Here is a 144179-nt window from a genome sequence, read left to right on the forward strand (position 1 = left end):
CCGTTCCCTTTCACCATTGAATGCAGTACTGAAATGAGAGCTGGACATTTAACACAGTATCACTGATATCTGCCAAATAAATTACAGCCCAATGTCAGCTTCTTGTGGTCCACTAAAATATGTATTAACTCAAATGCTACATGTTATATGACCTCTTGCTCTCTCAGAATTCAGCTAAAGAGCTGTGAATGTAACCTACTAACAGACTTTAAGACAAATGACCTTTTGCATATTTACAAATAAAACTATCTTTGATATTCAAGCAAAATAAATATGTACCACTACTTCTGAGCTAAGTATCTCTGCACAAGAGATCATCATTTTAAATACCTATTGCACTGTCTCTTGTTGGTAAAGTATATTTGACCTTGATCAAGACAAAAGTTTCAGTATTCTTTTGTTACTAGAACTGAGCAAGAATAGTTACAGGATGATGCATCTCAAAGGACATGTTTGCACAGTGTAAATATATAAATATGCTTTTGTGCATAAATATTTAAGAAAACTGGACTACAAAGATTACTTTTGTATGAACCCTCAAGTGTCTTCAGATGTGAAGAACTCCTATTTTGTCTAGCATTTTCTGTCTTTTATATAATGTGTTTGACTACTAAATTCATTTAATAAAGTTGGCTTTTGAAGAAAAATTAAGAGTTCTGCCGGTGTCAAAGACTGCTGTAGCACACAAGTCAGCACTGGGCAGCACAAACATCTGGCACACATCCATCTCACAGGCTGATTTTCTGAGCAAAGGAGAACATGGAATAATCACACAGAAGGAAGGGATAGCAAACCCACAGCAAACCAGCTACGGTGACAGACATCTGTCACTGCTCCCTGTGTGGGTCACATTCTCTAGGTTCAGCATATTTAGGAAGAACTTACTGCTGTCTAGAGACAAAAATTCAACTCAGCTTCTGCGGGAGTCAAGGTTTCAGGGTGGGGGAAGACAAACATCCACCCAACCACCCACCATTCCTGGTTTCTTCAGCAGCTAGAAGATGCACACCAGAGAAAAGGATAGCAAACAGAGCTAAGGTGTCCTCACCAAAGCCTGTTCTGAAGCTACTGTGACAGCAGGCAGTACCTTAGGCCCAGGTAGAGACTCTTTTCTTCAGAGGATACCCACATCCCCACCCCATCCATCTGAAGCTGGGGATGCTGCCTCCATAGAGATGTTCAATCAAGTGCTCTGCGCTAAACAGCATTCAATCTGAGGGGCTCTCCAAATGCTGGAAGTGGAGATGCAGCTTTCTCTGGGAAAGCAGAATGGGATCATCAATTGCTAAAGGAGTTGTGTAGCTGTTGCTGCACATTACTAAGGAGGAAACTGGAGACTGGATATGTGCATCAATCAAACAATGTAGCTTATATAATAACATTCCTAAACCACTGCAATTTCAGTGATAATGACTCCATGTTAAATATGTGCAAGGACTACTGACAAGTCACAATATATTACATACTTCCAATAAGCATGGTCAGCATTGGATGGATATAGGAGACTTTATCCCACCAGCAAATCACTGAACCTTTGCTGGTTAAAAATGTAGAAAAAGAATTCTGTGAAATGAAGTTATTGTGACTCCATGTGCAAATTCTCAGAGAAATTAATACACTTTGTTACTGAGCAAAAAAAGCTCAAAAAACATGGAAGTAAGGGTACTTGAGCAGAGTTTTCAAAAGTAGGGCTTATTGAGGAAAGCAGACCTGATCAAACTGAAGCAGAAGGGATTTGACTTGGGAGTTACAGAAATATGTATTAATACACTTCTAGTGAACAGCAACTCTCAGTTTTAGGACATCTGATACACTCTAAGTGGCAAGCACTAAACACAATTTGTGACTCCTGTTTGTTTAAACTCTGCATTGCAGACAGAATGAATACAAAAGAAGTATGAGACAAATGAAATAAAATTCCACCACCAAAGTTGAAATGCCCTGGATCCAATCTCAGAACTGCACAATGTCAAAATAAGGCCACGTTACTTCTGGTATTCTTTATTAAAAATACTGCTGTACACATGAACAATGAAAACAGGATTAAAGATGAGTAACACATATTGGGATCATGACATTAGAACTTAACATACTGGTGCTTTTTAGGGGAAGCAGTTGACACCTGAATTACTGAAACAAGGGCAAATCAAAAATACATAGGTACCCTCAACAAAATATTTACAATATAGTAAATACAGCAACAAAATTTAAAACAGGTACAAAAATTAAAATGACCAACATCAGATGATTTCAAAGGTTGTCCCTTCTGTGCTTTTAGCTGTAAAAAATAGGAAGGTCAGAAATAAATTTCCCATCTGGGAGGGCACATCCTGGTGACTCTTCTTTTAAATACAGATACACAGTTCTTCCTATGAATGGATTAAACTACAACTTTAGGACAACCTTCTAAATGGAATTAAAATGGGGTAGAAGGGCTCTCCCCAAAAAAACACCCAAGCTGAACTTCAGACTGTTCAAATCATTCCCAAATACAGACCAAATAAAATAAATAGAAAACAAAGCTCAACTCCTTTTTAATTTTATGTATTACCTGACACCAAATATTTTCTGGCTGACATTATGTATGAAAACTTATTAGCTGTCTACCTTTTTATTTTTAAACCAAGTCCTGAGGTTACTAGGGGCTGAAGCAAACTGACATTATGCAAATACACACAGGTTTGCAATTTAGACATGTCTTGCAGAGGGTGTGCTGGTCTAAAAAGGATGAGAATTCAAGCCCTATTTTACCCCTGCCTTACACTTCCACAAAATATTGGTCCACAAATTAAATTTTCAAAGGTTCCCAAACCCCACAACTGAACAGATGATCCCCTTTCATTTTCAAAGAAAACAATACTGGAAAAAACCTCAGCCCGCTTATAAATTAAGCATTCCATATTTCTTCTAGAATACAAGTACTTCTTTTTTTGTACAAAAGAATTACAATATGATTTGTCAAAAAACATAGAAAAGACAGCTGCTCTTCCTCAAATACATGAGCTAATGATAAAAGACTGTTCTGCATGTTCACTTTTCAAAGTTCCTGTTCCTTTTACATTAAAAAGAACATTCTGGCAACTGTTATCGTTTGAATATTAAACATTATGTTCCTTTGAAAATTGCAACAATAATTGATTTTTAAACTCAACAACTGATGCTACTTAATGTGGATTCGACCACATTTTCTAAAATGTGTAAAGCATGTCCCTAGTCTTCAAAGCTTTCGATGTGAAGAGAGTTGCTTTTTTCTTGATGCAAGTCTCAAGGCGGAGAATCATTTTAAAGCTTATAAAAGTGGACAGAGAAATATTAAAAACTTCTCTGAAAACTACAAATATTGAGAATCATTAAAATTGATGTCAGTAACATCAGTTGCAAGTGCTTAGAGTCTGTCCTGACCTTTTGAGTTTCCACATTTTCTTCATGGTGAGCACCCAGTGCTATTAAAACATTCAGTGCTGGGAAAGGATAGATACAGTCTTCACTACTGCTTTAAGAAAGGAAATTCCTACATATTTGGCAGTCTTCAGTATCAAAGTGTAGGTGTTTAACTAGAAATCCCATGAATACCCAAGTTTGGAGACAACTGCATGTCCAAAAATTAGAAAGGTAATTGAGGAGCAAAATTCCAGACTTTTGAGACTGAATTACTTCAGGAATATTCATGTGCTGAGTATTAGCAAAAGTAATATTACTTTGGGCTAAGCAGTGACTGCAAAGGCACAGCAGATCATTATCCCTCCAGATTCAGGCCGTAAAACTTGAAAAGCTCTTGATGCCAGACAACTGCTGTGTTTAGTTAATCTTCTTTTAACAGTGTCTTTGTATCTGTATCCAGTGTAGCGTACCATAATAAAGCTGTGGTTCAAAGAACAGAACTTTATACAAAAATTATACTGTAAATAACCTAAAGTAATACACTCCTGAAACTTCAGGCATTTAAACAATTTCTTTAAAAAAAAATCTATTAAAAAAATTGCATAAATGTAAATGCTTCTGACTACCAGGAAAATGTACAAACAGTTTTTAAAAGGCGCTGGTTGTGTTTAGAGCAAGTTTGATATGCTCCTTAAATTAAAGATGTTTCCCATTATGCTGTTTTCGTCACTTCGCTTAGACAAAGTTTAAATTGAATGACAGGGGACTTTCTTTCCTTTTTAGTCAATTCACCAATGCTTCACTTGACTGGTTTTAAAAAGTTGCTTCTTCTCACATTTCTTTGAGCTAACAGTGGGTGGCATACAGAGCTTGCATACAACACACTTTTACAGAGGTTACGAACTAAACGGTCATTAATAGAACACAATTTCTATTAAATTATTTACCTGGTCCTTTATGCTATTCTGGGTGCAAATAATATCAAAAAATGAATAAATTTTGCTATATCCTCAGTGACAAAAATGTATCCCAGAAATGTCCTTGCAAAGAGTTTCCCTTAAGTATACAATGTGGCAAAACTTCAGAGATCAGAAAAGTCTTAAAAAAATTAAAATTAGTGCATATACAAGTGGAAAAAATAAAAGTAGGAACATCATGCACCTGATGTGTTCCTTAATCTAAAATAAATTCTTCACAGATAAAGCCTCCAATGGCAGCCTTAGCTCTAGGATAAGTGAAACATTCTTCCCTTCAAGTAACAGTGTACCTGACTGAAGTGCAAGCAGCTTTGCTCATCTCCTGTTTGTTTCCCAAATGTGAAATGAGATGACAACAACAATTCAGCTGTAGTGCAATTTGCTATAGGTTAAGTTCCTCAGCAATGTCCTGCATGCTTTCAGCAAATACTACAACTGACCATTTGCGGCTGCAATCAGTTCTTGAAAAGTATTTTCAAAGCAGCGTTTTAAATCGCTGTAAGTTACCACAAGTACACTCTTCTCATCTCTGGAAATGAGGCTTATTTTTTCTGGCACACCAGCATCTAACTGTAACAAGAATGCAAAAGATAAAATAAAAGAAGTGTGAAAGAAATGGCAAAACATTTCCCCAACAACAAAAGCAATCAATTTCTTGGCAAGTACATTGTTATGGTGCAGTTCAAATCCGCTAACAGGACACAAAGGAAGAATCTGAATCGCACCACAACAACATCCTCGTCAAAAAATCGAGACATTTTGGTCTTAACCTGACGGACATTCCAGACCTTAGGACTAGATTACCATTGTTTCCTTCCCCTTCCACAAAGCTAGTAATCCTGTAATGCTATACTTCCCTGTGTAGAAAGCTGGCAAAATTTTCATGTACTTCCTGAAGAACAAAACTAAATTTGATATTACATTTGCACATATGATCCACAAACCTAAACATAGGGTAAGTAATTTACTTCTTGTCCACTCCAAAATGAGATAATGGATGGATCCACCCCAGGTAGCCTGAAAACTGGTAGAAACCCAAACCTCACATTTTTGGCAGTACTGGAAACAAACTATGCTGTGTGGTACATTTAACGCCTTAGAAAGAAAAAATTACTTTGGTATAATCCATAACCAAATTAATAATTTGGGGTTGAAGATCAACATTTGTTCCACATTTCTTCTCATGGTTTGTTCTGACTTCTCAAATTCAATATGTACTTTTTTTTATATTCCATTAGATCCTAATTTCTAATAGAGGAATATCCTGCTTTACATGCTGAAGCCCATTACATCATTGTTTCTTATGTTCTTCCCACTTTGCAAGAAATGTTCATCAATAGAGAACTGCCAAGACTCTCTTATTATGAAGAACTTTTGTAGTTTTGTTTTAGTCAATATGTTGATAGTTCCACCACAGTCTTTGTTATTCCAATACAAAAGGTGGGGCAGAGACAAGTGAGATATGACACTACCAATCCATTCTTTGGAAATACAACCCCAGCAGGTTTAAATGTAATATAAATGTAATATAGTTATAATACCATTATAATATTGTACTGAGTAGAAAAACAATGAAATTTGTCACAGAGATGTTCTACTAGCTGCTGTCTGGAGCAACACAGCAAGTTAGCAATTTCTTGCATTTCCCTTCTAAAGTAATGTTTTGAGTGTAACCTTAAAAACTCGAACCACCACATTTTAAAGCTGCTGCTTTGTGAACGGTTTCAGAAGGCTGAAAGCAAGCCAATTAGCTTCTAATTTTTGTAGAGTAGGATAAAACCACCAATGTCTTCCAACATCCATTAGAAAATATTAATACAATTAAGGCGTTTGTGAAATATTGTCCACTGTTCTTTCCATTAGCATCATACAACAAATCAATTAATTACCTTAATGGAAGGTCTTCCTAATGGAAGGTCTGTATTAAGAAAGCCACACTTCTAATTACAAACATCAATTTTTATGGCTTTCTTTCATCCTGTGGGTGCACAAATCAATATCCTCAGCTGAAAAGATGCTCAAAACACCACAATGAAAAGGGAAGTTTGTTGGTTTGGTTTTTTTTAAACAACAGAATAGCTTTTCAAAATGAATGTGTTTGGCAAGTACCAGTAAAGTCCACATAACTTCTACTAGTACTTCTACAGTTTCTGAAGTGCTTCTTAGAGTGTATTTCCAAAGCAGAGTTCTGTGAGCCTTACATTTTTTTGTGTGCTGAGCCCACAACCACAGAAGAGAAGAGTCTCTGTTTGAAAAGGTAAGCCATGAACATTTATAGAACAAGGCATTCTTTGACATTGTCTCTTACCTGACCTATGAATTCAGGACTGTCCCCTCTTGCTACAGTACTGTATGAGTCACTGCTTTCAAATCATGATGGCATTTCAATGCCTACTTGAATGTCAACATGCTTTCTTTTTGATTTAGCCTCAATCCCTTTAATGTCCTTTTTAAAGTGATTACAGACACCAACCAGAAAGATAAAAAGGAGGTTAAAAAATGCACAGCAGTGGTCTAATAGGAGGTTAGAAACCCTGACAATTTTAGAAAAATATTTAACTGTACAGTTATTACACATCAAAGGATCTGAACACATTCCACTTTTCTTGGAGGAGAAAGTTGGCTATCCTAGTCCTAGAAAAGAATATATTGGGCACTAAAACTGTGTATTGTCAGTGTCTGCATCACCATTCTCTACAGAGCAAGTCAAACTACCAAGCAGCTAAAAAGCAACAACAAAAAAAGTTGCAGCCTCTTAATCTCCCATGGATTATTGAGGTTTGGCAAAACAATGTAAAATAAGTTGAAAGCTGATCTACTAATAAAAAATTTAATCAGCTCACATACTTTTTAATTTATGGAGCCAGACAAGTTCTTCATCTACTGAAGATCTCATGGTTTCTCACACATCTCTTGCTATTAAATCATGAGAGTGCTCGGATAAAATTCTGCTAGTGGTGCAACTCTTAGAAAACTGCAAATAGCTTTATTAAGTCAGCCTTGGAAAACAAAGGGCTGGAGAGACTAGGGAAGTTATTACAGAAGTGGACTTAAAATGTTAAGTCACAGAAATTTTATAGCACTGTCCTGATGGCAAGGATTTTACACAAATTTCAGTTTCCTTCCTGCCACCTACTCAAGTCAGCACAATTAAGGAATGGATCTTGCCTTATGACCATCCTTTGTGATAACTACCAACAGAAACCACCCCCAGTTAAAGGAGTATTATGGATCCTTTATGCTGTGTTGAAAGACCAGAGTAGCATAAAGGGACCAGCATTGCTTATCCACAGTAATCAATGCATTCTAGGATGAAAAGTTAATATTGTATCTCACGTTATATTAACAAATTGTTAATATCATGTACTAGCTTTATTTGAAATATCCATAGATGTTGGAATATTAGCTTAGAGAATACATGGTTTTAATCCAAAATGGGGAAAATAGTCACCAGCTAAGCCAATAGCATTAACCTTCCAGTGCCAACTTGCTTTGCAGTGGAATACTCTTTTAAAGAAAGCTAACCCAATTAAATGTGTAAAAGCTAACTGAAGTACAGTGTACCTTGTTAAGACATGAGATAATGTGACTGAGGTCAATCCAAGGAGTACCCGCTTCTGTCACCTGATGGAAAAGGTGATCTCGAAAGAGCTTTAGTAAATACCTGTCTCCAGTTTCTGACCATGTTGGGTCCTTCTGAAACCTAGTGAAAAACAAATTCTCATATCAAAGCTCAGTAAGTTAAGTAAAATCAAACCCCACAGATATAAATGACACTTCAATCTCAGCTGAGCAGTCTTAGTGCACAGCTAATCTCCTGCTATAAATTGCAATTAAATTAGTCCCCCTCCACCACAAACAGAAGATAACCTATACAAAACTTTCTCAGCTGCTTGAGTGCCTAAAGCTAATGCCTTCCAAGAGCCACCAAAAATAGCGGAAGAAAGCAAAAATTATCTGTAACAAGTTTATCACATAAAACATATGTAGAAACCTGCATTATAAACATAACTCTAAGTTTATGCAAAGGGATGGAAAACAGACAATGAACACTTCATTTTCATGTAGTTAGTCAATAAAAAACAAGGTGAAAACTCACTAGCTTAAAACCAGTATCTATATCCTTTGCGTCAGTTAAAGCAAGCAATGGATTTCCTCCAAAACTACTGCCACTCACAAGATAAACCATACTAAATACAAGGAAACAACTTGTAGCCTTCTCCTGTCTACTTAAAGTCTTGGTCAAAATTGCTCATCTAATTTTTCTCAAGGCTTCTTAAATATTCATTTCTCCATGGGCAAATATGGGGAGAAAAATTTAGCTTAAATTTATGAAGGAAGAAAGCGCATTGCAAACTGTGTTTTACATACTCTAAACCACAAAAACAAGTTTTCTTACTCTGGCCTCTCATTGATTGTTCCCAATTTTGCTAGGAGCCTAAACAACCTTCCATTTTGCACCTCCTAGAAAACAAGAAAAAAGTTATTAAGAGTCTCTGAAACAAAATTTAGACATTTACTTGCAAAAAATACATGGTAATAATGCCAATGAAGCACTGTTAATTACAAAGGCTTATTTATTCAAAGGAGAGGGCATAATTTTTTCAGACAGAGATCAAATGCATTTTATTATGTATCAGTAGTCCAGTGCTCATTTTAGTACTTCAAATTATAATCCAAAGATTCAGCAACTAATGATACCTCCCAGTCCCAGCAGGAACTGGACCAGGCAATCTATTTCGTTGTGGAAATGTAAATCTAATCTCCTGCCAGCCTATACTCACAGGTATGCTAAAATACAGTAAGTTAAATGAGAATAATATGGGGGTTTATGTGTATATATATATATATATATATATACACACACACACACACAGATACCAAGATACGCATAAGTATGCGGTACACCACCTAATTTCACATAAAGATGAGAAGAAACCATCTACCAGATCTGTTTTTCAGAAATGCTTTGTAAACATTTTTAGTAAATATTTAGCAACAATATCATGAAACTAATACTCAAATGATAATTGATTGCAAAAATAATTTTGAAACACGTTTTTTCAAAGCAGTTAGCTTCTAAGTCTTAAAAGAGTATAAATGCTGAGTCCATAAATGACATAAATAAAGCAGTGACAATGAGGTCACAAAGAGGGAGAATATTAAAATTACAGTTGCTTAGCACACATGCAACTGAAAGTTCATTCAGTGTTTTTCCACACTACTTAGGATGCAGTAAAACAGTAACATCGTAGCTTACATTAAACAAAAAAATTAATTCACAGTGTAAATCGAAGTTGTCAGGAAAAGATCCTCTCTGATATTATTCACATTCTCCAATGGCTCAGGTCTACAACATTATTCATGCTAAGATGCATCTAATTCCATGCATGATCATATTGATTTCAACCGAATTCAGTCTGCAGTAGATTACTGTGCACAGCTGGGTAAATAAAGTGGGTCAAAGTGATAGCAGCCTGACCTTGGACAACCTATGGGTTGCAGATTTCTATTAATAGTCTAAAAACACACTGGAAAACAGCTTGTACCTCAACAGTAGCAACACTTAGAGACTGACATGGAAAACCAACCCTGTCCAGCTACCCAAGGTCTACTATTTGGTCTAACCACCAAGTTTATTTTTGGCATGTGATCAAATACTGAAAAGCCAAAACTACACCTGTGTAAAGTTCACTGCCTTGCAGATTCCCAGTGAATGGTGACACAGCTGAGCAAAACCACAGAGACCAAGTCTCCAAGAGGCCTCTCTGCAGGCCTAGTAGCCTGTGGGGAGGGAGATACTTTCCACAGAGCTTATAAACTGAGGCTTTGACTGCTATGACATGAATATGAAAAACGTAAAAGTGAGGAAGGAAAGGAATAGCATAATAGGGTTACTGCTCTGTGAGAAGTGAGTGTTACAAAGATATTAACTACATACAAACCACTCCCAGCATCAGGAGTCCCTAAGCTACAGATGACTGCATGCTTGGACAATATAAGAAAAAAAAAATCACACATGCTAGTCTTTTTCTAATACTCCCTCCAAAGCATTTGTTTTGGGACAAAAATGCACAGAGCGTACCAGAGTAGACTTAAGGGATACTGTGGCTCTGATGTTAATGGAGGGGATGTCACAGTACAAACAAGTCACAGTGTGACAGCTAATTAAGAAGTGGTATTTATCACTGTCAAGTAAACAGCTATTGCCAAACTGGGGGCTAAGCAACAACTTGAATTTGTAGTACCTCTGCCCACATGCCAGTTATAAACAACTGCTCAAACAGCCTCACTAAAAATACAGAGATTGTAACGCTGATCACAGGGCAATCTCCATCTTTGCTATGGGAAGGAGTTCATCTGCCCAGCTTTGTGCAGGCACATAGGCCACCTTAACAACAAACTTAAAAACCTCTGGAGAAGGATTAGTAGTTGATTCTGAGAAAGTGTGCACCCAGCATCTAGAGGTACACAGATACTGCCTGGCTCTTCTACAGCTCCTTGCTTCTGATAGATTTCAGCAACTTTCATCAAGGAGGGGAAGATTACTCTCCAACAGGACAATGCTGGAGAAATCAAGAGAACCGAGGCTATTAGAATCCCAAACACTGGTCTACTGTCTCTTAAAAAGTTCCCAGTGAGGGGTTATAATGGAGTGGAATCACAGAACTTGATTAAATCCTTCTGTAGTACCCTATCCCACATATTTTCAGGGCCATGAGAGCATTCCCCAATATATCTCCTGCTCTCAGTTACTTCTGACTAATAGACACCTCCCTGTTGAACAAATACACCCTGACTTGATACATAGTACACATTTCCTTTATAGCTAGTACTTGATACCTTGACTGAACACCACAGACCTCCACAGCAAGAGTGCACGCTTCAGGAAAGCTGAACATGGTATCTCAGTGGATTAGAATTCATTCGGAAAGGAAAGCATATGAGAACAAGGACACCAAAATCTAAATCTAAAAATTTATGGGGCTTTAGCACACATTAAATGATCTCCATGACATACATGGCCTTCTTTACTCAGAATGCTATTTTTAACCATGCTATAAAGAACATAATTTTCCCAAGACTACGGGCTGGAAATGAAGATGCTACTTCAGTCAAAACACAGCTGAAGACATCTTAAAACTAGGCATTCTTGAAGCTCTGGGGCTTTCAAAAGCCTGAGTTTAGACTTGTCAAGCCTTCAGGCAGATTACTTAGGTTAATAAACAAACAGAAAGGAAAAAAAAACCCAACAGAAACTAGTAGAAAACATTCGCTTTCAAGGTACAGATCTAGGAACACTGACTACAGGTCTTTCTGCAGGAGTTACTACATAATTTACCTTTGCTAGATCTTCTTCTATAACATCATTTCGCATCTGAGCAGCATCCAACTGAGTATAGAATCGTGCACCAATCATAGGCATGATATCGTTTACACTGCGAAGTCTGTTTTGGTCAGTCAGCAAATACCTGCCAAAATAACCCAACCACCAAAGATTACTTTCTGCAAATGCCAAACATTATATTCCATTATGATTTTATAACTATTTAGCTTCTTGTATTTAATACATAAAGTTGACAATTGTTATGTTTCTTTTAAGAAGATACCATCAAGAAAACACAATCAAATTGCATGTATACATCGAGCCAGTTATTTATACAAGACAGGAGTATACTTTCACAAAACTGTGCAGTTCACTCCATTCAAACAGCAAGAATATACACAAAAAGAGAGAAGGATGCAGATTCTGACTGCAATGCAATCGTTTTTCAAATGAGGAAAGGAGAAAAGACTTCTACTTTTCTCACTCAGGCTGCAAGGGAGAAAAAGGCTGACTTTATTGAAATGACACAAAAAGAATATGCAACCAGAAAAGGCTAGCACTCAACCTTTTGGCCAAAAAGTCAGTGTGCCTATTTCATGAAGACAATTCAACAACAGCAGATTTATCTGTAATCTTACTTGCTTTTAAAAATACCATTTCGCTTTTGCATTTGTATACATAAGAAAAGTGCTGCAATTTCCCTTAAAAGGTTTATTAAACAAACTTACAAAATCAGATTCTTCAGGTCAGAGGAATAGTTGATTGTCACCAGTTCCATTGCTTTCTGCAAATTCTCTCTCTGAATTCCTGATAAAGAATTGCAAGCCAAAGCCAACACAACTTTCCCCAGGGAGATCAGATCTGCTTGCTAATAGGGAAAACACACAGAGGTAAGATTCTTAGTACAGATAAATACTACCCATGGTACTAGATGGTGTTAAAGAGACAGTTCTTCAAAACCTTAGAAGAATTTGAGCAACTAAAGTAAGTGCTATTCAAATCATATTTCAATATGATTGTTCAAGTCAGAGTAGTTAAAAAGTACAGAAGAAAATCTGTCCTGACACCTAGCAATTTTTAAGTACTATATTTATCTTTGAATTATTAAAATTTACCTATTTTTAGCTTAAGGACAGTACCAGAGAGAACTGTGTACTGAACAGAAGCTCTGTAATGAAGTTCTCTGAGCCACCCACCCGCTCAATCCTGACAAGTCAAGGAGTTGGTGGCAAACAGAACAAGTCTTCTCAATACGAGATGTAGAAATAAAAGGATTATTTGTTAAACTGAAACCAGCATTTTCTGCATTCATATCTTTTCAATCTAGCCATCCAGTGTGAATTCCATACTGGGATCCATACCACATTCTAACACATGATATCACCATTATAACAAATTGCTCAAATATTTTAATCTCTGATGGACAGTGTGAAAAGATCTGAACTGTGCAAAATAACTAGATGGGCCTGTACAGTTGCCAAACAGAACAACATTGTGTGTTATGAAGAAACCTTTGCATTACTAAACACTTTTGTTAAAAGCAGAACTGCTCTTAAAAGATGAATGCTGGATACAGCCCTGCTTTGCCATAACAGAAAATTCTGCCAGTATTAATAGCCAGCCATGAGAAATGATTTTGAAAAGCTGTAGATTTTAGATTTTAAAGCTCACTGCTAAAAGCAAGAGCCTAATTTAGTAGCAAACAGTGACACTCATAGGAAAAGTTGAACTGATTCTTTCCATGGAAAGGCTTTCAGCTGCACACAACTTGGCCAAATGTAAAAACACCTGCAGCCTTCCATGCTGGACATGCCTCAGAGTGAATTTAACAGTCAACTATAGATATAAAATTAGACTTTTCCTGAGGTTATGGGTTTTTTTGGAGAAAATAAGATATTTTTGCAAACCTAAAAACATAAAAGCTACTAGTAATTGAGAATGTCAGTTCCATAGCCTAGAGCAAGGCCATGCCATTTAGCAGAGAATGCAGTCATACAAAGAAACCACCTTCTGTCATTTCTGTAAGAAAGGCTAAAAAAATCTGGCAGCATTAGAAGATCTGGTTAGAATTTGTCAGCTTTAGAAAAGTGCTGTGATGGTGAACATGCCACAGCCCCTCATAGCTCTTCCACCCAGAGGCATAACCACACCTGCTGCCTCTGGCTGCAGTAGCTGAGCACAGCCTTCCCCGAAGCCACATCTCCCAGGTGCTGGGGGAAAGGGAAAAATACCAAACCTTTCCAGGTCCCTCAATGTCCCTGCTGTTCCTATATCAAGTACGATTAAGCAGCACAATTTGAACATGGATACACAATACATCAGAAGTTAAAATGAATGTTATTCTTGTAGCTAATGAAGACAGAAACAGGATGTGGAAAATGAGACAAATATGGACAAAGTGGTTGAAAAGGACGTGGGACTGGCATTTGCTAAACTATTTCCTAAGAAACACAGAATTTCTGAGTATTAGCATTCCTTTTTCCTTTGGTAAAGAGATGTTAATCAGAGCAATAAACCCCCTTTTCAGCATGAACTTGCTTCCACTAACAAGCAGTCAATTTCAGCAGCAGGGAACACTGGTATGGCTGTAAACAGAGGAATTCTGCTGGTGCAGTACCTAGAAATGTGTGTCACCTGAGACAAAGACATTTTCATTATGATTTTTTTCTCCAAAAAGTCTTGGAAGAAATATGCATTTGTATTAACCACAGTTGTACTTCTTTCTGCAGTCCTCTACTTTACACTTAATACCTTTCAACTTTTAGTCATTCAAAAGGATATAACCTATATAAATTCTGTATCATCATACAACCCTGGGACACTGAAAATATACAGGCAAGACCCTATGAAAATTGTCTTCCTTTGCACAGGTGCTCTCATAATACAGATTGCATACAGATTTTGGAAATTATTGAGGAAGTCTTACACTTAACATCAGACAGGAAATTTTAAATTCAAGCTTTGTGGGTTTTGAGCATTTGACTTGCAACCTTAAATTTTTGTTTGTTTCGCATCTATCAGAAGAATTGGCAGAGAGAATATGACACCCAAATGCACCCCAAACACACAGTTTTCAAATTACAGCCAATGATTAGCTTGTTTTAGACACAAAAGTGGCTTGGATTCATCCCACTTATTTTAGGAACTTGAAGCATTCAGTTAAGAGACTGATCAATATAAGACAACTGTAATTCTGTGAGACAATTCAGATTTTGAGCCAGTTGAACTGCTCTCTGGAGGCACTTTACTATTCATTGTTAGCTGAAATCCTGAAAGAAAATGTTATCACAATACCCAATTTACAAGAGCACAAAGGCAATATTCTTCCTGTGTGACTGGAGAATGAGAGTATCACAAGCTGGAAAGATCCCATTAAGTTTAGGATTTCTGAGAGCCAGATTACTGCTTTAGAAGCAACTAAACTACCACCTGCTGACCCACTCTATAAATTCAGACAGGGTACATGCATGACTGCCCAGAAGCTGGGTTACACCATTTTTTCTGTAAGGAAGCAATCCATATATGCCTATTAATTCCTAACCTATCCTATGAAAATATTCAGCTCTTACTGTTCCTAGGCAAAGAAAGGTTAAAGAAGGCACACAAGAACTACCAGACTTCCTTGCAGCAGGAACACCAGAAACATTTTTCTGCATTCCTGTAGTGCAAGGTACAGATCTATATTAGGTACATCATTTCCTTGTTTATACTCCCTATTGTGTTTCCATGCTCCTATGGATCACGTAAGTTACTTTTGATCTGACAGAAAATTTCTGCTATGGTAACTATCAACACTGACTATGCAGTAATACTAAGTTGATTCCTAACTTCAAGGAAAAGCTTTACACCTTCTAAGCACAGGCAGCCTTTTGATCAAAAATGTGCCTTGCATGCAATTAATAACCATTTAATTAGTAATTAAAGTCATAACTGTAACCTCTACCAACTTAATTTTCTATCTCTTGAAAGCTTTTCGAGTAAGGATTTTATCAGCATTTAGTTCATTGACAGAGCTATTAAATAGCATTCACTAAAAACCAGGGCATAAACTCAAAACCAGCCACCTTCATTAATGTCTCCCTTTTACTAAGTCAATTTCAAGCATGTCAAGTGAGTAATTTAAATGTTAATTGCATAGGGACCCTTTCTTATTTTTTTTAATTGAATAGGTATGTGCCACTATGCCAAATGCCATAGAGATACCTCAACAGACCAATACATTTGATTTTACCAGCCAGACATGTAAGTTATTAAAATAAAACTTTTTTTTTGACAGGATCCATTTTCCAGAAACACTTTGAAACCAACACTACTTTTTATTTTGTTTATCCTGATCCACTGCTATGCTTGGATAAGTATCAGCTCATTCATACCCTAGTTCTATGGGTTCACTTAAAAGGATAAGTTGTAGAATTGTCCTTAGAAGTACTTCCAAGTTCCTACATTTTGGTGCATTTTTTTAGAGTCAATAATAGTACTTGAGATGTCTCTTCAAACTAGTTTATTTAAATTTGGGGAGGTGCATATGAAAGTTATTTTGGTTTGCTAAATTGAAAATATTTACTTTAAGCCAAAGTAACCTTATAGCCCTTGTTAAAACAGTAAAACTTACATTCTCTTTTTTTTTTTTGTAAAGGGGAGGACTTACAAATTTTGTTCCAAATACAGAAATATTTATTAAACCTTTTTACTGTTTCCTGTATCATCACTAAGCTTTCCCATCTGTACCTTGCAATTGACTGACACAAGACTTATGGACTGGGGCGGGGCAGGAAGTCACATGCTGGAGTTTATACAGGTTTAACCCCTGGTTTTCAACGCAAGTGGCCATTCGTATTTCATTTACTTCTTTTTAGCTTCCTTTTTGTTGCCTTCATATAACTCTTAAGTGATCATAGAGATTAATGTGTTTAACACAGATTGCAAAGAACAATTGCATTCCTTCTACATAGCTCCTCACTGGTTTGGCTGAAATCTCTCTTTATATTAACCATGGGAAATAGCCAGGAAATGGCAAATCCTAACAAATATGGCTTTTTCCATTGAAGACAACAACAAGGAAATGCATATTAGCTGGGCAGTAAACCAAGAGATAACATACATTTTTAACAGTCACAGGAGTTCCAAAGGAATTCAGGAACTGGGTCATGGATCGAAAGGAAAAAGGACGAGCAGCAGCTGTTATTTTGTAATTTTATCTGGCTAGGGCAAACAAAGGTAGAGCATGAGAAATAACCCATAAATTTCAAGGAATGGACCCAGTTTGGCACCTCTGAAGGAAAAAAAATGGGCAGTAAAAGCCTAGCCCTTCTAGAAAAAACAGCAAAAGAAAAAAACAGACTGTATTTACTAATTGCAATTTAGATCTTCCAAACTAAGTATTTAGGAGTATTTATTTTCTGGTTTAGCAGATAAACCTAAACAATCTGAATATTAACAACACATAAAACATGAAAAGCCATTCCTCCTAAACAAAACTAGGCATTATCAAGCAAGTCAGCTGCCATGTGTTGAGCTGCTACGGTGATAAGTGCTTTTGACAGACTTGTGTACCTGCAAGTATTTTTAGATTTGTATCTTCAAGTATTCTAAATGTTTTTCTTTACTTGAATGTCATAATATCTCAGGAGGATCCCTTTCCAAGCTGAAATTAAAATAGAGAAGTACTTAGATTTAAATAAAACCCCTCTCATTACATTTTTAGGCATGGAACCCCTTACTTATTTGTATTTTCATCTTCTCACAACTGTTTCCCACTAAATTATTATCAAAAGCCCACTGATACGTAGCTGAGTGTGCGTGTGTGAGCGTGAAATCCTTTGGTGTACTCCTCAAAGCACACTGAAAACTGCTTTACTGTACCATTAAAAAAAAAGTTATGTTCTAAAGGATATCGTCTCCAACAAGCTAGTTTCTTCTGGCCAAAGTTCAAACATTTCAGTTATTACTTAAAGACTCTGAATAAGCAGTTTTCACAGTGAATAAGGTCAATTAACAAAAATAAATTAAATCCAACTCCCTACTGTAGTCTTTCACTCCCAGTACAAACAGGGTATGTGATGACTGCTGAAGTAATGTACTTTACCCTGAGGGGAAGTTAGGGAAAGAGGCACTCCTGTACACAGTGATGCTCCAGATGACTGTGGAACAGTTTTTGTTAATTCTAAAGGGGTTCTTCTTAATTCAGGAATTATGCAGAGTCCACGCTTCAGAGAACACCAGGAGAGCACGGAAAAACTAGGAGCCCAAAATAAAGATACACTAGAATCTTTTTGGCATGAGGAGAGGGTCTAAATGCAGTTAACTGAAAGATCTTACTCCTCTCAAAAGGTATTCAACACTTAGTTATTTATGTTAAAATCACAAAAGACAGAGCAAAAACTATTATCATTATTTTTTATCTCTAACACTAAATGTAAGATTTTTCTTCTCCTTCCTTTAGAAATTTCTATTTCCAGTCGTTTCTGACTTAGGTTTGTTAAATACTATAGTTCTACTTGTTCAGTGAGCTTGCTGAAATTTTAGAGGCAGAAAATACCAAAATGAGCATTCACATTTATAAATTGTAAGCAAATTCGAACAGTGTATGGCAGAACCAAGATCAAATCAGAAGTGAAAAAATACAGTCATTTACAGATAGATACACTGGACTACAGTTTACTTAAAGTACTTGTCTTCCAAAAGGAATCACACTGGTTTGCAGTAACCCCTTTGCCAAGCCACCAACCTAACTAGCAGTGTTGTCATACCTGAAACTGAGCCATTAATGCCAGTGGATTATTTTGACTGTTGTCAAATGTCAAAACGTCAAAGATTCCAACACAATTAACTCGTAACCTTTAGGAAGAGAAAAGGAAAAATAGCCATTAAACTTAATTGGTTACTCAATTTTTCCTCTAGCATCCATTGAATTTTTCGATATCATAAAAATCATCAGTACCTAGCAAATTACAATGAATCAGAAAAGACTGATTTTACTATTTGATAAAATGCACAGACAGTATTCCATTTACAAATAAATCAACAAATGTCTAAACTGACAGTAGTGGGTCTGATCTGTAGCTTGAGGATAATGTATAAGTCTTCCCAAAATATGTTTTAGAAGACCTTTAAAAGACCAAAGTTACAAGCTTTAGCACAATGCCTCAGGCCAGTTGAGAGAACTTAGTAGCTATGTATGTACCAGGTGCAGAGTCAGCAGCTGCCAGGAACCCAGAGCACAGTGAGACTGAATGCTTTCATTACCTTGTTTTTCCTGTTACCAGAATCTTGGTTGGATCCATAACTCTGCACGCCAGTCCTGCTGTGTGAATGGTCCGTAAGGCAGAGCTGAGCTGCACAATATATGCCCATATCAAAGACTCTGGAAGCAACCCCGCATGCTGCCGTGGCAGAGGTCCATCATGCTGACCTAGAACCAAAACATTGTGAGCATCAATGGAAGGCTGCTGTGCAAAAAGCAAAGTACAATATCTTGAATCATACAATTAACTCACACACTCATTTCATTTAATTCTTAATAGTCCTTGAAAGACACATCTATGTTGCCTTAAAGGTGAGTTTGGGAATAGATTTTTCTTCATTGTTTGGTTTCACATGGTGATTTTTTTGAAAATGCTGACAATTCATTAGGCATTATTATTTTCATTCTCATATTCAGGGAAATGATATTTTGAAGTTGAGAATGAGCACTGATTGGAAATTGCTCAAAGTAGATGGTACATCACAATTTGCAGGTACTTCAGAAGTAAAAACACCAATATCCTGAAACAAAGAGTATGTACCACAATAGCTGCAACATTTTACCACCTTTATTGCAGGTAGGCTTCCCAATTAAACATTTTCTATCATCTAATAAGAAAAAAATAACAAGCTAATTTCAGTTTACATGAGCAAATCAGACAAAGATTTGGAGGCTAAACATCACTGAACACAACTTCACTTATGTTCTGCCGTGACACAACTCCCTGACAAGTCATCACTGCATGACCCCTATTCCATGGGTCATATGAAAGAAATGCATTACTCTCCTTCCAAATGAATTTTTAGTTCTCCTTTCAAAAGTAAAACTCAATCATTGCAAACACACACTCAAATCCTACATTACAAACAGTTTGAGTAATACTGTCACAGATGAAAAATGAATATATAGATAAAAAAATGTTATTTTAAGTATGATATGTGTAATTCAAGTAAGCTGGCATTGTTTGCCTGGTACGAAATTTGTTTGCTGGCATTGTTTGCCTTGTACGAAGCAGAAGAAAATACATCCAGAGTAAGACAGTACATTTCAATTTTACAAACCACAAGAGATATTTCAAGAGGTTGCCTCAGTACTGATTTTGCTTATTTTGAGACCAGTAATATCATCAGTAGTAAGTAAAATCATGTAAGCAACTGATTGGTTTTGCTGTGAACTGACTGCGCTCTTCTCTAAACATTTATTTCTTTTTAATTTTTGTTTGTTTGGGGGTTCTGGGTTGTTTTGTTTTTGTTGTTGTTTTTTGAGGTTGGGGGTCCCCCCCCTTTCCTCCTTTTCCTACACAACCATATGAACATCTCTGCATTTGATCAAAGTAAGCATATGTATACTTGCATGCATATGCACACACAAAATACATGCACAGTGAAAAAATGTGGAACACATTCCTGATAACTTCTTACTTGGAAATTTTACTGACTTTGGGGTCATGGCCTGAGAAGGTTACAAGCATTCATTTGAGCTTTGTTTTGTCCATTTTTGAAATTTTAGTTTGCTTTTCAGTTTTAAGGTACTTTGGTTTAGATTATGAAGATCAAAATGCTGACTCCTTTAAAAAACAATAAACTTGGCATGTCTACTGAAAGCTGAATATAATGAGATATTGTTTGTTTTTTCTGGCCCCCTGATGAATCATTATGCAAATCACTTCCCACAAAAAGCCATAATTCCAAGTCTCATGTAGGAAACTTTTTCCCCTCATAACTCTCTCTTCTTCAGAATGACAAAAACTATAATATAAAACAACTGAGAGATACAACCTCCTCTACTAGTTGAGACTCTCTACTACTTGCTGTAGAATGCACTTTGTATCTGGTGAACAGCAACATGAGTAGCAAGTTTAACAGGGATGTGCATGGATACTATAAGACAGTTACATCTGTACAAAGTCCAGAATAAAAATGTTGCTATAATATCCCAAAGTGAAAGAGAAGCCGAAACTTGGCAGTTATTTTTGTGCATGCATAACAGCACCCACCCTTTGATTTTCAAATTAAGGCAATGTAACCAAGGGAAAGTCCAATATAAACAGAAAGACCAGAGTTTGACACAGCTTCTCCTCATCTATCAGAAAATCTTGGCAACATTATTTTACTACTGGAAAAACTTACTTGAGGCTACAGCCAAATCTGGGCTGCTGCTTTCACACCAGTTGGCTACACCCCACATTCACATACACTACAGGTACAAGCTAAAACATGGGAAGAATCAGCTTTGAAATGCCCTCCTACATTTCTATCTATTCAAAATAAGCACGATTAAAAGCAGTTCAGTTGGCTGCAATGCTGACTATAACATACGTCCCAAGAGGCCCACCACACCTGCCGCATACAGCACTTGAGCATGGACCCAAGGAAATGAGACCCAAAAGCTTGCTCTTCAGGAGAAACACACAGTTGGAAAGCTTTCCAAACAGTGCTGAACACAAGGAAAAACAGCACAAGAATGTAAGTAACCGTTACCCAAATGATCAGAGTATTACTTGTAAAAGTGTTTTGTTAAGAGATTCCATGGTTGATTTGCAAAGGCTTCCCACCACAGGCTGAATCTATGGCTACAACAAGCAAAATTTCAGACTGTGTTCTTCCCACCTACTGCATGGCAGATTCACCTCTCCCAGTAATTTCATCTCTGTGATGTAGAACACAGCCACTAATGGAAAGATTAAAAATTTAAAACCTGCCATTTCAAAAACACAGGTTATCCATTATTTTTCCTTGCCACATTGGGATAAACATAAATAAAAAATACTGACACTTACTTTTTAGTACTGTGGTATGCTGTTGGCAACAGAACAAAAAAATTACCCTCTGCACCAGTGTGCATGTGTATATTAAGTTTTTCCTTCTTAAAAAAAGTATTCAAATGAAATTCTGTTCTCCAGAGCAAGTGTGAATCCAGGAATAGTCCTGGGGTGGGAAGTAAGGCCTGGGAATACCAGCAGTACGACCTGTTTGACATCATCAGGAACACTGAAAGCATGCCAAGAAACAGCAATTCTCACACAGTAATGAAGAAAAAAAAAACCAATGAGAGATTCAGCTGTTTACTAAATTGAACCTCTCAGGCTTGTAAAGCAGTCTTTTACATTCAGAACTGTGAATTGTTCGGTGTTTACTTGGTGTTCCTATGTTAAAGTACTGAAAACAAGACAAATGCAGTAGTCTTCATCTCTCCTTCAGGGAAACTTGGGGTTTGGTTTTACATTTCCCAGTTTTCAATATACAGAAAAGTTCTGAACTACTAGAACGCAGCAGTATTTTTTGTAAAAATTCTACTGAAAGCTACTGAAAACTCAAAGCTCAAACTTACTTCGAAAAAGTTGCAGCTTTTGGCAAAGGTATTTTAGGATAATTATTAGTCACATATTTTGTCCTCAAAAACATCATGCTGACTTTGAATATTCACACATTCTTACTCCTCATCACACACTATTCATCTAGTCATCACACAACTTATTTCTTTTTCAATAGAAGGGGTATTTTATAAAAAAAAAATTCAGCATGTGGGGATATAAAAAACTGTAAAGTCAGCAGTGAAGTCCATTTTTGTGCATGACATACCACTATTAATATGTCAAAAGCAAATCAAGTTTCCCAGACCATGCTTATCTTCATCAGAAAGTATTTGTTTGCTGAAAAACAGAGACTGTACTGCTGAAAACTCCTACTAACAGCGCGTACACCAACATTTAATTACTCAGAGTGTTTAAAACCAGACCAAAGGACATAACAAAGGCATGCTTATCTCTGCCAACCACAAAAGCTCATCAGGACAAACCTTTCTGGCAGCTGCCAATAGTTACTGTTAATTTGCCAGGATTTTCTGACTGTTAAGTTTTAAAGTACATACATTCAGAATTTGGTTTACCATTCAGTTATTGGACTGTTAAAAGCAACATTTCAGTACTTTTGGGTTAACTCGCTAATGCAAAGAGAACATAATTTCGGCAGAGATAAATGCACTAATACGTGCTATAATCTGAAGCTAAGAAATGTAAGAAAGGTGGAAGAATACCAAGAAGTTCCAGCACAACAGATTTAATGTTTAGAGTATGAAGAAATGTTTTGAGGAAATATAAGAAGTGAGAATAATATAAGAAGAAACTTTTCAAATAAATGTACTTTGAGTAGCGATTAACTGAAAATTCAGATTCCTGATTTTAAACCATGCAAATTTAGTAAAATATGACAGAACAATGTTAGATTATCACACTGTACCATCCGAAGGAAGAGGAGGTATCATTGAATAAAGAACACAAGCAACAAATTCTACTGCATTCAGAAGTCAGAGACATTACTTTACAGCACAAAAATAAATGTAAGCTGCTATTTTTCTCCCCCACACCAAATCTCTAGCAAGGCAGTCCTGTAACAGGGTCTGTAAATAACATGGCAAGAAGAAAACACCCAAGACTGACCACATTGACACCAATGACATGCAAGACAGCCATGTAAACCATAATCCTCATCTTTTAACTATCAAGGTCTCATGTTGCCAACTCAAGTGTTCAACATAAATAAGGTTGCATACCTGAAATCAAATTCTCTGAGTTCACTGATCAGGTTCACAGTGTTGTGCCTCCTAAAACCTTTATAAGCAATTGTACTAATCTGGGCCTCATGCTGCAGAGTACCCAACTTCCATCCATTCCCCTGCTTCTCTTGGGAGTCTCCTCTAGGCAGGCAGACGGCCAAGAAACTCTGTGAGGGGATGGAGAAAGGATCCGTGAAGGCAGGCAATTCTGAGAAATCAAGTTATAGGTATGCAATCTTATTTTTCTCTCTTAAATTGCCCCTTCTACTGAGGATCAGACTAGAGAGCAGCAGCTATCAAAAAAAAAAAAAAAAAAAAAAAGGCCAAAGTAAAGATATGCAGAAAGATTTGGCAAAATTTGGGAATTCAGGTGACTTCTTTTCCCCTAGTTTATCTACTGAAAATATTGAAAGAGCAGGTAGTAAAGTGCCACAGCCAGGAGACAATTATCTTCCCTACATATCCCTGTAAATTCTGTTGCAACAACTCATTTTAATTAAGTAATACTTTGGTTCAAACAGACATTGATGTCTTATTTCCAACTTCCCAGATTGTTCCTGCCTATAAAAGGAAGCTGAAGTAGGCAAAACAAAGGGTCCAGATAGCCCATGAGCCTGTTTCAAAGACACATACACTAAAATCAGCTTGCAATGAATACTGAAGTGTATAAACATAAACAAGTAAAATATTCTATTAGCCTCCAGTGATTTGCAGCCCAGAAATAAATATTATGCCTATGCAGTCCCCAAATATTTCTCATCCATGACTAAGCCCACTTCCCCCTCGAACTTAGGCAAATGTCCACAATAATCTGTGAAAGTTCCATGGCTTAATTATCGTTACAGCCTAGGTTTTGAATTTGCTTCCTGTCTAGTTTCATTGGTAAGTCCTTAGTTTTAGGCTGGAAGAAATAATAAACTTTTTTTATTAATTTCTTTGTTATTCCAGATGATTTTTCAGACCATATTCCAGGCATTTTAACCCCATTATATTCCTTTCCATCTTTAAAAGCATGAAAAGCATTATTCCACTTTGCTGTTCTTCATCCAGTTGTTCCACACCTTTGATCATCCCTGTCACCCCATCTCAACTTCTTTGCTGCTCTTCTACACCTTTCAAAATGCACGAGGAGGAACATAGCTACAGAGAGGAGTCTATCAGGCAAACACAACTTGAATACAATGTCTACCATTTCACTGCCCTTTTCTTAATTAGCTACATCAATCTATTTCCTATTTACAGCTATTCAGCAAGAGGACAGTATTTTCTTCAATCTACTTAACTGTGGTCCCAGACCCATTAAGTGGCAACAGTCACAACAGAGGCCATCACTTCATGTTTAAAGCTAGTTCCATTTTTCCTTTGATCACATTGGTTTACATTACATCACCAGCTGTATTATCAGTAGGAGTTCCAGTCTTGTAAGATCCTTCTACAATCAATCACAATTGGCCTCTGTTTTTAACAATCCAAATAATTTGGTATTACCAGCAAACTTTGTCAGATCATTTATCTTCAGAACAAACAAGTGAATGTGTTAAGAAATACAACTCCCAGGACATCATCTTGTGAGATCCATCAATGATCTTCACTGTTCATTCTTTCTGTTTCCAATATTCTATCCAGGCATTAACCTAACTGAGAACCTTCTCTGCAATATGACTACCTAGGTTCTTTTAAAGACTCTGTTGGACTTCATTGAAAACTCCAAGATCTTATCTACTGGATTTTCCTTTAAAGAACTTTGAGAGATTAATGAGACATGACTGCCCTTTATAGGTCTGTAACTTAATTATTTTCCAGTGTGACAAAAGAATGTGCTCCCAAGAATTTTATGTAACTTTTATTATTTTACCTAGAACAGACATCATTCTACTATGATTCTCTAGATAGATACAAAAACATAACAAGGACCGATTCACATGGAAACTGAAAACCATGACAGGGAAACGCTCAGGAGTCTAGTCCTGCACGTAACAGTCATTAACCTAGCAGTAGATCTTCCAGTTTTATCTCACCAAATTAGTTTCACATCAGGCTCATTGAATCTGTAATTGCACTCTGATTTGCCACAGGATATGACACATCAAACTGGGGTTTCCTCCATCGGAGATATTACCACCAAAATCAGTGGTGGAAATCAAGTTCCATCTCCACTTATAATGGTCAGCTCAGTGCAAAGTCAGTGAGAATTATGCAGTATATAAGGTATCCACATATCCACAAGTCTTTGAATGTATGCAAGGTTTTCTTCAAGCCTTTCAACATATTCACACACTACCAAACCACTATACTCTGATGTAAAAGATAGCCAAGTGAAGTTCTAGATGTCAACCTTTGAAACAGTTTGAATTCACAGCTAAAAGCTCTAATTTCAAAAGGCACTAGGAAGAAAAAAACCTTAGCTTCGTTTCTCTTCATACAATAGCAGCCTAAAGACATTTAGGGAAGATACTATCTAATTAAAAAAAAAAAAACAAACAGGCCATGTCACAGTCATCTATTCATCTTTAATGCTGGATCTAATTTCAGGGCTGGTCCTGCATCAAGCAAGAAGTTGGTCCAAAAAAGCTCTGCAGGGTACTTTTCTACCTTAAGTCTTTCTGTGATTGCATTCAGCAGTGACCACCTCTCTTTCTCAGCATGGCACTGTTTGTGTTGCCAGCACCTGACTGCAGTTTGTAAGACTGCAGGGGGCACAAACTGGTCCTAATAGGAAGAATGATTGACAGCACAGTGTTTTGGAGAGGAAAAGGCTTTAGCCACAAGCATTTGGGCTCTACTGTGCCACTTGCTGAGCCATAGACCATCCTGTGACAGATTTCATTTAAGAATGCTTATGTAGTGACTCCATTGAAGCTATGTATAAACATCGTTTAAAAAAATTTCAGACCTAAGATGTGAAGTTGGTGTCTGAAAAGAATAAGGTACAGGGATTTTTCAATCCATTTCTTGTCTTAACTAGTACTTCACATTTCAAATCGTCAAATAAAATACTGTTTAATTATTCCTCATGGCGAGGGAAAAAAAAGAAGGGTAGGACACCTAAAAAGCAAGCATCATATTGGCACAGCATATCTTTTGAATTTTGAAACTATTGCCATTAAATGTTAGGTGTTACCTGGTGATAGACCTGCAACAAGGACACTAGAGCTCCTGGCTCCCAGTTTTGTTCCAACTTATTTTTCTCTCAAAGAGTTGTAATTTCCTTACATGCTGACATCAATTTTATATTTGTTTGATAATTTAAAAAGATTTTACAAAGAGGAGGTGAAGAAGAACTCTCTCATATCAATCAGCTTATGGCATGACAGAACTGATTAGCCAAAAAATTAAGCTGAACAACTATTTGTGACCAGATGTTTACTGCTGAAACAGTGTATAAAAGTATTGTATCATAGTGTGGTTTCCTTACCCCATTTCCGTTTTGTGAAATAGGAATCAGCACTAGGGTCATTGAAGTGTCTGCTCATCATAGTCTCTCCTCCAGCATGAAAATCATATGCAAACACTAGAGCTTAAAAACAGAAAAAGGTGATATTTACTAACTCAAGCATACTTGAAAAAAGTATCCACACATCAGCTGGGGGGGAGCTGGGGGGAAGGGCAGTGGGAAAGAAAAAAGAAAAACTTACAATGTTCTCCAAAAGCTTTAGTGGTAAACACTTCACGCAAAGTTACGATATTTGAGTGCTGAATCTTTTTCCACATGTCAACCAATACCATGCACTTCGTGTTAACAAGACGGAAACCTAGTGAAAAAATGAAACCCATGGTTTAAAGTATAATGTTTAGAATGAGAAAATTTTATTTCAGTACTCAGTCTGAAACTGCTGAGAAGGAACCAGACACTAATATATGACTGGTACACGCTGGAATGCTAGTCCTACTGAGACAACTCAATGTTTCTTACCATGTATCCTCCGAAGGCAATAGGGCAGGTCATCTTTACTATTTACAGCTTTATAGCACGATGTAATGTACCCAAAGTTGCTCGTTTTCTGTATACGATTGGGCGGTGGCAGTGGTTCCAAAGGAAAGAGACTGTGGTAGCTGTCCACTTCCGCAGGAACTGCTAAAATCAGTTTATAAACAGAAACAGGTTAGGCCTCAGCTGACTTCAAGAAAATTACTGAGTAGCAGAGAAAATTAAAATGACTTCCACTAATATTTAATTTATCTCCGCCATCTTTTAGGTGCATGTGAAGTTAAAATTCACTATTTTTGCTTTAACACCAACATATTCATAGGTTCCTAAAAGTGATCCCACTGACCTAAAGTTATTGTCTTCAGAAAAAGTGTTATACCAAGTAAAATCAACAGAATAGATGCCACTTCCATTCCATCTGCCATTTTCTTATTTACCTTAGAAATTCACCCTTATGAATGATATTTCTTTGGTGTTTTTCCTACACTGATTCAATAATAAGCACCAATTTCCATGCAGACTTCATACGATAGTAAGAACGACATTTTCCTCAGAAAAAAAGCAAGTATCAGTCTTACGTGTTTTAATATACTGGTTTATAAATCAGGGAGAGAGAAGTGCTAAAGGTTTGTAAATCAGATTACGAGATTACCCTCGCACTTCATCTGGATTAAAACACTAAACTGCATTTTTAACTGCATCATTATGATAGTATGCACACATTTGAAAAGATACTGCAAGCAAAAATTGTTTAAATCAAGCTGAATAAAAAAAGCCAAATCACAGTAAATAGTATATGGGTCTTCTGCGTGACAGCTAGCACAAAGTCTTCTCTCATATATCAGCGAAGTCACTTCAAAACAAACTGCTTTGCTAGTTCACATACCACCTTTGAAAATATATGCATCATTTAAAGAAGTACCCAATACCTACAAAGTAATACAAAACTGTTCTTCACAGGGCTTAACTGCCGTAATGATTTTTCCTTTGTCAGCAATTTGAACTATTCCTAACCATTAAGGAGTTTCAAAACAGAAGAAAATTACAATAGAAGACAGAAAGAATAATTCATATTTCTGAAACACTGCATTTAGTTAACCATGGCCCGGGCTGATGATTAAAGCTACATGAAAAAATAAAAACAGGTGGCAGCTTTTGCAAGAGGTTGTTAATATAGATAAATGTACATGGTTGCAGAAAAACATGATCACTGTTTAGAGTTTTGAGAAACACTTACCAGGAATATCAGCCTGATCAATCTGGGCCATAGTTATTAAGTGTCTGTTGATGAGCTCCTGAAGGAAAAATTAAGTTAAGTTTTGAACATTGTAATTCAGCTCATCAGTTTTGAAAATTTAAGAAAACACTGTCTTTGAAGTACTAGCTACCTGTACTAAAATAAAGAATTAATGCAAGTGTCTAGGGTAGAGAGGGTCAGAAGATCAATAGCTTGAAAATTTGAATGATAAAATACCTAAATTCTTGAAGAAGCTTCAGAAGATATTTGCTATAGCTGGCACTGACAAAGGCAGCTACTACAGTAAAGCTGAAATTAATAACACTCACAGCCAGCCTTGAGATGATGAGCCCTGAGCAGAGCTCTTCAACTAACACCTGCATACACTTCCATTTCAGTGGGAGACTTTCAAACTGAATAGTATTGCAGCTTAAAATAATGTTACAAAAATAAACCCATGCATGCCAAAAAACCACATCAGTAATAGTACTGAGCTGAATAGTAAATCATGGCATGCAGATTAGATCGTAGTCATATATGTTGTAACTCATCCCCACCCTCTGTGGTACTCCACTTATTACAAGATTTGATTTTTCAAATTCTCCACAGGGAAAACTGACTGCACATATTCCAAGTGTCTATTTCTGTTCTACATTAACAATTTTTTATTTTTCACCAAGATATTAAATTTTCCTTTAAACTCTCTAAAATCTTACCTGTCTGAGCTCATCTGCCATGAAGAAGGAAGGTGCATTTGCTTTTGGCTGCATGTAAGCAACATGAGGTGCAGCTGGATGGTAGATGTGGTAGTTTGGAAAAACCTAAAAATAAAATATTTCAAGAATCTTTTTCAAGTCCTTAAGGATAAGGTAAATGAAAAGTTTTCTCACTCTTACAGTTCAAACTATGAAATGCTCATGTACAAGTTACAAATATATTGTCAGATATGTTACAATTTTTAATGTGGTACTCACTTCTAAAGATTTCAAGGGAGAGGGAGGTGTATTATTTTCACAGTTTTGTAACTGCCTTTTTCCCCATTACATCAAATATAAGAGCTATTTAACCTGTCAAAAAAAAATCTAGACTTTTTGATGTTTTCTCATTATGTATGCATCCACTGAGACACATAGAATGCTTTCTTGCTATTGCTGTGTTAAAACCCCAGAAAGCTCTACACAGCTGTAGAAATATATAAAAATTTCTCTGGTCCTTATATTTCGGTGATTTTTGGAGAACAACTAAAATAACTGAAAGGCCTCACCTTCATACAGAATAAGCAGTTTGTAGTGTTAAAAATAACATCTGTAGTATCAACCAATTCAGCACTTACAAACTCCAGACAGTTGTGTATTGAAAGCGAACATACCATTCCTGTGAGAGGTGCTGGAGTTGTATCAGTGTAGAAGTACGTTGTTCCACCCACTGTTTCCTTCTGGATCACCTGGCCAGTAGATGGAGGCTGAGAGACAGCGTTAGTGACAGACGCAGAGGCACTAGTAGGCACCATATAGTTTGCTGGGTTAGGAGTATGACTTCTTCTTCGAGGAGCAGGAGATGTATGAGGAGTTATTTTGGGAGAATGAAGAGGAGAAGATCCTGCTGACAGTGACATTCCTTAAAGAAATACAAGAAGACATTCTAGATCAAATCTGTCATCAAAAAAATTCAGCAATTTCAGAAAAGCAGGCTTCACTACCAACAACACTGTGCGCAGGTGAGATACTTAACTCTTTGTATAGATATAGAAATCCTTGAGAGATAAGACAGTAAGAGCATGACTGAACAGGTATCTTTTCCCCAAAATCTTTGTTTATTGTAGAGAAATAGGGTTTGGGAACTTACAATATGCACATGAAGAACTGAAATGAAAAACATAAGTAGCTGAAAAGGGAAGACGAGTCAAAATAATGCTGTGTCGAAAAGATAGTTCATTAAACTGCAAAAAGAAAAAATATTAATGACTATGTAAGTGAATGTTTACTTAACATTACATGAGCAGTCAATGGAGTTTGCTTAGATGTAACTCACTTCACCTAATTATGCATGTACCTTGTATTAGAACTCCACAGTTATAAATGTCTCCAGTAACACAGCTTATAAATAAGTGTGTGAATAATACATGATATGCTACTAATAATAACTTCAGGGGAGTAATTACCTATTTTCCTATAATTATTATATTTAAAAGACATCCTCCAAAAGATCTATTTGATATGTAAAAATAGGAAACATCTCATGATATTAAGTCTATTAAACATTCCTGTTGGAATTTTCTAATTTATTTGAAATAATTTTATTGGCTGGTGTTCACCTTCAACATTACAGGAGCAACTCCACTGATCCCTGAGAAACTCTGCTTTTAAACAAAGTGCATCAATGAAAAAAATAAGGGCAACCTTTTTGCATACACACTTTTTAGTTACCAACAGTCTAATTACTTCAAGAGCTATTGCACGCAGAATACTCAGATTTGCTTACTTATAAAAATTAGGTGTCATATAGACATTCCAGGGTGCTGCTGAGGAAGAGATAACCCTTCAAAAAAACTCCTTGCACAGTTACTAGCAGAAGATCAGACATATTCAGATGTTCAGATTAACACCAAGGAAAACATCTTTGAAAGGTATTATTGCTCAGTTCAGACTGGGATGTACTTTCTCTTCTATACAGTCAGAATTATATTAGTCATACTAAATCTTTTCCTTGAAAGAATAGAAGATACACAGCTTTCATATTTAACACTCTGATGACACTGAGAATTCTTCTCTAATTAAGAATGGTTAGTTATTACTCACATATTTGATTAAATTAATTACGTAAACTCTAGTAACCAGAGTAATTTAAGCAAATATCCAACTAATGAAAGTGAGAGCAATTTGTTTTTGCATACACACTTTTTAGTTACATAAACTGGTTTATTTAACTTCAATCATGAGTTACGGTATGCAGAGTTCTCAAAATGCATCACCAGTAATGTGTAGGAGTGATTTCACACTCGTACCGTGTCCCTAAAGTAATCTCATCCCTCCTACATTTCATTTTTTTCTTCTTTAAAACAAAAGACAAAAGCAAGTAAGTTTCAGTATTAACAAGTAATCAGTACCTTGGGAAAATTACTTTGAAGCTATATTATCTTAATGATATTAAAAGAATATTTCTAACCTTTCATTTACCTCCTCTCATTTACTCCTTTGACATGTCAAAAGCCATGCTTATTAATTCAGCACAATTCTCTTTTGTTCCTCAAAAATAAATAGTTCCAACAAAATGAACAAGATTTTTTAAATGTAAATAGTAAAATCATATGCCTTTCTTTTTAATTGCGTCCTTTAAGCCATTTATTCTTTTTATAAAACTGTAAATTATAAGAATATGGAAGGATAAAAGCCTGCACTTTTCTAGGCTAGAACTTTTCTTTGTATTAATACTCATACCTGTGTATACACACATCTTATAGATAAGCGGTATTGTAAAATATAGCTGATCAGTGTATTAACTTAAAAAATGAATTATAATAGGCACTGCTGAATGGTAAACAGTCTCCTGAAAATCTGTTTAGAAATTAACTGTATGACTGTAAAATGTTACATATTTTGATAGTACCAATTTATACTACAAAAGAAACTAAGTTTTCATTAAGGGAAAGTTACCTTGAGTAACTGAGTAATACTTCAATATTTCAACAGCTGTGTAAAGATTTTTACATTTTTAACAAAAGACTAAAACACAAATGTATTCTTAATCCACTGTGGAAAGATCAATTTCAAATGAAACAATGTATTAGTATTAAAAGCTGAAGGATGACTAAAGTGGCATTAAACTGAAGCAACTCTACAGTTAATGATAACCAAGAATTCTCTTCATCTATGGAAAGTTACTGACATGTCTTTTTCACTCTATTCCACTAAAGTGGTATTAACTAAAGTCCTTGCAAGCACATCATCTCAACCCAGACAGGAATAAATGGCTTCAAGAGTAACTCAATAGAACAGCCAAATGTAGGGATCAGGAAATAAGAACTCAGCAGCCTTGATACATACTGATGCAAAATTAACTGAAGACCTCTCTGCTTTCAAATAAACACTAGAGGTACAAGACACTAAGTAATATCTTACAGAAAAGTCAAGACTTGCAACTCGCTAAAATTATACTGTAACCTTCTACTACAAGTTTCCCAGGGAAAAAAAAAATATCTCTGGTGATTTTTACAGATACAATTTCAAACAATTTAAGATTTACTTTAAAAAAAAATTATTCCTGCCAAAGAATAGTTACACACACAAATCCTTCATGTCTTTGCACAGGTATTAATGCAAGATTGAAAGAAAGGGATCACAGTATCACACAAATCCTTTCAGATGGCCTTCCAGTCTAGTTAGGTCTCCTCAGAAAAGACATTGAGAGTTCAGTGAAAATCATCTGGCAGGCAGAACATATGGCCTCCTCTGCCAATATGCATATTGAGTTCAGGAGATGAAAGAAGCTTGACCAGAGTCAGGTTTTATTCTACTAGAACATACTAAACATGCTACAAGAATTTTGCTCCTACTGCCTTGGTGGGTATGGACAGGTTGAGATAACAAATATTGAAGGTTACAGATTCTTCTGAGAGACTTGCATTACATTCTGGACAATCTAAATAACTATTGAAAGCCCAGCATAACAACAACAACAAAAAAAGAAAAAAGAAAAAGAAAACACTTAATACAGGGTAACTATGCATATTTAAGTACTTCAGGCAACTAATAGAGTGCACAAACTCAGGCAGATATCTCCAACTTCATTAGTATTTCCATAAATTAAAAGCATACTACTAATAATATTTAATCATAACAAATGGAATTAGAGGAAAATAAAAGAAAAAAGTTTTATTATCAAGTGATTATATATCCCTACTGACTCATCCTCATGGAAAAAGAGGTTACTAAACATACAATAGTAACAACGGAACCAGACCTCACAGAATTAGACTGGTTTTAATAGCACAGTTGATATAAATGCCTATTCACTTAAGGGCCTAACAAAAAATGAGCTTTTAAAAACCTACTTATTATTCATATATATATATATATATATATATATATATAAAAGTCATATCGGTGATCTTGACAAATAGTATAAAGCTTTCCCTATGAGAAGGCTCAAGATTCCCCTATATTAAAATTCAAATGCCAACAGGAATACTATGACAGATATCAAAAAGCCTGCTTCAAATTGTCCCTCTCCATTCCTTGTTTTGGGGAATCTTAATACACTTCATGAAGAAGTCAAACACAACCTTAAAAGATGAACTGCAAGGGGAAAGGGCTTCTTTCACTTTTCTATCTAAAAAGAGGTGTCACGGTATGCAGCTGTGATGGTGTCAAACCAACATGGGAATGGCTGTGGAATTTGAAGATCTTTTTTCCAATATTCACAGAGAATGTGCAGGCTACCTACACACACCTACAGCTCCTGATGCCTTCTTATTCTGTAAAGAGAGATACTTACACATCCCTCTTATTCTCATATTTTCATTTATTGCCTTGGTTTTTATTTTTGAAGTTTCATTGTGACTAAGGAAAGGGAAAAGGCAGACTTTGACACGCTTTTGAGACAATGCCCAAAGACATTTTATGAGATTAATGTTTCTAATAAAGCTTTGTAGCTCACCATGTATTTGAATTAAAAGCTAGAGTGCATTTTGAATCTGATAATTCACACAGATAATCATGATCAAAGGGCATTAAGCATGATTTCTTAATGACTCAGTATCTACAACTTTTTGATTTAATGAGAATTCACAACTTAGGCAGGATTTCATTAAGTTCAGGTGTATGCAAATCAGCTGGCCTACAACATTAAAGATTTTAAAAAACCTTCAAGTTTTGCCTACAAATTTACTAGTTTACAACCATATCCTTATGTTTCTAATGCTTGTAACATATTCAGAGGTGAAAAATTAAACATTTAATATTTCATCACTTTAATGATCTGTACTTTAGAGATAACACAGACCTCCAGGTAAATTTTGAAGAATGACAAAGCAAAGTAAATTATAATATCAGATTATTTCAAGAACTTAAAGCAGCATCCTTAAATTCATTAACTATTTCTTTTTATTGTAAGCTTTCTATCAGGTCATTAGCACTGTAGTTGTGTATTTTCAAGTTAATTAAATCTGCTTCATTCCCCAAACAATTTGTATCACCAATTCCTCCTCTTCAGTTTCAACTGGGCAAGTAAGATAATTTTAGAGTCTCTTTGCCTTCTTCTGTTCTTAGATTATTCTGGAATGGCTGCAGAACTTCCTCTGCACCATATTTGATCCAGGAGGCTGGAACAAGCCTGAGACCTTCAGCCACACAAACCACCTCAGCTGAAAGTACTCCATCTCCTGCTGGGACTGTGGGCTCTGAGAACTACAATCCTGCAGCTCATCATAGTGGAGATGTGTCAACTGGACACAAGCACAGCACCTTCACACTCCTGGCTCCTAAGCCTGCAGGTTCAGACTGGCAGCAGAAATGGCATCTCTTACATTCTGCATAAGCTCAGAACCTGACTTGGACTAAATATAAAAGCAACAGCAATTTGCTGTCATTTCCATCAGTGACAAAGACATCATTCTTTAGGTATAACCTAGACATTTTTCACTACTGGGGGCTATACATCTGTTCTCTCTCAAGTTCAACACAGCAATGACATTTTATCACTTCGATGACATTCATGAATTTCTTTCATACGCTGTGTTGCATATTTTAATGGCATTAATACTCTAACACAGCTACGCAGGACTGGGTAAGATAAATTGTAAGCAAAAGTGCCATTTGAAAATCGTCAACTTCTTACTAGATTTCCCACACAAATGACAAACAGGGTGTGTTTGCTAGCAAGGAAAGGGAGGAGCAATAAGGTAGTATTCAGGTAAGTTTACGGAAAAAGAGTTTGGAAATGGTAAATGAGATCTGTTTACGACTCTTCAGTGAAACAATTTTCTCCCATCACTTGCGTAAGTTGCACTTCATATCATTCTGTTTCCATACTCTATTAAAGGCCACCAGGATGAACACGACTCCATGTTGAGATAACCCTAGAAAGCACTTACATAAATAAACATGTGAATGTGGGAGTAACCTTTCCACACTACATCCTAATCGATACGTCAGGCATGGATCCAACAAGTTACTCACTAAAGTATTTTACGTTTCCCCTGTCATATTTTTCTGCAGTACTGTTGACAAGACAGGCAGAACAAATATTTCCCAAGGACAAGAAATACTAGATGTCAAAAGTGGTTTTGACTTGCACCTACCTTTAGGGAAATCTCAGAAATTAGATATGTGAAAGAACTTACATTTTTTCATCATCAGGAAGGAAATCAAAGGACTGTTTTCATAATTTACCTACTTTGTTATGGGTGAATAAAACTATAGCAGTCTTAAATACTCCTACTACATTTCCTTATTTCTCATGAAATTTTGACTTCCTCCAGTATCCTGTAAATTACAATAAGCAATCTTAATCTCACATAAATACTTAAATCCGTGAAGTTATTCTACTGGAGAGTATTCACCCTTTAACTAGAAGGAGACTTATCTTTATTCAAAGGAAAATTCTTTTGAACTCTTTACATGGCTTTTATTTGAATTTGTTTTCACTTACTGAAACCTAACATATCTCAACCATTTTTTCATGACAACTTCAGAATGCATGTCAGTATTTTTTCATTATGTTACCCAGTATGATCTAAGTGGTGAAGTTTCCCCACACAAAGATACTGCTTTCTTATTTAAGAGCCTAATTTTTTAGAAAGAGCACCTCCTAGCTGACCTTGAGGTAACAGGAATTTTTGTGCATGGATCCTGTTGATAGCTTTAATGTTCACATTTAAATAAAAATAAATGTCTGTGAGCAGTATTTACATAGTACACTTAGGTTCAGAGAATTCTGCAATTAGTGGAGAAGAAACGCTTCTAGAAAAATTCAGAGAATCCAACCAAGGTCCTTACTTTTAACTATATTTTCATTTTATTTATACAGGAAGAGCAGGGAAACAAGCCAACTCTGCCTGAAGTTCTCTCTTATGAACACTCCCCCATCCCTCTTGTCCATAAACAAACAATAGTATTTGAGGCTAGAAAGTATGCAGCATTGGTATCTATATTTATTTCTAGGACCTGAAATTGTGCGAACTTCTTTCATCAGTGTTACTTATCCTTTCAAGTATTACTTACAGATAGTAAAGAAATTGGACTGTGAAGGATCCCTCTGAGACCCCACTGGACACTTTCCAAAAGTAGATCATTTTACTGTATTCTATTTAATCCTTTATATACTTTTCAATCCAGGTGACAAGGCTGAGAGGCATATAAACACAACAGTTTTCCAATAAGACGGTACAGCACAATATAGGATCAAACAGACACAGTACCACAACATGTTCATTTGGTCAGCAGAAGTATCAATCTGTCCTAGCCTGCTCTGCTATGTTTACACATGCAAGCTAAATGTGGGCTTCTTTCACACTGACACTGGCATAAAAAAAAACTGAAGTTCATTTTAATAAATGGTAATTGCCAATAGATGTTTAAAAAAATAATTTATAGCATTTGTCCATCTGCATTTTGGCAATTACCTCATGGCTCTCGGTAGCCACAAGAGACTGCTGGAGGTTTAAGTACATACAGAAACTCATTAAAGAATCTGCAGTGTGAATATCCAGATTTGCTGATAGCTATATATTAAAAATATTTTAATTTTATTTAAATTAAATTATTAGAATTAAGTTAACATCTTACAGTCAGAAGATTAAAGGATGCGTGAAGGGCTTGAATTTTTCAAATGTGTAAAAAAAAAATCTGCCACTCAATTACATGACTGCATGGGACACATTTCAACAAGAGTTTTAAACCTCGGAAATAACTATAAATTAGAAATCTTAAAAGTGAGATTACATGTGACAGATACAATAAAAATTAACAATATTTTGCAAGGCACAGTATTATAGAATTAGCTTGTCGTCTACTTTGTGTTTTTAATCCAGATTTTAAGTCCTCATATGCACTCATTAATAACGAAAAAATATTTCTACATCACACAGTGTCTAGAAACATACAAAAAGAGCTCATTGGTGTGTAGTAAACCAAGATCATATGCATTGTGGACTATAATGCATTTCTAGACTATGGGTAGTTTAAATCCTCTCCAGGTACTGCTCTGGCAAGAACCACTCAGGACACAATATGTGATAACTCAGCAACCCTTTTCCCCAAAAAGAGCAGAGTAAGTTGTTAATTTCAATGCTGCTGTGGCTGAGCAGATTTCACTGCCTGCAGTGCGATTTCCATACTACTGGAATATAAACGCAAAGTTCCTCTGCTTTTTAATGATTGCCTTAAAATTAAAAGCTGAAGTAGGAGGTAGCTACACCTATAGCACACTGTACTAGAAATCATTACTCTCAACTTACCTGGTGCTAACCCAGCAGTAGCAGGACTTCCCATGGAGGGGTGAGAGAACAAGGCTTGAGAGAAGGCAGACATACTTGACTGGGATACATTACTCAGCCTGGAGGTTGATCCTCCTTTAGGAATAAACTCACTTGCAGAAGGATTTGGTGTCTGTTTAAAAAACAATAATAAATTAAATGTTTATTTCAAATGAGAAGGGATCTATTTGGTAGAAAATACTTTCTAGACAGGCCTACTAGTACAGGGGGTATTTTTTACAGTACATACAGCTTGCTGAAGAGAACAAAGAATACTGGAAGCTGGTCTGCATTAACAAATTTAGGCATGTTTTAAGCTTATGTCTGAAGTGTTAGAAGCAAACTTTCCATATGAGCAGCTGGTCTACAAATTCATACATTTGGCAAAAGGCTTTCCATAAGCATTACATTACAAGTTGGAGAACAGACTTGACACTGAGAAAGCTTTGCCACAGCTGCACAGACTGTTCTCCCACGACTTCAGGAATTTTGTCTCAAACTAACTAGCAATTTCAAATCAAAAGAGTAAAACTGATTCCTACTAGAAAAGTCACCCCTGCCTCTGTTTCATATAGATCTGTATGTTCAGTTTCTTTGTGAAGGTAACTTCTGCTTTAATTACCTGTTTTATTTATCTAGCACCCTTAACAATAAAGTCTAATTTGGTGCCATGGAAAAAAACAGAAGAAGAATGATGGCCAAATATCAAGTAATTGTTAGTACATAAAACAAACACACAAGCAATTTTTAATTTCTATTAAAATCAGTGCAGACAGTTTTGCAGTTTGGGATCGTGGTGTTTGTTTTGAGGTGAGGTTTTTGTTTGATTTGGGGCAGAGAGGGTTAGAAAAGGAAAATCCCAGTTAGAGGTCAAAAGGCAAAAAGCTTGTCATTGGACAGACAATTACAAATGACAGGAGTGGAACAAAAACTACATTAAGCTAAGAAATAAAATCAGTTATTACATTAACACACTGAAAATCTTGAAGATTATCGAATTACAGGATTTAGTTTATTAAATAATCTGCACGGTACCTCTCAAAAGTGTCTAAACAAGTTAAGTAAAATAAGAAGACAGCAACAGTTCCCAATAGGCAAGGGATACTGTTAAGATAATCCATATTAGTTTTTTACAGAAAATTATATTGGACTACTTTGGTTTCAGGCAATTTTAAAATAACCAAATATATCAACTGTTAGTTAAATTACTAATATTGATTTTAGCAATATAAAGTGGTATCAGAGAGATAAGTTAGTGCCAAATCAGAAGTGAAGTGTGAACATCAGTGAAGAAAGCATTTGAGAACAGTTTCTGTTAACTGGGTTTTAATACCTTTATTTGATCATTTCTGCCAAATATCATAGTATTAATGTATTTCAATGCAGTGAAAAAGAAGGTTCTCAAAGTTGTAAAATTAAAGAAGATGCCCAGGTTTAAAAGCAAATAGCAAAAATATTCTACCTTTAATCACACAGTAAATTTTAACCACCATCTACTTTATGATACCAACTACCACCTTATTTGTCACCTTACATGTGCATGTTTCTGAATACTGAAGGAACAGCTACAAGTAAATATGTTGACTGTGAAGTAAAACATTTAAATGGGTAAAGTGTTCCATGAATTTTAAAACTCTAATTACACTTAAGGAAAACATGTTAAGATATACACTAATACAGCAAAACAAATGATAAGTTGAATTATACAGACTGAAAACACATAACTGACCCATTTATACTCAGAAGGTAATATTCTGGACTTATCTGAATTTAGGTACAGGAATAACTAAGAACAGTGCTCCTCTAGATAAAAACCAATGGCACACAACCATTCAGCAAAATCTGCGCTGAAACTGAAGAAAATTACAAAGGTGGTAAAGTACAACTTTTCCAAACAGTGATAGAGCTAAATAGCCATCAAACAAAACAACTGGGAGAGCAAGGGACAAAATTTGCATCATCTTGCTAAAAGAACACAATTCCAAGGAACTACAAGATCTCCATTTTTCTACTGCTACAAGTAGCAATGACACATCCACAGCTCTATCACATCTGAATACGGTGTCAACAAGGTGACAAGGGTGGGACACACCATTAGAAGCATACAAGCAGAGAAAGAGACACCTTCTGGAAGGTAACTCAGACTTTCCTAGAGCAACTGAGAGAGTTCCCAAAATCCCATCCATGGCATTCTGGCTAAACTCTTATAATTTTCACCTACTGATTCAAACTCCTACAGCACAGAGATGCTTCTTATTTCTAATCGCATTCTGCAGTTTTCATAGACCAGTTTTCCTGTCTAAAAGTCACTTACTTGCTAAAATGTTACTTACTTACTAAAAGTTATCTATAACCATCAAAATTTTTAAATGCAGCTTTAAGAAAAAGCTCCGCTCTAACTGGGAGGTGTTTTAATTTATCCAAGTCAAAAAGTCAAACCCAGGAATCTGCTAGTGCTGACCTGGTTCATGCTGTGGAATTACAAACTGCAATGAGTCAAATCTGATGGAAATTCAGTTTCGTTCATTTTTTTGATATCACAATTCAGGATGATCATCAAAGCCTAGTAAGATGAAGTTGTTTTTACCTAACGTTGATGAAAATGCTGCGTATGAGTAAACAGCTTTGATTCATGAATTCAGACCCTATACTATGAAAGCCTGCTTTACTTCTCTGTGACGCCGAGATGCAACATGAAGCTGCAATCCAAGACTTTTCCCACCGGTAAAAAAAGTGATTTAACTTTTGATTGCAATTTTAAAAGACCCCTCCATCTTCAAGTTGTTTTCTAAATACAGAAAAATACTCAAGTTCCACAGTCACTAACCAGAATAAACTAATCAAAGTAATAGAGCAAATTCTAGTGATTGGTGGTCAAAACTAGCAAACATTGTCAGACAATTTGAAGCTTAAACCCCAATCTGCATTTAAATTAATTACATCTGTGTGAAGCTGCAGTTCTTAAAAAGTTCTTCTATGCTTTACAAAACATTTTATATGAAGTAAAATATTCATTTTTCTGAAAACAGTTTTCTTGCATGAAAATAATTAAAATAATGACGCCAGAGTAAGTGGCCAAACCAAGTGAGGGAATGTAATATACTATTAGCTTTTTAATATTTAATATCTTAATTAGTTTTGAATCTTTGTAGATAACCATTTTACAGCAATGACCATGCAAATATGCCAAAATTAGCCACATTCTTAGTGGCCAATGATTCAAAGTATTATATTCTTGGCCTGAAAAATATCCTGCTTTCACTCTGTCAACTCATAATACAAAGTATAAATTCCAGTTTTAGCTTTACATTTGGATCAATGGTAAGCTTGAAAATCCGTTTGAATGGTAACCATGCTTTAGAATCCAACTAAGTATTCTTACAGTTTTTTCATTAGAGTACTACCAGACTTCCCAAGATGACATAAAAAAATTTAAACTTTTATAAGAATGAAAATAATCTAGAGATCTTCTAAGTGAAAACATTTTCTTCATTCTGTATTATGTTTAAATTTTGTATACAGCTTTTAGACAAATGTCATTTAATTACTAATTAATTATTAATCTCAGAATAAAGTAACTTATTCATGCTAAATGAGGCTTAAAATTTTAAGTCAGAATAAATCAGGATTGGTAAAATACGTAGAGAAATTCGGTATTGAAAACTTATTAACTTTCAAGAGTAACTAGAAGAATGGACATGCAAGAATCATGTCATGATTATGCAATACTGTGATGTTAAAAAGTAGCAAATGTACTTCTAAACCCAAAACAATAAGAAAAGCCTACTAGCACTGTCTGCACTGTGTTAAATAAGTCTAATTTCAGTTTCAAATGCACATGCCCCATAAAAAGGCACACACAAAATTTCAAAATGCTAATCAACATGTCTTCAATTAACAGCATAAAAGAGAAGGAAGTACAGCTGTGTCAGCTACATTATGTATTTCTAGCAAACCACCTAAGGTGACTTCTGACTGATACCTTTGCTAAAACTGCCATCATTACCTCTTCCTCTCAACCTTACCAACTGAAATGTCATCCCCCTTCTTCCAATATATTAATATAGATGCTGTCAAACTAAGGCAGTAAAGCAACTTCCCTAATTACTACCTGAATTCCTTTATCATGCATTCTCAGAATGATTCCATGAAGAAATTTCATCTAAATACCCCGTTTTGAGATTCTTTATGTCCATGCCTCTTTTCAGTCAGCTTTGCAAAGAAACTTCCAAACACAGACCACAAAACTGAGTCCATCCAGCTCCACTTACAAAAACAATTCCTACACATCTGTACATCACAGTGAAAAAAACCTTTACAAAATACAGTCCAAGTGAAGGCTGTTTTTAGCCACGATGCAATTACTAAGGATGGAACCAAAAAAGTACAAAAGGAGGCCAGGACTATTAAACTATTCATTTGTGTCACCAGTCAGCTCAGAATTTGTCTGGTGACTTTTATGCTTTTACAGGTATTAAAAGGAAATAAAATTAAAATGTAGCATGGAGGGGAGGAAAAAATATTCTGTGAGTATCACCAAAAAAAACCCCATTCCAGAACAATTAAAGGGTCCTTAAAAGAATGTACAGATGAAAGCAAAGAGCAAGCCAAGGATTTAAGCTGAAGACCATCACTGGAAGTACAACACAGCAGCATGTGGCATTACTGTATGGTAAGGAGTTGCACACAACAGACTTCTGTAATCCAGAAATAAAATCAAAATTCCTGTTTCATCAACTATAAACTTTGACAGACCTGATTTGTCTTTATGCTCCTCAGTGATAAACTTCTAAGGCCCCGATGCTGTACTAATTAATAAATGAATCCTCAAAGTGCCCTTTAAGTACAGAAGTGAGCTGGAATACAGGGATGTACAAGTTATGAAGCCTTTGGAAAGTCATGCAGGGATCCCACAGGAATACTGGAAACCACTCTTCTCTCTCTCTCATTTCTCATTCAGCATCTCTCAACACAGCTGTACAGCAGCAGCAGAGACACCACATCAGCTTCAGAGGCCATAATAGTATTTCATTAGCTTGGTTCTGGCTCCTCATTCAACAAAAGCCCAGAGTCAGCTACCTAACTCAAAAAGTAGGCCAATCTCATTTGATTTTAGAAGGATGTACTAATGCACTTACCATGCTAGAAACTGCATACAAGCTTCTTTGTTCTCTTTTTATGTTCTCCTTCACTTCCAAATTTATGCTGATCTGTTCTGACATCCTAAATTACATAATCGTGTAATGGTTACAGAAAACCACCACTAACCCACAACCATGCTATAAAGCAGGGCACTCCTTTACCAGTCTATTTTTGGCACAGTTTTCATAGTATCTCTTAGGAATACAGAAACATGCAGAAGTCTTTCTTGAGCTTAACATGTTATTTTGTGGCTGTTGTTGGGTTTTGCGGTTTCTTTGCTTTTTTTTTTAACGGGCAGAGGCTCTATATCAGGAGATCCACTTTACAGAGCATTGCTGCAATTCCTCCAAGGATTGCTTGTGAGCCATGACTTCAGGAAAGGATGCATTTTGCGATGTCAGAGCAACCCAGAAGACATAGGAGGTTGCCAAGGACTTCAAAGCAAATCTTTCTATCCCACCATTGAATTTGTGTAACATGCTACATTATTATAATTACTGTGACAAGTCATCACATCACTCCAACAATAGGCTCTAATAAATTTCAATTTGCCAACATTACTATTTATGTTACTCTACTGCTCTCACAGAAGAATTAAGAGTCAATTTAATTAAAACTGGGTAAAATTACTTAGCTAAAGATTTATTGGTTTATAAACGAGACCACAGGCTCAGACAAAACTATTAGCAAAGTCTTGTTACAACTGGCAAGTAGATCTCACTAAAAAGTAAACTTTAAAATTAGATTTCGAATATCTTCATGTTTATTTAACAAAAATCCTTCAAAGTACTGTGAAAACATCTAAAATTTTAGAGGTCTATGCTTCTAATGCAACATACTTGAAAAACTTAATTTCTATTGTTATTTTTTGCTCAAGAAACAAAAAAATCAGGTTTTGATGGTGAATAAGAACTAATCTGTATAACTAAAATGTAACAACCCCTACTATTCTAAGGGGGATTACATTTGCTATTATAATATATTATCATGTAGTAGTATAGCAGCTCTGGACATTTCCTAATATAAGGTAGGATACATCACTATAAAACAAACTTTGATTTGGGTTTTTTCTTATTTTTTAATGCAGAGTACAATTCACTCTGCAGACTTCACTTTTAATCATTTAAGTGTAACACCATATTTAAACAAAACAGATTGGGATTATAAATTCATAGCCATGCAGGAGTAACAGTTAAATTATTTTACAATGCAAGTTTTAACACCTTTCCTTCTTCAGTCTTGCCAGACTCCACAGTTGCTCTTCAATCCCTCCTGTTTCTCCTCCAATTCTATTTATTGTGGCTAGCACATCCTTCTGTTCATATTTCCACCACATGTGCTTATACATGCTTTGTTAAAGTCCACATCTCCATGGTAAGCAATGCCAACTGTATCATGTAATACAAAATCTTAAGCCACACATACTTTAAATCCATTATGTACCCAGGATTCTGGTGCAATAAAGGAGCCTGGAACTGTACCCTTCAAAAGCTATGTGCTCTGCAGCCAGTCTCAAACACTGTCAACCTCAGAAAGCATGGGGACCTTGAGCTTCCTTCCCTGTGCCACACTTCGAACAATACTTCAGAGTGCACAGGCACTGAGAAGACAACTGCTCCTGGCAAGAAGCTTCAAGTTTCAGGCCCCTGCGGCTCCAGCCTCCAAAAGCATTAAGTCCTTTTGCATCTAATCTAAATGGAGTAGATTAACAACAAAGCTTGTTGCATCACTGCACAGCAAGAAAGCAACAGCTGGCACGAGTGCAAATGGGACTTTTTTTGCCCATTAATGTCCACCTGAAAACCAAAGACCAATTTTCTGCTTCTCTCTTCTCAAAACAACTGTCTTTAATTACAACTTACATTCACTCTAAGATACACACAATAAATTCAGTTTGTCAATGTTCTTTCCCTTCAAAACAGTACTGCTTCACAGGGTCTCACCACTGTCCTTCAAGCTTACCTGGTCCTTCTACCGATGTTTCCTTAAAGCTTCATCTTTTCTCCCTCAGTGACTATGCTGCTTTCCCAGCAGCAAAAGGGCCAAGACGGTCCAAATGTCCCTAAACAACATAGCATCATGCTGCCTACATCACGCTGCCCATGACTGCTCATTTCAGTAACACAGAGATGTCCAAACATCAAATAATGCAAAACTAGTATCAGTGTGGAAAGGAGCTCGTACAAGTGTCATGTTGGCCCTTACATGGCAGAAATTCAGTGAACTGAAAGAAAATCCTAAAGTGCCACAAGTTCTAATTACAAGTCTGTTATCAATTTACCCACTTCATTCACTTAGAAAACACTAAAAATAACATAACCATCATAGGAAGACTAAAATAGCAATCTCTGAGGAATAAAAAGCACTACACAAGTGAAAACAGTATTAGGAGCAGTGGTACAGCTCCCACCACTGTAATAATTTCCATCTAAATTCCACTTTAAGGGACATGAAGCAGATGCATCCTAGGCTAGAATTATCCTTCATTTTCAACCCAAGGATTACCTACTACTTCGTTAGAAAGATATTCAAATCCACCTGTACCACTCCCCTCTTACAGCGTCGAAGAAGATTCAGGCATAAAGTTAAATAATGGTAAGAGTAGTATACACTTCTCAAAACAAGTTGAGAAGTAGAAACTATCCAAACATAAAAATTAAGAATTTATACTTCCTGATGGCAATTCATACTTCATGATGGCAATGTCTTCAAATTCTGTACTGAGGGCATCTACTTGCATTGTGTCAATCATTTTAACAACAATCCCTCATTTTACCAGTAAAAATCTTCCTCAGTGAGAATTAAAGGCTGTGGTTGTTTGCTTTTAGAATACATTAAATGATTACTTTTGTTCCTTCTCCTCAGATTATACCAAAATCAAGTAAAATACATAGCTCAGCAATGGGTGAAGCTAATTAAATATCTCCAAATCACTCTTAGAGGACCACTGTGTCTATTATGTAAAATAAATATTTGATCTTAACTTGTACTTAGAGTAACTCTTTCTAACATTTTCCAGAATTGAAAATAAACATCCAAAATACTGAAAAAATTACTAGTAAAAAATAATTTTACCTGTAAATTGTTTTCTGTGACTCTGTTCCACCAAACCATATTGATGGGTACTCCTGTTTTACACCTGTCAGCCAGACAGCCAATAGGGTTCTTTGATTTTCTTGCTTTTGATCCCACGGGAACTATCCTCTCATCCAGCATTCCCAGTCGATACTTCCTGGGCTATGAAAAAGAAGGAGAGAAACCAGGCCACTCCTAACAACCCTCATCTAAAGCTACACTAAAATAGGTATTGCACTGTGATATGATTTTGGATTGGTGGAATAGGAAACAATTTGCAAGTAAAATTTAACTGAGACTGTTTCCTTTCAATCCTGACTATTTGGTTACAATAAATAATGCTTTAAAAATTTTTAGAAGAAAATAAACTTCGGAGACTACTCATTATTTGTAAGCAAAGCCATCCATTACAAGTCAGCCACTGAAATACGCACATAAATTTGGAAATTCTGTCCAAATGAGAAATTGTTTTTAAAAATCCACGTTTTCAAAATAAATACCTTCAATCACATCATAATAATGAACATCTCCTTTGAAATTTCTACCAAACAAATTTTAAATTCAAATTTGCCATTACTCATCTCCTGAAAATTTGCTTTTAAAAATCAGGTAAAACTGAGTAGCCAATTGCAGCAGAACTCTGAGAAAAACATTTCTGCTTGGGTTAGTACTTAAAAAAAATTAACTTCAGCTACTGTCTTAAGTGAAAACAGACAAGAATTACTATGACAAATGCATTGGAAACTGTCATAAAATTGAGAAAATAAAACACATTTGAGGAAGTTAACATGCAGGAATTACTTGCACCTCATTAACAGTGACATTTCTACTACATTGGCAATGATCTCTACAAATGGAACTCTTTATAAAGAATGATATGAACATTAAATTCAAAAGGCATACTGTAAAAAAGAAAATCTGTTAAATACTTTCAAATTGGTAATGTACAGAAGTTTTCAAGATTTCTCTGTGCTTACAAACCTATGTGTATCTACCTAGATAGGAAATATCATCAAAAGAAATATTTTGGCATCTATGCATATTTAGACCAGGGCCTTTTACGCCAATTATATCAACAATTGGATCAAATTGCAGGGGTTGGCTGGTTTTCTTTTGCTGTGAGGTTTTGTTTGGGCATTTCTGTGACAGTGCAACTATCATCTCAATATAGATCACCCTAAGTAATCAAAGCTTAACTTACCTTTATTCAGGTATCTATTTCACCTAGAACCTTAGAAATCTTAGCAACATGTACCTTCATACACACTTTACAAATTATACCTCAGGAAACAAGGCAAGAATCTAACTGGAGAACATTTCCCACTCACACAGAAACAATTTATAAAACACAGGACAAAACTACCATAAAATGGCTGCAAAACCAAAACCTGAATATATTCTCTCCTCTATTTCCCCAGAACCTTTTAGGATGAAAGCTTTGGAAAAAATTAAAACTCAGCAGAGTCAACGGTACCTCATCACTTGCCCAAAAAACCCAAACAAACCAACCCCTCCAAAAAACCTGCAAAATCCACAAACAAAAGGAAAAAACCACCCAAGGATACCAACATAGACTGTGAACTACAAAGGCAAACTCTATGGAGGAGTTAACCAAACTTAGTAACAACAAACAAGACTGAATTCTAGCATACCAATTAGAAATCTGTGATGGGTAGGAAAAAGTCCTCCTGCGGTTCAAACACACACCTGATCATGGTAAATCTAAATACTCGTTGTTTATTTGGAGAAACACTAAACTACTGGGCAACTTATCTCAGTAAATCAGAAAGACTACTAAAATCCTAACTTGTAGAGCCATTAGAGCTGAGACACTGGACATTCAAGCAAGATTGGACTTTAGGGCAGGGTTTGAATATAGTATGTATTTTTCTTAGGCCAACTATTGGAAACAATATAACGAAGAGTAACAGTTTCCCTGGAAGCTTTCCCCTCTCTCTCTCTCCCTCCATGCTCTCCCAAATGCAGGGGCACAATCTGCTTCAGATTATTGGACTACAAACCAGTGCCCAAACATACTTCTATTCACAAACGGTTTTCCTAATCTTCCATAGTAACTGGTTGTCTACAAATATTTTGAAAAGGAGAACCAAAACAAAAGACAAAATAAGCCAATCTGGAAGAAGGCTATTTTGGTCACAACAGGATTCAGATTCCAGACAATAGGATGAAACTGTATTCTAGGCTTTATGAAAGAGGCTTTATGAAAGATCATATAGAGACAATATGAATTCATGTTCTAGTAGTAGTTCTTTACTTACTTGTAATAAAAAACGAAATTAACCACTAGACGACTCTAAAGAAACACTTTTTCCTTTCATTACTTATCATAAAACATTAAGGGATTAACTAGGTCAAGATATCAATCATTATTTAGACAGACATTAGAAGATGGAATAGACAATATTAACATTTGGAAATAAATTTTAGTCTATGTGCACCGAAGTCATTCTAAATAACATTTGTTCTCAATGAGCAAACTTGGATCTGATTTAGAAATGCAATCTGAATTTAAAGGTAATCAGAAAACAGTACCTGCCAAGAGGAGAGATTCAACAGAAGGGAAAAGATTAAGAAGTTTCAGTAAGTGTATCAACCTTGCTATATGCCTGACCTCTACACAGAGCAGGAAATAAAGCAACACAAATAGCTCACCTTAAAACGAGCAAGAACTCATCAACCACTGATCATTTCTGAACATATATATATATAAAGTATGTAAATATATCTACTTAAAACACAGAGGGCATGACAATCTGGACTAATTAACCAAACTTTTCTGCCTGGGGACAATTTCTCTTGGATGTTTACAAAAACAATTGTTTTTTTGCGTTCCCTGCAGTCTATGAGGTAAAAAAACTGTTCAGACGTAGTAATTACTGGCTGCAAATGTTTACATGAGGCAGGGAACAGCTAACTACGTTTAATTGCTAGCAACAGCTTCGTTTTCCCCAGGGTGAGAAGGGCAAGCATTTTCAACCATAGCTAATAATTATAACCCTTGCCCTGCAGAACCAAGCTGCTGCCAGCAATTAATGATAGGAGCCTACTGGTTGGCACATTTATTAGGAAAGATAAACCCCTAAAGTCTGAAAAACATTACACTTGAAACAAAAGAGAGACACTCCAGAAACAAGTCCCTCCTAAGTAGCATCTTCACATAAGAGCACTACTAATGATTAACTTCACTAGCCCATGCTAGAAAGGATTCCTCAAGTCAGTTTAATTACTTGGCTCTCATTCATTCAACAAGAACCTTGGGAATGTGTTCAGCAACTCTATTTTCTTCCTACTATTTGCTATAACAGTGTCTTTGGCCCTAGTTCATCCTTTTTCAAGGACAGTGGGCAATATCACATTTCCCTTTTCTAATACAGGATTAAACTGACCTCTAGTGTAAGATGTTCCATAGCCATCCCAGAGGAATATATTTAAGCAAGAAAATATCTACAAACATTCAAACAATAGGACTTTCACGCAGTATTTAAGTTAGATAAGCTGACAAATCAAGCTACACAACTCCAAAGTTTTCTTGTACTGAAGAACTGCAACTTATTTTTTTTAGGATCACTCAGCTCCCAAATTACATTTCTGTTCCTTAAAATGCATTTACCTCTAGCAGGCTTTGAATTTTAGATTTACAAGCCCTTTTTAGTACCAAAGCCTACCCAATTAAGTCTAGCATACAAACACATGAGCAGGCTATTGTGTTTCAAAGTATTGCAAAGAGTCTAAGCTATGGTAACGCTGTGCTTCTACTATCAAATCAAATACAAGTCATTTTAAGCCTTCTTCATCACAGGTTAAATGCGACAAAAAAGCTACACAAGCTCACATTTTTCTTGTACTACTTACTGGACTACCAAAATTATGTGAGACAATTTTAAATTTCAATGCTCACTTTTGAAAGGTTTAATCTTTTTTTAAATTAATGGCAAAGAAACCATTAGAAAAGGAGGTTAAACACTCAGCTAGGCTGCCTATCTATTAAAAAAGGAGCAATTTCTGTTTTATCATGCCTTTAAAACTAAAACTAAAACCAAAATAGAAGTTCTTGGTGTCTTTATTGCTACTTTCACCCAACAAACGATTAAGCTGGAATAAGTCAGTACTTGAAACACCAAGCCAAAGATATGAATTTCAATATGTTATTGAGCCCCTTTACAGGCACAATCAGCTAAGCTGTACCTTAATTTTGAATACAACTCTGTTACTGTGTATAACTAAACCCAGTTAAGTGCTACACCTGAACATGAGTTATGGTCAACAGTAATACCCTAACAGACTTTTAATATGAAAAAGCAAAACTGTCTTTTAAGTGAAGTTAAGCTGCTTAAGTTTTGTAGCCAATAAAGCTGCAATACCCCTTCACATGGATTGGGTTAATTGCTAACCAAAATACCCTCTACTCTCCCTTTTTTATTACAACCAGTGGGAACTGATAGATGGGCAGACCACACTTGTGGTTTTTTGTATCTCAGCTTCTGAAGGCCAGAACCAATTTTTAAATTTTTGATATCCACCAAAAAAAAAAAAATTGAATAGGGGCTTGGTCAACAGCTTAAAAATAATTGTGTGGTTGGCTGTTATTTGCTGTTGGGTGGAGGGTTTTTTCCTTATGAAAAAAAGACGACTATGCTAACATTTGTAATGCTTACAAGTTTGGAGTTTAGAATACTACACATTGATATTATATGCATTCAACAGACTAGACACCTTTCCATCGCAATTGCTCATGAAAACCTGGGTTTGGCTGAGGTCAGAATTTCACTAGTTGCAAAGTAGAAGACAGAGAAACAAGATGTATTCTTCTACCCCAAGAAAACTTAAGTGTGACATTTGGCATGGAAATGTGTCTTACTCTAGAGCAATGCATCTGATCATCGCAAAAAAAAAATTTTGGTTTAAACAAATTTTAGAGATGCAATAGATAAGGCACTATATCAGGCATTTTAAACCATAGCCAAGGGAAACTTTTCATGCTGACATACTAAAAAGTTTTATTTCATGAGCAGATATGCTGAAGGCATGAAAATCTTGAAGAGTTCAGAAGCAGCAGAACTGACATAATTAAGTCAAATATTTTCTCATCAATTTTGCAGCATAGTTATGCTGGGATGAGGTATCAATTACCACAACTTTAAATCCTGGCATGGATTTAATTATATTGACAAACTTATTTACTAAGAAATTCATAAACTCTGTTGAATTGATGTAAACTGGTGGAAAAGCAGACTTTTTCCTACCACCATTAAAGCAGATAGTTCTAACTATAGTGAAGACTTGTCAGAGTACCACCACCCCAAGATGTACCTTCAAAAACTCCACTACTAAACATTATGGGCAAACCACAAATTTTCTTAATGTTTAAAGGTTTCTTTTAATAGGACAGAAATTTTTGTGTTACTTTCAAAAAGTGCACAGTTACCAAATATACAGGTAAGAGAGTTAAAGACTGATGCAGCTTTTACTCTGGTCTTTAATAGGCATGATGTCTCAAAATGCCTAGCTATTTCTAATATATCTCCATTTCTAGCAATTTTAAATATTTGTATAGTGCCTTCAACTAATGTGTGCACAAGTCTAAATTTTTTTATTATTTTACCGCAAATCACTCTTGAAGACTACATACACCTTGTCATACCAAGAATCAAACAAAGCTTGTAAATGTAAACAAATGCATCTAGCTTATCAGTTACATTTGAAGTTATTTGACTTCAAATACACAAAAGGATGAGGCAGCAAAATGTAAAAGTGTTACATATTTTTAAAGGGAAATGCTTTTATAATTTGACTTATGTATCATAATGATCACTAATTCACAGACAAAAATAAAAGTGAGTAATATATTCTTCCATGACACACTTAGAAGTGAAAAATACATATTTATCCAAATAGTAATAACTAAGATAGCAAGAGCATACAACCAAGGAACAATTCCAATAACTAACTATTCCAAGAAAAAATGTAAAGCAGATTACATTATATTACATCCTTGGAAAATGTTTTAGACCACAGTACTACCTACAAATATTCATTAGTCTTCTCACAAAGCACAGTCCTTCTGCATTGCTGCAACAACTTTTTTTAGCACCAAGTATAATGTTTTATTATTGTAGTACGGGTGTATTAATCCCAGAAGGAAAAATTTATGTTTGGAATATAAATTTAGCCCAGGTACATTACAGAGTCTGTGCAGCCATAATTCTGTCTCAGAACAGTGACATGACACTTGATCATTACCCCTCAACTCATTAGAACATGATTCGTGCTTCTGACATTGTATGCAGGAGGCTCTGAAAGGTGAAAACTGTCTCGACACATTTTCATTAAAAGTAAATTCAGCAAGACCAGACATGGCACATAGAGCTTTTCAATGAACACTACTGAACTAGATAATGATTAGGTATCAGAGGTGTCAAAACAGAGCTGGAAACAGGAAGCTAGAGAGAAATACAGCTTCCCAACAGGTAACAAAACTAGATGGGAGGTAGGACACTCAAAAATAAAATAGCAACCATTTAAGTCTTAAGAATTTAATATCTACAGGACCTGAAGTTATCTTTATTGTTTTATTTTAACTTGAGAATTAAAACTCTTCTCATACTCAATAAAAAGCTTGCCTTTATGCAGACTAGGCTTACAGGTAGTCTTTGCTTCAAATGATTTTCTATGCACATTTATTTCTGCTGATCAAAGTAAATTAATTAAGTCTGCTGTCCAGTCTCCCTTGCTGTAAATCTCCACAGATAGCACTCAACAGCTGCACCCTGTTTGGGGTGAACTTCAATTCAGATAATCTCTCTTATACTTTCCTTTCTAATCTAGAGATTTTGTCCTTGCCTTTACTCACCTAAAGCCAATGGAAGGCATTAAAAAAAAATTTCTTGAAAATACATAAAAAGCAGCATTAAAATTATGTTTATAGAGTTGTTCAGTACAGCAATTAGTTCACCCCTTGCAGCCTGTGAACTGAAGTTATTCTCACCTTAATGGACCCCCTCTAGGTATGACTGAACAATTAAAAAAATGAAATGGAAATAAGTCAGGGTTAGAAACTTTTCTTAAGAGTTCAGTTTTCATGAGGATTGAAGGTATGAAAAAACAAGTTAAAATGTAAAAGTAAATGCTTTTCCCTATCTTGTAAGGCTGACCAGTGACAAGTACAGGAACCTTTTAGCCTGGATTGGTGGCAACAGTCTCAGAACAATTCTAAACAGAAGTTTCATAATATATTTTCATCTTAGTGCATTAAGCTGTTATGTCCTTGACAGCAGATTCTGATCAGTTATGTCACACAAGTTTTTATGAACTGTTTACCAGAAGCACCAAAATGAAAACAAGAACTTTTCCAAACAGATAATTTCAGGTTTAGAGAGGAGCACTTTTCTAGATAATGGCTAAAGTCAACTCAGGAAAAACAACCAGGAAGTTCAAGTTCAGAATGTCACCCTATTTTTAACAAGCATAACATGTATTTGAAGAAAAAAAAATTAAATAAGCATGACATCATTATTCTTGGGAAAGGGTGTTAGTCTATTACCAACTTTAGCTTTTGTTCCATGCTTCACAAATCCTATTTGTGCATTGTAGATTAATACTTACCTAAAAATCTCTTATAGGAAATTCACTTTAAGGTTGCTTGTCTTACTGCATGTGGAGTTACAGCAACCAGACAGTAAATCCAGAAGGTTTTACAGTTGACAGAACCTCCAGCAAGGCTCCATCTATTGAAATACTTAGCTCCTTTGATTTCATTTTAAGTATCCTATAAAAATGTCTTTAAACAGTAATCTTAGCTTTCCTGAAATCTAAAATTGAAATGCAGTTTAATAATTTCTAAACAGAGATAATTATCTTGAGAACGCTCATAAAAATTCAAGGATTATGTTTACTTTTTTAACAGAAAGTAGAATGGCTCTAAACATCAAATAATCAAAAGTAAATTAAATAGCCCAGTCATATTAAATACTGCCTAATTAAAAAGTAAGGATATTCAGAATTACAATCATCAACTTATGTTTAGTATTTTATTGATCTCAAATATTTCTCCATATGGCTTGCCCACTATTAAAGGGCTACCAGCATAACATGATCAGCAACATCCAGAGAAAATCAATAAACTTGTTTAACAGAACTACATAGTACATGCTTATACAGAAGCTATTCAGTTTTACACAATACAAACATGCAGTTTTTACATAGTTCCAAATAACTTAATACTTCAAAATATTACAAATTAGAATTGTGATATTTTTGAAGGAAAGCAATTGTTCTTTATTCACTTACCACGACTGTATTATATCTGTCCTCCAAGTCAGTGATAAACGAAGGAAATGCTGGTTTTGCCAGCTAGTTCAGAACAAACAAAACCTTAGACTTGGGCTCTTAGTAAGATAATGGAGACTTTTTCAAACAGTAGATGTTGTAAACACATACATTTGAACTAGTCACCAAGGCTCCCTTTATACAGCAGGCACAAAGCACTGGTCTAATAAACCCCACTGATCAAGCTCTAAATAAACTCCAGTTAATGGGGTAGAGGGGAATCACACAAGGTTTTAAATACCTGGCTCTCAAGCATTTAGTGCTTTTAAGGAAATCACTTCAGACAATTTGGATATTGTAACAAAAATACTAAAAATATTTTAAAACTACATCATAACTACTTGCAATGTATTGACTGGCAGCAAAAGTCAGTCACAAAACTTATTATTTTCTCATCGCTTTAGCCATCAATTTTTGTCCACTTAAAGCAATCATCAATATCTGGTCATTTCCAAAGTATTTTTCTCAGAGAAAGCTAAATGTTTCTTTAAACTACTCATCTCCCTGTGCTGACTATAGAGGGAGCCTGGATGCCTAGATTTACACAGCTCAAGTAGTACTTTATCAAAACTTCCCCATTACTAGTATTTAACAGCCTTTAATACAAGCATACTTTACAAAATAGCAGTCATAACAAAAATAATTTTTTATGCAAAGAAAAATACAAACCTCTTTAAATTAATGTCAGTTATAGCTGAAATGCTAACTAGAAAAAAAATCAAGTTAATCAATTTCACAGCTAAAACTTACTCTTAATACTATTTTAGCAGCCAGTGCCTTAATGTGCTTCTTTTTCTTGAGGAGAGAATACATTAAGTCAGAAAGCACTCTGAAATACTATTTGAGTTTTTGAGGTACTTGTGCTTTATAAGCAAACATTAATTGGTTTGTTTTCACTTTGTGCTGCTTAACTTTGAAGTATTTTTAGAGACAGCGGTCATTCTTGCAATACTTCCGTTTGATAGCTTATTTTCTTTGGTGCATGTGGTTCATAAACAAGCACAAATTTACACCCAGGTATATACATATATGTGTATATATTGGCTCTCAACGCCTGGGTTAAGGAGGAATGTGCAATTATTTTTCATTTTTACCAGCCTTGGCAAGTGGATAAGCAACACATTTGTAGCTCTTTACATCCGACTTTCAGCACACAGTACTGGCACTAAGGAAAAGAGGAATGTCAATATTCCATGTAGTTTGGAGACATCATAATATTAGAAAATTAATGTTCAACACCACCATTTATATTTAAAAAACAGTGTGATGGACCAACTATAGCAATTATCTTTAAGCTCAATCTTCACCTGCAGGAATCATACAGAACATACTGATGTAGCTTGCTTTCATTATTCACTACATGAAAGCCCAGCATAATGTGGCTAATAAGTACAGAACATGAAAGTCATCAGTGAAAATAAAACTTAATAATTGGTTGGGATAAGATAATGTCTGGTTTTGGTAAGTGACAGTTCATGAAAATGAGACAAAACTCTCACATAATCAAATTTTTGTCTCTTATTTCAGCCACTGAGTATGGATGGAAAACACTACAACTTGCACAGCTGCAGGTCAAAGATGTTTGAAGATGCTGCCTAGCCCTCAGCAAAAGAAAGATTTGTCAATACAAATTAGAGGGATGGGAAAAAAAACCCAAACCTTTGCTTCCCAATGATAAGAGTGTCTTTTAACTTAAATGCAGTTCAAACTGTTAATTATTATTACATAATGTACAAATAAATGGGAGAATTGATTCTTAACATGTCTGAACTTGCTCCCATAAAGGTCTGCAGATCACATGTCTCTTACTAGAATAAAAATAATTTGTTTTCAAATTCAATGGGCTACATTCTAAGTTTCATATTCTATAAACTTCAGTTTACATGTGCCTGGAGTATTTCTTATCAGCAGCAGCAGTCTGATTTGATGTAGCAAAAATGAAGTAGTAAGATCTTATTTATATCAGCAGAAACATTAAAATAAATCTAGTAACATCAGAAGAATTATCCTTATTTCATGCAGTATTTCAAGTTATTCCAGATCTTCTTCCTTGTCAACTCATACATAAATATGCTACTTATGATTTAGTTGTTGCCTACCTTCCTCCTTTGAGATACGCTGAGGGCAGCAAAGTCATTAAACAAGGATGAATTTGGTGAAGTTAGTGGATCTATAAAACCAATGTAAAACCAAGGTGTTACATATAAATACACTATTAAAAGAAATTTTATATTTTTTAACTTATTTCTGTATGGAAAATCCTTTTGACAAAGCTAAGTTTAGCAATCACACTGCTAAAACTCCCAGCATTTGAGTCTGTGCAACTGCTTAATTGAAATGGTGCTCATTAAAAGAATTCAGTAAGTTTAATTGCTGTCGACATTATTTAAAGACAACCTAACATTTCACAGCCTTCATCTGATCAGAAAACCTGTTCTTAGTGCCTCTTACATTTGCATGTCATTTTTAGCCCTGTAGATGATACATTGCAATGTTTCCACTTCACCAGAAGATCCTCTGAAAGGCCTGACAAGCATTGGAAGAGGCTGCCCAGGGCAAGTGCATGAGTCACCATCCCTAGGGGCATTGTGTAAATGTAGTACTTCGGGAAAGCTTTAGCAGTGCACTTGGCAGCGCTGGGATAACAGTTGGACTGGATCTTATAAAGTCTTTTCCACCATAAAAGATCCTATGATTCTATGATCTCCAGTTACCTGGAATTAGCAATCTTCTGTATAACAGGTCTTACAAATAATGATGTGAATTTTGCTTGTCCTGTCACTGTTCTGCACATCAAATTTAAATCACAATCAAGGACAGCAGAAGTCCACATTCCATTAACTTTTTATTGCATTTTCTTTGTTCCTATTCATCTTTCTCACAGCTGAAGTATCAAAAACTGTATGACTTCACAGATGCAACTTAAAACTCCAAACTACATGGCTAAAACTGTCAAATTAGCAGATGACTGCCAGCTGCAAACATTGGTGTTTTGATGAAACACTTCAACAATAAATTCTTAACAGAGAATTTATCTTTCATTTGTTCAACAATAAATATTCCCTAAAAGGGCAATTCTACAAATGAAGCACAGCTTGTCAAAGCCAGAGAGAGAGAGAGGGGGAAGGATCTGACAAAATCTAAAATGGTTTCTAAAAGTTGGTGTGCTTTCTCTCCTTGACATGCATCACCATTACTATTTGGTCTGTCACAGTCAAACTCTGACTGCATTTAGAACTGGAGACCTCCACTGCCTTGAATAGCTAATTGTTCAGTAGGATAAAAGAAGCAGATTTAATCTCAAAGCCTACTGGAAATAAACTAGGAAGAAAAAACTAGAAAATACCCGCAAATTTTGTCTTTCAAGAAAGTTAATTTTATAGTAGCTACTACCAAGCTTAAAAAATTATAATCCTAGTAAGTCAACTAGCTGCAGGGTCAGACATGCAAATGGAGTTCTAGCATAATTTACACAGCAATTTTCAAAGCAGAAATTTATTTTAAATGTATGTCCTTGCCATAAGGGAGCAGTACCCTCCTCTTTAAAGAACTTAATTTAACAGCTACAGGTGAAATAATCTGTAATGATTCTGAAGAGCACATTACAAAGCTCAATATAGCCCCCACAATAATTTAGTGAGTACATAGGCCTCCACTATCAAGACATTTTCTTCAGCTGAAAACCATGTATATAAAACATGTTCCTATAGCAAGGAAAAAAATTATAAGAGGCAAGGTACTGCCTGCAAGACAAAACTGAATAGCTATTAAAAATCAGCAGTTATGTGACATTTCACAAAATCCACACACTCTAAATTTAAGAGAAAACACCTGTACACTAATCCCACACAATAACTTATCCAAGAAGCATCATAAAAAGGGATATTATGGTGAAGCAACATAAATGCTTAAGCTATCAATGCTTTACAGTGGATACCCAAACTAACATTTCACTTGAAGTGACAAGACTGATAATGACTAAGCTTTTCCTCCACAGCAAAGAGAAAGCTAAAAATTTCTGAGCTCATTACACTATCATTAAAAAATAAAGTTTTGCTGTATCTCAAAATCTGAGGGCAAGTAATTCCCTTAAGCCTCAGTTTTGTGAATCTCTCAAACTTTCCAACATACTTTTATATGTATTACTTTAAACATACTTACCATGGCCTGCGTACTGCTTGGCACTGTCATTGAGAAGGCTAGGGGAGCTGCTGCTATTTGTCATCCTCTGTAAAAATAAAAGATGAAGGTGTACATGTAAAATAAATCCTTAACAGATTCAGTGAGGGCATTGGGGATGACCTTTAGAAAGTTTTAAGGACAGCCTATGAAACTTGTGCTCATTCCCCATTTAATAAATACACTAAGCAAACAGACTTGTAATTGACAAAAATGTTTAGTAAAATAAAGGATTTTGCACAACAGAAATGCAAACCAAAAGTTACTGTATATTCAAATGAAACACTATCTTCATTAATTTCTTCTAAGGAGAGTCTACCAAGCCTATGGTTCTTTTCCTGCATGTTGTGAAAACATTAGATAAGACAATTACTTATCTCCTTAAAACAGTCTTTCACACTGCGCTCCTGAAACAACTACTCCCTTTAATATACTACCACCACGACATGAAACTTCTCCAATGAAAAATACTTAAATATTTGATAGACTCTTTTTTAAAACAAAAGAACTTTTTAAGACCTTTCAGCAAAACATCCAATTCCTCCAAGTCAGCAGGACATCTGAAACCCTTTTAACACTCCTCCTAGGCTCCAGTCGCTTCTCCTGCATTCCTCTAGAGATATCAGCCAGCAACAAACTGGACTAAAGTGAAGCAGTGCTGCTCTAAGAGCTACTGCTTCTTTCATGGAGAAGTTTTAAAGTGTGTCTTCTTACTCCTGCTTATTATTTTCTTTCACCAGCTTCCCAACAGGAAGAAAAAGTGTGAGAAGAAAAGGAAGGCAAGGTCAGGAAGTGTTCTTGATCACTGAGAGAGACAACCACTAATTTGTTAAAATACTCCCTGGCATGCTTTTGGCCCACATCAACCCAGAGTCTCTCAGCCAATTTCCAGGCACTATTCAGCAGTGAAAAGGTTTGGGAGCCCTTCAAATTGACGGTTTGCATGCAGACTCTGCTTTAGTGGGTGAGCACACACCAGCACAAACAGGCCCTTTTGTGCCAGCTGGCCCTAAGCATCAAGGAAAGTTTCCAGGCATGTTTCATTTAGTAGTCTAGACACAGACTGACTCAGAACTGGTCACTGGAGTTCCTCTTTACAGTTATTTTTCTCCATAGGCAGTCTCAATGTTGGTGGCAAAGGGCAGCAAGCTTACTATGTTATACTTCACTGCCATTTCATCTAATTGTTGACCACAAAGATCAACATTCTGGAGTAATTTTGGTAAGAAGAGAGGACAACCAATAGAAGTGGGAGTGCTATCCAATATGGTAGAACTGTAAACCTACTGCAATTCAAGACTCCCATCACTTGCAGTTTTCAGAACACCACAAACATCACCAGGAGCTGCTGCTTTTAAAACCTGTATCTAAAACAATAGATGGTGTAAAGTAGCTTTTATGTGGAATGCTTACAACATGTAAATAGCACATAAACCTGCAACACTTTCAAGACTTCAAGCAAGCTGTTTGCCATGTGCTCTTTCCTTATTTTGATGTCACCTGTCTCTTTCTCCTAAACATATTGACCTGACACAATATATATATATATCACTAACTGCTTAAGTGATAAACAATTCTATACACAAAAGGCATGGGTCTAGTGAAACAAAGTCGAATTATTTTTAAAAAACAAGGTACTGCTTTGAGAGAGACACACTAAATTGACAAATTTTGTCCAAATTCAAGAACGCTCATCCAATTGCTCACAATCATCAAAATAAGAATAAATATACACCAAAATATTATAGTAGTTCAAGTAATCATACATCATATTCCCTTCCAAAGCAATGGAAAGAAGTTTAATAGTTCATCACAAATATTTTAAAAGCATCCCTATTATGCATGGTTTTTCCGGCATTTGAGACATCCACACTGATCCTCATAAAACAAAGCGCTTTAACAAGAAATTTCCTAAAGGTAACGTTTCAGATTTGCACAAGATTTGTGCAGGTGAAGATAAAAATAGTATTAATATCCACTTATAATACCAGATTTAATAATAATTTTAATGCAAAAGGTCATGATTTCTTGAAACGGGAATAAATATGATATTGAGAACTGTGTTGGTATCAAAGCTGGTTAAATGCATAGGTTAAATATGGAACAAAGTACTTTAATTCCATCAATATTCACCATCCTCAGGTACAGGAGTTAAATATTCAGCCAACAGACTTGCAATGGGAACAGGAGCCTGCGATGATGAAAACCAGTGCTGACACAATCACTGAGAACATACAGTGCACACAAGGCAGACTGCAACAGAGCATATTGTTCTGGATTCTGAAAGCGCAGAGCAACCCAAACCTGTGAGCATCAGCTGTGCTTTTTCAAAGTCAAGTTCCCATTCAAGGTGCAAACATATCTTACACACACCAGGATTCTGAAAAACCAAAGCTTGGGCAGCCCTTGCCTTAACAACTGCTTGTAACCTGCACCTTGAATAGTTAGAAACCTCCACCACATTCATTAATTTTTCATTTTGCTTCACTTTTACTACACATGCATAAGCTTCTTACCTTAACATCATTCATAGAAGACCTGCATGTAATCAGTAAAGGTTTTTTAAACTGTTTTAATATTAAGATTTCTGCCACCACCCAAATGCATTTAGTCTTAATGACTCCTGTATGTGATTTTTACCAAAAAGGTCTCGAAAAAAAAAAGAATTAGAACACACAAGTGCTGTTTGTTGTGTTTTCCTGAAGGCAGCTTTGATTTTAAATAACACTTATCAACCTCTTCTAATGATGCTGAACTATTTTTCATACAAACTCAATTTCAAGAAGATTGTAAGCACCTCAAGCCCAAGGGATGAAAGCCCCAGAAAGGCAAAAGCAACCATTAACAAGGAAGAAAATTAAATATTAAGCCTGACAGAGAATGTAAGCACACACATATGAGAATTTCAGACTGTTTTATTACATCAGGACTTTTATAATATGGAAGTTAATATTGAAAGACAACTTTCTGATAACCAAGTAAAACACTCAGTTCCACAACCTTCTCTACCTGCCTATTGCTATGATTTGCTGAGGTTCTTTAAACAATACTCAAAATTCAACTAGGATGGCTGACATATGTCCTGCCATTCTCCCTTTAAAGGAATTTAAAAGTTGTTTCTGTTTTAGCTTTTCCTCACAGGAGGGATGCTCCAGTACCCACATCCTCTTTGTGACCCTTCACTGGACTCTTCACAGCATATCCCTGTCTCTAATGTACTGAGAAGCCCAGCACTCCACATGTGACTTCACCACTACTGGACAGAAGGGAAGGATCACCACCCTTGACCTTTTAGCAATGTTCTACTTCAGGCAGTCCACTTCCTCTGTGCAGTATACGAAGAAAAGAAATGTTACAACAAACATTCCCACCTTCTGAAAGGAACACACCACCTTGCCTCCACCCTTCAATATTCAGTAACAAACCCCAAGATTATAGCTGCACTTAAGGCAAGTTTGCTTTACTTTCATCTCCCTCAAGTGTATATTACAAAGTGTATATTCATGCTTTATCTCATCAAGATAAAGCATGAATAAAACTTTGATGCAGACATTAGATCTAGTTTTACATAGCTTATAGGACTTACCTTGAAGTGACTGGTTTTCCTTTTTTTTCTCTGCCATTTCTTTTCTCCAAAATATTTAAGAGATTATACTTATTCCTCTTCTTCTCTATATTCTATGCCCTAACCCTGAAAAAGTACGGATTTTCCTAATGGTCATTTCACAGTGCTAAGCATACTATCTCAAAATATTTTGCAGTACGTCACAATCTAGTCTCTTCATCTTACTACTGTTTTACTGGAACTGTATTTGAGAATATTTCTTTATAATTTTCAGAATGATGTTGATTGGAGTACAAACAGTCATTCTACAAAAGATTATGATTTATTTGTTTGGCTATGACCTTGTTTAGTTGTCAGATTCTGTGACCTACACAGGGTGATATCTTTTGCTTTTCTTTTTAAACAATCTAAAACCTGTCTTTGACAGTTAGCACACATGACACCATCTACAGAATGACCCACTCAACTGCTGAAACTAAAGCAACTGTATTTCTTCACAAAGCATTATGAAAGCAACAGCATAATTTTATATTTAAAATAGCACATCTGTAGTTCCACTCAGTTCTCAACAGTTAAGAACTGAAGACATTTACAAGCTTCTGTGCTATAAGGAGAGTTTTATTACTCGACTGTTGGCAGATGCAGCAATGGCAACAAAGGTCTTTGTGTTTATTCAGCTGCAAGGCTTTGAAGTGAGCATGGTTGCTACTTCTCAGGCTATTCAAGAATGCTTAGTACACCAACATTTGCATGGTGAAAGCAAGCAAAACCAATTTTCCATTGCTTGGCCTTGCCAATTTTAATGCTGAAGACTGTTACTCCCTTCCTACTTCAATTAGGATGATTTACTGAGAACTTAAAGATTCTTCCTTTCTACGTAACCTGCAGTCCAATGGAATCAATGTAGATATAAATCTCATCCCACCAAAATAAATAAAACCAGACTCTTGTGAAGCAACATGGATGAAGGCACCTTCTACTGTTTTATGCTCTTACAACCAAGCTGCTCAGTTCTAATACAATGTTAAAAGTTCTAACATCAAGATACTTCTCTGCCTCATCCTGCTATAACAGCCTTTGAACAGCCCAACACAATATTATTAAAGCTTCTTTCAACACCACCTGCATCTTTGGTCAAGTTAGTCAAAGGGCAGCATTAATGCCAGAGGAACAGTAACACCAGCCAACCAAGTGGCATGCACTGAGCAAAAAGCCAAGCATTAGAGGCATCCTAGCCAGCCAGCTCCTGCCTCTTCACTGCTGGGAAAGCCAAAAGCAGTGAGCTGCTTTTTGAACCACACCTCTGACTGTCTCTTGGCAGCTGCTGCTATGGCAAAAAGAAAAAAAACAGCTTTGAGGACAGCATGCAGCCTGTGGACCATGTGTTGCACAGGCTTGCTCTGCAGTCAGTTAGTATTACTGAAAGAAGGGGAAAACAGAAAAAAAAGTGCTTTGGTAAGATGGAAAACAAAACTGTATATAGTGTATGAAAGCATATGCAGATTCAGGGAAGAAGACACGTGAAAAACATAAACCAGCGAGGACAGAAGACAACAGGAAACTAAGTAACAACAGAAGAAAATGGGGGAAATGAAATGTTGACCAACAGCAAAGACCTTTGAAGTAAGATGAGTGGAAGGATGAGGCAAAGAGGTATTTTTCAGAAAGGAAGAGAAAGGAAGAATTACAGTCACTTCAAAAATCCTGCCTCTTATAAGCTGTACCATGTACTTTTACTCTGTTTTCCGCACTGTGAAGTGAGTATTGCCATTAACTGCATCTTCATCACTAATGTAAGCCCAACGATATGTTCAAGATCTTGTAAAATTTTCTTCCACAGATATAAATGAAATCTGAAAGTCAGAAATAGCCATTCTACAGAAATGTTGACAACTATCATCTACATTATTTATGGTCAAAGCAGCACATCCACTCCCAATTCATCACGATATAATCCACTTTCCTCCCTTTTGCTGCTTATTTAACACTGAGTCTTAGAGCTCAGGCACTGCACACAAAAATGTGGTAATTGCAAACTTTGATATAGCTTTGCTTGATGCAGTCTGGTTCCATTATATATGCATTATGATAACCCAAACACATGCAACCACATACTCTTTTCAACAAACCTGTTTTATGCCCTGCACATGACAAACACATTCTGGAGATCAGATAGGAATAGTCAGGACAACTCATCAATTGAATACCTGATGATTATGTTGAGAGGTATGTAGTGAATAAAACAAGGACAGCAGAAAGATTATTTCATGTTAACAGAAATGAGTAGAAGAGACTGACTTTTTTACTATCCTTGCTACAGTGAGATCAGTTAAGCAACCTGAGCCAAGTATTTTACTGGTGGTCATTGACCTTCCAACTGTAAAGATTAGTTTCAAAAACTCAGGTCTCTGTTTGCCAGCACTGTTGTGGTATTGTTTGTTTAATTGCCGTCCTTTTCTATCCTATGCATCCATAAAATGTAGACTACTTCCCTGCTTCATACAGAAAACACTGCATGAAGTTTGATGGAATAATTGTAATGGTAACCAAAAGTGCACTGCCAACTAACAGTCTTCACAAGGATGCAAACAGCATGCAGGAATAAAGCACAGAACCATATGATGAACATTTAATCAAATATCAAACAGATGCTCAATACACATGGATGTGCCACACATCTTGTGTTCTGAGCAAGTCCCACAAATAATTTTCCCACTGAAAAAAAATTACACAACATTATGACCTCTAAATATAACCGCAAGGCTGCAATAGCAACCTACCATTTCCTAACATCTTGCTGCATCTTACTACTGTTTTTCTATTAGTGTATTTTTTTTGCATGTTTGTGCAATTTCCCAGCTTTAAAAAACTAGCAGAAGAGCTTGCCTCACTGCATCACTGATGCACCTACTTGTGAACTACACAGATTCACCAGAGATGACAAAGTAACTCAGATGGAACCGATGTTTGCATGTGCAAAAGCAAAACTGGGAGTTAATGAACTATTTTACAGTAGACATTTGATGTTTCATTGATGGCAGAACACTAAACTTTTAGCATCTTCACTTTGATTCAAGAACCTGGAGAGAAATAGGAACACGGATTTGTTCTCTCCACCCTACTTTGTCCCACCTTTACATTATGAAAATTTGTTTTCAGTTTCTGTGTATCGTATTTCTACCACTCCAGTCCCCATTCTGCAAGCGCCCCACCAAGATCTCTCTGCTTCAGTCCCTTTGGTCAATCTTTCCTGGTTTCTTCTTTACTTATCTTCAGCTCAGCTTCTCTAAGCCCACAGTATAAGTTTCTTTTCCCTTACCCACCCCTCTGCTCTAATTAACACAGATACAGCTCTTTCATTAAATACAGATCCACTTCCATGCTGCTTCAGTCTGAAGGGGAAGAAAAGGAAAGAGGGAAATGAAGCTGATCAGTGTTCCTGCTCTGAGTTCAGTCAAGGCCTAGATTATGCCAGAGCTGCAACTACAAAAAGGTACTCAAGCTAGAACTTGCCAGTGCAGATTACATCTCTGGGAAATTATTTAACATCTAGGAAGTCTCTAGTGGGTCCATATAAACCAGTTCTGCAAAGGTTTAATCAATTGATGAAATCTGTGCAAATTTTCAGAGAAAGCCGGCAAGACGTAGATCCTTGACACAATAACCAATCTACCAGATCCAAAGTCTCTATTCCAAATCATAAATGACTAGTATTATTTGAAGTCAAACCCACTAAAATTTCTCCATTGCCTTGCTCTCCACAGGGCTGAATGACACAGAAAATCGCATTCCACGTGGCTAAACTTTATCAGTATGTACTTAACCTAGAAGCTGACACACAATCAAAACAGACAGCATTACCTATGTAAACAAGAACTTAAATTACAGGATTCAAAGGAAAAAAATCAATACAGGAATGCTTTTCAAACTGTAGTTTGATGCCTGTAAGCACATTCTCAACACTAATAAAATCCTACTTCCAAAGTAATTTTCCTTGTCCTCCAATGGGCAAGAGGCACATTGATTTCTTCTCAAAAAGAAACAATAATGCCTTGACTGTAATCTCAGGCATTAGTAAAGTATTTAAAAATCCCATGAGCATTCATGTTAGATGCATGCCTTACTGGCATGCCTGTCTTTCTAGAAGAAACAGTTATAACTAAAAACTAGTGTTTAGAAAGACACTAGTGTTTCTGTAGAATACAGTTTAAAGATACAAAACATAATGACTTTGTGTTAAAGTCATAGGACCTCAGTTATACAAAAATTTGTAACTGCCAGCTTCAATAGTACACTTCGGAATCAGAGGTTAAAATTGTTCTTTTTAAAATCATGCATAATTGTCAAGAAAACATTTCCATATTTCTGCAATTCGGTCGAATAAGAAAATCCAGTCTCCTTGAAAACATGCAGTAAAAAAAAAACCAACCAACCAACCAAAAGAAAAAAAAGGAACACACCTAATTAATTCCCACCTTTTGCTGAGTTATTTTTCAATCCATTATACAGCCACAATTGAGATCAAAGTAACCTCACAAGGAGAGTTTCCTCGATATAAAAGAAGAGAGTTGTTGTCAGGACTCAGTGTGAACTGTTTGACTCATACTCTCTCATTTACCAGAAGTTGCTTTGTTTACTACAGGACAGACCATCTTCTTACAGGGACTGTACTTCTTTTAAAATGCATAACACTTTGAGGGAGTTATTGTAATACTCTGTGTGTTAATTCAGTAGATACTCATTTAGGTTTTAAATACGACAGACTTTTGTTGCAAATTTTCCATAATACTACCTACACAAAAAATTCCACCTCATGGGAGTTCCCATGCCAACCCCTACAGAACACTATAAATACAAGGAAACATTTCAGAAGATTTAAATATGAATTCAACATACCACCACCAAAGTCTGAGTTGACAAATTCTGAAAGTTTTGCCTAGTAATTTCAGGTTTGACAGTTCACATTTTCCTTCAGTGACTTTGGGTCTTTGAAAAGTTTTAAAACCTGAATTTTATATATTTAGCAACAGGCTATCAAAAGCTATGAGCCTAAAAGGAAATCTAGAAAGTCACATTCAGAAAAGAAACCTAACACTGAATTAATGTATGCAGCAAAGCTCAACACAACAGCTCAGGTAAGTGCAAATAAAACCAAATTAATTTTAAAGCAATAATACCGTTTCATTTGATTTGCAAAATTAAACTGAATATATACTCTGTATATCAGACAAGATGATACATTTCAGAAGGCTTCATTTGTCCTGCCTCTTGAGCACTTTTCCCTTTTTGGTGCAACACCAGAACTAATGAAACATTCTACAAGTCACTGCTATTACCTGCATCATGGGATACTTGGTTTCAGCAGGACTTCCAAATCCATTAACGCCAATGAAGCTGGTGCTAAAGTATGAATCCGTTAGATTAGCATCAGCTAACCCACCACCATCCATTCCGGGAACTAAAAGGAAAAGAGAAAAAAATAATGCCTCAGAAAACATTTCCTTAGCCATGGGTTTATTAACTAGTATCTATTATATGTATAGATTTATTTTTTTTTCCCCACAGGGTAATAGAATATGGTACTACTGTCTTCTCAGCAAAACAACCAAAAACAAAATAGTGCATACCATGAAAAAGGAAGTTAATGAAAAGTTACTAAATGAGAGCATTTGTAGCATGAAGTTACAGCACAAATGCAGAAAAGCAATGAGGAGTCTGAACTTTAGAAACAAGAATAACGAGCACAATAATGATATCAAAAAGAAAATAAATCCATTTAAAAAGCTAGAAGGCAAGCTTATTTTACAAAGACCCATACTCTTGCATGCCCTTCTTGAAAATATATGTGTTAGGTAGAGTCTGGAACTGGATGCACTGGTTCTTTTAAAGGGTAACATATAGAAAATGCACGCTTAAAAACATCTCAAACCCTTTCACAAAAAGCATAAACACTTTAAATGCTTCCTTAAGAGCTTAAGACAATTTTCATCACCTCATTCTTTGTAAAGTGGCAACAATCTCCTGAAATGTAGCCAAAAAAATCCTTTACATTGAAAGCAAGTGTCAAAGATGCAAGATATTCATCCCATCGAAACAAGGATCCAACATACAAAACTTTAACCACATATAAATTAATTCAGTACAAAAAAGTTACAAAGAAAACAAGAAGCTGTCATAATTAACACAAAACTCTCAAGCAGGTATTACTTTGACAGGGAAAAATAAAAGGCATTTACAATGGTATGCAAGCTGTAGTTCAAATGAACCTTCTGTAAAAGGACCCACAGTAAATTATAAAGACACTCATCAGTATGGCCAGGCCACTGCGAGCCAACAGGCATGAGTAATTGGTAGCTTCAAGGTAGGAAGGCACACATCCGACTCAGAGGAACATCCTGTACCAAACTACCCAACTTGAACTTCTGGGAGGGCTCACAGCCAGGTGGTGACACCTGGAAACGACTTCCTGATCCTAATCCTCAAAGGAAATAAAATGCAATTTAGTGGCACAGCTAAACGAATGCATACTATAAACCCTCAATTTTCAATAGAACAGGAATTTTCCCTCCAAAACAGACTCCACAACCTGGTGACCATTTCCATGTGCTAGGCACAGGAAACAGCAAAAGAACTACAGTCATACGTAACCACAGGAAGGGCTGGAGGAGGATGATGACTAGCACGCACACCACCGACAGAAGGAAACACTGTCCAGCTGCACTCTCCTGAGACTAGAGCTGCATAAATCAGCCCACTGGAGGTAACACCAACACCACTTCAAATGGAGAACTATGTGAGAGACGAAATAAATGGAATATCTCAGTGGCAATAAACATCAGTTTTGCAAGGGAAAAAGATTATTGAATTTTTGCTGTCAAATCGAGAACATTATTTGTATGTTCAAACCTACCTATATTCTGTAGGTTTGAAGGAAACACCTAAGAAACTTTAAAGATGCTAATTATTAATGAATTGCTAGTTCTTTTTAGAAAAATTTTAAAAGTTATTAAGAGAATAGGAAAATAAAACTCCCTCCACTAGCCATGCCTTAGCTCCTCCTTCATAATTTTAAGTAAGTAGCCACATAGAAACTTCAGATGTTCTCTTGCTAAAGCCCTAAAAAAGACAAAACTTTTTGGATTTGTCTTTTAAATGACTGTTCCTCTTTTGCCTTCATTTGGGAAAGCCACATTCAGAAGTCTAGGAAAAGTATTTTATAGTTCAACTGCTGTACTATGCAAAATAGTAATGTCTGCAGTAATGCCAGTTACTGTCTCATCCTCCTGCTACAGTCAGTTGCTAACTTACACTGTGATGGTTAGCATCTTACACAGGGTTTTTCTGGAATCATGAAAAATACTAGGACTCGTTCATACCAGAAAACAAAAAAGATGGCAAATCCATGTCTAATTGTAGGCAGTTTCAGTCCAGTTTGCCCGTAAATTATCCAAGGTTTTAACTGTGGTTTTTATTTATTCTAAAAATGTATTTCCAACATAGCTTTCTCTGCCTATACTTCAGTGGTTATCAAAACCTCCTTCAGCTTTTATGCTACACCTTGACTGACCAGGAAAACTGTTTTATGACAGGAACAGCTGTCATTTTAAGGTACACTATAAAATTTCAGCAGTATAAGCAGTATATCTGCTACTTCATCTTATGCCTTTGCCTGAAATTATCAAGTCTATCCAATTTTTAACAAACTAGCAAGATACTCCCTCAGATGACACCATCAAGCTTTCCAAATCCTTCAGGCTCTGTTAGAGAATTAAGAAAAAGACTATTATTACTGCTTCTCACGACACTAGAGCCATCATGAGAATTCAGGTACCTCCATTTCTCCCTTGAACAAACACAGTTAAATGCACAAAGTCCTTCAAACCGGGAAGAAGCAGATGAAAACTTACAAGTTTTTCCACACTGAGAAACCCCAGAGCTGGCCTGCAGTAACTCCAAACAGGTGGTACAGCTCAGTCACCCAGTATCCAAACAAAGCACTTGAATCTGTGACAGTAACCTTGCCAGGGCACAGATACAGCACCAGGTGCTCTGCTCCTGCTCTGGCTGAAGCACCCTCAGTGCCAGGCAGGTCAAGCTGCAGACAGGAGCAGGCTTTGGGCAGCAACCCCGGAGCTGAGCAAGGCTGAGGCTGCTGCTGGGATCTTTGACACTGCAGCCTTTCTACTGCTGCTATTTCCTACACCAGCCTATCCAAGACACTTAAAGCTGCTCAAAGCTACAATTTAGGCTATTGGCACAGTGATATCTAACAGGGCACTTCAAACAGCAGAAGCTACTCGAGAACATTTCCTTTTATCATCTCTGTACTGAAGTGCTATGGTTTGGCCATACCAATCAACCTTATTGTGCCACTCCAACAAATCGCTGTACTCCAGTGCTGACCCACCTTCACAGCACTCAGTTCCACTGGTACCACAGCAACTTCAAAATGGCTTTCAACACCAAGGATTTTTATTGTCCTCTTCCAAACTGTCTAGAAACATACTGCTAGCAGAGGGACTCAGAGCACAAGAAAGCATATTCCACAGGAACAACCAAAAGAAAACCAGCAAAAGTACACTTATTGGAGCAGAGGACAGTTTTCTTGGCAGTAGCTCAGGTTTAGAACAGAATGCTCTAAAAGTGGCAAGTATAACTATTGTCTTCAAAAGAAAATTCAATACTAGGTTTCTTAAACTGACTTCCCTGTAGCAAGTAGCAAGAAAATTAAGCCTGCAGAAAAGACAAAAAAAAGTAATTCTTGCATTACTTATAGAGTGAAAAAAAAGTATTCAATACATACTCCATTTGTGTTCAAAGGGACATTCAGCTTCTACACTGCTGATAGCCCAGCAAATACCTGAACAGCCAAAGCATTTTTACTGTATTTGCCACCTGGCCTTCTCTATGAGAAGCAGACAACTTTCTCCTCCGTCTGCCAATCATTTAGCAAAATAGAAATTCTCACTTGCTTCTTGAAGACCACAAGTTGAGAAAAATTATTTATCATAAGCAACCCATAAAAGGTCTGCGGAAGTGGGCACACTTTACCACACCAGTAGTATGGTATTAAGAAAGTGGAAGCCTAGGCTGGGGAAAAAAAACTCCAGTCCTCATAAAGTTTTTATTTTTATATGTTTACTAATTCACATCAGTCCCTGTATTTGATTTATCTATCCAAATCTTTCCTATAGAACAATTGCAAGCAAACACTTTAAAACATTCCATCCACCATGCTATTAAAATACCAATGAAATTCTTCTTATGTCTGTCTATTCTCTTTTAAGAGATTGATTACAACTTTAGTAAGTTCAGGCAATTTTAGGAAAACCCTGGATTAGCTATTTTTTGTTAAAGGAATAAGCCTTTTTGTTGTGCAGCAGCACTATCCTATACAGGTTCTTCTTGGACAGAAGCAAAAACTTCCTTATAAAAGCAGAAAGGCTGACCAGGCAGGTCTGAGTAAAGATGGATGCGCAAGCAAACAACGAAGAATCCAGAGGGGAAAAAAATGGTAACATGTTATGTAAGCAGCTGTGTGAAAACAGAACAAATTTCTAAATTCCATCAATATTCAAGACAGAAGGTACATCCTGGCAATTCTGGAAAGAAATTAAATAGAATGTCTTGAGAAATTAAGACAAAATTTTCTACTTTTTATACACATTATCTAATACTTTTCTTGCTTGGTGAGTAACACTGCAGCTTAATGTGACAACTGCAATTAAAAATAAATATCTTCTTATATAATTCCTCTCCCACAGAATTTTAGCAGAAAGTAGGCTTCCCGCCAGATGCAGACACCAAAGAGGGAAAAAAAAAAAGATAGTTAGATAGTTACTTTTGCCTTACTCATTACAATGACATTTTTCAGAAACAAAGTATCTCATCACAGCTTAAGCGCTTGAGTAGTACTGCCATGAACACAACACATGTGCTTTAACTGAAGGGGTCAGTTTCAGCGAATTTTAGTTTAATGCTTGCCTTGTCTAACACTAACACTGTCAGAACACTAATACTGCCTGAAAATATTTTCTGATGTTTTCATTCTGTGATTTCACTAATGAGTAAACAAATACTGTATTATCCTAGACTACTACTTTAATGAACCTAGTATCAGCACTGATGATCTCAGACACTGTTCATAACACAAGAAAGGATCCTTTCCAATAATGTGATATATTACTCCCAAAGTGAATGGGCTAAAGCAAGGCCACAACAGATTTAGCTGACAATTTTCAAAACAATATTTTAAAGATTTCTGGCAAGGTAATAAAACATGGATTCAAATGATGCATTTTGCTATTAGTACTTTTTTTCTAAATGTACAATTATTTTTAGGCTGGGTAAAAAGTTTATATATTGTCTTGATTTAAACTCTCAGCACAGCAACAGTGCACTTTTCACATGCTGGTAAACTGAATCATAGGTTCACTGCATACATGTGCATCCTAAGGACAAGGTGTTATCTCAGCTAGATATAAAGCAGTAAAAACTACAGTGCCATATCACCAGATGAATTTACAGAGATAGCTATCCTAATATTGAGACAAAAACAATAAAACATTTATACAAAGCTTATCTAAGTAAGTAATTTAAGATGTGTCCTTTTAGTCACCCAGAAGCAACAAGGTGTCAGTACAAAAAGAAAAACGAGTGTAAGCTCCTCTGACATGTACATTTCTGCACATCAGGAAATCCTGTGCTGGTGGTGCTAACCTCACTTGCACACCTCAGTGCTATTTTCTCTACAGTGCTCCTACTTGGAACTTGTTAGGGAAATTGGATTCTCTGCTGTTCTTATGCCTCTCTCATTTAATGCAATGTTTTGAAACACAGACTAGGAATCTCTGAAATAGAGGCACCAGACAAAGAAAATGAACGATGCTTCCAGGCATGAGAGGCAAAAATGAAAGCACACGCCTGGGTTAGGACACTGTGACAGAGTGCAGTCGGAGGGAGGACAGCACAAATGAACCAAGTTGGCTGAAAGGCAGACAGGAAGCAAAACAGTCTGGGAAATGCTGCCTTATTTACAAACACTCCCACTACACTACGAGATATTCATGGGCAAGCAAAGGAAAACAGCTATCTTTACCATAATAGTAAATGGTTGGGCTGTCTTTTTTTATATACCTCACATATCATAGAAGCATCTGATGAAGATGAAGCATCTGATGAAGACAGAAAAACAGCATAGGTGCCATCCTTCTGCTTTGTAAAAGTGTTGTTACAGAGTCCAGAGCAGCTGCACTCCTCCTCATGGACCAAATCCAAAAGCACAGTGATAATACAAATTAAAGTTGATACTTTCTCAAAAGAGTAATCAGAACTATTCTGTTATCAGAAACAGCAATTTAAAGTGATACAATTACTTAATACCATAGCTTTCAGAGCTAACCCTGTCCAAGATCTTTTACAATTCCTAAAAAATTGCATTGAACTGTTCAATAAATTGCATCAATTTTTTCAAACATTTAAGCTTTTGTTTTAATGCCTCCAACTAAAACTCAACTTTTTATAAAAATAATTGCATGAAGCTTGTGCAGATAACCTGAAGAGAACATAAGGATATTTTTCACAGCAGATGGGAGAATGCAGAAAAGAAAGGAAAAGTCTTCTTGCCATTTGCCTCAGCAGCAGACCAACTCAAGTTGAGAGACTATCCATAAACTACAGGAATCACACATTGTATGACCTATTTGACAACAACTTGTATAATGTGGGTCTCTGCTCCCACTTTTATACATCTGTGCTTTGTTTCTATAACTCTATTCTCAAATTTTAAAAAGGTCAGGAGTAAAAGGCTGTTAAAAAGCAAATTAAAAAATACAAGTAAGTTCTAAGCACAAAATATCTGAGAATCAAACAAGGCAACCACATGATTGGAACTTTTTTAACTACTGAAAGACTCATGAAGCCTACATGCACACAAGAGTGTGATCAATTTCAACTCATGTCCATACACACACAGTGATTCACCACACCATTTTTCTGGTGGCGTAAAGCATAACATTTTTACTAGAAAGCAACAAATCAGGAAAACATCAGCCACATCAGCTTACGATCTAAATCCCTGCACTGACCCCTTTTCATCAACTGCCTCACAACCAAGATTATTTTTTCTGCTTTGGAGGTTCTATAGAAATGCTTGTGTCTATTACCCTAGCCTTACTTACCATTTGTCCACTTTACCCACAAGAGTCTAAATTTGCTTCTAGCTGGTTCCTTACACATGGAAACCTTCCTGAGCTAACCCTCAGAGTCACTACTTTCTGGACATTCAAATCATTCCTGAAGGCCCACTCCTACAGCAATACCTAAAAAAATCAGTTTCTAATACCTGCTAGACAGAAATTAAATAGGCATGTCCTCAGTCTTGAAAAACAAGCTTCCAATATAGCAGAGAGTTTGCTCCTATAACAAAACCACCCCCACACTCACACTCCTTTCCATGTTTGCCTTTGAATCCGGAAAACAATGACAAGAGTAACAGCGGTACAGTATTCTTCAGTACCCAACACAGGGGGGTCCTACAAGTAATTACCAATACTCCTCAGATATCCACAATTCTTGTGAAATATCTGAACTCTGAATGCACTTCCTATGCAATAAGGAAAAACCACAAGGTATCTAAACAGATAAAATGAAAGCAAATTAATAGTGCAATTTTTTTGAAGTTTCACTGCCCTCAAAATCTCAAATAACTTTGCCGATTAAGAAACTTTTCCTTCTCTTTTTCCTAAGCTCTCCCAAATAATTTTCCTCCTATGGGCCCTTCACTTAACAGATCCTTGTGAGTCCCTTCCAACTCAGAATATTCTGTGATTCTGTTATTTCCACATGAAACCATAAAAGCAAAAAGAAAACCCATGTCTAATTGCCTGATTTCTGGAGCTGGCATATGAGACAAAATGATTAAGTGAACTCAGTAACTTTCATTTCCTCTCACGCATCTCTAAGAGGTTATTGGTTTTACTCTTCAATTCTCAATTGTATCAGTCTCCAAATGCCAAGAATTTTTTTCCCATTTTTTCCCTTAAAAATATTCAGAGCAAAACAAGATGAAAATTGTATGATCTGTCAACTCCTGGAAAAGGCATAATGAAAATTAAAGAGGAAGGTACCTCTAAAGGAAAAAAAAACCCAGGTGAGGTACACAACTAATACAGCATCACTCACAGAAAGTACAAACATGTTTGGAAAAAGAATTCTCAACCATACACCTTTACTATAACATGTACTTTCTCCACAGAAGTGGAGAAGAAACAAACCCCAGGAAAAGTGACGAGTATGTGACATACTGCAACCATACTTGTACTTAAAAGTTTCATACAACTGTTTCTAAACACTTCAACTTGTAAATACTGAAATGTTACCAAAGATAACAAAAACCCACATTTAGAATAACCCTGACCAGTTTCACTGCATTAAGAAATGTAATCCAACAGATTACCTTTAGTATCAGTTTTCATAAATAGCTATCTTTCTATTTTTTCTGTAACAGCTGCTTCATCTTGTTTAAAAAGGAGTGTCCTGGTAAAGAATCAAGCATCCTTTAAAAACCAGAACATTCACAAATGTCTATGTCTTTCCACTCTGAGCCTGACGTATTTAGGGATTCCACAAAACCTAAGTTGTAATGCTCACTAAACCAAACATGGAGCAATTGCATATGGAATTGCTACAGCAGTGGCCACTACTGCCCTGACTGGACACAACATGCAGATGGCTGGCTGTGAAAACAGAAATAATGCTTTTATTAGGGCTGTGAAAACAAACATAATGCTTTTATTAGGCCAACCCAACACATGCCAAGTCTTGATGTCCTTTCCACCTTCTCGCAGGCTGTCAATAAAGTCTATTCACAGATGGGCTGTTCTCAGCAACCATAGAAAAATGCCACCTTGCAGAAACACAGACCTGTTTTCCAACTACAGATTTCCTAGGAGGGCTTTTGCAAAAGGCTTTCTAGCAGAGAACCAGATGCAAACATGTCACAGTGAGAGGGTGGGTTAGGCTCTGGCACTGTAAACTCACACAGCAGCAGCAGCACTGCTGCTGTGGCCAGCTCCTCACAGGCAGCCACTGGGCCCAGAGCACACCCAGCACTCCTCAGCTCAGCAGCCCAGTGTTTTATAGGAATCAAAAGCCAGAAGAAAGGGTGAGTACTAAGTATTATGAACTTCACAGCAAAAAGTGGGGCAAAAATTAGCAAATGTTTGGAGCCATACTTCAGCTTGTACCCATCAATATATAATATGAGATCTATATGCAAAAGAATATTACATCTGTTCAATTTCAACTACTTGAAAGCTAACAAATACAATGGCAGTTGTCCATGCAGCTTTAATTTATCTGACCTAGGTATAGGCATGATACATTTTAATACCACAACACTTCCCTCTAAACCTTTCCTCAGGCAGCACTGAGAAGGGACGGCAGCCTAGGAATGAGCCCACAGCATGCAGCAAAGCAGGCTGCTGGTCTGCTGCTTACAGAAGCTGCAAAGTGCTACAGAGAACAGAGGGCACATACAAGAGAAATTCTTCATGCTACCATGCTCTCCTTCCATAAGCTACTCCTTTAAACCCTGTTAACCAAACATATATTTTCCCCCAAAAAGCAAGTACCAGTCATTCCTCCACCTCTGCTTCTTCTCTAGCCTTTAGACATGTGGGACATACATCTATTAGAAAAGTACCACGAGCAAATTTAAGTAGCTACAAAATTTGGAGAAAATGCATTCTTTTCCTTTCCCCCTTATCTTGTCACAGAAGTTCTATGTAAAAAGGATTAATGTTTTTAAATAAAATTTTAGATAGGCAATATCAACTCCATTTCCTATCCTATAAGCAGTCAGCTGGCCACCTTACTCTCGGAAGGTGAACCATGCAGAAGGCTGAGCACTCAAGTCTGGTGGAAGAAGCAGGAATGGTGCTTTGAACACGTGCTCCATGCCAAATATTCTGGGGGCAGGAAACAGCAGTGCTGCCTTCTGAGAGTGGGTGGAGCTCATGGGCATGGTCAGCCTTACCCCCCCAGGAATACAATAACCCACACCATCAAGCCAAAGCCACATTAAGCTCAACACCTCATCATCTCTGACACTGGACAGCAGTATCTATGCGGACAAAAGCATAACTATGAGACAAGGATAAAGCAGGCTTTCCCAGCAGGCTTTCAGCTACATATATGTAGGGGAAGATGAGTCTGATCCAGAGATGCGGATGTTTTTGTATTTAATAATGCCAAGGAGAGTTTTCTTCCAAGACTATCGGATCACTTCTGGAATTCTGTCAGATGTTAGCACTCCAAACGTTTATGGGCACAGAATAGCTTAACCACACATCACCTGAGAAACTCCTCCTGGTTAGCTCTGAGGATGTCAGCTGCTCCTTCCTCTTCATACTGTAACAGTGGAATACTTCCACACTGGAATATTTCTTGCCTTTTCACTGCTCACCATCTCCTTATCACTCAACATTCTTACCACCCATGTGGTGAAAATAAGTTGGTATTTGGGGAGCCCTTGTGATTACCACAGAAAAACCTATAAGTAAATTAATAATCCGGTACTCAAAGCAGGATTAGAGTAACATGCATGATAGAATGAGGCACTGACCCACTTTTAACAATAAATAGGACTACCCAGTTAATTAGTCAATGAGCATTATCTCCTCTGTGCACTGAATGAGGCTGGTGTCCAGTGAGGAAGGAGCAAGAGAAGGTGGCATTCCACAATCACCTTTAAGACTACCAAATACTTCTGAATTGGATAGTCGGTGACTGTACAGGCAGGTGATTTTTGGCAATTCCCACTTTCATATTCTTAACCACAGAACTTTTTTAATATGACTTTGTGTCATACTTCCTACATCCACAGAAATAAAACTTTCATTCCATCCACTTGTAAATCATACTGTTAACACCACGGGCCATTCAGCAAGGTAAGGAATTTAGATACTAGCCTGTCAGTTCCTACACATATCAACTTCAGATTTTGAAGGATTGTTTTCCTTATTTTTTTCACAAATTCATCCCAAAGCAAAGTTCAGAAGTGAGATTAGGCCCATTTCCTGGCTTTTCAACTTTAATTTCCCTGTCCTTTGTTTCTGGGTTCTTTTTCCTAGCTAGCGTCCTTCAAGATCCACCAGTGGAAGCTTTTGCCCCCTACAAGCAATGTGGCCTTCCCAGCAGGTAGCCACTGACAGCATCGTAGTGGGTTTCTCCATTCTTGGTGCCATCAACTGCAGCAAGCATGTTCAATAGAAGCAAGTGTTTCAAATAATTTAACTGCTCAGCAGTATCAACCCCCAAGCACACACAAATTCTGAAGGTTTTTGCCTTAGATTCAGAGCTTAGGCAATTTTTTAAATTGTTTCTTAGAAGAGCATCCTTCATATAGGAGCTTTTACCTGCAAACTAAATTAAGCAGCCTCTCCCCAAGTCTGAATTCCCTAAGCATTTTCTTTCCCACAGAGAAAAAGTGTGTTTCACACCAAACTCTGTCCAAATGAAAAATTAACAAAGATTGACTTATTGCTGCTGAATCCCTCCAACATATTTCTATTTAATTTAAAAAAAGGCAAGAGAGCCTTCTGCTTGAATAACTTAAGTTCAACAAAAATCTGGAAGACTTTTAATAGAAAGCCTTATGCAGTAGTATACTAAAGGCTCCTCGTGAAAGGGGAGTGCCAGTGTTGTGTTAATGCAAGACACTGAGAAGCTACTAACTACGGAGATAACACTCAGCGGCACAAGCTCACCACATCTGGCAAAAAAACAACTGCAGGACCCTGAAAGATTTATCAAGCACTAAAAACCTACATACAAGGTGTTCAGCATGGTTGCATCTTAATTTCAGAAAAAATATGGTTGTGACCATTTAGTAGCTAAAGCATTTAATGTAAATAAATGCCACGTTAGTGTCAAAAATCAATAATGCAGCCAAGCTGAATGTAGTCACGTAAGAGGCAAGGCTTTTCTCAAGAAGCATGCTTTCCTAGCCTGCCAAATGCTGCTTCACCTACAAAACAAATGGTTATTAAAATCACTTCACTGCAAGCTCCATCTAACTATCAGCCTGCACATCAGGGGGATGCAACACCAACCAGCAACAGCAGTGCGGCTCTGCATGACACACAAGCTATCTGAACTCTCACCATCTGAAAAGGGGCTGCACATAAGGGCTGGAAAACCTTAGAAAAAAGATTCTGAGACAATTTCTGCTCACAATAGTAAATAATGTAGACACCTATCACAGAATCATAGTAATATTGAGGTTGGAAGGGATCTGGGGATCATCTAGCTCAATCCTCCTGCCAAGGCAGGATCACCCACAGCAGGTTACACAGAAATCCGTCCAGGTGGAGTTTGAATGCTCCCAGACAGGGAGACTCCATTATCTCCCTGGGCCGCCTGTTCCAATGCTCTGCCACTCTAAACATAAGGCAATTCTTCTCATGACGAAGTGAATCGCAATTTATAAATTTTTTTTCGTAATTGTAACGTTGTATTTTAGCTGGAGCATTTCAAACTTCCAAGAGCAGCCACTCAACATACGCTGTTCGGAAGAGCCCATCCAAGGGTACCGCTCGGGAAAGAGCTGCCTCCTCGCTCCCGGCCTGACTTCGGGCAGGGAATACCTGTGAACCTACACCAAGCCTAGCGCTAGAGCGACGGATGGACAGCTGCCCGGGAGCCCCTTTAAAGCCACACAGGAGGAACCCCCTCCCACAAACACCTGCCCGCTCCTTCCCATCGGTGCGGGCCGGGTCTCCCCTGGCAGCCAGCCCAGCCCCGTCGGCCCACTCGGGACGGCCGCAGCCGGGCGGGCGGCCCGGGGTCCCCCGCCACCACCATGGCTGTTGTTATTTGTTTCCGGCAGCACCGCGGCGTGTCGGGGATGGGGAACACCGCGCCGCCCGCCGCCCGCTCCCGGCAGCGCCCCCCACCCCACCGCACCCCCGGGCCGCCCCGCTGCACTCACTCGCCAGCCGCGGGCCATCCAGCCCCCCGCCGCCACCGCCTCCCGCCCCCAGCTCGGCTTTCTTAGGCCCCACCACCGCTGCCGCCGGGCCCGAGCTGGCCCCGTGAGCCGAGTAGCTCGTCCCAGCGGCGGCGGCGGGTGGGGGGATGCCGAGCGGGAGCCCGCCGAGGGGGGTGCGGCGGGGCCCGGGCCGGCAGGGCGGCGCCCGGCTCCTCATGCAGGAACTGGCACTCCTCGCCGTAGAAGCAGGTCTTGTCCTTGGCGTAGTAGCGGCAGAACTTCAGCTTCACGGCCCCGCCGCCGCCGCCGGCCCCCGCCCCGCCGGCCGCCGGACCCGCCACGCCGACCCCCGCCCCCGGCGGCGGCCCCACCACCGGCGACGGCGACGAGCAGGGCAGGCCGCTGCTGTTCATGGCAACCGCCCCGCCACCGGGGTCGGCACCATGGGGAAGGGGGCGGGCAGGGGGAAGGGGCGCGGGGACCGCCGTCACCCCGGGTCCGGCCGGCTCCGGAAGGGGCAGGAGGAGGAGGAGGGGCGACTCCGCGCCTCTTAAAGGGGCCGCGCGGCCCGGGGCGGCGGCGCCTCCTCCTCCTCAGCGGTCCCGGCGCTCGGGGTTGTTTGTGCCATTTTCCTCTTCCTGAGCGGCCGCGCCTGCGCCGGCGCGGAGCATTCTGGGTAGCGCCGCCGGCCGGGCCGCGGAGGCGGAGGGGGAGCCGGTGCCGCGGCCGGGCGGGGGAGGAAGGGCCGGACGGACGGCGGGGTGGCGGGGCGTCCCGCGGGCCGCCGAGCGCCGTGTGCGGCTGGGCCGGGGCGGCGAGGGGCGCTAAGCGGCCGTGGCGGGAGGTGTCAGGCGGCGGGTGACCCCCGGCACACGGCCCGGCCCCTGCCCCGCGGCCGCTCGGCTCTGGAGCGCTGTGCCGGGCTGGATCTCGAGCATTCTCCCGCTTCGTGGGTCCAGGTCAAAGCACCGGCCGTCGCAGCAGGACCTGCAGCGGTTTCCCTCCACAAAAGTTTCGTACCTCGTTCCTGCTGTAAAACCACACGGCAGCGTGCTGGCCGTGCCGTACCTGCTGGCATAACGGGAACGCGGCCCGAGGGATTCTCCTCCCGGTGACAAGACGCGGTTCTTAAGAAAATGCTTCACGTCTTTATCCCGGAGCTTGGAGAACTTTGTTACGTGAATTTTAACTGACTGCCTTGCGATGCTACTCAAGATTTTAAATTTTTTTTTCAATTTTTACTCAGTCAAGTTGTTGGCATAGCTCGTGGTGCTGAAATAGCTGAAGCAGAGTGTATATACGTAGTTGAGAAAATTTAAGTTAAAGTGCAGTTGACATTATTTTGGTAAGAAAAACATTTTCTGTAGAATTAAGATTACTTGTTGTCTATCATAGCCTTCTCTCTTATTAAAAATGAAAAGAAAATCAGGGCCTGCCTAGAAGATGCTTTGACAGTTTGTGAAAAGAAATTTAAAAATAATGAGTGAGCTTGTCTCATTGGAAGAAATCAAAATCTTTCTTCCTCACATGACTTTCCTCACAAAGACCTTGAGAAATAAGCGTGCCTTAAGCTGAAATCTCAAGATGAAAAATTTTGGACAGAAAACTAGAGAAAGGACAAGACTACAAGAGTGTTAGACTTCAGTTTTAGACTGTATACCAAGAAGACAGGGTGAGGATATAATCTCTCTGTCATTCCCCAACAATTTTTCTGAAGGTTTTTGCCCTAGATTCAGGGCTTGGGCATTTTTTTTAATTGTTTCTTAGAAGAACATCCTTCATATTAGGAGCATTTAGCTACAAACTAAATTATGCATCCTCTCCCCAAGTCTGAATCCCCTAACCATTTTCTTTCACATAGGGAAAAACTTTTACTTACTTTCAACAGCATGGCAAGGAGCTCACAGCTTCTCTCTTCCTCCAAGCTTGAAAAGTGGGCCAAAGATGGAAAGACCCAGTTGGTTTCTCCATTAAAATCTCGGTGTCAGAGCTCAGACAAACCACAGCAGATTCCACGAGGGAGAGAGACCTCATAAATGCCTCAGCCGTGGGAAACATTTCGCTCCCAATTTGCACCTTCTGAGATAACCAAAATCTGTTTTCTTTAGTGCACAGATGGGTCCCAGCTGCTTTAGGTGAGGTGCCCAGAGTGCTGCTTGGTTGTGTATCGCTCAGCCCCCTGGCATTAGTGTCATGCCTCTGGGAAGTGAAAACAAGAGCTTCCCTGCACTGGTCCAGCTACACAGGGATGCCTGCAGGTGAAACTTCCCTCAGCTGCTGCAGTGAAGAGAGAGTCTCGGAGTGCATTGTGTTCCCTCCTTTTGTCCTGCTGGTTGGTGCCCAGGGAAAATGCCAGCAGAAAGTGGAGGTCTCAGGCAGACAGGGACTTCAGGGTGCATGGGTTCATAGAGGAGAGTGGGAGGAAGTAGGTGTTTTATTGAGGTAATGCCAGGGGTGAGGGGGAGACAGGAGCCCAATATCATTCTCTGCTTAAGCCTTACTATCAATAGTCTATGTATCGCCTCTTATTCCAGGAATGATGTCCCTTGCAAAAATCCCTTTCCTCCCCAGAGGTCAGACTGGGTAGAAAAGTTGTATCTACATGTGAGGTGGTTTGAAAGGGAGGCACAAAAATGTTAGTAAGGGAGAAGAAAAATCTCAGCTTTCATCCAGAGTTTTCCCAAGATCTATGGGCCCTTTGTCTAGAGCTTTAGTATTGTGGATTTAATGGTGTCAAATTATCTTGCAAGAGATTTGGTGATACACATAGGGTAATACCTTTTCTGGGTAAACTGGTTGAACATGAAGTTTATTCTTCCAAGCAAAGACTTAATATGCATAGCCACTCCCATCGCTGAAGTGTATTCTAACCTGTGTTTTCAGCCTTGTGAATCTGCTTTTCCCACAGCTCTTTTGCTGATCTCTGCATGTGTCTAATATTACATGTGCACAGTGAGGTTAGGAACAAGGACACAGACGGGCTTGTGTACGCACGACCCACATTTATTCTATCTGCACGCTGTAGCTCAGGTTCAAAACATTCCCACTGGATGTGGGAAGAGCTGAGATAGTGAACTGGGCAGTAGTGCATGATCCTGCCAGCCTGAGTGCCCACCTAGCAATGATGTGTGCAGTGTGGTGCCAAGAATGTTGGGGTTCTCCCCCACCAAAGTCAGCCTAAGTACTGTAGCTCAGCCACTAAACAGCTTGGAAATGTCCTTCACCTTTTCTACATTGTCTTGTCCAGTAGAGCAGAACCGAAAATGGGAAGAGGCTCAAGGTGGCATGAGCCTCTTTTTGTGACTCTAGTAAGCTTTCACCTCTCTTGTCCCTTCATTTCTGTTCACAGTATACAAGGACGTGGCCTGAAGACTGACCGGCACAAAGTGAATGTCCATATGGGAGCCTGACACCTTCTCATTAATTATGTCTTCTCCTCTAGATTCTGATTTTTATTGCCTGTTCCTACTGGTCAGCCAGAATGCTGAGGAGGACCACAGACTATTCTCTGCTTCAGCTTGCTCCCTTGCCTCCTGTAGTGCATGGAGATGTACTATGCATTCCTGCAAAGGAGTGATTGATGATGTTATTTTTTTCACAAAACTAGGTCCCCTGATCATCGCAGCTGGCACCTCTGTGGAGAGTGTTGCTATACTTTGCATGAAATTCAGGAAGCAAGAGGAAGGAGAAAGAGATAGATACCCCTGGGTCTTGTCCCACTTTGTAGTTAAGTGATAACTGTGGTGTGCTTTTCAACCCAGAAGGGGGGAAATACTGCTGTATGCACGCCTGCAGCCATGGCCAAGTGACAGAGTTTGAATAAACTGTGCCAGAAAGGCAGAACCAAACATTATGAGATGAAAAATCGGGAGGGGGGAATCCTTGGAAAGGAAACATCTGCCAAGAGCTCTTTTTTTCCAGCCAAATCAGCTTGCAAGTGCCAAGCAGCTCCCCCCTAACATTTGAACCTCTCTTGAGAAAGCCATGTTTGCTATCAAGAGTGACAGTTTCTCTTTGTTTCAGCCCAGAATTAACATGTTTATTTAATCATGTGGAAACAGATCCTTAAGTGCAGGCTGGCATCAGATAATGCAAATGAATAACAATACTTTTAAAAGGGAAAGAGTTACTGTAGCTGACTTTTTTTTAAGGTACAGGCAAGACAAGTTTAGTAGGTAGGAATCTTGTTTAACCAACCAAGTAGTTGGGAAAAGTAATGTGTGAACCCTGGGTTTTTTCCAACAGAATCAGCTGGGTCTATTAGAAGATACTATCTCTACTTATAAAACTGGCCCTAGTATTACTGAGGCAGATCAAAGGAAATGCTTCTAAACAAAGTTTTCACATAATCTGAATTTAACTTTTAAAGTCTACTGTTATAGTATATAATTAAGGAAAAAACAGATGTGATCAGGGTCCACAGTAATATAAGATGAGAATTTAATGTTTATGAATTTTTCATAATTGCTAATAATTCATATTTTTTCAAATAAAGCCTGATACTTCAGGCTATACACTAGCTACTGTCTCAAGTCAGAGGGAGATTGCCACTCTTGAGCAGATTATTCCACAAAATTAGGGAGTTTTTTATCTGGCTTTGAAGTACTTGAGAATTACTAATATGGCAGTCAGGATATTGGACTGCATGCACTGACCTGCTGTGGCAATACCCATGGGTCCCTAGCTGGGCAGTTGTCTTTACTAACTATCTGGAAGAAACCAAGTGTTGCTCCCGACCAGACTCCTATTCATGTGTAAAAAAAAAAATCGCTTCAACTCAGTGAAGTTTTGAATTCAAATTAAGTCACAAATCAGCAGTTGACCCTGAAGTGCTCTTCCTAGCACCTACATTAATAATGTATGCTAATACTTATATTAATAATGTATGGGGGGGGTGTCTTAGCCCTAAGCTAGAATTAAAATTAGTAGGAGCACTAAAATATAAGTCTAGTTTCACTGTGCTGGTATGGCTTAGCTAGAGAATGCTTCCACTGGCATAGGCTTTATCTACTCGCTGCAGTGAAGGCCAACCAGGATGTGACATAAGATGGATAAAATACTTGATAACAAGCCCTGCTCACTCAAAGAGTGCTTTACTGTCATATACATGTGTATGATACATTCATTGAACCCTTTCAGACCCCAGTCCAGCATCTTTAGGAGTAAGTTAATATGGCAGAATTTATAAATATACTTTGGCTTAGTCCAGTAGATGTGAACTGTCCTAGCTGATTCTTTCACAGAAGATTTTACACTGAAAACCTGACATATACATTAAGGCTTCTGATACCAGATCAGCTGAATCACCAGCAACAGGTTTTCATTATTAAACAGTAGTTTCTCCTTGTCAGGACCACAAAAAAGCAAAATATCTTCAATGGAATCCTAGCAGCTACCAGTGCTGAGTGCATCACGTGGAAGAGAAAACAAAGCACTTGGGCCACTTGCCAGTTTTAAATCAGAGCACAAGGATCCACTTGCTTGGTAGATATGTAAGTGTTTAGACAGGTCTTTGCCAGGCTACCCTACCGACAGCGAGCACTCAGTGGCTGGGATAGATGTCTTTTCTTTTGAGAACAAAAGTACAAACTGTCTAGCCCTGTTTTCTGAGGGCAAAACCTGTATATATGTGTAGGGTTGAAAGGGGTACAGGAAAGTACAAAACACATAATTGGTAAAGATATTGAACTGATTTGGTCCCAAAACTGATCCCTCAGGAACACCACTTGTCACTGCTCTCCACTTGGATGTGAAGCCACTGACCGCAATTCCTTAAGTGTAACCATCCAGCCAATTCCTTGTCCACCTACTGGTGCCTCTGTCAAATTCATGTCTGTCCAGTGTAGACACAAAGTTTCATGCAGGACACTGGCCAATTTTTTGCACAAGTCCAGGTAAATTATGTTGGTCATTCTTCCCTCACACACCAAAGCTGTAACCCCATCGTAGAAGGCCACCTGTAGACTCGTCAGGTGCCATTTGCTCTTAGTGAAGTCATTTTGTCTGTCACCAATCACCTCCTTTTTTTCCATGTGCCCTCTTATAGTTTCTAGGGGAATCTGCTCCATGATGTTGACATGATCTTGACAGACACCAAGACTAATTACACTGGTCTGTAGTTCCTTAGGTCTTTTTTTTTTTTCCTAAAGATGATAAGGGATTGGGGTATCTGGTAAGAGATTGGGAGTGAAATGGCTGGGATTGTTTAGCCTATAGAAGAGAAGGCTTGGAGGGAACCTTCTTATACACATACCAATGTGTATAAATATCTGATGGGGGAGCCAGACTCATTTCAGTGACACAACCAGATGCAATGTGCACAAACTGTAACAGGAGAAGTTCACTCTTAATATCAGGAAACATTGTTATACTGTGAGGTGTTTAAGCGCTGAATAGATTGCCAGGAAAAGTTGTGGGCTCTCCATCCCTGTTGGTATTTAAAACTGTACTGGATGTGCTCTGGGGCAGCCTGTATTAGCTGATCATATTTTGAGTATAGCACTGGACTAGGCAATCTTCAGAGGTGTCTTAAAACCTCATTCATGCTGAGGGACTGCGTACCAGTGCAGGCTGTGGAAAAAAAAGGGGCAACCTTCCAGCCAAAAAAGCTTGTTTCCAGCATGGTATTTTCCTGTTTGCATCGATTTCTTTAATGCCCATGGAATCCTATGCTTCCTTTTCTCATTTTTGCATCCTTGCAAATGTGTACCTCCCTAATTTTCATATCATTTCAGCTCCTGCCTTTGCACTGCAAAACACACAAATTTGTGTCGAGCACCACAGTACAATGCCATTGACTCAGCCAGTGTGTGTAAGGCAGTCTTGTGAGAGATCATGCATTCATATCCATGAACAATGCTGGCCTCTGTGCCCCATTGCCCCTGCAGTTACCTTCAGGATGTTTTATTGTATCTTCTTTTAGCTATGGTATGTCTGTCTAGTTCTGATTCATCTACATTTTTATTTTGACTTCCTTAATGCAGAAGGTATTTTATTATTAATGATACCAGGCAGGTATCTATAAAAAATCTAAATATAATCTCTGAGGTGTTTCTGAGAATGCTTTAGCAATACTGAGTTTATTTACTTAGGGATTCTTTTTATCCAGGTTCTGAACAATTGCAGAATGAATGCTTAGCCCTTGGCAAGTAAAAATAACAACTGAATGAACAAAAAATACAGCTTTATATACAAAATATAACAGCTGAGCAAACGATAAAAATCCCCTGGTCTGTCCTGGGGGATCACAGGGGAGATGCTCGGGCTTAATCCTTAGAAGTGGATGCGGTTTCTGCCTGGTGACTGTGATGCATAGCTGTGCAAGGCAGGGAGATCTGTCTGCCCCCCTGCAGTGTCCTGTTCTGGTACAAATCACTGGGGCTTGCTGGCACCAGCAAGTTCAGCTACACCAGGGCCAGTTCCACCTCTTGCACACCAGCAACCTGGAGCTGATGAGGAGGCAGCTTCTGAAGCACTACGCTCCAAGGAAGGTGGCAGGCAGGGACAGGCTGAGGGCAGAGGGATTCTGCCTCTACAGGCTCACATCTGAGCCTGGAGGCCTTTGTTTTTATCCCCTAGACAAGTAATCTGTGTAACAGCTTCAGAACAGCTGTGGCTCACTTTGAACCTTCCTGCAAACAGTGCTAGTTCCCTGTTCCCTCTGGTATAAGCACAGGCCCGGGCTACAAGCCCACTCCCTGCCCGGGTGGCAGCCCCCAGGGTCTCGGAGGTGACAGCAGCAGGTCCTCTGTCACCATCAGAGCAAGTGCTCACCAAGCATGGGAAACCTCCCTCAGCCTACCATGACAGATGTCCCATGGCATTGCACTAACTTCATTTGGATTTTTTTTGAGATCTTCAGCTTTGACAAAACACTTGCTCTTCCCCTCATCAGGACTTGTAGAAATTATGCTTACTGCCAGCGTGTGAAAGCAGAAATTGTAACTGCTTCAAAAATAAGAGTTGAAGTGAGACAACACAAATTTACAGGAGAAAATATGTCTTAGTAAGTGCGAGCAAAGGACTCGAGACTGAGCAGCTGAAGTGGAAGCAGCTGCTCAGCTTGGTGGAGGCATTCTCTGACAGAAGGAAGGTGCTCCCTGACCCCCAGAGAGGCCCCTCTTCTCCGTGTCCCACAGCCGTTTCCTTGTGGCTCAGGTCTCCAGCCCTCTCTTTTGAAGAAGTGGTTTCACTGTGGGCAGTGACAAGCACCCTTAAGGCAACCACCTGCAGGCTCAGTGTCACTTGTGGGGCCAGGGCACTGCAGGGCACCACCAGCCATGACAGCGAGTTGGCCCCAGGGCTGCTCCGCTGGAACTCCATTTCAGCTCGCAGGTGAGGTCTTCTCATCATACTCCTCAGGCCCTTTCCTCTCCATTTCCCACTCTCACTGCATTCCTTCACATCTTTCTTTCCCTTTTTATTTCTTTTTCTCTTGAATCTTTTATTTTGTGTCTCATCTTTCTTTTCTCATCTGGAGATGCTCTTCTTCTTCCCATCACCCTAATCTCTCCTAGCCCAGCCTGGCTTTTGCTCTTACTGCATCTGACACATTTTATGCTCAAGGCAAAAAGTATTTAAATTACTGGGGTTTTTTGTTCTCTTTCTTCTGATGTAAATGTATTTCCTGCTGTTAGTGCTAACTTGACCTGAACGCTTTAAATAATATACCTGCAATTTCCCACATAAATAATCTGTAAATCAGATACCTTAGTAGAGCGAAATATAATGATGCATAATTGTCTTATCAAGTTTTTGTGTTGTTGTTTAATGATCTAAATAGAAGAAGGCATGATATTAATATGTAGAAAGTACCTTTCTTTACTGTTAGAGTGAAGAGTTTTGGAATTTAAAGTTTGTTTTCCTCTACTGAAAACCAGCCCAGCAATTAACTGTTAAGAAAAAAGGAAATAGCATTTGTTTCCATCTCAAATACCTGAAACTGTTTTTCTCTAAAATTAATGGCTTGTTCCTATCAAAAATGATCTTGCTGATTCAAAATCGAGGACCGAGTGCATGTTTTTCTCCTGATTGATATAGTTCTGGTGCATACCTGAGAAAGTTTTTTAACAACCTGTGGTCCATTTTCAGCTCCATATACAGAGATAATGATATTTACTTCAAAGAGAAATTGTTAGATATTATTCATTCATTGTTGAAAGTCTACGTGAGCTATTTGAAGAGAAGGTGGAGTAAAAATGAAAATGAATAATTTATGATCTCATGCTTTGCATGACTGCTGATACTACTAAGCAAACCCCGTCAAAGAGGGATTTCTGTGTTTTCTTCTTGACTGGGCTTTGCTACTTTTGCAGGCTGCCTAACAAAATAAATAAAAGTTACTAGCATCTGGGATGTGATGGTGCCCAAAGGGCCCTGTCAGCATGGCTAAGAGACAGTTCTGCAGAGAGAGCAAAAGGTGTGAGAGCCCCAAGATATGATTATCCTCTAGGAGGACTGGTGTTCTTCCTGCTGAGATATTATTTAGTCAAGGCAATGTGTACAGGGAGGCAGTGTTTCTTCTCATAAGGCTGGCTATTATAGGGAAAAAATGCAAATGCTTTTGGACATACAAGACAGTTAGGATCTGAAGCATCAGAGACAGACTTGACAGAAAAAATCCTGAGATCTGCTAGTTCCACACGTGTCTCTAACAGATCACTCTTAAAAACAATTTTGATGTAAATAATGTGAAGCATATAATGAATTATATACACTTTCTTTAAAATGCCTGTGTTCCCTTTAAGAATCTGTTGTCTGGAGATAAGGCTGAGCAATGAATTGTGCAGACAACAGATGGTATCCGTATGATGAACCAGTGTCATCAGAAATGGCAACACTTAACCAGCAAAGGAAAGCTAAAGAATAATAACACCTGTAGGGAAATCTCTACAATATATCTTTAGACTTAAGGCAGCAGGTCAGTCTTAAAATTACAGGCCCAGAACTTACAGGCCCTGCAAACATTTCAAGAAATAACAAGCATCTTGCCTGTGTTACTTGCTGCAAATAAATGCTCCCCAGCAGCAAGGAATTTAATCCCAAGAACTTCAGAAAACAATATACACGATACAATATATATGTAAATAGAGCTGTATACATTAAAAGCACTATTCCAGTTTCTCATCTTACGTTCTTCTGGTCATCCCAAACAAGAGTTTGTGGCTAAAGGGAATGTTATCTAGCATACAATTAACCTTGCATTAGTGGATGAGGTAGGAGCATGGATGGGGCCTGGGAACAGAGGCAGTAGTAGTTTCATGTTTTACAAATTGGAGAATTTTGTAAAAAGAAACTTTCAGTGACCTTTCTCATCAGAGGAAGTTTTCCACTAACAACCACTCCTGCTCCCTTTTTTTTAATTGCACCCCTTTCTTACTGAGAGATGTTCATGAAACCCAGTTTCAGGGCACCTGAGAGAAATGAAGATGTGAGAAGCTGCCTAAGATCTCCCTGTGACTGGCAAATGAGAGGAAATTGTAGATGAGCAAGGACTGCAAACTCAGATCCAAACAAGGTCCAGATTAGATTATGGTGTGTCTGACTGCACAAAAATTATAGGGCATTACTGTCAAAATTTCCCTCACAGAACATACAAGTGTTCATTAAATTCCTATGGCAGAGATCCTGGAAAATATGAGATGGGCCAGCATGTTTCTTTTGGAGGAGAACCTAGAAATGTGTGGGACCCAGCCACCTGCAGGATCTGTTCAACTCCCAGCAATACACCGATTTCTCTCCAACAAAACAGCTGACAAACATTCCAGAGCAAGTTCAGGCACTGAGCCCTGCCACTGGCAGGGAGGTGAAATCAATGAGCACCCCAGGGGGAATCAAGTTTGATCTTGTCTCTTTTCCAAAACATGCAAAAACTTGGGTGCAAGCTGGTTGTGAGTGTTGGATAAGGCCAGTACATGGTTTGCTCACTCAGGGAAACTGTTTGGCCCAGCAGACCACATATTCATGGTCATCCATCACCATATATTTCATGGATCAGAAGATAAGGTATCACTTCTGAAGATTCCTGAAGGTGAAAGGACTGTGCAGGAAAACAGTTGTTTTCCAATGGAAGTAAATGCAACTTAAAACTATGGGTGTTTGTTTCTTTTGAGGTTTGGAACCATTCACTCTTCCCCTTCTTTTCTCCAGAAAATTCCTCTGGTTACCCATATTCCAAGGTACTGAGAAGCAGAAAGGTGCCCAGAGTGCAGCCTGACTTCCAGGGCTGCCCCCACATCTCTGCCCAGGGTTGGGTGGGTGCTGCTGCTGTGGCTGCTCAGCAGAGGCAGGTTTGTCAGCAGAGCAGAGCTGTGGGCATCCTGTCCTGCTGCAGGAGCCCCTCCTATAATGACCCCCAAAATAATATGGCATGGAGCACCTCCTGCTCACAGGCTTCTGAAAATGTATCTGTCAAAATACCTGAAACTTCATGAAACTGGCATTTCAGCTGAGAAGCTGGTTCAGAACACTGGGTTGATTTAGGTTTTCTGAAAATCTTCCTTTAAAATTGCTGAAAAAAAAAATGGACAGGGCAAACATATAGAAAAGCTAGCTTATTGCCTGGATGTTTGGCTCTGTTACTGCTGTAAAAGACAGTATTTACTCCTTTGGTGGTAGACAAGATTTCTAATGTGTGAGATAGAAGGGCTAGTTTGAAAAGTGATTTATTATTACATGGTCTATAAGGAATATGTTGGATTTTACATTTGTACAACTGCTTTGGAATTAAAATTATTTTTAACCCTAGCCTCCTAATGAGACAAATAAGAACAACTAGTATTTATTTTGTTAATTTTTACCATATTTAGTTCCAAATAGCAACTGTGATTTTTTTTTCAAATATCTCAGATTTATTTTTGTCTTTTCTTATTTTGCAACAAAATTCTTCTTTCCCACTCTCCCTCTTTCAGTCCATTCTTCCTCTATACACATCTCAGCCCTGTGTTCCCTCCTTATTCCCTCTTCCAGGAAAGTAAGGACAGTATCATCTAGTCAATTATAGAAACCTGTTTTCATTTAAAAGGGAAGTTTTGCCATACTAGGATGACAAGGAGTATCAGTTCTTTATCTGCCACCTTCTGTTTTCATTTCTGTTTCAGGCAGACCTTTTTCTCTGTTTTGAATTTGTGTGAGGACTCTTATACCTTTACCCTTAGATACTTAAGTTAAAGTAGCCTTTGCTTGCAAGAAGTTAATAATTCCACTAATGTCTGTAGAAGTGCTACAGTGTGTTGGGTAATGAGACTGGAGCACTTAAACACAGAGCAGAAAAAAAAAAAAAAGAAAAAGAGTTAAAGCAAACTTACTTATGTCATTAGATGAGATGGATCTGTTTACCTTACTTCAGGGTTGTCTATCCAGCTTCTTAATAGCACAAACATGCCATTCCCATGAGCAAACATCCTCTAGAGAACAATCAAGGATAAGGACAGCCCAATGCCACTTTCTGATTTGTGGGAGGCCTCTGTGGTGGCACCACACCGGTGCTTCTTTGCCCACAAAGTTGTTCAGTTGTTCACACAGTCACAGCAGGGTTGGGGAAGGGACCTCTGGAAGTCATTTGGTCCAACCCCACTGCTCAAGCAGAGCCTTCTAAAGCCAGCTGCTTAGGATCCTGTCCAGGTAGCATTTCAATACCTCTGAGGGCGGAGACCACCACCTCTCTGGGCAATGTGTGTCCACGTTTGGTCCCCTATATGGTGGAAAAGTCTGTGCTCGTTGCCTCTGTGTCACTGGGCACAACAAAGGAAAGCCAGGCTCCATCCTCTTTGCACACTCCCTTCAGGTGTTTGTGCCTCTGAGCTTTCTCTTCCCTGTGCTGAACAGTCCCAGTTCTCTCAGCCTTTCCTCATAGGAGAGATGTTCCTATCCCATAATCATCTTTGTGGCACTCCATTGCACTTTCTCCAGTATGCCCATGTCTCTCTTTCACTGAGAAGCCCATAGCTTGGCACAGGACTCCAGGTGTGTCCTTGACAGTGCTGAGTAGAGGCAAAGGAGTTCTGTCTGCTGGCAAAACTCCTCCTAATGTGGCTCATTGTTCACCCTACTTAGTGGGGTGGAAAGGTAATATGGGAGCCAAGAAGAAGCTCCCTTGAGAGGACGGAAGATGTGGACAAGAAGCAGAAGAAGAACCAGCCACAGTATAGGGTCTTCCTCAGAGAGGTTGCCATGGTAGCTGAGGTTCACTGTATTTTCAGCCACCTTTCAGCCACTTCCTAAAAAAGGGTGTCCTCAAATGTCCCAGTTATTCTTTGCAAACTGAATCACAAGTGGCTGGAATCACCCAAAATGTGGCTAAAGCAGCAGGGATTTCAGTGAGGTTCCTGTGAGCACCAGCCTGAGCAGTCAAACCAGGTTGTTATTCTTCCTGACTTAATGAAGGCAGAAATCACTATTTTTATCAACAAGGCATAGTTTGGATATTGGTCTGCAATAAAGTCAATGGCAAAATTAATCAATAACACTGGATATGTAACAGTACCAAGAGAAAAATACTCCTGCACTTCCTCTCACTGTGAGCGTATTGTTGCTACGTACGGCGCTGAGTCTAACATACCTATAAGTAATCAGTAAAAACAGGAGTATCTGCTGACTCACAGCTGCCTGTTCTTTGGGGTAAGTTTTTGTCTGGTTTTCCAACAGAGGAGTGTAAAATGTATGCCCCATGTGATACCTTATTTGAAAGCTTCAGCCATCTCAATTATTCTTTGATAAAATCTCTATATAATTTACAAGTTGTCTGCAATGAGCCATCGGCTGGGCTGCTGACCGTCCTACTCTAAGACAGGTATTAGCACTGAAAAGCATCATTTTATCCAAAAGATGAAGCTTGCTGAAATCTGTACTAAAATTTCTTAGGACAGAACAAGACAGAGGAAAATTTGAAAACACTGACCAAGATATTAGGCACTTCTTAAAAAAACCCATGAAAGAGCAAATTTATTGCAGCTGTTTTCATCTGGGACCTGAAATTGGAGGGTTGATGAAGAGATGAGGAAAATTTAAAATACAGAGTTTTAAACAGAATGGACAGTTTTCCCTGTTGCTTGTGTCAGGCTCTGTTGAAGTAGGTGGGTCTTGGCAGTAGTTTTCTGAGACAGATTGAGGAAACTTCTCTGTTTCTCATATGTTGAAGAAGATCTTTTAGATTAAGGCATAGATTAAATTTGGGAGAACTAGGGAAACAAACTTCTTAGGAGAGGCAGTGTTGTTTCACTACAGAAACTGACATAAAATGGATGTTATCAACCAGCAAAACCCTTTGCTGAGACTTGCACTGGATGCAGGTTTACTCACTGTGACAAGTTCTAGTTTAATAAAAAGAAAACCCAAATTTTTTTCTATTTTTTTTTTCAAAATCAGAGACTCATAGAATCATTTAGGTTGGAAAAGACCTATAAAATCATCAAGTCCAAGCATTAATCCAGCACTGCCAAGTTCACTACCAAATCATGTCCCGAAGTGCTACATTTGTAGGTCTTTTAAATACCTCCAAGGATAGTGACTCAACCTCTTCCCTGGGCATCCTGCTCCAACACATGACCAACCTTTCATGAAGAAATTGTTCCTGATATCCAATCTAAACTTCCCTTGACATAATTTGAGTCCATTTCCTCTCATCCTCTGATTTTCTTACCTAGGAGAAGAGGCTGATCCCCAGCTCACCACACTTACTCTAAGGTAGTTGTAGAGAGCAATAAGGTCCCCCATTAGCCTTCTTTCCTCCAGGCTGAGCTCCCTCAGCTGCATCTCATCAGACTTGTGTTCCGGACTCTCCCCTAACTTTCTGATGTATTTTTAAGCTTTCTGTCTTTCAACAAAAAAATGGAAAATGTTTGCTGGAGATTCCATGGGGGAAAAAAAAGATAATGAAGTCAGTCATCAGCCATTTAACGAACGCATGAAAGAATTTACAAGGCAATTCTGTGTCACGTTAAGAATATAAAAAAGCATTGCATCTCCTCTGCAATCACCCAGGAGGGAGAACTGGCCGAGTTAGGGGTGGGCGCCGCGCCCGTATCCCGCCGGCATTCCCGCGGCAGCGCCGGGATGCGCGGGACGGCCGCGCGGGGCCGCAGCGCCCCCTGCCTCCTGCCCTCCCGCCCCACCGCCGCTGCTGTTGCTGCTGCGTGCCCGTGCTCTCCCTGCGCCTAGCTGGTATCCCTTCAATCCTAGGGGCAATCAACTTCGTTACAACAGCAATCGACATAAAACCTCCTGCCCTCTCACAATACCAAACCCCCTATTCGTCTGATCAGTCCTAATTACCGCAGTACTCCTACTGCTGTCCCTTCCAGTCCTTGCTGCAGGAATCACAATACTCCTTATAGACCGTAACCTCAACACCACATTCTTTGACCCTGCAGGAGGAGGAGACCCCGTTCTATACCAGCACCTTTTCTGATTCTTCGGTCACTGTCTTTTTCTGATTCACGGACGCTGTCCCGGACAAACAGCGTGGGCTGCCAGCGCCTGCGAAGGTGGCAAAGGTTGGAGAGGAGTTCTTGGGGCAAGGGAGGTGGTGGTGGCAGATGCAGGTGGAAAAATAATCTGCGCGAAGGGCTGCAGGCCATGGCAAACCAGACCGGCAGGTGACAGTAACATTCCAGGATGTTGGATAGTGTCAGTGTTGGACCCCATTATTCGTTTTTGACTCGGTACACAGACCCAAATTGAGCACTTTTTGAAGCCACACAACCTACCCTGCTCCACTTTCTCTCTGCTGTCTTGCTCAGTGATTCAAGTCTAGAGATTCTTGTCCCCTCCCTCTAAACCCTCCACATAGAGCCATCACACTCTATAGGCTTCTTTCCACCTCAAATCTCAATCATGCTTGAACACGACTGTGAATATTTAAATCAATTCACGTGACATTTATTGTAACTAACTGGTAGGACCAGATAAATGCTCCTGACCCAGACATACCCCAGGCAGTGTTCCAACAGCTGGTCACAATTAGTATGAGCTGCAGCAGAGGCATCTTGTCACTCACCTTGCTTGTTAAACCCTGTTCTAACATGGTTATTATTCCAAAACAAGGAGCAACACCTATGGCCCTACCATCAGATGAGAATGAACTCACGAGGTGCATATTTTTCTGAGCTGGGAGTCATTTAAGCTGAAAGGGGGAAGATGCTGAGGAAGGAAGATATGCGAAAAGATGAGGAAGGACAAAAGTTAGATTTGATGGGAGAGAAATGAGATATGATTAAAAGGTGGGAACTAGTTTAAGATCGGTTCTTTTTACCTGTCCTGTCTCCCTCAGATTTTTAGCATATTCATATTGAGTACAATTGTCAATTCAGGATCCACCACTCTGGGGGTAATTTGAGAAAAAGACTACCACACACAAAAGTGGGGGTTTTAAAGAGTTAATGAATGAATATTAAGCTCATCCATGAGCTTAATACCACTACTTTGAAGACTTTTTTCTCACAAGTCATGACAGACATAACAGTTTTCCTGGAAGAAAGGGTCTATCTGCCTCTCCTGATCACAAAGAAAATTTGGAAAGTTAATTCAGAGTCACATTCAGAGGACACAGTCAGAAACCAAAGAAGACCCAAATCACAGTTTGCTTTATGTAAATCTTCTGAGCTGTAAAGCAGAGTGGAAGATTGTTCTATGTCTAGGAAAGGCCTGGCTGCTATGTAAAATATTAAGCACCCTGAGCTGAATACAAATACAAGATGCATCCCTTGGTATGAAGAGAAAGGTTTTCATCATTCACAGTTCTCCAGTTTCCAAGCTATTGTCTTTCTAGTTACCTCAGACTTCCAGCATATTTTGGAGTGGTTTTCCCAGTCTTCCAAAGGCTACTTTTGTCACCCCCTTTTGAAAATAAACTTTTGGAAGCAGTTGCATTCATCTGATACCTGAACTAGCTTAAACAGAGCTTCTTGGTTTGGTATCTCTTCAGTAGATTCAGACCTTTCTTGTCAGCCCCATAACCCATAAGCTCCCTTTTTGCTTTTACAGGCATTTCCCCAAGTATGTGCCAACACATCTTGGCTCCATCTATGGCAACTAGATGTTTGTCTGACTGCAGTGAGAACAAGATTTCTCTTACTGCCTTTATTTTTGTATAACCTATAAAAAGATAATGAAGATGGAAAGCAGGCATAAACAAACATTGTTCAGAGGCAGCAATTTATTTTCATTTCAGCTTCACTCTAGCTCAGCAATAGACAATAGGATTATGCATGCTACATATTTGATATTCTTTGCCCAGTGCTTTCAGTCTCTGCAGTTCTTAATTTGGGTTTTCAGGAGGATAGCTGATGTGCAGACCATAAAAGCAGCCCTTGAAGAGGCCACGTAGAAGTTGAAAGATCAAGATGGCAAATCAGAACATTACCATTTCCCTAGTGTTTCTTTCTTTTCTTCTTTCCTAGTGTTTCTTTTACTTTTTCCGAAAGGCTCTTTCATGCTCTGATTTTCTATTTTGTCCTACACAAATCTGCAAGACCTACACAAACTTAGGCCACTCAATATCATGTAGATACTTCTTACTATCATATTACTTATTTGTTTCTCACTGTAAAGCATCTGGAATCATGTCAGGTTCAAAACATCCTTCCTTACCCTAAAATCCTTCACAGGAATAAAGGTACACCACAGCAGTGGCAAGCTGTTGCAGTTTACATGAAGAGGAGTCACATTTTTACTTACACATGAGGATGTCACAGTGCTCACTGCTTCCAGCGTAGTCCCTCACACCATCCTTTACAGATGCAGTTCCAGCTCATCAGACACTTTGTTTGCATGTCTCACTCACAGTCTGGTTGCTACAGCTGTCTAACTTTTGGCTGCAAATCTGCTCCCTGTTGGTGTTTAAATACTTTTCTGCTGTGGCCTTAGGACTCCCTCTGACAAGGCAACATGAGCAAAATAGAGTAATTCCACAATGAGATACATGGGTTAACTTCTACAATCAGAAGCTGAAATTCAGAAATCAGAAACATAAAGCAAGGGAATACTCAGCACGCCAAATGAGTTGAGATTTTGAGGTCATATTTTCAGGTGGTTTCTGCTGGTGTGTTTTAGAAATCAGAGGACATGGGTTTCCATCAGCTAAATCCCTGACCATGAGCGAGGTGAATGGTCTCTGCTTTGAAAAGGGTGAAAGAATCAGCCAACAAACCAACAGAAGTGGAGAATGCTGAGCAGAGAAGGACCTGGTGAAAGGCTAGAGAGGGATCTAGGAACCTGAGTTGCACTGGTGGAAGGAATTCAGCATGCTTGGTGTAGATACCTAATGCATATCTGCCTTTCAGCTGCCTGCTCGCACTCCATCTCAAGAAGTGCCATTACTATTTTTATAGCCAAAGGATGGAGATACATGTCTCCACAAAGAAATCACGTTCATCCTTCTTAGGGATGACAGGCAGGGTTTTACTCAGACATCTGCAAAAGCAGACCATTGCCTGTGCATGCTGCAGAAAGGTGGCAACCAAAATGAAGTGTATGCTGGGTGCCTGAATGAGAAAGATTCAGCCTTAATACAGTTTGGCAAGGAGAAGAGATTGTCAAAGTGTTGCCAGCTCAGAGCTCAGACAGTTCCAGAAGATACAAATGGCGAGGAGGATATGGCAACAACTCTAACTAATTTCTTCCTATTTCCAGTTTTGCTCCTTCATTGCTTGCAGAAAGAGACTCATCACATTCATCCTTCAAGTACTTTATGATATATTTACCTTCTTTCCTTCTTTCAACTCTGCACCTAGCGTTGTGTGCAACCATCTCAGGAACTAAGGGGAAAAAAAAGAAAACAAAGCAAAATGCCAAGGCCTGAGGGCAGAAATATTTCAGGTTGCCAAGAGAAAGATGTTATTTTATGATTCACTGCTTATTTGTACTGTTGATGTCTGGCTTTAGGGAATTAATGGAAATCAGACACGTTTCACCCAGCCAGCTATACAGTCTTCCTTCTGTTTGGTGTAGTAGTGGGTACATGGTTACTGTAGCTCCTTTAAAGCTGAAAGGTGACCTTTCAAGCTGCAGTCCTTCAGAAAGGCTTATAGGAAGCATTGTGGAGACATGATGCCTTTGAGGCATCAGAAGCTTTCCCACACTGCTCTTTACACATAAGGAGAAAGGACTTCTGCTACCTGGGGCATCCACAATTCCTCTGAGCAGCCTCATTCAGTGCTTCAACACCTTCCTAATGAGGAATTTCTTCCTAATATTTAATCTAAACCTGCCCTCTTTCAGTTGAAACATTCCCCCTTGCCCTTGTAAAACATCCCCCTCCAGCTCTCTTCTAGCCCCCTTCAGGTGCCTGCAAGGTGCTGAAAGGCAGCCTTCTCTTCTCCAGGCTAAACAGCCCCCAGTCTCTCAACCTGTCTCCACAGGAGATAATCTTTGATAATACTCTGATGATCTTTGTGGGCCTCCTCTGAACATGCTCCAATGACTCCATGTCCTTCTGTACCTCAGAGCTGGGAGTACAGAAGGTGGGGTCTCACAAGAGCAGAGCAGAGGGGCAGAATCTCTCCCCTTGACCTGCTCCCCACGCTGCTTTTGATGCACCCCAGGATGAAGTTGGCTCTCTGTGCTGCAAATGGACACTGCCAGCTCATGTTGAGCTCCTCATCCACCAACATTCCTGAGTCCTTCTGCCCTGGGGCTGCTCTCAATCAATGTTTCACTCAGCCTGTGTTGTGCTTGGGATTGCCCTGACCCAGGTGCAGCACCCTTCACTTGGTCTTATTGAACATCATGAGGTTCCCACAGGCTCACCCCTCAAGCCAACCCAGGTCCCTCTGGATGGAATCCCTTCTCTCCAGGATTGCCTGCAGCACACAGCTTGGTGTCATTAACAAACTTGCTGAGAATGCGCTTGATCCTACTGTCCATGTCATTGATAAAGATGTTAAAACATATAGGTCCCAGTTCTGACCCCTCAGGAATACTTGTCACTGCTCTCTGCTTGGACATCAAACTTTTGACCATCCATCCATTGACCAACCAGATCTGCCAGGTGCCATTTGCTCTTGTGAAGTCATGTTGGCTGTCACCAACAACCAGTGACTTCCTTATTTTCCATGTGCCTTCTTATAGCTTCCAGGAGGATCTGCTCCATAACCCTGACAGGCACTAAGACTGCCTGTCCTGTAGTTCTCCAGGTCTTTATTTTTCTCCTTTGAAAAGGGGATTTATGTTTTCCCTTTTTCTATCAGTGGGAATTTTACAGGACTGGCACAGCTTCTCAAATATGATGGATAGCAGCTTACCCACTTTGCCAGTTCCCTCAGGATTCTCAGACGCATCCCATCAGGTCCCATGGACTTGTTCACCTTCATGTTCCCTAGATGTTTTCAAACCTGATCTCCTACAGCAGATGGTTCTCATTTTCCCAGTCCTTGCCTTTGCCTTCTGTGGGAAAGAAGGTGCATGATCATCTTCCATCTCAGTGCTGCAGAGTTTGGTGCTGCAGGGTTTGGTGCTTTCCAGCACAAGGATGAAAAAGGGAAGTGCAAGAGAGCATCTGTGTTTGGCAATGCTGTTTCTAAAGGAGCGCCTATAACACACATTGGCTTTTGTCTTTAGACTTTTCTCTGCAGTATTATGGGACATACTTGTAAAGTGTGATGTGCCTGTGCTTTTGAAAGGTTCTCCAAACAGAGCTTCCACTCAGCTTCAATACATGAATGCAGAGTTAGCATATTCATACACTATGTCTGCATATTCAGTTTGGCTTTTTTTTTTAAAGATGTAATCTTTCTACAGTTTAGTTGTATTTTAACTAAAACTACAACCCCATAGCAGAGATCTAGACTTTATTGCATGTGTTTCTGTTTTGCAGTTTTTGTTATGACAGCAGTTGCTTTCGCTTCTACAATGACTCAAAATACATCTGAAATCACGTGTGGGTTTATCAGCCAGAAAGATGAAGGTTCAGAAGCACCAGAGACATCAGCAGCTCCTAAGGTGATATAATAGAGAACAAGTTGCTTATAAAATGTTCCTGTCCACTCCAGGATACCTTCCCAGAAAGTTACAACACCCTAAACATTTAGAATGTGAGGACATCACAGACAAAATCACTAGGGTTATGCCAAATATGGCTCCAGAAGGTTAGAGGAATACATATCTGAAAATCCAGACTCTGAAACTGTGAATAGTTAAGTACCAGTTTTCTCTAAAACTGGCTTTTTTATTAACATCTTGATGTTATCTTATATCAGCATGCCCGAATATTGCTGGATATTGTTGGCAATGTATCAGTGTAAAAATACATATGAAAATATGTGCCCTTAAGAGGAGACTGCCAAGGCCATGGGGGGTGTGTGCCATAGCTGCTGGGTGTGACAGAAAGCTGTACTGCCCTCTATTCCCAACGCCAAAGCCCATAAATCTCTGCCAGGTCCAAACTTTGACTTCGACACCAAAGCTGGACAATCAAATACAATTTTATTTTCTTCTCTTCTGACTCAAAATGGTAGAAAACCAGGGGGAGGTGATGTGTAACTAAATTATAAATCAGCTGAGACCTGTGGTTAAAATATTTCTTGAGGATTCTTGTTTCAAGGAAGTCTTATGAAATCTTTTTATTCCTGAACAAATGAATCAGTAATTCAAATAACAAATGAAGGTATAGCAGCCAAAGCTGTGCTGTCCTTGTATCTGACAAGGCAGAATTTGGCTGTTATTTCTGGGTACTTCTCAGGTCAAGAGAAAGTAGAAAGGAGAGAGGCATGAGAAGAACCAACAAAACAAGCAAAATGGGGATGCAATGAACTCTGTCCTTTCATTAACTTACACTGGATAAAATTCACCCAACAAAGCAATGGAGACTTTTAGGGCTCCACTTCAGACAGAGCTACTTCCTTGCTACCTTTTGCTGCAGCTAATCTTAGAGACTCACTAATCCGTTGGTGGCTTTCAGAATGACTGTGGAAGATTCTGTTTCTGTTTGCGATTCTCCTTTAGCTGTACACAGGAGTGAGGAAATGAAAAATATGACAGCATCCAACCCAAATGTTCCTTACCTAGTAAAGCCTCTAAGGAGCTGAGGAGCAGTCTAGCCAGAGGATGCAATGACAAGCAGTGAGATGCTAAAATAAACCCAACATTCTGACCCTGCCTTTGCATCCAAGTTGCAAACAGAAAGGTTTTATTATAGTTCTGTGTCTCCCTATGGCTCTAAATAAAAGGAAACAAAATCAAGTGTAACGAATAACCTGTATCACTTGCAGAAATTATCATGGCTCTGGCTAAGTTTGTTCTGTGATGTTTGTCTAGAGAACAGAATTGACTAATTCAACAGGAGCCCTACAGAGGTTCCTCATGCAGTAGAATTCAATGTATTTATTAATAGGTTGGATGGTAGAAATTATAAAAAGATCATCCTTTAAAAATATCTGATTTAAAAAAAAGCAAATAAAGCTAACTGCTAATAAATACCTAACAGTCTGTCCTCCTGCATTGCAGGTTCATAATATTTTGGAAGATCTTGGGTGTTACTTGAATTCTCAAGGAACAGAAAACATCTACCAAACAATAAAAAATGTGGAAGTCAATGTATTTGAAGATATTGAATTAAGAATAACAATGAGCATTTCAAATATCATTTCATGCTTTTGGTTCTTTAAAAAGAGCAAAGCCTGTAAACTTTCTTTCGACTCAGAGAATAGGTAAGTCAAGGAATGTACTGGATCAAAGATCCTTTAAAAGATCTTTTCTTTTAGAATGCAAATCGAATGTTTTCTGTGACTGTGCCTGTGTTTGATTTCATGTATGCATTATCTTTTTCAGTCTCTTAATCCTTAACTGTTGTCACCCAGCAGCACATTACTGATTGTCATTTAGATCAATGTACACATATGAATCTTAAAACCAAGAACATTTTAAAATAAGCTTGTTATTTTAGTTTGTATAGCATCCTGCATGGGAGTCTCCAGGCACTCTCTGACATTGATGGGTTTGAGCTTTGCCATGCTCATGAGGAAAAATTGTGATTTTATAGCCAAAGAAAAAGAGGCATGAAGAATTATGTGACTTTTAGGATCACAGTGCAGATCAAGAACAGTAACAGCATTCTAACTCTCACAGCCAAATCTGGACTGGAACCTGAGGCTCCATAATTGCCTCCTCATGCAAAACTTGTAGGATGAGACTGTAGGTAAAGCATTTGGCTGTGGAGCTCCTGAACTGCCTCCAGCTCAGGAAGGCCATCCCTCCCAATGCTCAGCATTAAGCATGTGGTACTGTGACTGTAAATTCCTATGTGCTGCTTGTGTACGAAGACACATGAAGAAAGTATTCCAGGTTGAAGAGCGCTGTGTAAATGATGAATACCAGTGTCTTTGAAGGGTTTTTGCAAGTGCTAAAGAGTTAACATTTAATTGTGTGTGTTGCATATTACCTTCTTCATATTAGCATGGCAAATACAACTTTTTGTTTTATAGATATATTACATCTTTGGCTTTTTCCAAAATAAAAGAAGGACAAGCTGGGACATACACCCTCTTGGTCACAAGTAAAACTGGCAATTACACAGTGGTTGTGCCTGTTCTCATCCGAAGTAAGTATGTCTACATGAAAGGGGTCATTCCCTCAATAGGTTCAAGGGCAGAGACTCAAGTTCAGTCAAAGCAATGAAGCTTTCATATGCTGCACTTCAAGCATCTTCCTAGATTAGCATAGCACTTGGAGCTGTCTTCGGAGGCTGAAGTCAGAACTACAAACTATGTGAGTCAGCTTTCTCTAGTCAATAAACCATGCAAATGAACAAATAAAGATGTAAATGTGCAGAAGCTTTCTTCTCCCCTGTGAAACATTCCCCTCTGTATCAAAAGGGACAAACTGTTGATGACTTTATTCATGCTTTCTATGCTTGTGGGCTAGATTTGTTTGCTTTCATTTTAACATGTTTATTGTTGGTGCTGCTAACTTGGTTGTAATCTGGAGCAGATCAGGATTTCCCTTTTATATTCTGGTCACACTTTGACCTGCTGCCACTTTTCCAGTTGTGCCTGCTCCTAAGTCTCTCACTTCTCTCACTGCTTTTCCTTTTACAACTCTGTGGACGGCAAGAGGTCCACTGAGGAAAGGGGAAAGAAACATCCCTCTTCTCAGCGCCAGCTTTGACTTGTTCATTGTCTTTTAAACCAAAACTTATCAGGTCTGCAGCTGCTCAACAGAAGTGTGCCTGAGATGATGAGGTTTTAGCTGCTGTTAAATGCTCATGACAGAGCACCTGTGAGGTGCAACTTTTTGAAAAGGTCCCAGTGAGAGTGGATTTGATTGAGTTTTCTCAAGGTTCACACAAGAAACATCTCTGATGCAAAGGCAACAGCTGCAACAAAGTGCAACCTTCGGTTTCTAACTAGGGGTGTCCAAAAACATCTCAAAAAAACCCATAAAGACACATAGTGACATGGGTTTTTTTAACAGAATAGAAAGATTATGTTATTTTGCCTGGAAAGGGACAAATTTAAAGATAAAATTTAAAACTGCAAAAAGAGATTTCAAAGGCAAAACCTCAATCCAAACAGCTGAAAGACTAGTGAACCCTTCCAGGTTTAACAAGAGCTATTACTTGCCTTGGTTTTAATAAACTGTGACTAATCAACATTAGGTTTTCCCTCTTTAGTTGTTTTGAAAGTATTTCTTCTGTTTAACTTTTTTCCTCTCTCTGGTGTCAGAAAAGTCACCTCTAATCTCTCCTTGTTTAATTTGAAGGATTACTGCATGCCTCAGTTATAATTTTAACAGCTTCATTGAGGGGAGAAAGTATTAAACTTTTCATCAAGAATTGCCATCTCTATACCAATTAGGCTTTAGGGGTAAAAAGTGTTATTATATGTGCAAGCAAGAATAGTTTGAAACAATGTCAGTAAAGGTTTTTTCCATATCAATTGCTTGGATTGCTTTCTCTTTGGTCCTGTGAATTTAATGTCATGATTACATCTCTTATAAAACGCTTCAGGCTAGATGTGAATCATTCAACTTGGATGTGAATTTCTGTAGGTAAAAAAAAAACTCCTAGACATAAATGAAGACAGAAATTACAAAGCCATGATTATTACTTTTACCTTAGCACATCACCTTGCCCACAGTGAAAGTATGACTGAGAAAAATGTCACTTTTACATGTGGCAGCTGCAATTTCATTGAAAGATTACTTAAAACTGGACTCAGTGTTATTCATTTGAGTCAAACCTTTAGCAGTTTTAATACATTAAATTTTTTGTTCCTAGTCCAGGTTTGTGCCTGAGAGGTTCAGGATGCTGGGAATTATCTAGGAATCATTTCCCCCTGGGTTACAAATGCAGAGTAGAGAAGTTTGCTGGTTATCAGAAGTCATTATCACCCCTTCTGTCTCCATCATGTATCTGATCTGACTGAGCAAACCCCATTTTGTGTACAGATTTTGTAGTCTCAACAGATACTCTACCAAAGGACGGGTTTAGGATGTGATTTCAAAATCACAGTTGCTCCTGCCCAGTGATATGAATAGCACCCACTGCAAATTAACACCTTTCAGTATCAGCCTCAGGATTATCCCCTGGCTTATAGAGGCAGGCCTTTGGTACGGGGAAGCCGTGCATTTAGCAATCAAAGCTGAAAAGCTCATGAGACCAACCCACAGTGCACCTAAGGCTAAACCATTTTCTGTTCCCTCGGTGTTGAAACTCCTGAAACAAATCACAGCTATGAAACTTTACATACTACAAAATGAGCAAAACACTGTTTCAAAATTATTTTAGCTTTCTGAAACATTTGCGTGATTTTTATCAGAAAAACCAGCCAAACCCTATTTCAGGAAAAGGGAAAAATCAGATTCTATCGAGTGCGTATCTGAGAGCTACCCCCCGTCCTCTGTGGAGTGGATATTCTGCAAAACACCTGAAAAGAGGTATGTGTATGTTTATACGCATGTTGAATTTCTAGACTGAAAATTTGCCATCTTCTGAAGAAAAAGTGGCAGGGTGAGAATAAATGATCTCAAGATGTGCTGGGAGAGGTTTTGATTTTATATTAGGGAAAATTTCTTCACTGATAGGGTTGCTAAGCACTGGAACAGGCTGCCAGAGGAAGCAATTGAATGACCATCCCTGGAAGTGTTCAGAAAACTTGTAATGTGGCACTTTGAGACCTGGTTTAGCGGTGAATATGGCAGAGTTAGTGTGATGGTTGAACTCAGTCTTAGAAGTCTTCTCCAATCTTAATGATTCCATGATTCTACACTGCTTAGTGTGCCTACTCAGCTATCAGGGAGATAACTGAAGAAGAGCCTTTGATTCAGAATTTTTGGAGATGGGCTCTGCTGGTTGGCACACTCACAGGCTGGTTGAAAACCTATGTCCACATGATACACTTTTGGAGTGCTGCAACACATTTTACCTAGAAATTTTGACTATCATGCTCTTTTGGAAACTATCAGCTCTTGGCTTTAGAAATTTTGTCCTGGATTCATACTTCGATGAAGAGCAAATCAAAGACATCTTGTTTCCCCCTAGTTTTTCACATTGTTTTAAAATTTGAATCTTACAATCATAGAACACTTTAGATTAAAAAGGACCATAAAAGCTCATCTTTGGAGTCTGAGTGCACTGCAATATGCAGGTACATCTTCAATGAGATGATCTGAAGGTTCCAAATCACCTCCCTGTGCCTTAGCAGAGCTTCTAGGAGGCTCTGCTCTGCGACCTTCCCAGGCACAGAGGTGAGGCTGACATGTTGGCAGTTCCCATGGTCTTCCTTTCTACCCTTTTTTAAAATGATGCAATGTTTCCCTTTTTCCTGTCACTGGGGGCTTCACCAGCAGTATCAGAGCTGGGAAGACAAGGGGTTGTGATTTTGTGAGCTAAATAATTTTTCCCATTCTATTAATATATAAAGTTTATTCTACTTACAGGGGCAATAATGCTTTTCTCTGCAGCATGGCAGTTTGGGGTCTGAATCTCATTATGCTACTGGATTTGCAGCACCTCCCACCACCAGGAAATCAGAGATGTGGTGTAAAGCTCAGCCTCTATGATTTTACTCTTGTCTGGATTTTAATCACATCATTACCTCTCTAAGAGCCAGTTTGAGCATATTCAGGTCATTTCAGCTCACATTTCTGCTCAGACTGTGACATTTTTACTTTCTTATCTTCACCTTTCCTAGTTCCTTTTTATTCAATATGTGAAATCCAGTTTTCCCACTATCGTTTGCATATTCTCATGGCTTAGAGATTTATCAGATTTATTTGCTTGCGGTTAATCAAATGAGTCAATGAATAATTATGCTTGTAATTGCAGTTGCCCTTATAAAAGGCATGAAGAAACTGGAGAAATAGATGGCATCCAGATGGTGCAACATGAATTATTTCAAACTTACATATGGTGCTGTGCAGTCAATGTCCTGGGCAGAGAATGCACCGGCCTCTTTACAATAGGTAACTTCCCTCTAAGGTTTAGTTGCATGTGAGCTCAATCCTGCTGCTGAAGTTAGTTGCACTGCCCATCTGAGCATGATTTCTGGTCTAAGATACTTGCTTGTAATCACTGGAATAAACCTAATAGTGAATATGAGTGCTCTGTCACATGTTTAAAACCTAATTCCAATAGCTCTTTGTGGTCTCTGTAAAAAGCCTCTTGCCTTTCTATATTTGCTATACTTATATTGACTTTTTGTTCAGGCGTTTAGGACTGTGTGCATGGAAAAGCTCTCCAAAGTGTTCTCAAACATATATATTTATATATAATTATTAATTAATATATGCACTCAGATTTGCCTGCCTGTTTTTTTAAATAAACCCAACCTGAGCTAAGCTCTATGCTGCATTGTGCCCTAGAGGTGTCTTGTGAATCATGACAAAATTTGTTTTGAGACATCTAAATCCGTGAAGGTTACTAATTTCATTATTATGGCAATTATCATTACAATGTAAAAATTAATATCTATACAGCATTAGCAGAAAAAATGTTGATCTAACTGAGCATTTTCCAGGCAAAGTGATGATTGTTTCATTGTCTGTGTTTTGGTTTTGTAGATTTAAATGAAAGACAAGCAGCACCTTTACCTGAACTACTACTTAAGGTTGGGGAGCCATTGCTGATCAGATGCAGAGCTGTTCACCATAATTATAAATTCAGAATACAACTATCTTTTGAAAACAGGGAAGTTGAGCAGGTAAAAAGACAGGGTGTACATTAAAATAGGTTGTATTGGACACTATCAACTGATTAAACGTGTATCTCTGTTGAAAACCAGGGTTGCTGCTTTGAAGGATTAGAATATCAAGCAAACTTGTCAGCAGTTCGGGTCCAGCATGTGTTTGTTTCAGCAGCAGAAAGAAATGACAGTGGACATTACACCTGCTCTTCTACTGCTCATCCAAACCAAACTGCTTTGATCACAGTTCTAGGTAATTCCAGTCCCTGGTGTTAATTTGTCTCTCAGCTGTTTTGCTTTGTTTTCCATGTGTCTGTTCTTTACTTGCAGATATGCACTGTATGTTTGTAGTTCCCTTGCTAAGGAAAAAGTCTGTTTGCACTTCCAAGCAATCCAGGAGAGCCAAGAGATTAATCTGAACTGAGTCATTCTGGTACCTGAATACAATTAACCTTTTCTTTATATTGCTTTTCAAATAATTCCCTTTAAAAGACAGTGCTTTTAGAGGTGAAATGAAATGGCACTGTTTAGACATGCAGTCTGTATGACTGTTTCAATGGGATCTTCTAGAATCACAGGCTGGGATTCATCTCACATGTTGGTGACTCTCAGCCAGTGCACCACAGAACCATAAATTTAAAAAGCAAATCTCATTCTACTTAAGCAACATGCTGATTTAAAAGCCAGCAGTGTTGAATTTAGTTGAGAGCAGCCTCAGCTGCAAACTTTGTTTCTCAGATGGAAAAAACACAAAAATAAGCCTAGGTCTGGAAATAAGGCACGAAAAGGAAAGCTGTAGGTAGGACCATGCTACTGGAGTAGGTACAGGGTGTAATTCAATGACTGGTGTGCCTGGAGCTGGAGCCTCTAGCCCTGAAAACAAGGCTCTCTGAAGCAGTTACCATATGTTTGACCTTAGACGTAGTTACTCTCAGGGTTTACGATACCTAGGCTAGGTATGGTAGGAAGTGAGAATACTTACCCCAGTCTCTTCAGAAATTACTTTCCCAGTGTGATATCCTCTTTTCAGCTTCTGCCTACCACTGAGCAGGAAGTTCTCTCGTCATTTACAATAACTGAGTACAATACCTGTGCATTTTCCTACACACATCTCCTTGGTAAACCGGAACATAGGGGTGAGGGTGTACTGTAGAGGTAGGGCAAGATCCTCTTTTTCATCTGTGGCTGTGCATAGGTCAGAAATAGTGGCTTCTGGGATCTGTGAACTATCAGGTGTGAGCATGGGTGACAGTCTGAGGGAATGTTTGAGTTGCTATCCCTGGAAGGCTGTATTTCTGAGCAGGGTAGTTTTTCCACTACAGTGCACCAACCTCTATTGATTGTCTGTGCTCTCCTTAACACCCCTTTATCCCAACAAAACTTCTGAGGGTTCATTGTCTTTGCTGGTGAAAAAATCTATTTGTTTACTTACATGGTGGATTAAAGTGGGTGATGTTGTCATACCAAGCTAACAGCTGTGCTTCTCTCTCCAAGGTTCTACAGGAATATCCTGTGCTTCTGATCCATCCCAGCATTTAGCCTAATGTGTTAATGACAATCACTGTGGGTGTGAATTTATGCTAACAATGCAGATTCCATTCCAGCAGTGATACAGATACAGATTTCACTCAGTTGCCCATGTCGAAGGGTAGCAGTTTCTGAAACAATCAGCATCCCACCTTTAAACCATTACTGTGCAGGATTCAACATCTGTAGCTTCACTGGGAATCATCATGGTGTAACTTATCCAAGAGAAAACTGATTTGGTTGGCACACACTCCTTTGTCGGGGAAGCCTGGCTACCATAGCTGTATGGATGGGTGTTCTTTGAATCTCTAATAGCGCCTTGCAGCCAGACTGCTTTCATTTGTTCTTTGGTAATTGATACCTCATCAATTTAACCCATTTTTGTGACCATCAGGTCAGGCAGGGTGGTTAGGCCACTTCAAAGCACAGCAGAGATCATGCCAACAACTGCAACTGCAAGGCTCTTTGTTACTGCAGGTCTTATGTTCAGTTTCCACCAGTATTAAACAAAGAATTTTTAGCACTACACAATTTTGCTTAAGGAAAATGTAAGTTATTTTGCAGCACATTATATTAAAAGAAAAAACTGCAGAAATATGAGGAACACAGAGACTTGTTCAGTCTCAAGAATTTCATCTCACCTCTTTGTCATTGCTAAGTTTAAATAGTCAAAAATACACTTAAGCCTGCCAAAAATAATAAACCAAGCAAAAATGTGCCATTTTCTTTCTCTTCCAGTGAAGAAACTACTGTTTTTTTTTTTTTTAGTTGTTTTCCAGAGAAATGGCATACACTGCTCCAAGGTCCTTATATGCTCTCTGGAGAAAGTCTTTACTCTTGGCTGGTTGTGTTGTTAACAGTACACTCAGAGATGATATTCTGCCTGGAAGGACGAGGGCGAAAAGATGAAGGCTGCATGTATAAAATCAATAAGCCTTTAATATCAAAAAATAGGAGAGTACTCATGAAAGCAATAGTTTCTTGTTTTGAAATACTTAAATGTTTGTGGTTTTTATGGGAGTTTCCAAGTAGTAAGTAGGCTACAACAGATAAAACTCCAAGCAGAATGTAGGGTTACAATCAGAAAAAAAAAAACACTCAATAGGGAAAAACAGGTCCAGCAATATTTTTACAGTGTAGTTTTTCACCATGTAGCTTATTAAACACCACCCCAAGTTTTCCAGAGGTTGTACAGTCCTTGGAGATACCCAAACCAAACAGGACATGGCTCTGAGCAACCTCATCTAGCTGGACCTGCTCTGGGCAGGAGTCTGACTCCATATCTCTTCCAATGGATATGGTTCTGTGATCTTTACAGAGTTGATCCTAGCACCACTGCTGTCTTTAGGACAGCCTCCCCCCACACATTCTGCTGCTCAGTCTCTTTTGTAAGGAATCATTCCAAGCCATGAGACATCTAGCCACAGCAATGACTTTGGTTCCTTCATCAGTCAGTGCCAAGAAACAGTATTTCCAGAAGTGGTTCAGTACATCTTTGTCTTCTTCTGCTTTAGGATGGGATTCATCTGAATACGGCTTTTTCATTACACTGACTTTATGAGACGTCCAAACAAGGAGCTTAGGTGGATCACAGAGCTTTTGACATCTCCACTAGGTGAAACAAATCCCACCCTATCAGGGCAAATACCAGCAGCACATGGTTCATGGACCTCTTCAAAACATTTTTCCATGTTGCTCTCATCTTGCATTAAATATGTTTCATTTAAATGGAGAAATAAAGGAGCAGCTACAAGACTCATTTGCGATATCTTCAGCTCATTTCAGGGAAGGAGAAAGAACTACTGATTATGATGGTGGTGCCATGTGGTTTTGTTCCTGTAGAAAGCAAGCTAGGAATTGCAGCTCTTAACACCTGGAATACACACCCAAACCAAACTAAATAATTACATTATTGGCCCTGTGATTCTGTAGGTTAGAGTGAAGCGAAATGTCAGACCATTTTGGAAATGCTCTGGTCTGACCAAATATGCAACTTCATCAGGCTCAAATCATTTATCTGCAACTGAACACAGTGACAATATTTCAGTACTATTTTGAAGCATTCTCTTATTTTGATTAACAGGATACCTTTTGTGATGTAACATGGTTTTTGCTTGTGATAACCAAAATGAAAAACATACAGATGTATAAATGTCTTCATTAAAGTCCAACCTTTCTAATACAATTTTTTTTTCATTTTTTCCTCCAGAAAAGGGATTTATAAATATAACTGACTCTAAAGAAGATTTTGAAATTGGTGAGGAAGAGTTTTGCTTTGAAGTTAACTTTACAGCATATCCTCCAGTTAGATGCATGTGGCTGTATTCCAATAAAACATTTCCATGTATACAAAGTTACAGTGTGGATGGGAACAGGTATTTGAATATTTTGTAATAACTTAATATAATAATGTTTCTTCTTTATGTCTTATTTGGACAATTTACAATGTTTTGTACTCTCATTGTGTTTTTAAAATATGAATGGCCTACATGGTGAGACTGTTAACAAAAGGTACTCAAACATAATTTTGGCTTTGAAACAACAGTTCACACAGATAACTTGTAGAATCACATTATTCTCTGTTTATAATAAACCCTTTGCTAAGTTAGGCATCCAGCAACCCTTAAGTTTATATGCATTTTGCCATTCCCCTTCTCTCTAACATAAGTTCTGAATTACAGGTCTGTTGCAGTTTTCATTCTGGATCACAAGTTCTGCATGTTCCCATTTTCTCATCCTGTTGTTGATGATGTTCCCAGTGTCTTTCAAACAGCCCAGACCAAGTGCAGGGTGCTGCAGTTCCCAGGGCTCTGCTGGCCCGTGCCTGTGTCACAGAAACATGCCGTTCTGCTCGTTACCCAGGTCACGGATTCTTCCACTGCTGCAGCAAAACATGTTTTGAATAAACCTGTTAGTTATCTACCTTTTCTGTTATTTCCTACAATGGACTTCTGGCAGGAATCCTGTTTAAGGCTAATGTTTTCTCCATTCCCTAGGCTCTCTAATTTCTTGATAACATTATCTAATTTCCTTCAGGGTTTCTTTCAGAGTAGTTCCATGGCTTTGCAGGTAACAGCTTTTACTCACCTCAATGAAAGTAAAGCCAAGCTGCTTTTCAAGTTTTTACGTTAAAAGCAAGCAGACTGTAGGCAGGACTTAGTGCAGCTGCTCTGATTCCTTCTCATATTCTTAAAACCTCTGTCATCATCTGCATAAAGCTCTGTCAAAGCCTTGATTACACTTTTTAATGATTTCTTTCCATAGTATTTTGGTACCTTTGATTTTATCCACTAGCTTGTCAAGTTGCCTTTGCAACAGGCTGGCCTTTTCATCTGCATCAGATTGTGTATTGGAGTCAGACCTCAGTGAGGTTCAGAGACAGCTCAGTTCAGGTTAGCAAATTGTCATCTCCTGGCAATGGCCACAGGAACTCTGTCCCTGCTGATAAAGTGAGGGCTGTCAGTAAACTTTGATAGCACTGGGTGGGTGTTGGTGACTAATCTGCAATGCCTGACGTGGGCTTGGCAGAACTGTGCCTTGTGACAAGACTGATTTTGGAAATGAGGTCTCAGGGGACAGCCAGGAGCATTTGCTCATCCTTGTCCAATAGGTACCTCCCTCTGGCTGATAACAGGGAGTTGATTTGCTTTGCAGCTGATACACACCCCTCCTCACTGCTTCTACCAGCAGGACTCAGTTTTGCTTGGATGATTGACAGTGGGTGTAAATTCAATCCAGATAAGAATTAGGTGCTACAGACTGTGCCAACAGTAATTATATTGAGAACTTTTGAAATGCTTTAGGCAGCTGTCATTAGTCAGTAAGGTGCAACTGCTGCTCTGGGATTTATGAGTCACTTCAGAGCCATCTCAGCAAAGAGCAGCAGTTGCTGAGTGCTGATCACCACCTGCTGGATGGGGGAAAGGACAGCTCGTGTCCCTGGAGCCGTGTGTCCAGGCTGGCTCAGCCACAGGCGCAAGCCACAGCCACCAAGCATTGCTGGGGCGTGGCAGGGGGGCTTCTTCAAGCAGATAACTTGGCCATTTGTCTGACAGTGCTGTTGGACGAACAGGACTTTTTATGTTTATTTTGGGTAGTTATTCTTTGCATTTATTTGCATCCTCTTTATGTTATGAAAATATAAAATAGAGGGGAAACCACTTGAATTTGCTGATTGTTTCATCTGACAAGTACATCCTTTTGTGCAGACATCCCTCACAACGATCCAATTGTGTCTGAATACAAGCATTGGATAGACATGTCTCTATCCTGAGGACAAAGAGTATGGGTACATATTTCATTCCCTTTGAAGCACTCAGAAGCAGCAAGGGGTAGGGAAGTCAGGAGATTCTGCCTGCAAGTTGTAGCCTTCCATATTTCAATGTGACTTTAAAGCAGAAGGTTTCTCAAAGCAACACAAAAAAGGCCGTCACATATCTAAACACATTGTGAGTCTCACTTTGCATGTTCTAGTTGATTTCTGTGTAATCCTGTCTCCCAGCACTTCTACTTTGCTCCTTTCATATCCTTTTTCATTTCCTGTTTTTATTCTTTTAATTTCTGCCAGTCTCTTGTAAAATTATTCCTTCAGATAAAAGATCATATTAAATTTTAATAATTAACTCTGTGTTTTTCTTCAGCTTTTCATTTCAAAACCCAGCAATCCATCTCTCCTGTCACTATGCTTACAGTATCTTTTCAGATACTCCTTCAGAATTTCCATTTTTTATTTACTTTTGTGGGCTCTCTGTTTCAGCACACAACAGATTTTCACTTCCCCCCTAAGAGCTAATGACTCTTCATACACACAATGTTCTCTGTTAAATTTATAGTACTTAGCTCACATCCCCTTATATTTTCAGGTATGGAAGATACTGTGTTAATTTTTTTTTCTGTTTATTTCATTAGGATATAATCCTTCCAACCTGGGATTTCAAAAGCAACTAATTTTTTTTTGATTGGTCCTCTTTTTTCTTTCTGTCTTCAGTATCTTTTTTGAGGCAGCTTAAAAGGGTTCTGACTTTTAAAAGTCCATGAATTCAGAGACATTGTTAAGGCCATTTCAGATCAAGACATTCAAAAGTCAATAACCATATGAAAGTGTGAGCTTAGTCAAAGAAAAAATTGCCAGTGGCTTCAAGGGGAGCTTTCCTGGTTTAGAACTTCAGGGCGATACTTGGTGCCTTTGCATGTATCTTGCTTAAGGAGAAATATCCCAATTTCAGTTCTCTAGACTGATCTCATTACTGCTTTCTCCTGCTTTACATATTGCTGATGTGGGCTATCTGGGTTTTGTTTTTTTTCTTCTCTCTTCAAACTTTCTGACGTTCCTGCTTGCCTTTATCACTAAAACAGAGTTGGGTACCTACAACATGGTTACCATCGAGTTGTCAGCAAAAATATCCAACCCCAAATTGTCAGCAACTACACGTAAGAGAGATTTTCTTAGGTTGCTCTTCTAATGCTGATGAACTGCATTATCTGCTATTCAGAGCTGACAATTATCCTACAGCAATAACCTAGTTGAAAACACAGAAATAGGATACCATCTCTGTAAAATGGCATATTCCCTTCTCCCTGCCTCATCCCATGTCCCATACACCATGACACAACAGGACAGCCAGACATGAATCTTTAATTCTCTGCAGCTCTTTGTTATTAGTTTCTGCCCAGAGACTTGTTAGACCCCTCCTGGCCACCTCCATTGTCAGAAGGCGTCTCTGGCATGGTTTGGGTCTTGGCTTTCTGCCATCCACTGGCTCAAAGGCCACAGGGATTAGTAAAAGGCTGGAGTTTTTTCCTGCAGAACGACCTTGAGAGTTTGTGTTTCATTTCATTGACTATGAACTTATGATGATGATCGCTTTCCTGAGCCTATGTGAGATCTTTCTCTTTGGAAAAGCTTGTCTCTTATGTTCCTCCCTGTCATTGTTGTTTCCTAACACAATCTATCACATCAGCTAGAAATTCCCATCAAAGTTCCTTGGAGAGAAGAAAGTTTGATCCTTTAGTGGTCTTAGCATATGTGCCTGGGTGTGTCTTGTTGCCCAATGAATTAGTAACAAAATCGCAGCTTGACAGCCTGCGCGCACTCCAGCAAGAGTGAGAGAAAAACATGCAGAGTTAAATCAATACTGCAGGGAAAAAATATCTTCTCACCAGCACAGTAAGGTTCTGGGATTTATATTCTCTAAGCAAAAATAATTTCCTTTGTATTCTTCATGAGAAGATGCAGAATTGTTTCAAACATATATGTGAGTTTTAACTGCATTGAAATATTTTTCAAGTCAATATTTTGTCCTTTTTCCTTTTTTGACTTTGTTCCACAGCATTTCATCAAAGTTCTGCAACCATCAGCATCAGTCTGGGATATATGTATTTTATGCTGAAAATGATGATACAGTTGTAACAAAAAAATTCACTCTGTATGTGAGAAGTAAGTAACAAAGCTATTGCCAAAGATTTGGTAAAGTCTGGGATTTTGTTACTGGTATAAATTGAGCTATTATGGGGTTTTGTATTGGTATTCCCTATTTCATTTACATAGATTTATTGCTTAAAATGGAGGATCAAAAGGCAAAAACATTATTGTCTTCACACTGCATCACACTGCTGAAATCCAGGCACTGGATCAGAGAAAGACACTGGATGCTTGTGGGTTGTATTTCTTGTGTCAGCTGGGGATGGAGAACAGAGAAAGGAGGAGAAAGTTATTAATTTTTTGGTTCCATTTAGTCTACCATAAACAGAATATGAGGAATCAGTTGCATATTAAGAAAAATTAATGCTTCTTAAGAAAATTACAAGCCTAGGAATTCAGTAAAAAACAGTAACTCTATTCTATCTCTAAAAAGCTGGAACATATGTGGCTGCTGCAGAAACCACATGAGATACACAGTTGGGAGGAACCCTTATCCCCATTAGGAATTGGATTTCTATGCCATGTTTATGACATTTTTTCTCTAATGGCATTTATGAGTTAATGTAGTTGGTGTGGAGACCCTCTGGTGTATAAATTGTATGTTTGGGCTGCAGTGCCTCATACACCCCTGCCCACAATTCACACACATGCACAGTCCTGACCAATGCTCTCAGTCATCTCAGTTCTGCCACATGACTGCAGCATCTCTCCCCTGCTCCAGGTCTGGGGGCTTTATTTGTGATATATGATTTATACAAGGGTCTTCTGTGCACATTTTGTATGAGTTGGACACCCAGAACCTCAGTGCCAGGGCAGTCCTAGGACCAGCTGCTTAGTCCAAGTCAGAAAAGCAGAAGTCAAGACTTCTAATTTTGGCTCCGCCATTGTTTTGGTCTGGTTGTGCCCCTACAGAGAAGTGGCTGCTCCCCTTGCCTTGCCACACTGCCATCCACAAAACCAAGGAAGGAGGAGGACTTTGAGTTACACCCAGCTCTCACTGTGACATGCAGTTTTTTATTTTGAAAACAGAAGCAGACCTTGGTCTCAGCAGATATGACATTGCCACACAAGTGTACAGGGTTTTGTCACTTGAAGTGCTGACAGAAATTGTCTTACAAAATCATGGAACTGTTTAGGTTGAAGAAGATCTTTGAGAACATAGATTCCAACCATTAACCCAGCACTCCCAAGTATACCACTAAGCCATGTCCTTAAGCCTTGTGTTGTCTTATTGCAGGAAAGCCCGAAATAAGGATGCAGCTGTTGTTCAAGCAGATCTCCTGTGTTGCTGAAGGTTACCCTGCCTCATCCTGGGTTTGGAGGAACTGTCTTGAACTCAACTCATCCAAGTAAACAACTTTCTTTCTTTCTTTTTATTCATTGCAAAGACTATCTTGATTAAATGAAGACCAGCCTGTAACAAGGTAAATGTAAAATGCACACTTCACTGTGTGCATTTAACTGGTTGCCCTACTCCAGGGGAACCAGATCACCAAAATTAGGGGAAGTTCTCCCTTCTTTTATTGCCATCAATTGAAGTCTATAAAGATGTGTATCTCGGGCTCTTTACATCAAAATAGACCCCACTGGGTTTATATCAAAAGTCCAATCTAAGTTTTTCTCTTAGCCTATCAAAGTTATAGGATTCAGGGAATGCATTGGTTAATACAGGCTTGATTAATTGGTTAAGCTTTGGTTAAAAGACCTGCTGTGGTGACCTGTTACCAAAACCACTAAAGTCAGTGAGAGTGTTTCCAGTTAAGTTAGTGAGAGTATTTACAGTAAAGTTAGTAAGAGTGTCTCCATTTCCTCTATTTATTTAGGGGAATGAGTCAGACTTTAAAATTTTTAAAAATGCTGAAACAGCTTTGACCTGATTTCTGAACTCTGCAATTTTTATCTTAGATATGCCAAGAAACTAATAATCTCATGGTGCAGAAGAATACTAAGTCAAATTTTCCTTTGTAAGATTGTGGATAAACTCTAAAGTATTTATTTTAACTAGACATAAAAAAATACCTAGAGAATTTTCTTATCCATACCCCTTAAAAGGCTTCCTTATATCAATCTGTGCAGAAATTGAAGAGGAAAAAACCATGCAGAGAGTGGGTTTTAAATACTCCTTAAATCATCTTTCTGGGAAGAAAGTGCTGTGACATATCTTTTCTGAGGAACTTCCAAATGTAGAAGCTAGTGCTATGAGTAGAGCTGAATAAATGTATTCCTTATCTCCTAATTTATTTATGTGGAGAGTAAATTAGACAGTAAGTTGATGAATGATAGAAAAGCTAGAAGACAAAATTATCTATGTGCACCACCTTTCCCTCAAGTGTCAAGTTCCCTCTTTCTACATGTCAGGCCTTAAATAAGTCATTAATGCTGTCCATCTGGGTGGAGGAAGGCTCTCCATCATGAGTGAGAGAAACTTCATGGGTGAAGTGACATGCCTTCAGGATAAGGAGGTAGAACTTCTACCCTGGGTTCATATTGCATTTATAGTTTTGCATTTATAGCAGTGGCTGATTTGCAGCTGCTCAGTGGTTTGAATGTTTTGAGGCAAATATGAAACCAGTGGGAATAGATGAGGTGTAGGGGGTGGTGTTCTTTGTGAAATCAGTGGAGGTTCCAGAGTTCAGGGGGTGCAAGTACTCTGCCAAGGCACTGGTGGAGAGTAGCAGTGAGTCCAGTGTAGGAGGTAGCTCAGTCCCTGCTAACCCTGCCATGTCCATCACTTGCTTGTGTTTTGTCAGCGACAGGTCTCACTCTGTTGCTGACAAAACACAAGCCCCTTCTCTTCTTCTCTTCCAACACAGACATACGACATGTTTTGAAACTTCCCATCTTCTCCCCTGGCAAATGCCACTAAAAAAGCTAAAAATCAAAACTGGTCTGCTTCCTTTTTCAGCTGCACAGAGGAAATCACAGAGGGGATTCAGAACTTCTTGCCAGAGAAGAGATCCCTGGGGTCATGGATTTCAAGCAGTACTTTACATGTAAAGGAGACAGCAACAACCTTCTCAGTGGAGTGCTGTGCAAACAATTCAGCTGGCTCAGCCTGTGAAAAGAGTTTCATTAACTTGTCAGGTACCACAAGCCAGTTTTTTAGCATGGGTTTTCTCAACTAAAGCTGGCATGGTAGAACCTACAATACTTTTTTATTTGGCTAAATGGCTGACTGTGCAATGGCATTGCAGGAAAAACACAAACTCTGTATGTACACAGTATCAGAAATGGTGGGTGAATAGGAGACACAATTCTCTTTTCTCTAGGCCCAAAGCAGAGGCCTCCCTCATTAAAGCAAACAGAATAGGAAGAGCAGATGGAGCCATGGTAATGTTCGAGGCTGATTTCTTATTTTACTTTAGTGATCTACATGAAATCTGGAAGAATAATCTTTGGCAAGAGCTAAAGGCACTTTGGTAGCTGGTGGCATGTGCTATCCCTTGCTGTTTTCCTGTAGGTCCTTGTGGTGCTGCCAGAAATGCCCATGAGAGCTCTCCTCACCCCATGGAGGTCACTAAACACCCTAGCAAGATCATGGCTGAGCCAACAGACCCACTGAAGGGTCAATCCCTGTCTGGAAAGCAGGAATTCTGTGAAAGAGAGCTTCTTAAACTGCTGTAGGCAGGCGACCGAAGGTTATATCCTGGTTAGGTGGTCTCTCTTCTTGTCAAGGGAATCACAGATCATTTCCTCATTGAACCAGAAAGTCAGGATGATTATTTGCACTTTGCACTTGCAACATCATACGTATTCCATAGAGAAAAATATTTCAGTTAGAGGGAGCATACTGTAGCATCAGGAATTGTTTTGAAACACCCAGGTATTGCCAGTACAGGGATTTCCTTCATCATGATGAACAAGCAGTTTGGTGCTTTTGACTACAGTGGACAGAAGCTGTGACCACTGTCAGAGTTTGAGCATTCATGTTGGAATTAGAATAGAAAGTAGTCATAACACTTATGGTTCAGAAACAAGCAAAATATGAGGGTAGGTCTCATGTTTGCATGCTCATCTACTAATCAACACCTTATTCCTGTTTATGCTCACTAAGTTCAATCCAAGAATCACAGCAACACCTCCATGCATTCCAGTTTATTAATGGATTTACCTATTTTTTTCCTTTTTTTTTTTTTTAATGAAAACAGATATCAGAATTACCCATAACTTAATGCCCACTGCCCATCTTGCTTTGCACATGGCTGCATCTCACTCCCCATGCAGAAGAGGCTCGGGTGTGAGAGGGCTGCAGACTGCCAGAACTGACTGTGGCCTCTCCTTGAAATTTCAGCTGTACACACACACTCTGTTTCAGTGGGTAGTAATATGTGCCTTTTAAAGTTGCAGGAGCTGTTTCTTCACCCCTGGACAATGCTGCATCCTATGCCTCCATTGGATTTCTTCTCCTCTTGATCGCTCTTTTGTTTATATTCATTTTTCTTAAATACAAAAAGGTAAAAGCAAACATAAATACCTGACCATCCTTCTTTTGTTCCTACCAGGCTGTTTCTTCTCTAAAACTTATTTCATTGTGTGTTTTTTTTCTTCCAAAGCAATTCAAATATGAAAGCCAGTGGCAAATGATACAGATGATAGGGCCATCAGATAATGAATACATCTACATCGACTTCAGAGAATTTGAATATGATATAAAATGGGAATTTCCCAGGGAAAATCTGGAATTTGGTGAGCAATCCATAAGGTAAATCTCAATACTGGAGCAGTAGTCTGTGCTGTACCAGCAGCAGATAATACTGGCATTTTGTGTCTTGTAGGACAGGTCCTTGGTTCTGGGGCCTTTGGGAAAGTAGTGACTGCAACAGCTTATGGAATTAACAATGCAGGAGATTCAGTCCAGGTCGCAGTCAAAATGCTAAAAGGTATGATCAACTCTGGTGCCTTCCACAAGCAGCGATGTATTCTAGTATCTCCAAAGTAGAAGAGGCATTAGAAATCCCTCTATACAGAAAACTTTCAGCAGTTACATCTCACAAATGCTTGTCTTCAAAATCCTTTCAAAGTGCTTTCAAATCCCTGTTTCATTTGGGGAGATATTGCTGAAGCGCCTCCACCCCACAGCACATTGCATTTTGCCCTACACACTACAGAAGGTCTGTGTTGTGTGGGGAACTATGGAACCACTAAAGAGGAGAAATGTAAATGCCCAGTGCAGACTGTCCTCCTGGTTATATTGGTGACTATGACCCTTGGTGTGAGGCCCCTTTTTCTTGCAGTGTTGCCCAGCTGCGCCAAGCCCTTTGCCTGCTGTGTCTGAGCTAGCTTGTTTCCAAAACTTCCAGCGCAATTTCCTGTAGTCTTTTTCCTTCATGATGACACAAAACAGTTTCTTTCCATCCCTCCTTATGAATAAGGATACTAAACCTCGAATACTCCTTTCTGCTATGGTCTGGCATCTCTCCAAGCTGTCTTGCCTCCTCACAAAAGCAGTGTCCAGGAGCAAGCCTCCCTGGAAGAAAGCAGAGGAGGGCTGCCTCACTGTGTCCCAACTAATCACAGCCTGTTCACAGAATGTTGGAGTACCTCACACTGGAAAAGATCTCTAGGATCACTGAGTCCTCTGTTAACCATCGCTGTCAAGTCCACCACTATACCATGTCCCTCAGTGACACATCTTTTAGATGCATTCAGGCATGGTGACTCAACCACTTCACTGGGCAGCCTGTTCCAGGGCTGGACAACCCTTTTGGTGAAGATATTTTTCTGAATATCCAATCTAATCCTCTCCTGGCACAAACTGAAGTGTTTCCCCTCATCCTTTGACTTGTTACTTGGGAAAAGAGACCGGTATCCACCTCACCCACCTTTTGTTATATATTGGAATGAGCTTCACACTGACGCCAGCACCCTGCCCACCTGTGTGCCCACACAGCCCCTTCCTGCCAGCACTGCCATTCAGGTTTTCATTCCCCATTTTCACATAAGCATCTGTTTTATGCTTGGCACACTCCTTTGTGGCTGTCTTTGTGGAAGCTTGACTTGATCATTTTGGTTCACATACCCAACTCACTGAAGTCGTGAGCACCAAACGCTCACTGAAAAACAAGACTAAAGCTGTTACTGAAACACAGGGCGGCCCTCTCAGCTGCTGGATTGCAGCTGGTTGTGTGCCATATGGCTGCCATTTTCCTCTCTTAACATTTCTCTGCCACAGGCTTGTCTGCCATTTTTTCTGTGCTTGGGAACACTTTAATATACTGCTGTCATTCCTTGCCAGCTCAAGAATGACAAATGTTGACATTTAATGACTGCTTTCCCAAGCTGTCAAATGATCTGCACTCACACACAAATTTAGTTTCCACCTTTGACTGAATCTTTTTATACTTTGGAAAGGTTTTTTAGGATCTTCCCAAATGTACTGTCAGTCCAATGAATTTGAAATTAAGATTTGCACGTGACAAAGCATCACAACCATTTAAATTTTCATTTCTTTGCTGGAGATTTCCAAATCTGTATTATTGCTTTTACAGAAAAACCTGATGCTTCAGAAAAAGATGCTCTAATGTCTGAGCTGAAAATGATGACTCACATTGGAAGCCATGAAAATATTGTGAACCTACTCGGAGCTTGTACTCTGTCAGGTAAATTGAAATTGTGGAAAAATACCAATTAAAACCACCAGAATAATGAGTACTAATTTTGCTGTTCTGTGCTGGCCCAAAATAAGATGAAGATGAACTGAAAGCAAGTTTAAGGCCATGCATGTGTACAGAAAAGGGTCATTTCTGATTATACTGGCAGGAAGTGATATAACAGTCCTTCTGTAGAATAGGATTTCCTGTTATGGTGGTGATGGCACTGGTATGAGCCAGTTTATTAAGTGAAGAGGAAAAACTTATCTGGTGTCAGGGACTTTGTTTACACATGATTATGTTCACGAAGGAAATTATAATTTTTTTTTAATTCATGTGACTCATCAATGAATGGATAAAAATAGCTAAAAGATAGACAGGAAAAAAAAAGAAACTGAAAAATAACAGGGGTAGGAGGGACACAAAAAAAGGAATGAGTGGAGTAAATAATGGAAAGAGGGACAACCTTTTAAAGGAAAAATGCAAATGTAAAAACAAAACTGAAGAGTGAAAAAAATAAGCAACAGTGGGCTAAGATGAAAGTAGTGAGATAATATCATTGATTAAGTAATGTGTGACTCATGTTATCATTGAGGTAACTTACACAGCTATTCTTGTGCAAAGAAATACTTCTCTGGCCAGTCCAATGGTGAACAAGAGGGGATGAAGAAAGGCTAAAGAACAGATCAGCTTGGGGAAATGCCGGGGTTTCACCCAGTGTAGGTCCATGTCATGAACTGTAACACCTGACACTGAAAAGCTTGGCAGATTTTCCAACAGGGTTATTTATTTAGTCAGAAAGACCAAGCAGAACAGTTAACTTTTGTTTCTTTAGTTTACATCAGTGGCAATACTGTCAGGCCCAGACATGTGAGGAGTAAGAGGAAAGCAGAGAAATAGATTGTTCTTAGTTGCTTTAGCTGATTTAAAAATATACAGACTGCCACTGTTTTCTGGAACAGCGGGCAGGATGTGATGGTGTAGGCAGCAGAGCTGCAGGGAAGACCTGCTTAGTCTGGTAGGTTAGGGCAGGGACACTTCCAGCCTTATCCAGGTGCCATTTCCAGTAGTATTTACATGGTTCTTGAGACTTTCCCATCCATCCTCTGAGAGACTTTACAGCTTTTTTCAGCGTGTCCTACCTTGCTTGACAGTGGCCTTCTGACAGAAATATCCACAGATTCATGGTCAGTCTTTCTGGGCCAGAAGTGGTGGCAGAGTGAGGCTTTGCAGGGTGATGTGTGACCACTCTGAGGTCCTGCTGGCTGGTCATGGCTTTTATCCAAGCCTGCCTGGGTCAGGAACTGGATGTATTTTTCCTTTCTTGAGAAAATGTCCTGACCAGTGCTCTACTTAAGACACCTCCCCTTGCAAGGGATATCCCTCAGTTAGGTCCCCTCAGCAAAGTACTCTTGGGTTTCAGGTGATCTTCTTGGGGAAAAATAAAAAGGCTCTTTCCAGAGCATGAAGGTTGCACAGATAGGTGGAAGAATGTAGGTCAAAGGATACAAATTCACACCATCCAGATAATTAGCAGGAGTCATCTTCTTCTTGAACCCTGCATGGTTTAGAAAATATGCTGCATCCTTCTAGCCTGTACTGTCCTCCCCATTGCCATTGGGATGGGCAAGGATTTTTGTTTGTGTAAGGGATTTTCAATACAGTTTGAGAGATGCATCACAAGGACAAAGTTACACAGACTTTCCAAGGGACATTATAGTCAGTAAACAAATTCTCATTATGTGCCTATCAGTACAGCTTATCCACCTGGGAATGGAAGATGCTTGGGATGTTTTAACACAGATTAATCCTGAGAGAAAATGAAGCAGCATTAGGGCTTTAATGGGGAGGGTGCTATAAATAGCAGCAGGCTATTTACATTTCCAACTATTTCAGGACCAATCTACTTGATATTTGAATACTGTTGCTATGGTGACCTTCTGAACTACTTGAGGAGCAAGAGAGAAAAGTTTCACTGGACACTGACAGATATTTTTAAACAACAAAACTTCAGCTTTTACCACAATATCCACCAGGATCAAAACTCTAGGTAAAGAAATTAGTTACAATTCGATACTTTTAAAAACTGCTGTTGCTTTTTAAGCTTCATTCTCACCTGTGCTGTGTACACTGGTGAAATTATTGAATTCTTGAGAATGTGCCTTCATGTACTTTAATAAACAATGCTTTATGAGGAACTGAGATTTGATTCTCCTTATGGAGACTGCAGAAGACAAAAAACCTCTTGTTTCTCTTCCCAGTTTTGAGAAGAGTCATGTCTGTGTCTAGGTTTTTAATAGTAGTAACTGTTCATGTTTTTCACTGCAAAAGAGTTTATGTATAGAAGATTATGTGATAAATTAGATGTGATAGATTATGTGATACTGTGTGAAAACTTTGAAAAATGTTTTGCCTGCTCCAGGACAGGGACTCACCTGAAGTACAGTGTGAACACAGCTCTGTGCAGAGAGGATGAATTTGAAACCACGCAAAGAAGTCAAAACATAAATGTGACACTGGGATCAAATGGGATTGTGCTGTTTTCTGAGGAAGGTAAGAGATTAATTGATTATATCTTTAGGAATGCTGTTTTATTGTATTTTTTATATTATTGATATGACCAGACTAGATTCCATGACAAAAGAGGCCTCTTTCTATCATATGTTTCTCTTCAGTGCAGGCAGGAATTTTGCTGGAGGAGGATTCAACAACACTTGAGATCAGATGCTTATGTTTCTGCTCATGCTATGAGCATAGTAGTTGAATACAAAAATACTCACCTTTATTTTGTATCTGAGTGAAGGATAAAAAATATTGATGCTCTTTGTGATGTTGCTTTTGGTAGGGAGCCTGTGAAAATCCTTTAAAACAATCAGTGGAATTGATCAGAGTGAGGAAGTCCATGGAAAACTCATACTTTTGATTATTTTTCACAGATAAAATTAAGGATGCAGGCACACCAGTGGATGAAGAAGAGGATTTTAATGTGCTCACTTTTGAAGACCTTCTTTGCTTCTCTTATCAAGTTGCCAAAGGAATGGAATTTCTTGAGTCCAAATCGGTATGGTGAAGGGTAGCAAATTTTTCAGATAGAAAAGCTGCTAAAAGTAGGTCAGTTTATAAAAGGCAGGTTGAGGAACAGAGCCACTCAGTGGCAAGCTTGAACTATACCTCCTTCCCTGGTTTAACAGCGACGACTGGGTTGCAGTTTTAGGCAGCATCCTGAGTAAGAAGCAGCGGCACGGTACAATTGTGCCTGCTCTGGCCCTGCCTCCTTGCCACCAGCAGCCAGGGGGTGTCCAGCTTGGCCATTCATCAAACTGCTGAAGTGGAAGGAGGTGCCAGCTCAGAGGGCAGGGAATTGTCCACCACTGGTACCAAATGCTGCTGAGCATTAATCCTTCCTTTCCTTCTAAGTGCATCCACAGAGACCTCGCTGCCCGGAATGTACTGGTGACCCACGGGAAAGTGGTGAAAATCTGTGACTTTGGCCTCGCCAGAGATGTAATGAACGACTCCAACTACATTGTCAGGGGCAATGTAAGTTCATGAGGGCTCTCTGGTTTCCATATCATTGTAAGAATTATAAAGAACTAAGAAAGAAAAGTTTTCATTTTTTCATTCCTTGATAGCTTCGTGCATTCCTTGTTAGCTTTGTCTGTATGGGCAATGCAGAAATCTCAGTTTTTCCTGCCCTTGGCAAAAGCAAATTCTTAGATTATAATTAAACTAATCAAGCTGGTTCTGTGAATGAGATGGTACCCATGCTCTTTTTAAAGCATCCATTGATGGAAGCACTGGGAATTGTTTATGGTTGTGGGTAATAACAGTGTAGGACGACAGCATATCCATGGTAGTGTGTCAGATCTTCTGTCTTTATGAAGAAATACAGTGTGGACATCTCCACCTGAGCCACTCTATGCTTGAAGTCAGAGGAAGGAAGGTGGCTCTTCCAGGACTGAGCTCATCTCTTCCTTAAATAGTCATCTAAAATGCATGAGATGAACTGGCTCTTTAGAAGTGTCCATTTCTTTCTGCAATGGGAATGTCCAGGGATTGCTGGCATAGACACAGCTTTGCAAGCAGCAAACATGAATCGGTCATGCTGGCAGTGAGAAGCACCGGGAGTCACCCACAAAGCCTGTGTCACAGCCTGTGTCACAGCATGACCTGGCCCCCATCCCCCTGTCTGCACAGGCTCGGCTGCCAGTCAAATGGATGGCCCCTGAAAGCTTGTTTGAGAGGACATACACCATGAAGAGTGATGTCTGGTCCTATGGAATACTGCTGTGGGAGATATTCTCCCTGGGTATGTCTTACAGTGGGACAAAAGAGGGGTGTTTGGTTTTGGCAGCTTCTGAATTAACACATATTCTCTGATCATTTCCACAGGTGTAAATCCTTACCCCGGTATTCAGGTTGACACAAATTTCTACAAATTGATACAAAGTGGATTTAAAATGGACCAACCGTATTATGCTACAAAAGATGTGTAAGTGTATTTCCAAGTGATGCAGAGCATGAGAATTTATACTTACTAGGTCACTGTTTGAATGACCTTTCATTTATTGTACACTATCTCTTACCCAAAATTAGTTGCAAAATGTGAGATCTTTCTCTAAATCTAACAAAGACTGCCTGATCTTGCAGGTTTTGTTCTAAACCAGAAGTGATCAACACTATAGGTTATATGTATTTGACAGGACTAATTTATTATATTTATTTAGTTGTGACTTCTTTCCCCAGGGATCTTCTTATTCTCAGACCACAGATATGTTTTCCCCTTTTTTTCTTCTTCTGCTTTTCTCTTTTTTCCTTTCTTTCATTTTATTTTTTCCCCAAAAAAGCTATGTTTTCCATATTGACTAAATTTTTGGTGGGTTCTTTCCTAAACTTTATTATTTAATCAAAGTTTACCAGGTTTGTTTCAGTTCCAGGTGGCTAGGGATCCTCTTAGATAAAAACCCTGCTAAGGAAGAGTTGGGGGAAAGCTAATTCTGTGCTCTCATCACATAAATTTCAGCCTGTGCCTCTGTGCCTGGGTGGACTCTGCCTAGAGGTGGGCCCCAGGGAACAAGAGAAGAGAAGGTGACAGGGAATTATGAGGTCTGGAACTTGGAGGAAAGGGAAGGACTTGGAGTTGGCCGACCTCTTCTGGCAGAGGTTTCACTGGTGCTCTAGGGACAGAGTGCCTTGCTGTGACACTGCACTGTTCTTATCCTCACCACATAAAGGCTGTAATGGCATTAAAAGTGCAGGGGAATCTGACAGATTAACCCATGAAAGATTGCTCTGGGGGGTTTAAATATCAGAGAGCCTATTGTCCCAGTAACTTTGCAAGGGACTTTAGCTGTCAGGCGCAGCACTGATGCCTGATGAAACTGCAATATTTCTAAGGTGGTGTTTAAATTTCAGAATTTTTTTTTTCATGTCACATTACATTAAAAGACTTGCTATGAAAAGTTTACTTAAGACTACATAGTCCACAAGGAACAGGTTTAGTTTCTGTGAAAGATCGGCATTGTCTTCCTAACATTTTCTGCGTGGAAGCTGAAAAACAAACATTGTGCTATTATATGTCATACCACAATGATTTTACTAAGGACTCTGATTAAGGCACTGTAAGATCATTTCACCTTTTATCCTTATCTTTCTGCTTCTTTTCCTCTAATGCAACACTGCAATTCTGGCCTCTTTCTATAAAATCGTTCTGATCCCCATGATTCCCCATTCAAGTCCTGCGATTCCACACAGTCACTTACAGAGAGTCCCAGAGCTAACATGTTTTGTGTGCCATGTCTTTCCTTCTGCAGCTATTGCATGATGCAGTCCTGTTGGGCTCTTGACTCCAGGGAAAGACCTTCTTTTTCTTACCTGGTTTCCTCTCTGGCCTGTCAGCTGGCTGAGGCAGAAGGAGCAGTAAGTAAATACAGTGAGATGAACGTGTGAACAATGTCGGGGTTCAGGTTTGGGTTTTTGTGGGGTTTATATGTAGCTCCACAGATCATAATGAGATGAGGAATAGCCTCCTGCTTTCTATTGAAGTACACAACTCTACTATGGATACATTGCCCATGGATCCATCTAAGAGCTTGGGGCAAGTTTTTCTGCCATCAGAAAGAATCCTGACCTTCCTGATGAGGATTTTCTTCCTCCCACTACCTGCACTGGGACTCTGGAAAGCTGAAGTCTCTCAGCCTGTGCTGAGGGAATGGGCTTTCCTCGTGCAGCAGCCAGTGCAGTCAGGTTTGGGGATGCTGCTAGCTGCCATGGGAGGGGTGCTGAGCCTGGGCCAGGGGCCAGGGGGTCTCATGAGGGATCACCAGGCCATGTCCTCACAGACAGAATGCTGTACGTCATTCTCAAAGGTGAAAATAATAAAGATGATCTGAGGAAGTCCTCTTCTATCCATACCAGGCGTTTATCTCCTCTTCAGGGAGGATAAAGAATTCCTTTCCAAATTACCAATTGCTACTTGGGTATCCACTCTGGACTAAACACATTATTTCTCAGTGCCTACTTCATGGGGAGGAGAGCAGTTTTCCAAATACAATAAATAATAACAGAAGATATCTTTTATTTCCTCTTCCCAATTCTAGGTTTACCATAATACAATGAAAAGCTTTGCTACACACCATTCCAGCATCAAAACTAAACCTCGTGTAAGCAGGGATGAGGAATCTTTGCTGTTCCCAGCTGTGCTCCAGCATGAAGATCCTCAGGTTGAAAAATAATCTGAGTTTTGGATTTGGTCTCAGTATTGTCATACCCTCTGTGTAGGATAAGTGTTTTATATCAGCTCTAAGAAAAGAAATTGTCACCAACTGCTGCACTGTTTGTTTCTTGTGGGCCAGTCAGTATTTATGTGACTTTTTGAGAAGGTGTAATTCATTTGTTTGGATTCAGCAAACACATTTATAGCAAGACAGGTTTTTTTGCTACCTTTTCCTGGTGCTGTGTAAGTAGTGCCCAATCAACATATTGAATTATACTGTTCTTGCCACATTGCAAGCAAATATGAGAGAATTCACAGTAATTTTAGTCAATGTTTACAAACATTGACTATGCAGCTAAAGAGAGCTGCTGTGATTTCCAGAAGTGCTATTCACATCTTCATCTCCAAATGTCAGGGAGTGTTGGGAAAAAAACCCATTGGAATCACCAGTTTTAGATGTTCAAATTTTACAGTTCCATAAGTCTTGTTTTACAAGGAGCTCTTAGTTTGATTGAGTGTTGCTGTTTTACCCTGGACATCTCAGTGGTTGTGAAGTATGGGTGGTGGGTGTTCAGGTGAGTTCAGTTCATCAAGATTTAGTTACTCACGTGGCCTCTACTTAGCCAGGCTACATTCTGCAACTGCTGATGAGAGATAGGCACTCACAGGAGGGATTCCTTTCCACCTAAAATAAGCATCTAAAATAACCAGGAGGAGTGATAATTGGAGATAACCTTCTACCTCCCTGGTCTGGAAAATCCAGGTGGCAGTCTCCAGTTGGAAGTCTCACTTCAGCTGAGTTACAGATAATTCCATTCATGGGGCTTTGTGTGTTTTAGTAGCAAATAAAAAATGTTAAGTTTTGAAGAAATTACATTCTGTAATTTAGGAGTGTAATATCATCTCTCCAAATCTAAAGAATTCAGCCTGGGTGTATACACACTGCTGCACTAAAATGAAGCTATGCCTCTTTAACTTTCTCACACACTCCCAGGACAATACCCAGAGGTTTGATGTGTTTTCAGTATACTTGAAAAGATAGCTATGTTCACTATGAGGTTTAGGAATTTCTAAATGCAACTTTCATCATGACTAATAGGATACATTTGTCTACATCACAGTGGATCAAGATGAGAATATATTGGTTAATAGTTTTTTTCTCTTTTACATTTCACAAGGTGCTAAGTTCAGTTAGGATTTTTCAGAGGCAAATCTTATAAAATAATAATAATAAATAATAAAATATTAACTTTGCATAGAATATGCTATCACAGAAATTCTGCTGCTCTTTACTAACACTGTCTGAAAATAATGTTGTAATACAGTGATTATGATTTGTATATTTTTGTTAATGTTATTAATAATTATCAATGAATCATCCGTTTTTTATTCAGACACAAATTCCTGAAGAGCAATCTGGAGATATTTAGACAGAAATAAATTTTAACATTGCATTCTCTGCAAAATGTATATAATTTTTAACATACTCATAATGGTTTGAAAGTATTCATCTGCAAGATGTCACTGTTCAGCACTGGTAGCACACAGCCTGCAGTGGCTGGACAGTGGGAGTTAAGCATCTTGTGAAGACAGGAGTTTTCAGCCTTCAGATTTAGAGGAACCTAATACTGAACTAGTCACTTTCAAGCCTGGCTGGCCCTAGAAGCTAAGCAGATGTGAACTTGGCTTAAAGAGGAGCAGATGAGAAACCCATGTACTTAAAAACAAGCCAGGGAGTTGTGTCACATGCTTATCCACAAGACTTGAAAAGAACTGGACACAGCTCATCTGGCCCCATCATCGCTACTGAGCTGAGACTTGGGAATATAAAGGCAAATAGAGAACCTTGGAGCAAGTACAACTTCTCATGATTCACACATGAAAAGCAGCTCAGGCAACACAGCACTCTGTGAGGAAGAGCAATCAGGAGAAAAACCCTCCTATACAGGCTGAACTTGTGGGAAGTTGTGAATCTGCTTCTACACACAGAAGAGATGGATGGAACAAAGCTACAGGAGGTACTGCATGAAAAAAATAATTTCGCTTAGGACATTTTCTTTCCAGGATGCTTCCAACACAACAAAGTGGCGGTCCATTATGAGGTTTGTGCAGACCCACAGACAGTGCAGGTTAGTTCCATGATTTTTGAAGGGAAATGCCCACATTTCTCTCATAGGATCCAGACCCCTAATCTGTGCCTCCAGAAACACGTTGTCAGGAGAAAGTGGTGAGTTGCCCCCTGTAGTGAATGGAGAGAGTTAATCTTGTTTGAAGACCTCCAGCAGAGATGCCTTTAGTCTAAGGTGGATGCCTTAAGTTAGGCATAGACTGACAAAGATCCAGTAATCATTAATCCGGGATGAAGAGCAATAGAAGGGTTGAGGTCAATTAAAAGCACTGAAGGGCAAAGGACGTTTGACCTCTCCCTCACAACAGTACCAGAAATAAGAAGAAAGATAATTTGACAACCCAAGCTGAAAGACAGGATGGCGCTGGGGAATCTGCCCGAATTTTCTTTCCCTTCCACCTGCAAGGGCGTGCCTCGGAGCGGACAGCCGTGTCCGGGGAGCTCGGAGCGGACAGCCGTGTCCGGGGAGCTCGGAGAGGACAGCCGTGTTCCGGGGAGCTCGGAGAGGACAGCCGTGTCCGGGGAGCTCGGAGCGGACAGCCGTGTCCCGGGAGCTCGGACAGCCGTGTCCCGGGGAGCTCGGAGGGCACAGCCGTGTCCCGGGGAGCTCGGACAGCCGTGTCCCGGGAGCTCGGACAGCCGTGTCCCGGGAGCTCGGAGCTCTCCGGCGGGATGCCCGGGCACGGGCGGCCCCGTTCCCGCCGCAGCCGGCACTAGGTGGAGCTCCGCGACCGCGGACAGCCCGAGGGACGCCGGACGGGGGACAGGGAGCAGGGCTGGAGCTCGGCACAGGGAGCCGGGCCAGCCGCGGTGTCGGGTCCAGAGCTACAGGAGACCCGGGAGTAGGGCTGGGCGTGAGGGTATGGGTCAAAAGGACTCGACAGCCAAAACCTCGTAGCACCGATGGGACAAAACCAGTACCAGCACAAACCACTCCGTCCACTCACCCCTTCAGAGCGTTTTCCCAAACACACATGTCCCTGTGCCACAGGCAGCAGGGACCAAAAAAGTGAGAGACCCTTCTCTGTCCCTATAGAGAAACTGGAGGTGCTTCTCCAGCACGTCATGCTTTTGGATTTGGGATACCTGGGATGGGCTCTGTGGGGTCCCTCTGAGAGAAGCTGGGACTAACCATGTGTTAAATCAGAAGAGAAGAGCAGAAGTGAGCCTGTCATGCATGCTAGCAGTGGCTTTCAGTCCACGTCTCCATGGAGGGCACTGTGAAAGGCAACGAAGAAATACAAAGTCATAGTTGCTCCGGAGCTATTTGCAGACAGGTTATATTTTAAGAGTCAGAACTTCTGCTGGAAACTATTTCAGGGGCAAAAAAAATCAAAGCATACTGGAGATGAGTGGATCCCATGGAGCTGGATGCACCAAATCTCAGCTCCCTTCTCCCAAACACAGAATCAGACCAAGTGCTCAGTGGCTCAGGGCTCAGACTTCGCATTCTGCCACCTTCAGTCCTGCATCTACGGCTAATTAATTAGACCATGTAAAGAAAAACAGCTTTTTTCTAAAAAGGCATAAAAAGACCCACCCAGACCTGTGGTTCAGAAGGCCTCAAATGGCTTCAGAAAGAGACAGAACCTGAGCCCAGCTCCTTCTCACCCTTGGTGAGCATCCCAGCAGGAGTCCTTCCAGGCAAGTTGTCTGAGACCTGGGCTAGATTCATCCTTCCTGAAATGCTTTGTAATGAGATAAATAGTGCAGCTTCTGGGGATCCTGCCTTATAGGCCACTGACAGATTAAAATTTACGTGTTTAAGGCTGTGCCAGAAAACTGAGAGAGTAACACTCCTTGAAGATGTGTGGGTGCCCTGGGGCACAATCTGGTTCAGATCTCAGCTGAGAAGGAATTCTGAAGAGCTGTTTGTGGAGAGAGGTGGAAAAGTGATGGTGCTCCTGTGGTTGCCTCCACAGAGGCACATAAAGACTGGTGTGGGAGCCAGTTCATTTAAACACTGCTTAGCTGGGATGAAAACAGACAGGAGATCCTGACAGTGACCCACTCCTGCTGCCATGGGTTGCCTACACCTACTCATGATCCTTTGCACCACAGCTAAGCTTTGACACTTAGTTTTGGCTGCCCAGAGAAGCCTCTTTCCAGGTGCACTAGGGTTCCTCTCCCTCCTTGCTCTATGCATCCACCAGCTGAAGAAAACCCAGAAGTTACTTCTAGTGACAGCCCTCCGGTGCCACCAGTGCCGTGACTGTCCTGTCTACAGAGGAGACTTGGAGGCTTCAGATCATAAAAAGAAAGAGATGCCTAGCTCAAGTTTCCGAAATACTTCTCTTGGAGAAGTAACTACGTGATGTGTGCTGGCTTCTCCTTTGGAAAAGCCTCCTGTGTGCAGGGGCTGCCCTGGGTGAGGGGGGCTGGGAAGCTAAACTGGGGCAGGGCTGGGCTGGTCCCTGGGAGCTGAGTCATGGAGGAGAGCCTGGGGCAGGGGAGTGTGGGCCACAGCTGGGAAGCTGGCTCTGGGTCTGCCTGCCCCTACCTTCAGCTCCTTTTGGGGCTTCTTTTCAGACCAGAAACAAAATGTAGCGAGATTCCTTTTCACTCTCAGAAACTAGAATAAAATATCTGGGAGCAAATGTGAGATAGTGGGGAGCAGTCAGGTACCAATTCCTCCTTGGAGCCAGAGGACTAAGATTTTGGGTTGGAGGATAAAGGTTTGTCAGGGGAGAAAGATGAGTCTTCTTCTGCCTTCCTACAGCCCCATCATAAGGCAAGGTCCCACGTGGGAGCCTTGGCCTGCCCCCTGCCAGGCCAAAGAAGCACTTGGCACTTCTCTGCTTTGGACTTCTACATTTGCTAGCGTGAAATATTATCCACAAAGCACCATGGCCCTTCAGGGATGTGTACAATTATGATCTTGCAAACAGCAAACCGTCTACATAGGTCAGCAACATCCTGTGACTCTGCTCACCAAAGGGGTTTGTAGGTTGGGCTTGCCATGGAGTACAAGGCTGAGGGACACAGTGGCATGGGGCAACCATGGCAGCGTCTTGCCATGGATGGGCTTGGAGCAGAGGGAATGGTGGAGAAAAACTGGCAAGACTAGCATGTGCTGTGGAGATGGGGACAACAAACCCAAGGGGCGTGCATCACCTCCCTGCTAAGGCTTCAGAGCTGGGAAATGTAGATTAATCAGTGAGGAAAGTAGTGGGGGCATCAGCCTTCAGATTGCCCTTGGGAGAGGGAGATAGCACGGGGCAGGCGCACTGGCGGCAAATGTATGCAAACCATTTTACAGCCCAGATTCGGTGTTTTGCTCGGCACAGGATGACACTCGCGTTAGTGGCTCCATCCCACCAGCTGGGCCGCGGCTTGCGGTTTCCCGGGGCAAGGACCGGGAGACCGAGGCCAACATCTGCCTGGGTCTCCCGTGCCGGCAGTGCCTCGCTGCAAAGCCGGGGCCCTGAGGCTGGAGAGCACCGCCCGTGGGAAGATAACAGCGGCCCTGCGTGCTGCAGGGAGCGCCCATGGCTGGGCGGGGGTGTCCTTGGGGGGCAGAGATGACAACAGCCGAGCCCTGGGCTTCCCCTCCCCTGAGAGGGAGCGCTCCCGCCCGGCCCGGGCCGCGCCGCGCCGTCGGGGCCGTCCCGCGGTGCGCGCCGCCGGTGACTCACGGCTCCCGTGAGCGGAGCGGGCCCGGCCGGCCCAGGCGGGACACGCCAGCAGGGGCCGGGCACAGCGCTCTGCGGGCGGCCGGGGCGGCCTTCTTCCTCTGTGACATTTAAAAAAGATAACGAAGTGAGGTAAAGTCAAGCAAAGAAAATTAATGGAATAAAATCCAACCAAGGCTATTTTCTTGGTCAGCAGAGGTGTGCCAACCGCTGGATCTGAGAGGCTGGGGTCACCCTCACCTATCTGGCTGCAGAAGCCTCTGGTGTACAATATGACTTTTTTTTTCTTTCTCTGTTGTTGTTCCTATTTCCTGAAGGAGAGCAGGGCCATGAGAGCTCAGGCCGGGCAGCACCTGCGCAAAGAGGCAGGGCTGGCCATCGGGCCCGTGGCGGTGCCGGTACGGGGCGGCTGTGCCCGGCCAGGCACCAGGTGCCACCTTCCCTCCCCGTCCGCTTTCTTCCCAGCAACGCGAATCCGCTCGGGAGCGAGAGTCCAGCATCTAACCCCCTCCTAGAGGCATGTGCTTAAACAAGACGAGTATCAACCCCACGATAAAAGTATTGGGTTATTCTGCAATGTAATCTACATCAAAGCCTCGGGGGCTGCCGGCTTGAAAAGATCCAAGATGTTTTCTGAGTCCTTATCATGTCTGTGCTTAGGGGGAGTCATAAATTCCACAGGTCGGACTAACTAACACACGATTCCTCCTTCCCTTCTGTCTCCATGGCCGCCAAAGGTCTTTCAAGCGGGCTTTTTCTTTTTTTTCCTTTACCTTGTAAACAACGCTCCCGGTTCCGTGTCGTTAAGGTGGAGGGAGACGGAAAGATCCCTCACATCCCACCCCGAGATTCTCCTAAATCGCAGAAAAAGGAGTTATACCACAAAGCAAGCAGAAATAAAGACGGCGAATCCGCATCCCCACAGGGGTCCCGCAGAGTGGGAGCAGCCTGTGGAGGAGGGATGGCGGGCGCTGTGCAGCACTCGGCCCTTCCCGGGACTTACGGGGACGTCTCTGACCCGGGACAGGAGTCCTCGGGCTGTGCTGCTCGCCCCATTATCCCCCAGTCCTCACCAGCCCCGTGGCCCGAGGGGACAAGGAGCGTGGTCCCCGAAGCGCCGTGCCCGCTCCGGTTCCGAGCCCCGCCTGCCCGGGCTCCGAGGGTCCCGCAGCGGCAGCAGCGCCCTGCCCTGCCCCCGGAGCTTCCCCGCAGCCATGCCCTGCCCTGCCTCCCCACGGAAAAATGTCGGAAATTATTTTTTCAGATCAAGAAGTAAGTTTGAGGCTGAAGGAGGAGATCGGGGAGCCCAGCGTCTGCCCAGGAGGCAGCCCTGGGTGAAACAGCCCTGCGGGGAGAATATCGAGGTCAGCGTGGAGGGGGGGGAAGATATTTCCCTGCGAACGGTGTCCCCCATCAGGCACTTGTCCGCTTGAGAGGCGTTGGGTCGCAGTTTTCCGCTCAGGATCTAACGAAATTAAAAAAAAAAACAAAAAAACCCCCAACCAACAAACAGAAAAACCCAAAAAAAACCTAAACAAACAACAACAACAACAACAACAACAACAAAACAAAAAAAAAACCAAAAAACTGAGGAAGCGAAGAGGGAGAGATCAGGCTTTCACCCAGGCTCCGGAGTGGGGGTCTGGTCCCAGACCAGAGAGATGTGAGATGGTGGAGAGCGAGTTTCAAAATACCAGGATCCGTACTCCTCTCCCGGATCTGCAGCTCTGGGCCGGAGCTGGCGGGAAAACCCGAGACGAAAGCGGAGAGGGAGCGGGCAGCGCGGAGGGGAGAAAAGGGGTGAAACCCGGTCGAGGATATATCCTCTCTCCCTAACCTTCTTGAGAAGCCCCGATAGCTGGGTAGGGCCGGAGAGAGGACAAATCCTATTCCACCCAAAACGGAGAGAAGCCCGAAGGGCCACAAAGGCATCTAAGAGTGGATCGGGATCCCTCTTATTTTAAGAGAAGAGTGACGCGGGACAGCGCGTCCCCATCCCCAGCAGCTGCCATGGGTCCTGTCCGGGGAGCAGCTGCGCGGCAGCGGGGGTGCTTCGAAGCATTTATCCGCGGGGGAAGCGGACTCGTCCCCATCTCGCGGCCGACCCCGTTAGGGTACGGCTGGTGGGGCCCGATCTTCCCAAGTCCTCCCCGTACTGGGGGGCAATTGGGATCGCTGTCAGAATGGCAGTAGCGGAGCAGCGCTCGGACTGCCATTCCAGGTAGTGGCGGAGGTGTCTCGGAGCCTTATTCTGTTCCTTCACCGGAGCCCCGTCCGAGACTCTCATTTGATCCCGCGGCCAACTGCCCCGGCCCTGTCAGCTCGGGCTGGCCTCGGGTCTCACCCCAAAAAGCCACCTGGCTGCCAGGGATTCACTGACGGAGCCTTAGACACTGAATCGGGCTGTTTCGGGGTTGATCGAGGTTGTAGTGCGTTTTATTACAATATGTCCAGAGTTTTGTCGTTTTAATGGCCCCTTTCTCCCTTTATGGCATCATCAAACTCACATCTGCATAGATCGGCTCTGTGGGCGCTTATCGGGAGAGGCGATTACATTGAAGGGACACAGCATTTCCCTTCCTGAGCGACATTTCAGTCTCCTGCTCAGACAGCGCTGGGAGCTCCAAGCCCCGCTCCCCTCTCCTCGTTATCCCATCGTCGGGGCGGGGGGGAAAGTGTCACGGTGGGAACAGGCAACAGAGAGAGAAATTCCCTCCCGAGAAAGCGGCCGGCAGGCACCTCTGCATCCCTGCTGTTGCGCTGCTGCTATCGTAGGGTCGCACCGCAGCCGCTTGCGCACGAGTGACGGTGTGGGCACAGCATTCCCGTCTGTGTGCAGGGTGGGAATACCCCGTTTCTCCCATCCAGGACATGCACAGCGACTCCGAGGGGGCTGTCTGTGGCCTCTTCCCAAGGAGACGTGCTCCATCCTTTCCTACTTGGGCATCCCGGTCTCCCAGGGCCACTGACACTGGATCCTTTGGGATATTTTGAGAGAGGTCGCTGAATTTTACTGGCGTTAAAGCCTGGCTCCGCGTCAGCGGCACGCTCAGCACCAAAGGAACGACAGAATGGGGGGAAGAAGGAGAGGGATATTTTCAGAGAGTGGGCTCGGGATATCTGCCTTTGCAGAGCTGAAATCGGCCTCAGCTGCGAGACATCCCGTCTCAGTGACACTCCTCGGAGTGCAGAACAGCCACCCACGTGGAAGGAAAAGCACCCTTGGGACACGACCACGTGGATCTCCGTGTGTAATACCCGGGACAGGAGGGTCCGGGACAGCGCGGGGCCCGTCTGGGGAGCCCCGGTAGGACCGAGCCGCAGCCGCCCCAAGGGACCGTGAAAGCCGGTGAGAAAGGCTGAGATGGTGCTGCGCTGCTCCGGCGAAAAGTGCTGGGAAAACGGGGGGACATTCCCGTCCCCATCCATTTTTTCTCGGCGGGTGAAAGGTTTCCTCTCTGTGTCATGGGAAAAGATGCGAATATGCAAACGTCGTCTCGCATTGTCCCCGCTCAGGGTGAAAAGTTAAAGCATAAAAGCGGCGGCGGGAAGCTGAGAGGGGGTCGCCTCTTCAAAGGGGACTGGCTGGGCTGGGGGAGCCGGCTGCCGCTTGCCTGGGAGTCGCCCTTCCAGAGCCAGCATTTCCAGAGGGTTTCCAAGGGATTGGGGAGGGAAGAAGTGTGTGCCTGGAGGGACAAGCCGCCGGGCTCCCCGCGGGCTCGGCCGCGCTTCAGCGAGGGAATGGCCCAGTGAGGTGACGGGCTCCGGGAGGAGGTTGATGGTTCCCTCCTTGAGGAGAACCATCCCCTTCCTCGGTCCCAAGGCCTCCCCGGGCGGCGGGATTATCCGGCCCCGCTCCAGCGATGGGTCTGAGGGCAGAGGGCCTTCTGTTTTAAACGAAGGCACCCCAGTCCTCGTCCTTTCCCGGACCTGCTGGGCGCGACCGACCTCGAAGTTCTGCAGACACACGCGGAGGAAGGAGACAGCGCCCTTGGACGGGGGAATTTCTCCTCTTACCTCGCCTTCATCGCCCATGACCGAGCGGGAGCGGGTGGGAAGCGTTTTACAAAAAGCAGTAGGCCGTCGCGATGGGGTTTGTTGCTCAAAACAACCACGACAAAATAGCTTTGTGGATTTTTAATCAAAACTCCCTCCTCTTCCGCCCCTTCCCCCCCCGCCCACCCCCCAATACCAAAGCACAGAGAAGAGCTGGCTAAAGTGCTGCCTACAGATCGTCCGTGATACACGGCTCCCATATTCCCACCCTCGCCCTTAGATCTCCCTCTCTGTCTTTTGCAAGTCTCTTGATTTCATCCTTTGAACCTGTGATTGGAGGTTAAAGTGCACCAGGTTGCAATGGAAGGAGGAAGCTCTTAAACAATAAAGGCTTGAATATTTAGCTGTGATCAGGTCGCTGCCCTCTCCTTATCTTTTTAAATGCAAATCGTCTTTTAGGGGTAGTAGCTATATACCCAGCGCCTCTCCACGTCACCTGCCTTTGGTGTGTCTGGGCCATTACTAATAGAGCCTTGTAAACAATCGTTAATCATGTAAGGACTGCCGGCCATTGGATTCGGACCGGGAGCGCGGACCGGGAGCGCGGAGCGCAGCGCGGGGCCGCGGCCCCTCCGCCTGCCCCCTCCCCGCCCCGGGCAGCCCGGCCCCAGGCAGCAGCAGGCGCGCCGCGGCCAGAGCCCCGAGCAGCATGCGGAGAGCCGCCGCCGGGGCCCCGCCAGCATGTACGTGAGCTACCTCCTGGAGAAGGACGGGCCCATGTACCCTGGCCCGGTGCGCCACTCGGGGGGGCTGAATCTGGCGGCGCAGAACTTCGTGGGTGCCCCGCAGTACGCGGACTACGGCGGGTACCATGTGAACCTCGACGGCGCCCAGTCCCCCGGGCCGGCCTGGCCCGCGCCCTACGCCGCCCCGCTCCGCGACGACTGGGGCACCTATGGCCAAGGGGCGCCGCCGGCCGCCGGCGCCGTCCACGGCCTCAACGGGGGCTCCCCCGCCGCCCCCATGGCCTACAGCCCCGCCGACTACCACCACCACCACCACCACCCGCACGCCCACCACCACGCCGGCCCCGCGCCCCACTGCTCCGCCGGGGTCGTGCAGCCCCTCAACGCCGCCGGCGCCGCCGCCAGCGCCGCCCCCGAGCCGCTCTCCCCCGGTGGGCAGCGCCGCGGCCTCTGCGAGTGGATGAGGAAGCCGGCGCAGCCCCCGCTCAGCAGCCAGGGTAAGTGCGGGCCGGGGCCGGGCGGGCCGGGGCTGCCCCGCCGACGACTCCCCCGGGGCGCCGCTGTCCCCCGTTACACCGGGCAGCCCGGCAAAGCCTTTTTTCAGGGAGAGCTCTCGAAACAAACCCTCCCGAGGGTCGGTCCTTGGAGAACAGGGCTGCTGGTCTCTACCGACAGCCCGCCCGCGCTCACTGCTGGGCGCCGGGCCGGCGCTCGGCCGGTGAGCAGCCGCTGCCGGTCCCGGGGCTCGGTGCCCGGGGATGCTCTCCGTCCGAGCAGGGTGGAACGGTCCGAATCCCGAGGAAACGCTCGCTCTTCCTGCCACTGCTCCGCTCTCCTGCTTATAGCCACTTAGAAGATTTTTATAACCAATTATAGTCATATAAATCATCGGCCGGTGTCTCTCCGCATTTGTTTCTGAGTCACTGGGCGCCTGCCCTTTATTAAGGTCTCCGTGCGGCCAGGCCTCCCGAGCGACAGCGGCGGCCACTTGCCAGCCCGATCCCTGCGGGCCGTGCCGTGCCCCCGGCCGGGCCGGGCCGGGCCGGGCCGGGCCGTGCGAGGGCGTGCCCTCCCGGGTCAGGCCGGAGCCGGCGCCGCGCTCCCTTGTGATGTTAATACCCCCGCAGACCCTCTCTTTCATTCCCACCGTGCATCTGCCAGGGGACATGCCTGTCCCGCGCTTTGATATACGCCTTCCACGGCTACTATCTCCTCTTTCTCTTTTCCTTTCTTTTTCTTTCCTTTTTTAAATTTTAATTTTTTCAAATATTTGTATATAGTGGCCTTAAAAAAAAAAAAAGGATGACGACTTTCGCAGCGAAGAATGACTTATGGCATTCCCCTCTCATCCCCTGCCTTGCGTGACCGACAGCAGGGCCGGCGGGGGTGCCCCGGTCGGAGCGGAGCGTGCGGGAGTCCCGGCTGCGCCTGTGGCCGCCGCGCCCCGGGGGAAGAGCCTCGGTGCCCCGGTGCCGACCGCTGGCACTGCCACGTCCCGGGTGCCGGTGGAACTCTTACAGGCGCTTCCCACAGCAGCCCGTGGTGTTCCCACAGTTTGGGCTTGTGCGGTGGCGGCCGGTCCCTTGTCTCCATTCAAATTCTGCCTTTGGAGCCAGTGTTTATGTTAATGTGCAGAGCTGGGGGGATGAAAGCGCCTGCCGCCATTTGTTCAGTAGTGGTAATTCAAACAGAATGTGGCTGTCATTAAGGCTTTGAGAAGGGTTTTTCTTTGATAAGATCTCCTTGTCCTGCATTGTTTGGGATTGTGTTCCCTATTCACTGGCTCTGGGGAGTTTTCTCTGATCAGGCTTGTATCTTTACAGGGTGCTTTTGTTGTGGTTTGCAGAGAGTTTACCTGAACAAAGTCAGCCTGCTAGCCATTAAGCACCTTGGGGGCAGAGACTCCCCGCCTCGGCTCCCTGGGGAACGGGAGGGCCGGGGACACAACCAGTCGAACAAGAAACCCTCGGGAAAAAGGAGGTCAGCGGCTGCGGCCATGCACTCTCACCGGCTGCTAGCTGGCATCGCCGTCGGATTCCCTTGGGTTTCGGTGTTTGGTTTGGGGTTTTTTTGTTTGTTTGTTGGCTTGGGTTGTTGGGTTTTTCTGACCTCTGAAGTTGTACGTCACACTTCCAGGCTTCCCAAGAAATCCCTGTAGCCCCCGTGCCGTAACAGAAAAGGAGGAGCTGGCCGCTGGATTCACGAGTGCTTCCCTGCTGCCGCTCCCGATTCTCCGCCTTTAGATAGCTGTTTCCCGTTTAGAAACGAAATCACCGTGCCTTTTCTTTCTTTCCCCTTTCCTCTTTCTCTATAAAAAGTTTGTTGTCGCTAGGGAAGGCAAAACAAAACCAAAAGCCAACAAGTGCGCAGTGAAGGTGTCCCCGTGTGAGGCAGGGCTGTGCGGGGGAGCCAGGGCTGCCAACCGGGGCTGGGAGCTCTGCGCCCTCGGGCATGCCTGGCACTCATGTCCCACGTCCCCAAGGAACTGCGGAACGTCTCCTCTCCTCTGCTGCGCTCAGCACAGCCCAGGGCAGGGGGAGGCGAGCAGCAAGCCCGGGAGGGGGGGATAGGACTGCTCTTGATCGCTCTGCACCGCAGACAGAACGGCTGCGCTCAGCTCTGCCCTTTGGCTTTGACTTTCTCAACCCTGGCTTTGTGCTCCGCAGTTAAAACCAGGACGAAAGACAAGTACCGCGTGGTGTACACCGACCACCAGCGGCTGGAGCTGGAGAAGGAGTTTCACTACAGCCGCTACATCACCATCAGGAGAAAAGCGGAGCTGGCCTCCAACCTGGGGCTGTCGGAGAGGCAGGTCTGTCCCTAAAGTGGCGCTCGCTGTGCACGCCACGTGTGGCCGGGCTGCGCGGGGGCAGGGATGCGCGGGGGCGGAACGCGCGGGGTTGGGATGCTCGGGGTTGAGATGCTCTCGGTGAGAGCCCCTGGGAGGGGGATAAATCCCCGGCGAGCTGTCCCCCCTCACTCCCCTGTCCACCTCCTGGCAGGTGAAAATCTGGTTCCAGAATAGGCGGGCGAAAGAGAGGAAGATCAACAAGAAGAAGCTGCAGCAGCAGGCGCAGCCCGGCGGCGCGGAGCCCCTCAGCCCCAGCGGCTCCTTGCAGGGTCCCGCGGCGGGGGCGGGAGCCGCCGGGCTGGGCCCCGCCGCCCCGCAGTGACAGCGGCCGGGGACAGCGGCGCAGGGACTGCTGGAGGACGCAGCGGAGCGGGCCGGGCCGGGGGCACGGAGGGAGCGGCCCCCCGATGCACTGCACCGCCCCGCGGGGCCGGCCGTGTGTACAGGTGTACAGTGTATGTGTCTCGTCGTCCGGGGGAAGCGTGTCCATCGCTTTATTAATATTATTATTATGTCTGGTTGCTTTTTTTTACCCTGGAATTTGTTAGGTAAAGTGGGGGCGCTGCCTGCCAGTCAGCCCCCGGTATATCTCAGGGATCGGTCCAAAAGACCTTTGCAATGTTCTTGGGCTAATGATGAATTTTAGCAGGAAAAAATAATTAAAGCACATGTTTTTTTATTTTATATTTTATTTTATTTTCTTCTTGCTACCATGAATATGCAAAATGTTCATTCTGCCCTGAGGGTCAGAGCAGACAAGATAAGGCACTGTTTAAACGTTCAGAAGTGAATTGCTTAATGTCAGGCACTTGTAAAAGAGCCCATAAATCCAGTGCAGATAGTAATCCATCCAGATTTATTAGCTGCACTGCAGAGAAATTGAAAGAATTTCATCTCTTCTGAAAAAGGTGTCCTGTCATGCTGAAGTGAGGAGCCTTGTTTGTATGTGCAATGTCCCTTTGGTTAAACTGTGTGCTGTTTCTCACATCCTTACAATTTCTGTCTTGTTGAGGGGGGAGGGAGGGGCCATCTCAGTGGATTTT

The 144179-nt window shown here is 40.4% G+C and overlaps 3 protein-coding genes across 3 annotated transcripts; 2 read left to right on the plus strand and 1 right to left on the minus strand.

Annotated features, from left to right (window-relative positions):
- Positions 1-1985: 1985 nt before the first annotated feature.
- PAN3 (poly(A) specific ribonuclease subunit PAN3) lies at positions 1986-81057 on the minus strand. Its single transcript, XM_030954208.1, is given in 21 exon segments — positions 1986-4928; positions 7923-8061; positions 8758-8822; positions 11701-11830; positions 12414-12553; positions 18435-18522; positions 18931-19096; positions 26898-26999; positions 27118-27234; positions 27396-27557; positions 28648-28705; positions 29364-29468; positions 30017-30264; positions 38102-38252; positions 46337-46498; positions 54644-54706; positions 56782-56852; positions 58844-58910; positions 67763-67884; positions 80419-80593; positions 80595-81057. Coding segments are annotated over 21 exon segments (2709 nt in total). The 5' UTR covers positions 80832-81057; the 3' UTR covers positions 1986-4787.
- Positions 81058-96580: 15523 nt separating this feature from the next.
- Positions 96581-129802, plus strand: FLT3 (fms related tyrosine kinase 3). Its single transcript, XM_030947141.1, has 24 exons — positions 96581-96596; positions 101228-101352; positions 102856-103058; positions 103833-103948; positions 106167-106284; positions 107675-107811; positions 108409-108548; positions 108630-108783; positions 112267-112432; positions 116387-116493; positions 117716-117827; positions 119384-119562; positions 120820-120932; positions 121032-121164; positions 121254-121358; positions 122967-123077; positions 124965-125118; positions 125491-125621; positions 126005-126129; positions 126486-126608; positions 127266-127377; positions 127461-127560; positions 128882-128987; positions 129668-129802. Exons 1-24 carry the CDS (start codon positions 96581-96583, stop codon positions 129800-129802), a joined length of 3021 nt encoding a protein of 1006 aa, XP_030803001.1.
- A 10251-nt stretch (positions 129803-140053) lies between these two features.
- CDX2 (caudal type homeobox 2) lies at positions 140054-143458 on the plus strand. Its single transcript, XM_030956076.1, has 3 exons — positions 140054-140782; positions 142952-143097; positions 143288-143458. Exons 1-3 carry the CDS (start codon positions 140281-140283, stop codon positions 143456-143458), a joined length of 819 nt encoding a protein of 272 aa, XP_030811936.1. The 5' UTR covers positions 140054-140280.
- Positions 143459-144179: the final 721 nt, after the last annotated feature.

This window comes from Camarhynchus parvulus, chromosome 1 (genome assembly GCF_901933205.1).
Source record: "Camarhynchus parvulus chromosome 1, STF_HiC, whole genome shotgun sequence".
In the NCBI taxonomy this organism is placed as follows: Eukaryota; Metazoa; Chordata; class Aves; order Passeriformes; family Thraupidae; genus Camarhynchus; species Camarhynchus parvulus.

Bases quoted from the DNA above. Each gene is read 5' to 3' on its own strand.
- FLT3 (XM_030947141.1), top strand. The intron at 108,784-112,266 runs GTAATTCCAGTC...TTTTTCCTCCAG, and splicing joins TGCTTTGATCACAGTTCTAG to AAAAGGGATTTATAAATATA. The intron at 120,933-121,031 runs GTAAAAGCAAAC...TTTCTTCCAAAG, and splicing joins TTTTTCTTAAATACAAAAAG to CAATTCAAATATGAAAGCCA.
- CDX2 (XM_030956076.1), top strand. From the start codon at position 140,281: ATGTACGTGAGCTACCTCCTGGAGAAGGACGGGCCCATGTACCCTGGC. The intron at 140,783-142,951 runs GTAAGTGCGGGC...TGTGCTCCGCAG, and splicing joins GCCCCCGCTCAGCAGCCAGG to TTAAAACCAGGACGAAAGAC. The intron at 143,098-143,287 runs GTCTGTCCCTAA...ACCTCCTGGCAG, and splicing joins TGGGGCTGTCGGAGAGGCAG to GTGAAAATCTGGTTCCAGAA.